Genomic DNA, 122,854 nt, shown 5'->3' with positions numbered 1-122,854 from the left:
CATCCTGCAATTGCATACTCTCCAACAGTTCAATTATCTTTTGCTTCTGATTAAGTAGAAATGAGCCATCCTGTTCTCTTTCCACTTGAATCCCGAGGTAGTACTCAACTGGTCCTAATTCCTTCACTTGCACTTCCTTGTTGAGGTGCTGGACTACATTTTTATAATCCCTGTCATTTGACGTTGCGATTAAAAGGTCGTCAACGAAGGCAAGAATATAAGAAAATTGTCCATTACTCTGCTTAGTGTACAAACACTTGTCAGCTTCACCTTGCTTGTACCCAAGTTTCACCAGCATTCCATGCAATTTTAAGTTCCAGGCTCTGGCTGCTTGTTTTAAACCATACAGTCCCTTTTGAAGCTTGCAAACCAAATGTGCCTCATTTGGCTTTATAAAACCTTTAGGCTGCTTCATGTAAATTTCTTCAGAAATTTCCCCATGCAAAAACGCAGTAGCTATATCGATGTGTTTCACCTCCATCCCTTTAGATGCTGCGATGCTTAAAAGTAATCTTACGCTACTGTATCTTACTGTCGGTGCAAAGACTTGGTCATAGTCGTGGCCATATTGCTGTGAAAAACCTTGTGCCACTAGTCTTGCTTTGTAACGTTGCACCTCCCCTTCTGAACCCCTTTTAACCTTGAACACCCATTTGCTCCCAATTGCTTTCTTACCAGCAGGTAATTCTGTGAGTGTCCAGGTCTTGTTCTTGTGCAGTGCGTCAATCTCCTCCTGCGCGGCTTTCCTCCAGAGACTGGCTTCTGTGGCTGGCATCTGCTCTACCTCTTCCCAAGTGGAAGGTTCTGGTGGAGACGCCGACCCTGCAAAGTAGGACAGTCGTAGTGGCGGAACGCCCTTGTTGGTTCTGGATGAGCATCTGACCTCTGGTTGTGCAACCGCATCAGCATCCTCATCCTCCTCCAACGCTGGCATGTCCACGTACAGCTCCTCCTCTTCGTCTCTGGTGCCGCCAGGGGTCTGGACCTCTGCGTCTTCTGGGGTGTCGCCTGTAGGGGGTGTTGTGACACTAGAAGGTATATTAGTTCCTTGTGCTAAAGGAAAACTTATAAACTCTTCATCTGGTGACTCTCTAGAACAGTCAATAACAGTGTTCTTTGTATCAAACTTTCCTAGTTCATCAAAATGAACCACATGGTATGGGTCTACTCTGCCACTCTTTGGATCTAGAACTCTATATCCCTTTCCTCCAGGAGCATATCCAACCAGGATACCTGCTTTTGCTCTGGAGTCAAGCTTGTGTCTGCGCTCTTTGGGCACGTGGTAATAACAGACACTTCCAAACACACGTATGTGCTGCAGACTTGGGACTCTCCCGTGCCAAAGTTCAAATGGTGTGCGTTCTGCACCCTTTGTAGGCAATCTGTTTTGCAAATAAATCGCCGTATTCGCCGCTTCACCCCATAGCTTCTGTGACAAGTTGGCCTCTTTTAACATGCACCTTGTCATCTCCATAATAGACCTAAACTTTCTCTCAGCAATGGAGTTCTGTTGAGGCGTGTAAGCATCTTGTGCCATGATGGCCTTCATCTGCCGTGAGCAAAACTCTCCACCATTATCCGAAATTAAGGTGGAAGGAGCTCTCTGGAATTTGTTCTTCACCATGTTTAAGTACAGTTTGAACAATTCCGGTGTCTGACTCTTTTCCTCTAGAAAATATCCAACACAATATCTTGAGAAGTCATCTATAAATATCAGAATGTACTTATTGTTTCCTAGGGAAGGTACATTCAGCGGACCACATAGGTCAGTATGAACAGTGTCCATGACTTTTGTGCTTCTCTTCTCTGTGCAACGTGGGAAGGAAGGCTTGACTGCCTTTTCAGTTATGCAAGTTGTACAGTTTGGCATTGGTGTACTGCAATTCTTTACCTGTAGACCTTTTACCAGATTTTCCTTCTGCATTTTCAGGATAACGTTGGTGTCCCTGTGTCCAAGCCTTTTGTGCCAGAGTTCCAGATCTGGTTGATCCTTTCTGCTGGGTTGTGCAACCCTTGCAGACTCATTCTCTGAAATATCAATCTCATACACATCATTGATTAGTTTGGCTTGAATAAACACTTCACCATCTTTTATCACATTGCATTGTCCATTTTTAAATATAATTTCAAAACCTTTCTTGTCCAAACTAGACACACTTATTAGATTACAGTTCAGCTTTGGTGCATACTTAACATTACTCACTGTAGTATCAAAAGGCTCATTGTTCACTTTGAAATTCAAGTTCAAAGATCCTGCACCTATTGACTTTATAACATTTCCATCAGCAATTTCAATCTCAGACTGTTTATTATTGTCTATTTCATTGAAATATTCCCTTTTATAACAGAAATGGCTGCTTGCTGCACTGTCCAGAAGCCACTTATTGCGCTTTCCTTCACAGCTCTGGAAAGCTACATTTCTTTCTTGCAATATCATTGCACGCCCACGCCCCCCTTCTTTTCGCCTTTTGGTGGAAAGGGGCGGGATTCATTCTTTGTAGATGCTCCATACTTGCGCTCAATATCCTTTAAGATTTGCGCTGCATCATCTCTGCTATTAATTGACGTTAGATGCTTATTGCGAAGTCCACTCAAAATTATGTGTCTGGCCTCGCTGTTCATGCGTTTCCAAGTTGCTATCTTTGCTAAATCCTCTTCTGTTTCGCCAGTAGGCATAGGATTTTCAATGGCATCCAAAACATTCCTTGCATCTAAAAATGCTATCAGGCGTTGTTTCCAAAATACGTAATTGTGGTCATCTAAAGCCATTAATCCTAGGTTAACTCCACTATCAAAATCTGCAAAAGCCATCTTGGAATCTCAAACTTCTAAAAATTTCTCAAAATTCAAAAATTTGCCAAAAATTCCAAAATCAAAATCTCTAAAAATATCTCAAAATACAAAATAATCTTCACTGCCTCTGAGTTCTCAGTGCTGTAAACTCTGAGGGAGGGGAGGGGTAGCTAATCCCCTAGGCACACTGGAGAACAATAGACCATGTGCTTACCAGGAAGTTCTAACTGAAAAAATCCTACTCAGTTCAAAATCACAATCCAAAGCAATCCTTCAAAAATACACAAAAATACGCAGTCCTGGGCCGTAATAACCCTTTATGGGAATGTTAGGGATGTGGATTAGGATCTATTATTAGATAGATCCTATCCAAGCTTGTGTTAGCAAGCTTCCAATATCAGCAGAGTGACATTCCCCTTTTGTGCGCAGCAAAGCATGTGCGTTAGATTCGCTAGAATCTCTATAACAATATTACACTTTATAGTTCAATATTACACTTCCTGGCAAAGGTCCCCTTTGTCCCTCTTAAAAGAAATACACAACACAGTGTTTATAAAATAAGATAGAGTTTACTTACAGTTTCATCCTGAGTTACAGCATAATCTCAGAAAGGCAGGCTTGCTTAGAAAAGTTACAAGTACATATATATCTAGAGACTACTTAGTAAAGTAAGACTCCATTTGGTCTCACTCTTGGCTGCAGGCCTAGAGTGAGAACCATGCTAACTAGAGATTCTCTTGAGATGTGTTCCCATCGAAGGAGGAAGTAGCTAAGAGAGAGCGAGTGATTGCAGGCTAGGGCTTTTGTCTAATCCAACTCATTTGCATGTCTGAGGGAACAGGAACTGACCTGTAGTCAGGTGTCCCTCCAGGTGAGTTCCTGTTAGTGGACACTCTAGGAACTGTTGTGACTTGTCTGCCCCAGTGTTCCATCCCACAAGGGAAAGGTTTGCAGTCCAGGCATTAACTAGATAAGAGGTGATTTTAGTGTGCAAATATGTGCATGCCTACTAGGGAGGAAGTTCCATTGAACACGCTTCTAAGGATTGCCCTGTTAGGGATTTTTTTTTTAAAAAAAAAAAACAGCAACAGAAATGGCAGGTGATCAAGTAGAGGCCAGCCCTACCTTTAATAATAATAATAATAATAATAATAATAATAATAATAATAATAATAATAATTTTTTATTTGTACCCCGCCCATCTGGCTGAGTCTCCCCAGCCACTCTGGGCGGCTTCCAATCGAATATCAAAACAATACAGCAATAGCACGATTACAAAAGTCACAAACAATACATAAACCACATCAAAAAATACACAACCGAATGGAAAACAATTTCGACATAAATCAAAATCTAAAACTAAGAATACATCCTTAATGCAGTTTAAAATAACATAGGTAAAAAATAACAGGAATTTAAACAAAAAACAAAACAAAATGGAGCCCTCTCTGTCCAGCAGCAGCAGCAGCAGCGGCAACAGTCCTTTATAAAGCCCATCAGGCCCCGCCCTGGGCCAGGTGGTGAGTGGCAGGACTGGGGCCTTCAGGCACTGAGCAGGGGAGTCCTCCTGGCTGGTACCTTTAGACCAAGCACCCCCAAACTGCGGCCCTCCAGATGTTTTGGCCTACAACTCCCATGATCCCTAGCTAACAGGACCAGTGGTTGGGGAAGACAGGAATTGTAGTCCAAAAACATCTGGAGGGCCGAAGTTTGGGGATGCCTGCTTTAGACAGAGTGAGGCAGCTGACTCAGGTAGCAGATGCCTTGGGGGGGGGCAGCAGCAGTCCTCACACTATTATCCTCTAAGCCATCTTTCCATTACCCATCTTAGGAAAATGTCTTGGTCCAGTCCCAGACAAAGTCATGGGGCAGAGTTTGGATGAGTCACATTTTGGGTTAGGGGCACAAAGGCTCTTTTCTCCTCCTTATCAGGCTGCTTCTCTGGACCCTTATTATATTTGGTACAATGTAGGGCTTGTCCAAGTACTCATTTTGTTCCAATAGACAACAAGCAGAATTGCATTCTTTGGGTGCTATTTCTCCATAGGGATTAGAAATGAAACAACACATAGTTCCACCAGGGAGGCCCCCCTCCCTGCCCTGTAATTCTATTTTTACTCAGTCAGCAGTCTTGACTGCAAAGCCAGCAATTACTGCTGAGAAGGCTTTGTATGTAACAGTGCTTGTTGGGTACATTAGCTGAAAAGTGCCTGGTGAAGGCTATTTCATAGTTTCTAGCTCCTTACATGTCTGCCACTATGACAAAGAAATGGAATGGCATTGAGAAAGATGAGCATGCCATGCCATTGCCCCATTAGTACAGGCTGAGCAACGCTGTTTTTAGATAATGGAGGAAAGCATCAAATCGCTGTGTCTCTTAGAACCGAGATGTGTTTGTAAGGAGAGTGACTCACACCTTTCTGAAAGGAACTTCCTCTTCAAGAGAGTTTAAGGAACATATAAGAGCTACGTTCTGAACTGAGCCAAGTGACAGGAAATGCACATCAAAATGACTTTGCAATAGCCAAAGTGCCCAGTGTTCCATCTCCCCACCCAATACTCAGCTGTTTCTCTCGTTAAACTGAGAACAAGGCTGCCCAGAACAGAAAATAATATTTGTATATATTCAGAATTGGGGGGGAGATGTTTTGCTTGTTTGGGAGCAAACACTGAAAGAATTGTTTCTTCTACTGCATGCCATAACTAGGCCTGTTGGTCACAACGCTAACCCCTGGCTAGAATTTCCACACAGTGAATGTGCGGCAGGCATCTGTCTCTTCCACTGCTCATTTTGCAGGACATGCAAGTCAAGACATCCATGCCAATGGACAGGTACGGTATGCAGGGCTACCATTGAGATTTGGGTGTCAATGGGGCAGCTGTGGCTCTGTTGTGTGTGGCAGAGGGGAAAGATGACTGCCTCCTCCTCCATCATGTCCAGACTGATGGAACTGCCAGTAACCTATCAATTGGGTCTGATTCAAAATCACTTGTATAAGTGCAATTAATTGTGTGTTTGGTTGTAGACCTCAACTGCATGCAAACAGAAACACAAAGGAACTCGATGATAAGGGCGGGGGGAAAGCTTTGAAATTCATTTGGAAGTATATTACATTATAAGCCTATCATATTTTTGCAGTACAGAGAAATGTCACCTGAACATACAACTCTGCTCCACCAAATGTCTGTCGTAAGGCTTTGCAGCAAGAAAATGGAATAGCATATAAAACATTTCCCTTTCATGCTCCACGAGGTTCGGATTTGAATGTTCTCAAGATCAATGTGAACTGAATTAATCAGGAGTTCAAAGCTTGGCAGCCTTCTGTTAATGCAAAAATTAGTTCTCTGTGTTTCTCAGACCACTGTGCTATTTTCTGAACTCCAATAGTCACACAGTTTCTTTCAGCATATTTATTCCCTTTATAAAAGTCTCCAAAGATTTTGATGAGTAGACATATAAAACTCTCAGAGCAAGGTCACAGGGAATTCAAACCAGAGAGTATGTTTTTCCTCTCACCACTACAGTTCCTTCAACAAGAGAGAACTATAGAATCCATGGGTCCCACAGCAGGAGACCAGGGCCGTGCTGAAGCTAAGCAGGTTTGTTCCAGTTTGTATCTGGATAGGGGATCTCTTGGGAATCCAATGTTATACAACTTGGGTCCCATGATGGAAGAAAGGTGGGAGTGGGTAGAGACAGACAGACAGACGGATGGATGGATGGACAGACACACAGACACACAGAGAGAGAGACAATGGGCAAATGAAGGCATAGATACAGATTTGATTATAGTTTCTCCTACTGGACAGTGTAGATGTTTTAGCTAGCCCATCTCCTGCATCACAACAGAATCAGCTATCTTAAATTTTATCTGAAGACAGTATGATTGTTATTCAAATGTTGTGCATCACTGCAATGATGCCATAAGGACATTTCTTCTCCTCCTCCGCCTGGAATCTTTTAGCATGAGAAAGTTCATGCTCCAGGAGGAGAGCTTAGATATTTTTACAGTCTGTATTGGCAATAATGCATCTTTTGTAAAAAAAAACTGCATTTATTCATAAGAACAAAGAAACACATCAGGCGGCCGGGGGGGGGGGGGAATCCTTCGTATGTAAAATGGCTATTTCCTACTTAATCTATTGCACCAGCTGCATTCACAAATTCTTAAAAAGCTCTAAGGAACTTCTTACATGGATGCAACAAGAACTTCACTGGCCCAGAAATGACAACATGGTGATACAGAATCACAGCACTGTAGAGCTGAAAGGAAAACCCTCAAGGGTTATCTAGTCCAACCCCATGTATGCAATGCAGGGATCACAACTGAATCACATGGTACACTTGTTTCTTTTGGAAGTAGTAGCAGCAGGAACAGTGGTGGTAGCTGATGAGCAAACAGGTATCAAGGCCAGTTAGCTGAGACAATGTAAAGCAGGAGGAAGGCCTATAACCTTTGTATTTGGCTTTGGATGTCCGCAGTTCAAACAGAAAAGACTGAAAGACAAATACCAATCCAAATGTCTACCTGATGAGAGGCCCTGGAGGAAAATGTAATGCCATGGCATACAATGTCTCTCCTTCCCCCTTGCTTCCCCCTTAGAAGCAAGTTTTTGAAAAGGTGTTCACTTCTGTGATGACAACTGCCATTGGATCCTGTAGCTTTCCATAGGATTTGCTCTCATATATGCATCACTACATTATGTCACCTCCTTAAAGGTAAAGGTAAAGGGACCCCGACCATTAGGTCCAATCGTGACCAACTCTGGGGTTGTGGCTCTCATCTCACTTTACTGGCCAAGGGAGCTGACATACAGCTTCCAGGTCATGTGGCCAGCATGACTAAGCCACTTCTGGCGAACCAGAGCAGCGCACGGAAATGCCGTTTACCTTCCCGCTGGAGCGGTATCTATTTATCTACTTGCACTTTGACGTGCTTTCGAACTGCTAGGTGGGCAGGAGCCGGGACCGAACAACGGGAGCTCACCCCATCGCGGGGATTCGAACCGCTGACCTTCTGATTGGCAAGCCCTAGGCTCTGTGGTTTAGACCGCAGCACCACCCGTGTCTCCCTAATAAATGTACTTCTTCTCAATTTAGACAAACAGTGCAGTGTTTCTCATGGCGTGTTTGGTTATGGCGCTGTTCATTTCATTGAATGTACCTAAGCAATCACTACTTCTAGGTACACAGTATTTCAGCAAATACAGTATAAAGAGTTTTCCAGCACCTTAACTGGTAGGTATTTATACACCAGTTGTGGGGAAATTGTACCCAGTGAAGTTAGCAGTAAAATAAATGCAAAGGGGGCACATAGTCACAATTCAGTTATAACTAGGATGATATATAAGCATACTGTGCTGTTTGCATTTCGTTTCCCTCTGCCTTTACTGCTTTCAATCCCCAACCCCAATATCTCCATTTACCTGCAACTGAGAATTACACTCCATGTGTCTGATGAAGTGGATTGTAGTCTGCAAAAGCGTAAGGACTGAAGCACTCTTGCGAGTCTCAGGGGGCGGAGGCAGCTCCACCTACACCTATGTGAATTTGCCCAAGCCCTAAGATTGGTTTTAAAAGCCCCCCTCATTGGCCTGTCATTATAAACCATCAGGTACAAGGAACAGGGCCTTTTTAGTGATGACCCTGTCGTTGCAGAACTCATTTCCTTATTATGTGCAACCTCTTTAGTTGTGAAAGGCCTTAAATACCTGGCTATCCCAAACTACTTGTAATTGAATAAGATTTCTGGTCTGTGTTTTCAACTCTTGCTACTTCTACTAATGATAAATTTCTTGGTTGCTGACTGATATTAGAATGTTGTACGCTGGTATTTTTGTGAATTATCTGTATTTGTTATTGTACTCTAATTGCAACAGCTGCCTCCATTCTCTCAAACAATCCCTCCTCCCCACCCATAATGATAATTTAAATGATAATAATGATATCCCACCCATCTGACTGGCTAGCCCCCGCCACTCTGGGCAGTTTCTGGTATATTCAAAGCACAGTATAGAACAATATAGAAAAATGGGTGGGTAGTATATGTGGTGCTTCCATTAGGAACTGTGGATGCCTTCCACATGAGCCAGGATGCAACACTGTATTGCTCACCAGTGCAATACACTTCCTTCCAGCATTTGGAATGGGGAATCATTTCTTAATACCAGCTCAACTTTACCCTACATACAGGAGCATACAATCTAGATGTAAATTGCTAAAACTGAAGCTTCATCCCTATACTGTACTAGACCACTAAGTCTGTTTCGCCACCTAGTGACTGAGATTGTGAATTACATTCACATCATACATTACAAATTATGCATAAAGAGAAAGGCGGTAACTTATTCACATCACTTGGGAAGACAGACAAACTAATGCCAGTGGGCTAGAAGGAGCAAAGATTACCAGCGTCAAAGCAATGATTCTTCAGCATCAACTTCACTGGACTGGTCATGTTGGGATGCCTGATCATCGTCTTCCAAAGCAACCACTGACTCTATTCCCAACTAAAGAATGGAAAGCGAAATACTGGTAGACAACAGAAGAGGTTTAAAGATGGTGTCAACCATAGCCTGCGAGCGCTCCAACTGGAGAACAGCATCTACCAAAGGTGTGATGGACTTTGAAGAAGCATGAACTCAGGGGGAAAAGGAGAAATGAGCCAAGAGGAAGGCACATTTGGCAAACCCTCACCATGAACCACTCCTGCCTAGAAACCTATGTCCCCACTGTGGATCCAGAATTGGCCTCCACAGTCACTTATAGACTCACTGTTCATGGAAAACAATCTTACTCGGCTACAAGTGATGGCCAAAATTCAGTTCTCCAGCATATTGCAGCACAGAGCAGAGTAAAGTGCAAAATAATAAGCTCTTTTTCTTTTAAAATATGAACCCTTCCTGCTGTTTTAACAAGCAGCATTTAAAAAAACAAAACAAAAAACCCTGACAGCTCTAATGGCCTCTCATTAGATAAGGAGCAAGCATGGATCAAGGTCATATTTTAGGATTCCACATTAAAATGTTTTCTAAATTATCAACAGCTATTCAGGGGCTGCTGTCCTAAGAGGCATTCTAGGGCAATTACAAGCACAATATTTTATACAGCACCACCCGTGTCCCAATATTTTATATAGTATTGCCAATTAATGCCAATTAATCATTTAACAAAAACCCACACAATTTTAGTCCACATAACCCTAAAGCAAATAATTTCAAGATTTCTTCCCTGGTATTTACAACTGTATAATCTCACGCATTCAAACAACAAAGCAATCAGGCAGAAAGAGAACAGTTTTTGTTATCATGCATTTGTGTTAACTCTTGTTTAGGCCCACCTGAAAACAAAGACTCAGTTAAATATTTATCTGCACTAATCAGGTCCTTTTATAATTTGCAAAGATCCCACTATCATCAAACAATGCTGTTGTTCAGTTCACTCCCATTTTTGGACAAACAGAATGCAACAAGGATTGTGAGATGTTGTGAAATTTTTCAAAGACGTTTGGTGACATAGAAGGCTTTGCACTGATTTTTCTTTTAATTAATTTTTAGGGAAGGGATATTACCTGCCCATATAATTCCAACTCTTCCAAGCTGCTACTGTAATAATAGTTATGGCCCTGCTATATGCTTTTGAATTATGGTGCTGGAGGAGACTCTTGAGAGTCCCATGGACTGCAAGAAGATCAAACCTATCCATTCTGAAGGAAATCAGCTGTGAAGGACCGATCCTGAAGCAGAGGCTCCAATACTTTGGCCACCTCATGAGAAGAGAAGACTCCCTGGAAAAGACCCTGATGTTGGGAAAGATGGAGGGCACAAGGAGAAGGGGACGACAGAGGACGAGATGGTTGGACAGTGTTCTCGAAGCTACAAACATGAGTTTGACCAAACTGCGGGAGACAGTGGAAGACAGGAGTGCCTGGCGTGCTATGGTCCATGGGGTCACGAAGAGTCGGACACGACTAAACGACTAAACAACAACAAACAACTCATGATTTGTGTTCTTAATGTTACTTTTGCACAAAGGGGTGGTGTGTAAGGAGCTCTGATGACATGGCTAGGATTGCCTTTACTGTAACCATTCACTCTCTTTCCTTACTATGCCATCCTCTGCTTTCGCAATACAATTATTACACTTGTATCCAATCTTTCTTCCATGATGAAACTGAAGGTGGCATGCACAGGGCTCCCCAGTGGTTTCCTATCCAAACAGACTTGCTTAAGCTTTGGGAAGTTGTTGCATCATATTCCTTCAGGACATGCCCAACACATGAATGTCCTCATATGGCAAAACCACACTGTCCTAAGCTGCTAGGCTAATGCTGCAACTTCATGATAGTGTGCTGGTTGCAAGACATCTCATCCTTTTTGCACTGCATAGGAAATAATGTGTGTTGGCTGTTATGCAATGCTGGCAGACTGGAGCAGCCAACTCACTGTCTGGCTGGGAGGCTCTGTCCACTAGCTGGCCCCTAATTGGCCAGTTTGAATATAAGAATTTGACGGAGGCAGTCCTGCCTTGCAGCATAGCTAGCCGGGGAAATTCCCAACAGCCGGCTGAGATCATGGGATCAACAAGGGGCCGCAACAGCCGCCCACCCAGGCAAGGGGGCAAGTGGCCATTTCCGCATGTTACAAAAGAAACAGCAGGTCTTTCTACAGATACCCCGTTTCTCCAAAAAATAAGATGTAGCCATAAAATAAGCTGTAGCAGGATTTTAAGCATTCAAGGAATATAAGCCATACCCCGAAAATAAGACATATGATAGGCGCAGCAGCAATGCCAGCCGCGGCAGGAGGAGGAGGAGGAAAAAATAAGACATCCCCTGAAAATAAGACATAGTGGGGGGTTTTTAAAGGAAAAATAATCAATAGGAGTATAGCATCTAGATCAAGGGAAGTAATAGTACCACTGTATTCTGCTCTGGTCAGACCTCACCTGGAGTACTGTGTCCAGTTCTGGGCACCACAGTTCAAGAAGGATACAGACAAGCTGGAACGTGTCCAGAAGAGGGCAACCAAAATGGTCAAAGGCCTGGAAACAATGCCTTATGAGGAACAGCTTAGGGAGCTGGGTATGTTTAGCCTGGAGAAAAGAAGGTTAAGGGGTGATATGATAGCCATGTTCAAATATATAAAAGGATGTCATATAGAGGAGGGAGAAAGGTTGTTTTCTGCTGCTCCAGAGAAGCGGACACGGAGCAATGGATTCAAACTACAAGAAAGAAGATTCCACCTAAACATTAGGAAGAACTTCCTGACAGTAAGAGCTGTTCGGCAATGGAATTTGCTAGCAAGGAGTGTGGTGGAGTCTCCTTCTTTGGAGGTCTTTAAGCAGAGGCTTGACAGCCATCTGTCAGGAATGCTTTGATGGTGTTTCCTGCTTGGCAGGGGGTTGGACTGGATGGCCCTTGTGGTCTCTTCCAACTCTATGAATAAGTATAAGATAGTGTCTTATTTTCAGAGAAACACGGTAGTAAATGGAGACAGAAGGGAGTTGAATAGGAAAATGCAGATTGCATCTAAACCCCATTGAAAACTTGGAATGAAACCCTTATCACAACTAAGGCTAAGTTGTATTGATTTCAATAGGAATGAGGCATGAATAGACTTCTGATGGCAGAAACTAGACAGAATATGCAGCTAACTAGACAGAATATGCAGTTTAAAGAATAGGTTTGATTTGGGATGCAAGGTTCAGATGCCGGCTCCACCAAAGAAGCCTTGGGCAAGCCAAGATTTGCCAGCATCTCTTTTGCTACTGTTCTCGTGCGTGAGTAGAACAAGATAAAAAGTAAAAATAAAACGCTGTTTTCAAGCAACAGGCTGATGAATTATACTTAAGCCAAACACTCATCTCATTATGCAAGCATAGTTTTCAACGGATGCTTCAACTGCTTACGTAGACACATGAGAGCTATCAGAATTCAATTATGCAAGAGCAATCTGAGGACTTTAGAAAGGCCCATAAAATACGGTGACTGGAGCTGATAAGGGGACCTGATATTCAACACACTGCTCTGGTTTGTTTGTTTGTTGGACAACATCCCTCCACATCCCCAGAAATGCAGCCACCTTGTGTGTGAGAGGTGAGAAATCACACACAACAGGGTGGGAGTTCTCTCCATACCTTGCACTGCTCACATCTGCCAGCCACACCCCTTGTATTCTCAGTATTTGCAGTTTGGGCACAAAGTTCACTTGGAATAAATATCTGAAGTTGCAATTTTGCATTCAGCTTGAATTATGTTTGAATTGTGTTTTTAATATTTTGTGGGGAGCTGCCGAGAGTGGCTGAGGCAACCCAGTCAGATGGGCGGCATATAAATAATAAATTATTATCATTATCATTATGAAAATGCAATACACTATTTAGTTTGGACGAGCTTGAAGTTCATTTCCTTCTATGTCTTGAGCATAGCATCAATTGTGTGAATGTCATGTTGCATGAGTTATTTCAAAGGACAAACAAGATGATATACATTTGTTTTAATGAAGGTGAAAAGAAAGCTGAGAAAATAAAAATATTGTACAAATAAAAGGCCAAAAGCTACTAAATTTCTGGATGGAGTTAAAAATTAAGCCTGAGTTCAAGACTACAAATAACAGGAGCTTCCATCTCAAATAAAGTCGGCATCTCTTTGTTTACATGCGCAGCAGCCTAATTTAACTCTTGGGAAATCCCCTGAACCCGATAGCTAAATGCTTCAGATAGTAGCTTGATGACACAAGTGCTTATTCAAATGCAGATAAACTCTTGTTCATTTTTGGTAAAATCGTTGTCGTCTGATTCCTACTCCTTACCCATGTCTTTTTGCATAATGAGCCCTTTTCTCCTGAATGCGACCACACAAAATAAGGTGTACAACTTCCTGGATAGATGTTGCTTTAGCGGAGATACAGTAAAATCTCACTGCAAGAATTATACCTTATTTATCCCACCCATTCTCCTTGGACCCACTTTTATTTAGCAAGATTTATACACTGCTTAATTGGCATTTCATTCACAACCAGCTAATTTTACCCTGGTGCCAGGAGTACAGTCTGAAAACATGAGGCCCCCACCACATTGATGATGCTAAGCAGGTCTGGGTCTGGGCAGTGCCGGGGGTGTGGGGTGTGTGACTGCCTGGGAACCTCCTGCATATGCATTGGGTTCCATGACGGAAGATGGCATATAAATGTAAGAAATGTGTGTCGGTATATATAAGGGACCAATTTCCTTTGCAGCCACACTTGTAAAGTCAAGGGAGGGGTAGGAGCAAATTAACAAAAGTAGCAGTGGTAATTTTGAGGGCTGAGGAAATCGGTCTGCTAGCGAGAGAGATCACCGATGAAAGTGAGGGAAGATATATTGCACTCACGGGCAGGCTAAATTCAGATGCAAGCCTTTCTGAACAGAAGAGGGCCATTTATGCAGGTAGTTGTTACACATGTTTGTGTGTCTGTTTCCCAGAATCATTCCACAGGCTGGAAATACTATAGGGCTATTGTATCAATACTGTACCAGAGCTAGTACTTGTAAGCAGTGTTTTTTTTCTGGGGGTATTCAAGGGTATACTGTGACAACTTCATGGTAAGTACTGACACCTTTTTTTCTAGAATAAAAACACTGCTTGTAAAGATCCTGAGAACCAGCTGGTGGCACAAGAGACTATGTAAATACATGGAGGGGAGGGTCTTGTTTTTCTTAGCCAATAAAGAGAGAGAGCAGGCAATCCTGAGGACAGTACACATTTGACCGTTATTGGCCCTGGCTCTTACCTCCTGAAGGAGGCTCCGAGATCTGGATCACATTTGTTTATGCCTGTAAATGGAACATAATGGAATTTAAAGTGAAATCCCAGCTGAAAAAAATGAGATGCTATGCATTTAGCAGTTGGGAATAAAAACTGTCATTCCGTTCCAAACCAAACTTGTGATTTTAATTATACTTATATTAACTGCAGCTACACTTACTATAATGGGACGCGGGTGGCACTGTGGGTTAAACCACAGAGCCTAGGGCTTGCTGATCAGAAGGTTGGCGGTTCGAATCCCCGCGATGGGGTGAGCTCCCGTTGCTCGATCCCATCTCCTGCCAACCTAGCAGTTCAAAAGCACGTCAAAGTGCAGGTAGATAAATAGGTATTAAACGGCGTTTCCGTGTGCTGCTCTGGTTCGCCAGAAGCGGCTTTGTCATTGGAAGCTGTACGCCGGCTCCCTCGGCCAATAACATGAGATGAGCGCCGTAACCCCAGAGTCGGCCACCTTACACTTACTATAAACACTGTAGGAAAACAGACCTGATGTTAGTCTGGCAGCAGCAACTCTGCAACTTAGCTTTGATGAAAAAGTTTACCTGAATGGGAAAAATTAAATGAGCATGTGTTTTGCCCTCCAGTAATGCATGGGACTCTTTGGCATGACACTTATGGCTATGAATGTATAGGCATGTATGTATATGGCTATCACACTTATGTATAGGTGATGTAATTGTCTTCTGCAACAATATATACACTTCTCAAATGAGTTGTTTACTTATTGTACCATAAAATAAAATAAAAAATGATAAAATAGGAAGTTGTGCAATGTCAGATCTGTTAAGCTTTTGGCTTCCCAGTTGTGCAGCGCTTGAAAGAACGTGAGATAACTTTTTAAAAAATCAGTTTATATATACAGTGGCTTGGATAGGGTGGCTCAAGTCTCAGTAACCTGATGGATAGACTGCTGTGGTGGGCTCATGTGGTGCTACCCTTGTGGCTGTTTCAGAAGTGCAGCACAATTCTACTGCCTGGATGCTATCACCTGAGCACTGGCTACTGATCACGGATAACAGCTGTGTTGAGGGAGCTGCACCAGTGGCCAGGATGCTACCAAGCTATTTTCAAGGACTTACTGTCCGTATATAAAGTCCTAAAGAACCTGGGACCAATGTATTTAAAAGGCCAGCTTATTCCCGAGAGGGAGGAAGCACCCAAGATGCTCATCAATTGCCAGGCACTAGCAGTAACTACCCAGAAACAATTCCACTTTTCCATAATATATTGTACGTGTAACGTGTTGTGGGTTTAGAATTGTAACCTACTATGGGAGCCAACCTTATCTCGGAAAGCTATTCTCTCTCCATTTCACAGGACTGTTGTGGTAAAATCACGCCCCCCTGGGCTATTTTATGGACGGCTGGGATGTGACATCTACCGGTATATCCTTCCTTTCTTTCATGGAACTGAAGGTAGAATACAGCCTTCCATCCAGGCACTTGATGAGATCTAGACCTGCTTAGTTTTAGCAAGGTTGCTGTATCATGTGCCCTTTGCCAGGCCCTAGGTAAAAAGCAATTCCCCACTTTCCTATTTCCAGGAACACAGCTACAAAGTTCAGTTTCCTTTAAGTTTTTTTCTTGGAAGAGTGCTCTTGCACTCATGTCCCGCTGGTGGGCTTCCCGCAGACATATAATTAGCCACTGTGGGAATAGAAAGCTGGACAACATGGGCCTTTGGCCTGAGCCAGCATGACTTTCCTTGTGATCTTATGGGAAAGCAGAGAAGATTTGCATTGTCTTTGTAATATTTGTTTTATCTATTAACATATACACAGGAAAGCATGAGGGGGGGAGCACCCAGGAACTTCTACAACAGGCAGCAGATCCACTGATTCCTACATTGAATTCCCAGAGAACTTAGGCAGCCTACCCAAGGCTGCCCACCATCCATTTTCTGCTAGAAACTCTGCCTTTTTCAGTCCCTCTCCTTTCAACTGCTAAATTGCTTTTTCACACTGACCATAGACACCACCCCTGCAAATGAATTGCCAGTTCAAGGAAACATCCACAGCCATTAGAATAATATCCTTGGGTCTTTCAGAATGAAAGTAGTTGCTTAAAACACACTTTTCGGGGGCAAAAACTATGCAGTAGATCTAGATATATTGATACTGTATGTAGGAAAAACAATTACTCAGTCTTCATTGATTCTAGAATGAGATGCTGAGCGGACATAACCCATTTCATTTTACCCCTTACATGTAAACTTGGCTTGTTTTGCTCCAAACAAACCATGAGCTGCAACTAAGGGCCGATCTTGCCCAACTGCTCATGCTATATTTGAGAAGGCAGGGCCATGAGCTTGTGTCCACATGCAACAGTGAAGCCATGGCTTAGCTTTAGGTAGCACAGCAGCAGCAAGACCAGGAGAGGAGCGAAATAGCCATAATAAAACAGCTGCTCCTCTTGGGGTATCCCAGCCTATGCCAACCTGGTGCCCTGAGGCCGGATGGGAGTCCAAAACATTTGGCAAAGGTTGGCTTATTCTGCTCCTGCTTTCCCAGACACAGCCACTACTTTGAATCACTATAAATGTAAAGGTAAAGGACCCCTGGATGGTTAAGTCCAGTCAAAGGTGACTATGGGGTTGTGATGCACAATTTGCTTTCAGGCCGAGGGAGCTGGTTTTTGTCCACAGACAGCTTTCTGGGTCACGTGGCCAGCATGACTAAACCGCTTCTGCCACAATGAGACAACCGTGACAGAAACCAGACACGCCGTTTACATTCCTGCAGCAGTGGTACCTATTTATCTACTTGCACTGGCATGCTTTCGAACTGCTAGGTTGGCAGGAGCTGGGACAGAGCAACTTACACTGCCAGCACCTTTTCAAGGACTAAGTGCAGGCTGGAGTGCTTTACACATTTCCATCGCAGAATTGTAGAGCTGGAAGGGGCCCTAAGGATGATCTACAGCCCAAACCCCTGCAATGCAGGAATGTGCAGCTGTCCCATACGGGGATCGAACCTGCAACCACGCTGTTATCAGCACTAAGCTCTAACCAACCGAGCTATCCAGGCTCTTCTACCACCTACAACAAACTGATAGTAATATGAAAACTGCTGCTTAGTCCTTTGCGCATTTAGGTACAAGTCCCACTTCATTCGAACCTCCAATAAAGCAGAGCAGAGTTGTAGCTTTAGCTGACACAATGCTTTCTTGAGGGAGTCCTACCTTGACCTGCTCTCAGTAACTTGGAGCAAAACCATTCATGGCGCAAAGAGCTTTCCCGCTTTGCCTGCGTCACATTTCCAAAGGAAGCAACGTCACTGCTAAGGGCGCGATCCTACACAGAGTGAGATGGGAGTTTACCCCTCTCGACGCAGTGGAAGGGGACTTCCTCCAGACGAAACATGCACAGCAGCCACGGTAGCGGGCGGCACGAGAGGAGGAAGCAAGCGATGCAGCTGTAACCCCTTCACCACATGAAAGCAAGCTGAAGGAGAAGATCTCGCACCGTTGCAAAGCGCAGCAATTAAGAACGAGCTGCTGGACTTGCAGCCCGATCCTCTTTTATGTTTACTAAGATGTAACTCCCCTTTGGGTTCAATAGCACTTCCCTCCCGCCAGGTTGCAGCGTGGATCAATGCGAAGCGGTTCATTGGATTTATTTTGCAAAAGACTTGAGCTTTGTGTCACACAGCAAACTATTCCCAAGAAGATCTAAACCAAAGAGCGCCCGGCAGCAGCACAGGCCACAGCGCGTAAAACAAGCCATGCGCTGCGCGCGGGGCAGAGACCCCTTTCCACCCTGTAGGTTAGAAACGGAGCCTTCTTCTGGCCGCGAGGCACCCTGCTGCCGCCTTCCCTAACCCTGCGGAGGCCAGCCTGACCCCACCCCTCACCGCTTATGGAGGGGAGGGAGGGCAAGGAGCGAGGCTGATGTCACAAGCAGGTCTTTATAAGGGGGGCTCTTTTTAAGAACGGTACATTTTGACGGCAGCTGTCCCGGTGCAGGAGTCGCTGGTTAAAAAGGAAAAGGAGAAGAAAAGGCAGCCTGCGTTTGAAAGGGAAAATGCAGCCTTTACATAGCTGCCAGCATGTCAGACCGTTTAAACAAAGAAAGAGTTTTGGTAAGTTGTTGCAGAAGGAGCCTTTTACTAACCAACCAGACTCCAAACTGGCTGCACATTTATTTGGAAATAAGAATAATTTCTGGAATAATGTTGGGGGGTGGCACTGTGGGCTCTAGGAGCAGGGTGAAGTCTAGGTGTATCAAGCCTGTGGGATTCCAGCTACTGATCTGGACTAGGCTACAGATTTCGCTCAAAAGCCCATTGATTGCAATGACCTATGCTTCCGAGTGTGTTCAAGGTTGGGCATGCAGAAATGCAGGCAATTGATCCTTGCTTTTCTTCTGCATAGCAACCCGGGTTGAAGAAGTTGCAGGCATACGAGGGAAATTCCCAACAAAAGTCCCGGTAAGTAGCTATTCCGTTCCCTTTTTCTTTGCTGATTACTGATCATTGCACATTTTCAAATTATCGAGGATTCTGTGCTTATTTAGTCACTAGCAAATCATACTGGTGGCATCATTGGATCTTCCTGCCCAAGGAAGTGTGCTTAGAATTGCCACCCTGGTTCTTGAGTGCTGTTGTGCAGCATGCTCTGTTGCTACTTCGCTTTAAAACCTGTTTCCTTCTTTCTTAAAAACAGGTTATTGTTGAAAGGTACCAGAAAGAAAAGTACCTTCCCCTGCTAGACAAAACCAAGTTTCTTGTGCCTCAGGAGCTGACCATGACTCAGTTTATAACTATCATCAGGTATGTAGCAAGGTCTTGATAGGCTTCTAATTTTGTTGACTCTCCATGCTCCTCTGCCTATTTCTCTTGCTTGTAATCTATTTTTGCAGCGAGACTTCTGAAAGAACTTGGAAACTATGTGATAATATGTACTATATTACTCAGCACATTTCTGTGATTTTTCCCTTCCATGCTTTGATGGGACTCAGATCCTTTGAGTTCTCTTGCAAATGATTCCTTCTTGTTTGCACAAGACTGTGGTAAGAAATCTGTTAGATTAATGTAGTCTTTGCTACTGCCCACTCCCCCTGCGCGTACACACACACACAATATTTTGAGATACATTCTTTTTGTGTTTGTATCAATGGTGATTTTTTTAAAAAAATAACAAAACAAGAAGCTTGTAGTTCCCAGATTTTAAGAATAAGAAAATCTTTTAGCAAGGTTTTGGATTCTTTATTTTAATCTCAGAGCTGCTGATGAAACCTCCCTCTTAGAGACCAGGTTCCAAAGTGTTCTGCTAGTGTTGGGGGGGGGGGAACTGATTACTTGTGACATATTGCGAGCTGCTTTTTAATCCTCCCCAGTTTCGAGAACAGTTTGTTATAAGGGGGGGGGGGGACAGACTGGAGTTCAAGAACCATAACTCCAAAAGTTCTTAGGGCACACAGAACTATTCGTGTAGTGAGTGTCTGTGTGTTTCATTTGAGCCATAGTATTCCAAGCCTTCTCTATCTGTAACCCTTCTGTCTTGGGGTTATAAGGAGCCTGCTATAGGAGACAACTCCTAGGGGCTGTGGGGGTTTCGGCCCCCACGATAAAATATTTCAGGGGTGGCCAACTCCCAAGAGACTGCGATCAACTCACAGAGTTAAAAACTGGCAGTGATCTACCCCCTTTTGGGGGGTTCAGGTCAAAGTTGTTGAGCTTTTTTTCGGAAGGAGAAAGGCCCATTTTTGGGGGGGGGGTTCGGGTTGGTCAAAGTTGTTGAGTTTTTTTCAGGGTGGAGGTAAAATGTTGAGCTTTTTTTAGGGGAGCCACAGTTGTTCAACTTCTTTGGGGGGAGCCAATCATCTATCAGTGATCTACCGCAGACATCCAGTGATCTACCGGTAGATCACGATCTACCTGTTGGACATGCCTGAAATATTTGAAGCGGGTTGGGGGGGGGCAAGTTGATGGCCATTTTCATTCAAATGGTGAGTATGTGTGTGTGTGTGTGCGCGCGCGCTGTATCATGTGATCAATTATGCAGGGCAGTATTTTATTCAAGTTGGCACCCCTGGAGCCTGCATTATGAAGTCAAGCTAATTGAGGTTAGCAGCAGTTGTCCAAGGGCACGGATTGCCCTCCCCAACCCTCGCTGCACAAAATCATTTTCCCCTGAGATGCTTTGGCTCAAACCCAGACTGCGTCACATTCAGCCCTTTTTACTCTGTTGTTTTGGAGCTTTTAGAGGTCCTTGGAGAGCTTGAGACAGGAGGCAGCAGTCTGTAAATTTTGTGAGAGAGACCCAGCGCAGATGTGACTCATGCTTTCTAACTACTTGCGCATTTCAAAGATTGTGGGCATTCTATAGCTGCACCTTTCCAGCATGTTTCAGAATCCAAGTGGAGAAAAGTAATGTCAGAAGTAGCCCTGAGCTACAGCCTCTCTAAAGTCAGCTTAGGAAATGTGCTACGTTTCAGCAATCTGCCCTTGGTCCTAAACAAGCGGTCTGACCTCTCTGACTGATACAGTTGTTTGCCTTCTCAGTTCACAACCTTTCCAAGGTGGAGTGAAATACAGAGGAGAGTTCTAGGATTTTTTATAGGATTTATCTTGTAGGATAGCTTTCCTATCCAACAATTCCTATCCTACAATATGTCAGTAGTAGCTTGTTTCCATATAATTTGTTACTGTACGTTCTCAATAGTAGCTGATGTTCTGGTCCCCAATAAATATTCCACTCACTGGCTCCTTTGTGTGAAAATTAGTACCTTATTAGAAACATATTAAACTTTTCTGCAATGCTTTTTGGTGGAGGAGGGTGGGGAGGAAGCAGAGCAGCGCTTGCTGGTTTCCCTAAAAACTAAAAAATTTTTATAAAAAAAAAGACTAAATGTGTGTGTTTGTAACAATAGATATGTTTGTTTCAGTTAGACCAGGCATCCCCAAACTTCGGCCCTCCAGATGTTTTGGACTACAATTCCCATCTTCCCCGACCACTGGTCCTGTTAGCTAGGGATCATGGGAGTTGTAGGCCAAAACATCTGGAGGGCCGCAGTTTGGGGATGCCTGAGTTAGACAGTGGGGAAGGAGTAACTTTGCTCTACTCTGCTATATCACCTAGAAATGTGTTCCTCTTGGAAGGCTAGGAATGGTCATAACTGTTTAGGTATTTCCTTTACCACCTAAACCTTTCTGCTGCTGTAGGATATAGATAATCTGTGTAAGTATTTGGGTCTGACACTTCTATAAACCTCTGGAAACTAGCTATCTGTCCTACCACCAATAAGCCTAGGTTCAAATACTTGCTTAAACTATGAATCTTGGAACAATTTCACAAATCAGCCCAGTTCAGATGCTACTATCTCAGTCTAATAAATAATCATTGCACCTGCCTGCTATCCCCTTCTCTTTCCCTCATGCAGCATAATTAAAAAGCTTTTAGGGGGTTTTAAACCAAAGTTTCCTGTTGCATCCAAACTGAGAAACTGTGGCTTTAATCTTATAAACCAGAATTAGTTCTGGTTCCAAACTACGGTTTATAATCTGACATAGCTTGGATGTAACTAGAAACTGTGCTTTAACAAGCACTGGAATCTGTCTAACAGCAGTGCAAGAGAGAATGGATATATAAAGGGGAGGAAGAAGTGCCTGCACATTCCAGTAAACCATGGTTTATTAGACAGATATAATTCTTTGCTTCCTGGGGGAAGGATGGGACACAAATTTATTAAACTTCATCTTTGACTCTGCACCAATGTTATGTGCACTGCACAGTCAAGCTAAACTGTTGACAAAATGTAAATATCAGGAGTTATAGTAAGCAACAACTTTCCCAAAAGTGATGAGGTTAAATTAGGGAGAGGATTTTCTTTAATGGATTTTGTTTGTTCAATCGTGTAGCACAGGCACCCCCAAACTTCGGCCCTCCAGATATTTTGGACTACAAGTCCCATCTTCCCCAACCACTGGTTCTGTTAGCTAGGGATCATGGGAGTTGTAGGCCAAAACATCTGGAGGGCCACAGTTTGGGGATGCCTGGTGTAGCATTTGTGGCTATGTCTTAAAGGACATCTAGCTACCATTTTCTGTAGCTGAGGTCAGTACTGCAAATGACTTTCCCACTCAATCCATAACTTGATGGACCCTAGGGAAACGGTCATGTAAACAATGGTAAAGGGTGCTGTCAGCAGTGGTTGGAAAAGAACAAAGGGGAGGTAGGGGAGGTGGCAGGGCGAGAACTTGGATGATGGGGAGGAGACATTGGAGAATGGGAGTGGGGTGAAAACTATGGTTATTAAGGTGCGAATTGGGAGAATTAAGGTATCTGCAGTTAAGAGGGGGATGGAAGAAAATTGTGTACAAATATAAATGGAATGGAATTTAATAATAAAATTGGAGTTATGAAGAAATTTGGAAGGGGTGTATAGGCTAAAAGGAGGAAAATATTTTAAGATGGTGAAAATGATAAAGGAAAATAAGTGTAAATAAAATTGATTAATTATGATTTTTAAGGATAATGGAGTGTCCCTTTGCCTCTACTCTCTTCCCTCACCCTGGACCTTCTGGGTGGCAGGGGGAGGTACTGGGGTGGGGGGCTTCAATGACAAAAAGGACTGCGTCTCCTCTCCTACTGCACTTGGGGATTCTCTGGTGGCAAGGGGGTCTCATGGATTGTAGTGGGGGAGGGGTAGGATATAAAATGAAAGAATATAACGAAAAGGATTTAAAAATTATGATAAAGGGAATTGCAAAAGAGGATTAAAAATTGAAAATCAGAAAGGGCGGGGGGAGGGGAAGTCCATAAGACAGTGATCAGAAAAATGGATGTTTAAAAGTTAGATTTGTTTGGTTTGGTTTCTTTCTTTGTTAGTTTATGTTATATTGTAATGTTTTTATGTTTATTTTGTTAAGATGGGAAATTGAATGGAAATTATTTTAAAAAACTATCATGTAAACATGTCTCTTGGAATAATTTGAACTATATATGCTTCATAACAACGTAGGCCTCTATAATCAACCTGTTTACTATTTTACTTGGCCTTTCTGAACATTTAATGTCCCAAAACTTGTCTGAATGGTCACTGATGTGCACAACTGGGCGCATGGTGGTTGATTCCCCCTTCCCAGTTCCTAATGGATTGTCTTAAATATCTATTTAAGGAGAATTTGTTTAAAGTTTGCTTACCACCAGTGGAGTAAAAGTAGTACCCCAGTTTTCAGTGGCAAAACTTACACAAGCTGTAAAAAATTCTCCAAAAAATCCAGATTCTGGGTTCCCTCATCCTTGGTGGGCCATCTTGATGGACTGGAGGAATTTACCCACCTGTCAATCACCCAGTGTCACTATGATGTCATGCAGCCCACTTTTCTTCTGTAGGTGTGAAAACAGTGTAAAATGCCCTTGAGTCAAGCCTGCCAATAATAAATGAGCCCCGTTATAAAGTATTATCAAGGGTACAAAAGCACTGAGTACATTGTCCTGGATTAGGATTGTATTGGCATAGCATGAAATAACTTGCACATTTTAAATACTTGCTCTCTCTTTTCTTTGTTTACCCAGAAGCAGAATGGCGCTGAGTTCTACACAAGCTTTCTATATGCTGGTAAACAACAAGAGTTTAGCAAGCATGTCTCTAACACTGGCAGAAGTCTACAAGAATTACAAAGATGAAGATGGGTTTGTTTACATGACTTATGCATCCCAAGAAATGTTTGGAGGCCTCTTAGCCCCTGGCAAGGGGAAATGTAAGGAATGTCTCCAGAAAACATAAGTGTTCTCTCCGGTGACAGCTATGTGGCTAGAAAGCTCAGCTGTGAATCATGCGAGCTACCTGAAAATGAAAGGTGCTCTCTCTGAATGTGGGCTCCTCTCGAAGGATTCATGGTCCAGGAGTTGGCAGGACCCAACCAAAGAACCATGCGATGGAACAAGCCATCCTAAATGAGTGACACGGACAAGTATTTTGTATTTCGCTCCTTTCCTGCCAAAAATAAAGGTAGCAGGGGGTGCACTTCGGTGTTTAAAATAATAATAATAATAATAAATGATGTAACTGCTTTTAAAGGTGGTGGTAAAACCGCCACTGGAATACTTGCTTGCTTCCAACTGTGGTTGCATCTCTGGTCCAAAAACAGGTATTTCTGGATGGTCAGCAAACAGCTCCTCTAAATGAGTAACTGTGGTCATTTTTGAAATCAGTGCAAATCTATGGCTATGTCATCATCATCTTCGAAGGGGCACACACATGCACCAAAGGAAGAAGCATACAAGTACAGAGAATGCCCCCCCCCCCCCGGGTAAGACTGGTGAAAAATAAAGGGATTTTTAAAACCAGGTCACATGGCCTGGGTAGGAATGATCTGCTTAGCAGCTAAGAATAATGTATGCACTAAAGATTTTACAAACTGTTTCAGAGTTACTGTAGCACTCTTTTGATTCTAATCGGTAGTGTTGAGCACTGCAAAACACAGAGACATAGCTGGCTTTTCTATGCCCCTGCTCTTGTCTACATATACATCCAGGAGGAATACCCTTAAGGATGGATTTACATGATACTACACACACAATGGGGCGCGGGTGGCGCTGTGGTCTAAACCACAGAGCCTAGGGCTTGCCGATCAGAAGGTCGGCGGTTCGAATCCCCGCAACAGGGTGAGCTCCTGTTGTTCGGTCCCAGCTCCTGTCCACCTAGCAGTTCGAAAGCACGTCAAAGTGCAAGTAGATAAATAGGTACCACTCCAGCGGGAAGGTAAATTGCATTTCTGTGCGCTGCTCTGGTTCGCTAGAAGCCGCTTAGTCATGCTGGCCACATGACCCGGAAGCTTTCTGCAGACAAACGCTAGCTCCCTTGGCCTATAGAGCGAGATGAGCGCCGCAACCCCAGAGTTGTCCGCGACTGGACCTAACGGTCAGGGGTACCTTTACCTTTACACTCACACAAATCCATGTGGAAGTGAGTTTTATTGAAAGGGCTGAGGCAATGGCATGTAAGGGCCTCTTTCAGGCAACACTGCTGCACATGGATCCCACTGCACAGTGCTTGTAAAAAAAAATCAGAAGTTGGTAGGGTGGAATAGGGCTCTGGCTAAGTAGGGAGTTCAGGAGCACAGCTCTCCAAATGGAGATATGATCAGTATGTGAATATTTACTGTGCCATCTTGTGGCTGTTTAAATTGAGGGGTGGGGGACAGGAGTCTTAACTAACATTGGAGCTGAGGCAGCAATCCTTGAAGCTCCAACAGTAGTTTTATCATGAGGCTGTGTTCTTGCCTTTTGAACTCTGCGCTGAGCTTTCTATATTTGGGTTTAAGATAAGATTGCTGCATAAAAAGGGCACCCTGTTAAAAACATGACTCCTGTTCGTAGCTCACAAAGTGCAAGGCAATTAGAAGCTCCTTGGTCCTTAAACCCTGTTGCTAAACTTAATCGCCTGAGCCTCTTGTGTCATGTTTAAGATGGCCGCCTGTATCTCAGGGGACCTTCGCTGACTTGGGGACTCTCTTGAGTTGAAAGGTCCTAGTCTCGCCTAAGCCAGGTGTCTTTGAAAGGGGTGCATCACAGACTATCAGAGTAAGAGACCAGGGATGGGGAACCTGCAGCCCCTCCCATATGATGTTGGACTCATAATTTCTGATTTAATTGATGGGAGTCAAATCACAACAGTTGGTTCACAGATCCCCACCACACCCTCGGAAATCACCTTCATGGCTCAAACAGTATTTTAATTGGGCATTCACTGCAACGTGGACACAAATTCCTCTTATATATGTCATGCAACTTGGTTTAATGGACCACTAGTTCTAAGAACCAGGAAAGGGCATGGATTCTGTATACAGCGTCACTACGTTAAGCGGTACTGAATTATCACAAGTTATGTAAATAAAGAAATATATATATATATTGCAGTATATCTGTTGGCTTTTTTTGCAAAATAAATATGGATTTAGACTTGTTGAAGGGAAGTGGAATTGCAACCCCATCTTAAGATCAGTTTTCATTTACCAGTTACATATCTCTAAAGCCATTCTCTGTTGGCATCCTTGATGTATGAGTCGTCCTTTATTTGTTTGTTTTAAGAAGCTGCTATGCTAGCCTACCAGTGTTCCTGTTTGAAAAGAGAACCTTGGCAAATGTTAAGAGTATATGCCAGGCATCTCCAAACTCAGCCCTCCAGATGTTTTGGGACTACATCTCTCATCATCCCTGACCACTGATCCTGTTAGCTAGGAATGATGGTAGTTGTAGTCCCAAAACAGCTGGAGGGCCAAGTTTGGGGATGCCTGGTATATGCTGTCTAGTCTACGTTTTATGATTCTGCCTGCAGCTGGTGTGTGTACTTGTACTGTATACTTTGTTGAAAACATTTTTTTTTAAAGTGGAGGACTTAAAAACAAACAAACCAATGGAGTTTTTGCCATTGCAGAGCTTAAGACACCACCACCTGTTTATCAACAGCAGCATTTTTGTGTCTTTTCCGATGTCACTGCTGGCCAGGGATGGAGGAAGGGGGGTGCGGTCGGGGAGGTCCAACCTGGGTGTCACCACTGAGGGGGGTGATAAAATGCCAGGCGGCACTCACCACAGGGCCTGCAGCGCGCCCGAGCCACGCATCTTTCCTGATGTGGTAGCTTGAGCACCTGCAGGCCCCGTCCTGCCCCAAATGTAGGGTGGCTGAGTGGGAGGAGGCAGGCAGACTCATCGGAGGCCCCGCGGAGCGTCTCACTTTCCACCACCTGCTTCTCGTTTCCTGTATGAGAGACTTAAATGGGCATTCTAAGCATTTTAAACTTTGGGGTAGTTACCTTGCTTCTCTAAAGTAAAGGGTTGAAACAATGTTGATGTCACTATGGGAAAGATGGACTGAAGGATAATTAAAGCAACGTGCCTAAACGCCTCTCGTCTCTAATCGCATTTCTGGTTTCCTGTGAGTGAATGCAGTTTGAAGTACTGTAAGCTTCACAACGTACGCGGGGATAAAGAGTGCAGTGAGGAGGGGAGCCACCTGATATCAATAGGCAGAGAGTTCCAAAGTGCCACACTGAAATATTAATTTTGTACAAATGTGAAATTGGTATTCTGTGGCCCCTGTAATGGTGCCATCCCACTGATTGAAATGACCGTGAGTATATATTTTGTTTGTTTGTTTGTCTTCTGTACTTCCATCCATCTGAGTATCACAGGGCAGTTTAAAATATAAAAACACAAAAAGACATACCATAGTAGCAATGCCGCCTCCTCACCCAGTATATATGGAGTAAGGTGATCCTGTAGGTAAACTGGTCCCAGGTATTTAAGGGTTGTATATACCGATAGCAAACTCTTCATTGAGGTGAATTGCTAATGCTGAAAGGGAAAGGCATGGGTCACTTTCTGCTTAACAATTGAGAGCAGTCAAATAATATTTTAGTATGGATTGACCGCTGGATTTATTAATGACCAAGAGTGGTTCTCTAGCTTAAAATGATCACAAATTGCAGAAAGGGAATAAAGAGTTACTGTGCTTTCAAGAAATGTAAATAAAACCAATGTGGTAGACATTTGGGGAGGTTAAGCATCCTCTGCCTATTCTCCATAGGAATGAATGGCTGAACACTGGCTTGTTCTGGACCTCCAGATCCATCCCTCTCCTGTCTTCCCTGTAAATGTACATTCAGTGTGCTAATAAAAATGGTCCACAAAGACATACATCCCATGTAATAGATATTACAGATTAATATGTCCAGTTCTGGGCACCGCAATGCGATGTTGTCAAGCTGGAATGTACATGCAGTGGAGGACTAGCAAGATGATCAAGGGTCTAGAAACCAAGCCTTATGAGGAATGGTTGAGGGAGCTGGGTAGGTTTAGTCTGGAAAAGAGGAGACTGAGAGGAGATATGAGAGCCATCTTCAGATATCTAAAGGGCTTTCACATGGAAGATGCAGCAACCTTGTTTTCTCCTGCTCTGGAAGGTAGGACCCAAAGCAATGGCTTCACGTTACAAGAAAGAACATTCTGATTAAACATAGGAAGAATTTTCCTGACAGGAAGAGCTGTTCGACAGTGGAACTCCCCTTATACCTCCAGGAATAGGGCAGTATATAAATTCAATAAATAATAATAATAGTAATTGTGGACTCTCCATCCTTGGAGGTTTTTAAAGCAGAGGTTGGATGGCCATCTGTCATGGATGCTTTAGCTGAGATTCCTGCATTGCAGGGGGTTGGCCTAGATGACCCTTGGGGTCCCTTCCAACTCTTAAGATGCTATGATTCTACAAATTGATTGAGAGCAAGTTTGCGAGGCAACCTGAAAGCACCCCCCCCCCAATGAATATGACTCAAGAAAAAAAATTCTGTCTTGCAGCTGATCTTTCTAAGCAGAGGCCTGCTATTTGATGCCTTGCCTCTGAGGCATCCTGAAATAGGTGTAAAATGCTCCAATGATTACAGCCAGCATTTTACACTTAATTTGGCACAGCTGTTGATGTTTTTTCAACAGCAGAAAAAGAGATCAGGTTGTTTGGCCTTCCCTAGGCAGGGAGGGAGGTGTTCAGCTGCAATAAGTGAGTAGTCCTCCCTGCCTTGGGCCTCTCCAATAAGCGGGTAATAGAAAAATTTTGCAGCACTTCTTGCCAAATCAGCTGGGCTGAATAATGATGATGATGATGATGATGACGACGGCGACGTGTGTGGGCATCATAGCTGCCAAGTTTTCCCTTTTCTCGCGAGGAAGCCTATTCAGCATAAGGAAAAATCCCTTAAAATAAGGGATAACTTGGCAGCTATGGTGGGCATAGAATATTTTGTATTTGTTGGTCTTTAAAAACTGAGGCAGAGCATTGCTAAGTGAATGTGCCTTGCCTGTCTGTCCAACACAATTTGCAGGAAATTCCATCACAACAACTGCGAAATGGTAAGAGGATGTAGTAGGCATGTGTGTCTGTGGGTAATGCTGGAGTCCTGCTTCTACTTTAAGTAGGGTTGCCAGACTCAATAGTGGACAGGACTTCTGTGCCTTAACTTGCCCTGCTCACTTTTGAGTCTGGAAACCTTAAAGAGAAACCAGCAGACCCTTTGTTAAATTTCCAAGCAAAGGGTCTGCTGGTTTCTCTTCAAGGTTTCCAGACTCAAAAGAGAGCAGGGCAATTAAAGGCACAGAAGTCCTGTCCTCGATTGAGTCTGGCAACCCGAACTTTAAGCAACTATGGCCAATTGCACATTCACTGCACAAATAAATAGAAAGTGTGAGCCAGAATCTGTAATGCTGATGTTATGTACTGAGCTAAATCCTAGAACAATAGGATTCAGAATCAGCGGGAGCTACCCAATCCAACTCCAGGTGGAAGTGAATCCGCAACCTGATTGGCCTGCTGGAGCAGCCAATCAGGCGGCTGGCAGAAGTGAATCTGCTACCTGATTGGCCTGTAGGAGCAGCCAATCAGGCTGCAGGCAGAAGTCAATCCACAATATAATTGGCCAACAGGTGTAGCCCTGAAGTAGCCAATCACGCAAGGCCCATTGTGTAAATAATGTATATAAGCAGATGGTTTTGGGAAAAGAGCCATTCTTCTTCTCCTCTTCTCCTTGATGACTATGAGCTGAATAAAGAGCATGAAATTCACTCTCGACTCCGAGTACATTTCAGCTGATAATGCAAACCTGAAAATGACTGTGGTTCAGAATAACCAGACATGACTGTGTGCCGCGTATTTTAAAGTTTCCCTGCAAAAAATAAAGCCACGTCAGTCGAGAAGTGCGTAAGTCAACAATGATAGGAAGACACACAGAATAATTCACGAATCTCAACTCTTAATGGTTCTTCAGCAGAAGCCTTGGTCCCACTGATAACCTTATGCAGGCACTCCAAGCCCCCACCCACCTCCAGCCGTCATTTCCTTGCGGTTTCCCATCTGTCCAGTACTGTGCTTATCAGCTAATAACTGAAGAGCGGACTTACATTTTCCTTGCTTCTCGAAGCAGCATTTTCCTCCTCCTGATTCGCAAGTGGTGAGCTTTTCAATCAACCCTCCTGCAGACAGTGCATCAATTGAGGACATTCAAGATATCCTAGGCTGCGAACCTAGGCTGCCTTGTGCCCTTGGCAAGGAGGTATATGAGAGACCATGGACCAGAAACTCAAAAAGTTTGCTTTCTGTCACCTTTTGCACTTCACCAGTGACTTCCTGCTCCCCTCGATGAGCCACTCTGAGGCAGAGTAGAAGCACAATTTTGGCACCCCTATTTTCAAATACTGTATACTTTTTAGGTTGCTTTACTTTAAATATATTTGATATCTTTTTTAAGGACAGTTTTTTCCCCTGCCTAAATGAAACACATACGTTCTTCTGAACACATTTGCTCAGAAGCAGCCTCATGGATTTTATAGCAAGACTTACTCCTAAGCAAATGTTTCTGTCACTGCAGAAATTTGCCCTTAGGCACATAGATTCCATGTTGACTTGTATGAAAGGCTTTGCTCCCTAATGAGAATGGAAGGTGTTTTAGAGGCAAAGCAAAAATATGTTTAAGAGTGCAACGTTCTTCACAGAGTACACCTCGTTGCCCCTTAACGATGCTGTAAACCCAGGAGAATTGGTCAAGGAATGTTTTTTTAAAAAAATCTAAAGCAAGGAATAAGATTATATTTGCTGAGGTATATGAAGCTGTTAATATTTTACATGGTAACTGCTTATATAGCAGGTTTGTGAGCAACACACGCAGATAGATATCTAATCTCTCTCCAGTTCTCAAAAACTTGTCTAGTACTATTCCATTGTTTACAGCTGATGGGTTTGTTATTTGTGATACCACCTGAACAACCTGGCAACTTAAGCACGATTGCAAGGCTATTAATTCTTGTGTCATGCTCTTCAAATGCTTGTTTACATCGTAATAATGCTTCTTAACAATGGCAACACATGCATTAGTTACGTACAAATTGGCTTATTGCAAGAAGGTCTATATGGGGCTTCTGTTTAAGAGATTTCAGAAGCATCAGTTGGTCCAGACCACAGCAGCAACAATATTAGTAACACCCTGTTGCGTGGGAGTTTTTCAATTTTGCTTCATTTTTAATTTGCATACCATATTGATATACACATACCATACATTGATATACACATACCATATATTCTACATTGCTATACACAAGGTGGTTTACAACCTCAAAAAACAACAAAATATACAAGATTGCGCACCTGATAATCCAAACCAATACAAATCATAATAAAAATTATGGCTAAATAAATAAAGGTAAAGGTAAAGGGACCCCTGACCATTAGGTCCAGTTGTGACCGACTCTGGGGTTGCGCACTCATCTCGCATTATTGGCCAAGGGAGCCGGCGTATAGCTTCCAGGTCATGTGGCCAGCATGACAAAGCCACTTCTGGCGAACCAGAGCAGCACACGGAAACGCCGTTTACCTTCCCGCTGTAGCGGTTCCTATTTACCTACTTGCATTTTGACGTGCTTTCGAACTGCTAGGTTGGCAGGAGCTGGGACCGAGCAACGGGAGCTCATCCCGTCACAGGGATTCGAACCGCTGACCTTCTGATCAGCAAGCCCTAGGCTCAGTGGTTTAACCCACAGTGCCACAAATCATAATTAAAATTATGGCTAAATAAATACTTTATATCAAATAAATTAATATTCAATAATCCTTTATACAATAAATTCAACTCTCAGGTTATCAACAAAAAATAAACAGTCATTACTAAATAATTACTAAATTGTAAGTAAAAATAACAGCAAAATTACACTACATTAAAACCATGTAAAAATATCAAACTGAGGAATAACGTCACAAACCTATAAAATTATTAAAAGTTTCCCCACCCCCTAAACTCTTCTCTCTTCCCAGTTGCTCTGCTCATCTTAAAGCCCTGGCCTGGGAGACACTGGGAGACAAAACTGGAATTAACTGCGGGTGGGGAAGGCAAGGCTCTTTTGCCTTTCTACGCACCTTGAGGGAGCTGACAAGTTGTGAGACAGAGTAGCACAGTGTTATGGCTAGTCACATCTCTGTGATGATATTACACCTATCGTGTGATATCTGCACTGCTTGCCAGTTTCTTTCCAGGCAGAATTCCGCACCTTGGTGATGAAAGCAAGCTTGCAACTTATGTGGTGTGTGTGTGTGTGTGTGTTTGTGTGTGTGTGTGTGTTGTGTTGTGTTGCATTCTGGGGATTTCGCCTAAAGCCAAAATCGTGTATAGTCAAAACCCATTGGGTTCAATGGCGGCGGGTGGGATTGCTAAGTACAAAGGCCTCCCTGCTTCAGGCAGATACTTTCCACAAGTTGGAAGCTAATGAGAATGTGTTTCTGCTAAGCCTCCAAACCCATCCCACATTTACTTCTCTGTATTTATAACATGTAAATATGGCTTGTGTCCCGTCTATGGTTGGAACATCTTGCCTCATGAAGTTTCTTGGACCTCTTTCTTGGTGTCTTACCCCATTTGATTTTTGTCTTCTGGCAGTCCCTGCCGTGGGAGGCAGTAAAGGTTTTTTATGAGTGGGATTTTGTTTTGCTTGCCGAAACTGACTTTTCCCCATATCATGTGTTTTGAACTTTTGCCACAATATTTAATTGCTGTGGTTAAACCACTGAGCCTAGGGCTTGCTGACCACAAGGTCGGCGGTTCGAATCCCTGTGACGGGGTGAGCTCCCGTTGCTTGGTCCCAGCTCCTGCCAACCTAGCAGTTCGAAAGCACGTCAAAATGCAAGTAGATAAATAGGAACCGCTACAGCGGGAAGGTAAACGGCGTTTCCATGTGCTGCTCTGGTTTGCCAGAAGCAGCTTTGTCATGCTGGCCACATGACCTGGAAGCTATACGCCGGCTCCCTCGGCCAATAATGCGAGATGAGCGCGCAACCCCAGAGTCGGTCACGACTGGACCTAATGGTCAGGGGTCCCTTTACCTTTACCCTCCCATGTAATGTGTTTGCAGTGGAACATAATTATGTATCGAATGAATATTTATCAAAAGATAAATAAAAATAGCCAGGAAGAAGACATGGTTGATTCTGTATTAAACAGGTATTTAGGCCAGTTTTTATTTTCTGTGTATACCCCTTTCCCCACTCCACAGACATTAATGTGGCTCTGTGTCATTCTGATCTTGGGAGACGCATAATATTGGTAGACCGTATGTCAGACACAGGAAACCAAAAGCAATTCAGCAACAAACCACAGCACCCCCTAAAATTAAATCATGTTTATTGCCGAGTGAAAAGATGGATGTGTTCATTGCAGCTGACCTCTGTGAACTTGCTTTCCAATCCAACACAAATATTAATTTGTGTTTTGAAGTCTTGAACACCCCACATGATATTAGACACAACACACTCCAGCTGAGCTGTGATTAAGTTTGGGAGCCATTAGGCAATCTGCAGGTTGCTTAGCAACTGCAACAATCTTTGGAAAGTGGCCTTTCTTCAGAAGTGCCAGGCCTGCAGTAACATTACCTCAACCTTGGACTAAAAAAATTCTAAGCCACATACCCACAATGAGGGAACTGGATGTTTGCCTTGGTGCAAAGCTGACGATTTGAAGAACTTAATAATTCTTCAGTAGAAGCATACTGTACTGTGTTAAACCAATTAAATTCTTTTTAAAGACAACATGGAATACAATTATTAGCAGTATTAGTACTATGGGGAGCTGGCTTGAAGCACCAGGCCCGGTGGCAAACAAAAAATGTTTTACAAATATGTCTGCAAACGTGACACGAAGGCTGGCAATATCAACTGCTCCGTGTGGGAATCCCTTGCAGAAAACCATAGTGCCTGGAAACAGAATCTGGTTGTGCATCCATAGCAGTGACCAGAGGAGGAATGACCACTGGGAGAAGTGCAGAGAGAAGCATCTGCCCCCACTGCAATAAAACATGTCTCTCCTGTATCGGTTTCTACAGCCACAGCAGGCACTGCAACCTTCCAACAGTTTGACTGAATCCACAAAGGCACACTCCTCCATTGTCTCTCGAGACAGACAGATGCCAACTTTAGTCTACTCTTCCTCCAAGGAACTCAAGCCAGATTACTTGGTTCTCTCCCCGCACCCCACCACCTAAAAACCACTGAAATATTTGAAATGATAAGTCATAAGAACATGGGAATAGGCTGCCGAAATCAGGCCGATGACCCATCATTCCAGGCCAACAATCTGTTTTCTGTACTGTGGATCCTGCACTGATCACAAGTGGGTGAACTGCATGATCTCTTAAGATCTTCTCCATCAGATTCTGTGAATAAAGCAAACTTATTCTGGTAATTTAGAAAACCAATGCATGCGTACAAATGAGGGATGGAAGGACTGCAAGGAAAGAATGATAGCAATGCAAATTAAGAGGTTTGCTCAATTGAATGTCTTCCAAGGCAGCTGCCCTTTTCAGATCTAGCAGTATACCAGAGCACACATTAAATACTTCTGCCAACATCTTGCTCCCTGGACAAAAGATCAATAATACTCCAAGTAAAGTTACATATTCTTTATTGGCCAAACTAGACTATGTGAGAAATGTGTGATTATTATTAAGAAAAAGTGGGGGGGGGGGTGTTGGAGCTTCCATCAGTAATGGCTATTTTAGTTCATCTAAATATATGATAAAGGGAATAGGAAATTCATATTCACACTTCATTTTTGCTTATGGCCATCAATATTTCTTGTAAATAACATTTGGCAAGTAGTTGGTAAAAAAGAGAGAGAGAGGCTTGCATAGGATTTACTGTCTCCAGCTGTGTAAATATGGGAAATGTACATGCTACACACAAAAAGCAGGAAACTGTAGTTCCACCATTTGCATCTGCCATCATGCAGTCCAGACAGGGAGGATGAGAACAGGTTTCTGGCGCCTGAGTGGTTTGGACCAAAGCAGTTTGGGCTTCAGTTCAAATGGTTAACCATTACAGGACTTCTGACAACTTTTGTGCGCAGGCAGAACAGAACCACCAAACACTTCTGAATACAAGCAGAAACTCTCACAAATGAAAAACAGGAAACAAAATTATTTCTATGCAATGGAGTGTCCTGGAGGCAGGCATGGCTGGCTGTCTGGCTCCATGAACAAGTGCACTCCTTTTAGAAAGTGGTGATACAACAAAATGTGGCATGCAGTGTAGGTCCTACTTGTGGTAGTAAGAAGAGCCTTAAATGGGGGAACTGGCCAGGGGTGAAAAGGCAGCGACTTTCCTGACAGTAAGAGCTGTTCGGCAGTGGAATTTGCTACCAAGGAGTGTGGTGGAGTCTCCTTCTTTGGAGGTCTTTAAGCAGAGGCTTGACAGGCATATGTCAAGAATGCTTTGATGGTGTTTCCTGCTTGGCAGGGGGTTGGACTGGATAGCCCTTGTGGTCTCTTCCAACTCTATGATTCCTTTGCACCAACAGCCAGGGCTCGTCCAAGACTGTTCTTACTCACATGGATAAACCTGGAGTGAACTTCCCTGCCTGCTCTTTTTTATTCTAGAGGAAAAGAACCTTCTCCAGTCTCCAGAAGCCAAAAGCAGCAGTGAGTTTTAGTCCATCCATTCTCTCATTAAAAAAAAGACAAGTGTACCAGCTCTAATATGGCCTATTCATGGATTCTGCAAATGGTTCTTAAGGTGCCAATTCAGAGTGTCCAGCATCCCAGGGGCTACATTATTATTATTGATTAAGCTTGTATAGCACCCTTCACCCCCAAGATCTCAGAGGATAGAGGGGAGGCGAGAGGCAAAAAGGTAGTGTAGCGACAAATGTGACTCTCATTTCCATTCCATAGGTCTCTATACCATCCAGCCTTCTTTCCACCCAGTTAAGCAAGAAGTACAATCAGGGTTCAAGGAAACAGCCTAACCAGGCAAATGCAGTTGAGAAGGCTGTTGGGCATGGCTGGCGAGTTGCTTTGCCCGGGGAGGGTCCTGAGTGCCAAAAAGAATGGCCTGGACGGCTGTTTTTTGCCCACAGGCTAGAGGACCCCCACCCCCTTCATAAAATATATTATAAAAAACAAGTGTTTCCAACATTAGTTGTACTGAAGCATACCCATGGATACCAAAGGAGGCTGAGAAGGTTAGCAGACGGGCAATGCCACCCCCCTGAAAGGCGGATGAAGGAACCAGTTAAGGGCAGAAGACTAAGGTTGATGGACCAGCCTCCAACCACGGGTTGCATCTCTCCATACGGCTCAAGAAGCTGCTTCTGCAAGCAAGCATGTTTTATAGCAGAGGATTCTTTAGCAACCTGGGGGTGTGCTTCTGAACAAAAGAGACAGGGGGGGGGGTCAACGTTCAAAAGCCCTACTGCTGTATGTGGCCCTCTGGATCAAGATGGGCTTTCAGATAAATTATTGTGATCTACAATTTCTGTTAACCTTAGGACACAACAAATCTTTTACACTTTTTCTTAAGCTTTCCCCCTCTTTCCTGGGCCATCTAGAAGTGGTATATTTACCAAATAACCAATAACCACAACTTTTGTAGCCCCCCCCAGCTCACTTTCTTTTTGAGCTTGTTCTCTAATAGCATTTGGCTTTTATATTTATACTGGATAGATAAATCTTGTCCAGCAATAGATTTGCAGCCAAATTTATTTCATTAAAGCAAATATAAACACTGTAGTTCATTTTACTTCTTTCAAAACAGAAGCAGACAAGATCTCTGATAAGACTAAAATATACAGCTCACATCCAAATATATACAAATGTTAATTTTGATTTGTGTGTCCAGAAGCAAATTTGCCTGGACATTACATTGGTCAATGGCTATAGTTTTGCTCAGATCTGCAAGATCAGTTCATTTAAAGATTTTCCGCTGTACATGACTGAATTCAAGTTTATTTAAAGTGTCATCGTCTGTCTCTGGAGTGAGCTGGATGTTATCTTTGTTATCTTTGATTGGAGACAGTGGCTCTGGTTTTCTACAGGACGGTAGCCTTTCAGAATCCCTGCAAAATGAAAGCAAACTGTTAGTGCCCAGAAGAACTAACTAACATTGCTTAGAGACAGTACCTATTTATTTAGTTCAAAGTGTATTTATTGCACTGTGAGCCTCTGATAGGACATTCTGACAGGAGCTGCAAGTGATTTAAAATCTTCCAAATGTCCATTAATTTTTTTTATACTTGGCTTAAAAATTATTTATGAGACATATTCTACAACCAGAGAAGATCAAAGTCTGCTTCCTAGGAAATGTTTATTTCTACCCAACTAGAATAATATGCTAAGTAGGAGGAAAACCTCAAAGATCTACTCCTTGACTTAGGCAAAGAGGAATGAGAATGAGGCCTATTTGATATTTGATAACATTCTTGTTAAATCTTCCTCCTTCAGCTAATACTAACACTAATTTTATTACTTATACACTACCCAGCCACTCTGGGCAGCCTGAACTAGCCTAGGTAGTCTTTATGAATCTCAGCGGTCTGGTGATGCCAACATGCCTACTTCAAGAGCTGCAACGGCTAATATTTTGCCCGAAAGACACTTTTAAATTATTTATTACACAACTTTCATATAATACTTGATTGAGATCTTATTACAAAGCAGTTTACAAAAGCTAACCAAGTGCTTAGTGGCCGTATATCATCTTCATCGGTATGCAATATTTAAATAAAGTTTATGAAGATTTAGTAGAAGGAAACTGTCGTATTGAGATATAGGAAAAACATTCACCTTTTAAACTGGAAGGTCCTCCACAGTTCATTAATTGTCACCTGCAACCCTGCCTTATTTTCAGCATTGTGATGTTTTTTCTTCTTTGCACTGGCTGTTTTCTTGCTCAGACCACTAACTCTGGCAGGCAGCAATCTCTTGGGTTCTGTCACAGCGTGGGATTTTGCAGAACTGGCTTTAAGTAATCCAGGAACCTGGAGACAGAGAGAAATATCAGCTGCTGTTCCATTAAAGTCCTTATGATTTGTCAGTAAAATGATCACATTGCACCACCAACAAGTGCAATTCATTCAAAAACTCAATCTAGAGCTTCATTATATTCTGATCCCTTCCTCCCAAATGATCTCTTTACCAACAAAAACTTGGTAAATAGCTCTCTCTGTGTGCAGTTAAATATGTGTCTCTATATTTATGTGTATATAAATTTACACATGACCGATTGGCTTGCGACTCTGCATGCGGGAATCACACAGAACCTGTAAATGACTTTTGAAATGCCAAAACAACTGTCATAAAGTTTGCTAAGCAGCAGAGAAGAGAGGGGACCTGGTGGATTGCCATAGGGAAGACATTCCAGTTTTGGTACCCCCATCAAAGGGCTCAGCTTCCTGTACCACATCTTCCATAACAAGGGGACAGAGAACATGGCTTTTGGCATTGATCTTAAGGCATGGGCAAGAGTCGATTCATCCTGGAGGAAGATACTCAGGTAAACAGGCTTAGGAAATCTATGGACTGCAAACACAGTTGTCCCTTAAAGCTTCTACTATTTCTAATCTGCTAGAGCAGCATTTGTACTAAAATCTCAGGGATATCAGGGCTGCTTACAAGCAGTGGTACGCAACATAAAAAAAACTAATTAAAAGAGACAGTACCCCACGATTCTAAGAAAGCATTTTGTGCAAGTATGTCTGTGCACGCACTTTTAGGAAAAGGAATCCGTCCCCACAGTGAAGTCACTAACCACAAGAGGTCACCATAATTCTGAAGAATACAGAATGCTATTTAGAGTCTTAGTAACATGTTTTAGTTGAAGTTGTTTAAATAAAACAAAAACAAAACCTGCTAGTCATTGAGGATGCTCCTTACACCTGTACAGAAGCCCCTCCTTTAAGCAATCAATTACACAAAAAATCCAGAGATGTTTAGATCAACCAGCACAATCTTTTCCCATGCCTTCTTTATTATGAAGGGTGTTTCTCAGAGATTTTTGGCATCATTGCCAGTGATGAAATTCCATCTGCACCACAAAGAACCACTGCAGAATTTGTTCTCCGCTCAAGCCTATCATTAACCAGGGAATCCACAGCCTGTATTGTCTTCCCAAAAGAAAGAGAAATGTACTAGAGAAACTGGAGAATCCTACAGCTCAGCCAGGGTTTAGATTACAGGAAATGAGCTGTGGCAAGGCTCAGACTAGTGTTCCCCACCCCTTCCTCCTCCATGCACAAGAGAATAATATTAATTAACACATTAAGTGTTCAAATGACTTCACATGCATTATTTAGTTGCAATCCTTACAGCAACCTTGTAAGGTAAGTTGATATTATTATCCCCCTCCCCCGCAATAATGCAGATTTGACAGCGGGGAGGGATGATGTCGGTGACTTACCTTACAAGGCTGAGTCAGAGTGGCTTGTCTAAGGCCCCCCCCAGTGAAATCATGACAGAGGCTAGATTTGAATCAGGGACTTCCCAATTCCCAGCTCAGTCTCCTAACTACTATACTGCACCAACTCTCAGGTTAGTGAATAACCCAGGATCTGAAAATCAGTTTCATTCTTGTTCATCTTAATTTTGGTGACAGCAAACCATAGTGGCTTATTCAAATGTGTGGGCAAAAATTACACATCAATGCATCATTACAACAAATAGTCTAATAACTATTCGTTTCAAGGCATAATCTGACAATCCAAACAGCATCAGCATCCTTGAGTAAACTCTTAGCCTGATTTACATCACAGGGTGTAAAAAGAAATAAGAGCAGGGATAGTCTCTGATCTGTAACAGCCGCAATAGGAAATATGTGCAAATAAAATAAATGTCAGAAGATGTCCTAAAAATTTACAATACAGGTCTTACCCATAAGACTCATTATTTCTACAGTATTTGAATGCCACTTTCCCCGCAGAAATATGCCCAAAGTGGTTCACAACACAACAGCAAAATACATATCAGTGCATCATTACAACACATAGCCTAATAACTATTCATTTCAAGACGTAACCTGGCAATCCAAACAATTAGTATAATAAAACCTAACAATTAGAAAGTTATTATGAAAAAGGGCAACAGCAATAATTTACACACCTACAAATTTGATACTGTTTATTTTAAAATATATAAACCAGATAGGATAAAACATTCCAAGGCATTAATAAATAATATAGCCAGCAGATAGTTCCTCAAAAGTGCCAAGCACCAGATATGACAATCAGATTTCTTAGAGCTTGGATGAGATGATCTCCAACATCTTAAAGCAGCCAGCAGAGATTTGGGGGTGGGGGGCAGGGGGTGGTGCTCAATCTCTTCCGCTGTGCTCCTGCTGCATTTCAATGTACAGGTATGTATTTACATACCAAAAAAGAAAAGAACAGAAAAATCGAACATAAGAAAACTAAAGAGGGAAAAAAGACATACCTTGCTATTGAACTCCATATCCTTATTTTCAGTACACAATGAGTCACAGAACTGAAATATTCGGGAATTCATATTACATTCTGGTTCTGGACTGCAGTCAGGTTCCTATGGTACAAAATAAGAGAAAAAGGCAAGTGTTAATTTATATATAATTTAACGCTGGTTTATATATAATCTAAACAGAGAATTTCATGCCTGTTTTTAAGAGTGAAGTGACTGAAGATATGTCCCAATGGCAAAGAGAAAATAATAAATCTAAGTTGCTCTTGTCTTCCTTAGTAAAGTGACATCAGTATTTTGGTTTACAGCAGAGCTAAACTTTGGCCCACCAAATGCTGCTGGGCTACAATCCCCATTATCCTTATTAGTGGCCCCATTGGCTGTGGTTGATGAAAGTAGAAATCCAACCACATGGGGGTGGGGTGCATAGGGTTAGGCACGCTGGGTGATAACAACAGCCAGACAGACTGGCAGGGGGACCAAGAGTTTCGCCATAAGTCATTTTACAGTGGAGAGCTAGATGTATTGTAATAAGTAAGAGCTGTTATCTATTCCCTTGAGATGCAAGTGGCAATTTAATTAACTGCTTAACTGAAGCACAGGGAAATGATCTTACTCTGCCAGAAGGAGCATTTTTCTTGGTCACCCGTGAATATTCTGAAGTGCCCAGGCTATTTTGCGACACTCTGTCAAGCTCCTGTTCTGATGAACACTGCAGTTCTTTTACAGGGGGAGACTCTTCATCCGACTCTTTACTTCCTGTGGTGTTTAGTGTTTGTGATCCAGACACCTCACAACTCTGGGGTGTGACTTTGCTGGGTGTGCGTCTGCGAAACTGCTGTAACAATGCTATACTTTGCAATGGACTGGGTGTCCCAGGTCTATCTGCAAAGCTTCTAGTCCAGTTGAAACAGCTTGTCTGCGTTGTCCTGGGTGACAGCAAGGCAGTTGTTCTAGTTTCCCCACTCTCTGAAGAGGAAGGACCAAGATCCTCTGTTACTGTATTTCCTGCTTCCGCAATCTGAGAATTCACTTCACTGCCCTGGGGTGATTCATGGATTTCCCCCTTTGATATATTGTCAGGCTGATCCATCACTTTGCAGAAGAACCTAACATACATTGGAAGAATAGAGGTAATAAATGGGAAGGAGGGATAAAGCGAAAGGGCTGCAAGCATGAAGGAATCTATGCAATTTAAAACAGCACAAATTCACCAAAAAGAAGAGACTAGGTTGAGGTGTCAATGATATTATTCGTTTGTTATTATGGACACTTGATAAGTAAAACAAGGAAGAACTTGGACATTAATAAATTATACCAAACAGATAGGCCTACGCTTCTCACAGCTCTTGAGAGGCTAGGTACTCAACTGATTGTGTTGCAAAATGTAGCAGCAGTAATTATTATTATTTACTCATTTATATACCACTCATATGCCAAAATGGCTCCTATAAAGTCAACACATGATTCAAGCACACAAAACATTAAAGCATCCTTAATTAAAAATAAAATAAATGTGATAATTAAAACAGTAAAAACAATAAAATCACATGTTCGGGTGGGGGGGGGAGAATGCTTGCCTAAACAGGTGTTTCTTCAGCTGGCAGAAGACCAACACTGATGGACGATTAAGACTCTCCACCTAATAGTGCCAGCATAACTAAAACCTCCTTTGTACGAGCATAAGAGAATGGGCTTGTAGTGGAGGTATTAGAGGCATCACTGAACACAGTATAGGAGACCACAGGTGTCATAGTCAGAAAGCCAGAGATTGCTTTCTAGCCTCGTTGCACAATCCACCGGTATAATCCCAGAGCAGTGACTAATACCCTGCTCCAGAAACTGAACATGGCAGTATATTATACACCACAAAGCACTGGCGTGACATTTTTTTTTTCCTGCAGATGAGTGTGCTGGGAGGCTCATCATCCATTCAGTAGCAACTTGAAAACAAGCAGGCATTTTGTGATGCCAAGTTCATTTCCTCTCATTATTCTTACTTTTTGTTCATATAATTAAATACACAACTGTCGGACTATGTTCTAAGGATACACTATTCTATGTACATGTAACCAATGGCCACTGTTACTTTAGGAAGTGCAAAAGGAGGAAATGCAAATGGGAAGTTTGTTTTTAAGGTTTTATTGCTGTAAATCACACTAATGATGTAATGTAATGTAATATATAAAAAGGTAAAGGGACCCCTGACCATTAGGTCCAGTCGTGACCGACTCTGGGGTTGCGGCGCTCACCTCGCATTATTGGCTGAGGGAGCCGGCGTACAGCTTCCAGGTCATATGGCCAACATGACTAAGCCGCTTCTGGCGAACCAGAGCAGCGCAGGGAAATGCCATTTACCTTCCCGCTGTAGCGGTACCTATTTATCTACTTGCACTTTGACGTGCTTTCAAACTGCTAGGTTGGCAGGAGCTGGGACCAAGCAACAGGAGCTCACCCCGTCGCAGGGATTCGAACCACCAACCTTCTGATTGGCAAGCTCTAGGCTCTGCGGTTTAACTCACAGCGCCACCTGCGTCCCAATGTAATATATAATGGCATACCAGTATTTTAATGACTAACCAAACCAAGGACCTGATGCACACACCTTGCACTACGGAAGCCCTGGGTAATTTTGTAGTTGCTGCTGGCATTGTTGGAAGAGGAAAAACACATTTTCATAATCAAGTGGCAGACTTCAGGGAATGTTTGTTGTTTCTGGGTTAGGTGAAATCTTCAGAGTCTTCCAGAAATGTGCTCTAGTTCTTGAAATGGTAGGAGAGGGTAAAATATGGAGAACTATTTGAGGAGAGCAGTAACACTCTGCTGTGGGAAAAGGCAAGCTGAGTAATCTCCAATCACTCTCTCAACCTTAAAAGAAAAGTTGTTTTTTGCTGAAAACACCAGGAGGTTCCCATGTCTTCTCCAGATGATTTACACTTATCTAGAATGTGCTGATTTATTTATTTTTGTATGTAGGCATGCATACCAAGGAATCATTTTCCACGTACTGTACAGTACTTCCCAAGAGCAAACTTTCATGTTCAATAAATGACCACTTTGCTTTGTATGGGGAGAGTGGGACGTACAGAATGAGAATATAAAATCACTGGGGACTTTGGTGATGCAAAGATGTAGAAATCCACCCTTCACCTGACCTGCAAACCTCTTACTGACACACCCTCCTCCCCAGTAGATATTACAGAGTGTTTTGACTAATTTGAGTTGGGAAGGGTCTCAAGAGGCCATCAAATGAAAGCTTCTGCACACTGTTAATTTTGACTTTCACTTTCAGGTGCCAGTTTAATATTGCTCCTCAGGCAATTTACGTCACATTTGTGTGTTGTTAACTCCTAAGTGAATTTTTAAAAAGAGGATTTTATATGTAAAGCTGGTCTGGAGTCTGCTCCGACCAGATTATGATTCATCCTGCCCTTGTTGAGCTTCCCTTCGGGGGAAAATATATGAAGAGGCAAATCAATCCAAATTCTAGTACATGTTCTAATTTATGAGCATGTAAAGGTAACTGCTTATTTACACATGGAGAGCTTTTCAAAGGAACAAAATTAGATTTATTGTGTCACTTTCTCTGACGTGTCCCCTAGGGTCTTTTGGAAGGTAGCCTAGTGTGCTGAATATATTATACGATATATTACATTTTGCTTTTGAGTATGCCACTTCTACTTTTTGTAACGAAGGGAAACTGCAGAGTCAAATTCCCCAAGAGTGTAACTTTTTGCATACTGAACTTGAAGAAAGCATACCTGCTTCTAGTCCCTGGAACAACAACAACTGCATCACTCTCTTCATTCTTCTTCCGCAAGATGAAGGCAAATTTATTTCTAAGCCTAGGATGGGAGTTTGAACTTTCTTTGTCTCTGCAGGAGTCCTCTGAAGCAGCAATCACAGATACACACCCAGGGTGCTCACCATCTTCACTGCTTTCCATCTTAGGTTTTTTGGTGTTTGAAAAATACTGGCTTAGCAGGTCACCTTCCGACAGCTCTTCTAAATATATATATATATGAAAAATACACATTGTAATTGGGTCACAACGGAAAAAGACTGTAAGGAATATTTTTTTAAAAAAAGTTTTCAAAACTGAAAAAACCCATTAAGAAATGTAGATATATTGATCTTAATTTGATTCCCTTTCAGTGTAGAAGAAACAAATGCCAAGTCACCAAATATTACATTAATACATTAATTTGCAGCAGCAGCAGCAGCAGCAGCAGAAAATTGGATTGCTGTGCAAAAATGGGATATTATAAATATATACCAACTATTGTTAAACTGATTGGATTCTCTATGCTACAGAATCCCATTCCTTCAAAGTGTTTATAGAAAGGGATAAACAAAATAAATATGTTATGAGGGGAAAGCTTTCAAGTCTTAAGCCTTCGAGAACATTTTAGAGTAAGAGGAACATTTTCTTTCTCACAAACAATCTCTTTAGAGATTTAGCTATCATACCATGCCTTGGTCTTTTTGCCAATAGTGCTTTGCTGGGAAGCTTCATCCCTTTCATGTTAACTAGCCGCTCCAGGCCTCTGGTTGTGGGTTTCTCCAACATTGATGCTGAATTTGCTGTAATCTTGGCAGTGGAACCAGGTGTGTAGTCTCTGCTCCAAATGCTCTTTAAATTGGGTGGCTGCTCTTTGGCATATTTGTCGTCCCAGCCACGACTTCTGGGCTGTACAGACTAGAGGAAAAGGAAACAAGAAGATGATGTACAATAGAGGAAAGAACGACTGCCGCCTGTTTCTCTTGAGACTATAAAAATGATGCAAATAATCTGATCGTTCTTCAATTCAGTTCCACCATTCTACTGCTGGCCATTGGCCAGTGTGGGAGGAACAATCCAAGGACATAATCAAGCCAACAAGTGGTTAGAAAGCAACACTGCTGCTCCTGTTACCTTGTACACATCTTATTATTCCCATGGGAAGAGGAGGAAGTGTTGATGTATTAGGTCTGCTTTGGGTCATCCAGGCAGCAGTCCTTTGAGCGTGCAACCATAGGCCAACATGCAACTTCACATTCCGCACAGTCTCTACAGGTGATTTGGCCCCTGCATTTAGAAGTAAAACATTACCTGTGGAGCATCAGGGTCGTAGTCATCTATTTGCTCCATTGTATTGATGTCCTTATTTCCAAGTGCAATTTGAAAAGCAGCACTATCACCGATGTGCCTAAGTTAGCCAAATTAAGGGGCAAATGCAGTTCTTCTATTGATGATTTTTCTCTTGAAAGTGGCATTTTATAAAGAGATTTAGCCTCTATATAATCAAAAGTAAATTCTACATCTTCGTCTTTGAATGGATGAATGCCTCCTAACCACTTTGCACAACAGCTTAGCCAAGATATTAAAGCTTTACATCAGGATCAGCCCTTCTTAACTTTATCCCTGGAAGACTCTGCGCTAAGAGTGGGAGCTGTCATTCTAGTAGGCAATAGTTTTGTTGTCGCCTGAGGTATTTGAAGCAGCATTACCGTTTATACAAGTTTAGCATTCTCCCAAAAAGAGGATGTGCTAAACTGAATCTATGAAATGAACTGGTTTAGAAACAACAGTTATGTTCTGTTTTATAGTGAAAGAGTCCATGATAATTGAAGATTTTAAGACAGCCACCATTTTTATAATGGGTGGTGGAGGTGCTAAACAGCTTAGAAAGCCTTCTTAAAAATATGGTAGTTTAGGACCTTTTAACCGAAATTTTAACAACTATTGGATGGATGAATAACCACTAGTATGAATTTCTAAATTTAAGCAAGAGATCAGATGGCCCACTTGATAGTTCACTTATACCCAACTTTATTCAATGTTAGAAAGCCATTAAACAGCTAGTTTTCCTTGCAAAATTGACTTGAACAATGAGAAGGAAGGTCTACATTACATTCCTGAATATTTTAAACATACTTAAAGGCACCCATTTTTTTCCCAAATGGAGCAAGAACAAGCACCAGTAAGTCAAATTTAAGGAGTTTATAAGTTCCACAGATTTCTATGCATGATCTTAACTCTGATATTGTTGGTACTTATACCCATATTCTAGGCATGTTTAACCCTGCAGCGAAAGGCCTCAAGCTTTGTAGGGCTTACTTCCAAGTAAGTATGCACAGGACCACAGCCTCAGAAGTGCTTAACTTTGCCTGGCATCCCAGAGACCCCATGAAAAGGAAGAGACTATAAAGACTTTTTTAAAAAATTATTTGATAAAGGATACTTTCCTGCATAAAGCAGTGTTTCTGGATCAACACCATCTTCGTAAGCATTCAGAGGAACAAGCTGTCTCCTGACTGGGTCAAAAACCAACTGATAGAGGAAAGTATTATTAGCACGAGTAAATCCTTCTATGTATTCTTCTGGTACCAAAATATTCATCTTCAAATACTGCCCCATTTTCCCAATGACCTGGAAGAGAAAAGGGCATGTTATGCGATGCACAGCATACTTGTGAGACAACAGGCACAATGGAGGACAATGTCCACCAACACATCCTTCCCTATGCCAACCCTCACACCATTTCCAAGGTTCCCCCAAACTCCGAGAGCAGATTTTCATCGGTTGCAACAGGAAAAGGAAGATCAAAACCCCTGTTCCATTCATGGAATTAGGAGATATGCTCATTGTTTTGTCATTCTAAAAGCATTGCCTAGTACAGGCATCCCCAAACTGCGGCCCTCCAGATGTTTTGGCCTACAACTCCCATGATCCCTAGCTAACAGGACCAGTGGTTGGGGAAGATGGGAATTGTAGTCCAAAACATCTGGAGGGCCGAAGTTTGGGGATGCCCGGGCTAGTATGTACTCCAAAGCTGAAATGATTCTTGAAAAGAGGCATGGGGCAAACAGGCAATGTTTTAAGACCTTTGTCAAACTTCCTTTTTTAAAAAACAGATCTGATATTTCCCCAAAGTCCCAAGTATCTTTTCAGAGTAAGTGACGTACACTGGAAATTTGGACCAAATGTTATTTTCTGTCTTTATTCTCCCTCTCTTCAAATACTACAGCAAACAAACAAAAAATCATCCTGGAAAGCTGAGGAGTAGGCATGATTTCTGAAACAAGAGTTTGGACTGTGGCCCTTTACATTTGCCAGTATGAAAATGTTGATAAATCATTTAATAATGATAAAGCTTGTATATAGTTACAGTCTAGGGCTGCTTCGAATCTTGGCTCATTTACAATTATTAAAACAAAAAAATGTATTTGTATCTCAGCCAAATGGACTCATTTGGAAATATCCTATATGTAAATGTAACAAGGAAGAGTTAAGCTTTAGTCAACACGCAACATACAAGAGTCCACAATACATATTGTTGCTTAACTGTTTTTCCCAATTTACGTGAACAGCAGAACAAATTTCTTTTGACAAGTATCTACATAATAACTCAATCAAGTACTTTCCCCCCGAATTCCTCATCTCCAGAGTTGGCGTCACTATCAGTGGAGCTTTTGGAAAACATAAAATTAACTCAAGAGCCAATAAACATTACCTTTATAATATCAGGGTTATTGGCCATTTTTATAAGCCTGCAAGCCTTGCCTAATCCAATACCATGAAGAGACGGAAGGTAGTCACAACCAGACAGAATACACATGTAACGAAATTTCTCTTCTGTGAACACATCACCAAGTTGTTTGCACATTCCAAGCCGAGTCTGGTCAATTTCTAAGCCATTTCCACACTTGTCAATTTTCAGAAAGACCTTAAAACAAAATAACAGACGAGTCATTGTATTTTTGTTCCATTTCTACAAATGGTAGCCAAACACAGAATTCTTTCCCAATCATCAGCATATAAACTTGTACAGTATATTTTACACCACAATTTTTCATCAATAAGCAATACAGCTTTAATTTTCTATTACACATACATATGTTGCGTCTCTATGACATTTGCAAACCCAGCAATCCCATTCCCCCATACAGACATTATCAAATTCTGCCCAGCAGTCAACAGTCTGCCTAACATCAGTAATATTTAGCATTTATATGCCATTTTTGGAATGTACAAAGATCTTGACTTACATTATTCTCAGCAATCAGGGCCTCTCAGGAGACCAATATTATTCTCTGTATATTCCAGATGGAGTAAGGTGAGGCCAACACTGAGAGATACTGACCTAAGGTCCCCATGCAAATTCATGGCTGAGGAGGGTTTTTAAGCAGGAGCTTCATGCCTCACTGCACACTCACAGAAAAACGCCTGCCCTGGGCCATATAGGATTAGAGGGCTGGGTTTCCTTGTGTAGCTGAGCCCTGGTGCTGTCCTTTTTAGAAATGAATTACTAGACCTTTCCTACCTTTTTACATCCAAAAGCAAGAAGATCAGAATCCTCTGTAATTATAGCTTCGACTAAGCCAGTCTTGTTAAGGTAGGCGAGCTGAGCATCCGCTTCGTATGGAGCAACAATGCAATCTATTCCCCGGGCTCGGGCAGCCTGCAAGAGCAAAAAAAAAAAAAAAAAAAAACAATTCAAGCCCCCATTCTAGTGCTTCAGAAGTGACACTCCCTCCCCAATTGGTCTAGTCCAGGGGTCAGCAACCTTTTTCAGCTGTGGGCCAGTCCACCGTCCCTCAGCCCATGTGGTGGGCCGGACCATATTTTGAAGGGGGGAAAATGAACGAATTCCTATGCCCCACAAATAACCCGGAGATACATTTTAAATAAAGGGACACTTTCTACTCATGTAAAAACACGCTGATCCCCGGACTGCCTGCGGGCCGGATTGAGAAGGCAATTGGGCCGCATCCTGCCCCCGGGCCTTAGGTTGCCTACCCCTGGTCAAGTCCCTAGTTCTTCCCTGCATGGTCCTAGTTGCATCTCCTGACCATCTGAAGTTCTAGTTGCAGAAATTAGGATTTTTGCATGGTATAAGTTTCCATAGAAAGAACTGCATTTAGGCTCATTAATCACTGAGTTGGTAAACAGTTTCTGGACACTTTAGATTGCAGCTGTGGGGTTATATAACATGAATGCTTCTCAATACAAATATAATTCCTGCCCCCAAAGAAAAAGAGATGTATCACAATGAAGGACTCCAGGCTACTTTAACTGATACAACTTTTTGGGGTGGGGGTGGGGGGTAAGAGTACGGGGAACAATTCAGTTATTATGAGCCCTCATCTGCAGTCAAACGGTGCAGCCCTGACACAGGTTTGCTCCTTCAATGAGAAACAGGAGAAGTATCTCTTTCTCCTATTTTGTATATAAAATATATATAAATACATATCTCCTATTACTCAGATACTAACTACAGCAAATTGTTGAATAAACAAACACTGCAAACTTTGAGTTACTAAACCTTCTGCAAAGCCTGTATTATGCAAACATCAGGGTTATAAGAAATGCAGTTATTCTGCTAAAAAATATAAAATGGGAAAGCAGCAACAACCTACCAGCTAAAAGGCTACTTACTTTAATCACTTCACAGGCCATAGCGTGCGTAACATTAATGCTACGTGCAAAGCATTCTCTGGCTTCTGATAATTTCCCTTCACGAAGCAGCTGCTTCCCTTTCAGGAGGTTTGCTTGCCGTTTTCTTCAAGAGAACAAAAAGAAACCCGTCGTCTCAGTGTCACACAACCATAACGGAACAGGTGGACAGCTCTGGCATTGCAAGACACATGGGAGACGTGCTTAAACTCTATTTGAGCATTTCAAAGAAAGCATGAGGGCAGTGCCTTGAAGGGGGACACACACAACCTAGACACTCGATGCCGCTGTGATTAGATGATCAGGAACCCTGTGTTTTTAGGGTTCCTGATCTAAGGCTGGCTTAAAAGCCTCCCCCACCCCCAGGCATGGGAAGATCAGAACTGTGGGAGCATTTCCCTTTACACTTTATGCCCTCAGGGTTCTGTGAATGCCTGAACTGCGGTGTTTGAATCTACTATATCAGAGCTTGAAAGCCAGATGTAAAAAGAAGTATATATATAAAAAATACATTGTGTAAACCTTAGATGTGCTTGGTCCCCATTGGAGGAAATGGAACATAAGCATTTCACTGCACTTTCATCTACTGAAACTATTACTAGAAAACCATCCCACTGTTTTAACTAGGGTGCAAGATTTCTATGACTGTGCCCAAATACAGTGGAACCTCGGAAGCCGAACACCTTTGAACTCGAACGTTTGGGCTCCTGAATTATTGAAAACCAGAAGTGATTGTTCCAGTTTTCAAATCATTTTCCAATTGGAATCCACACCTTGGTTTTCGAACTGTTCCGGGAGTCGATTAAATTTGAAAACCAAGGTATGGCTGTACTTTGTTAAGTTCAATTTCCACTTCCAAAAGCAGCGCCTCGTGCTATACCTGTTCCAGCAGGTTCAGGAACTTTCTGGAGCAGCTTTTCAGGGAGAAGGAAAGGAGTAGAAGGTCTATTTGTTGACTTTTGTCAACGCTGAATGTGTTCGCTATTGAGATGGTTGTAGGTCGTGTTCAGTACTGAGAAGTTCTGCAAATTTAGCTAACGTTATTGTCGACAGGATCATATGCCACATTGCAGCATTACAGAAGTCTGCTTAGATTTCAACACTGCATCGCTTTATAAATTCTGCTCTCATTACGATAACATTTGAATTGTTTTTACGTGAAAGTTACTGTCTTTAAAGCACACATATCCTGCAAATCACCAATTTGAATTTCTAATTGGGGGGGGGGAGGCATAAGACTTACTCTCGTCGTGACTTTTCAACTTGCTTTTTGGAAGGCAGGGTACAGCCATCAAATACTAGAACGGGTTTGACCCCAAATGACAGAAGCATATCAGCAAGCTTCATGCAATAAGCTACATATCTGTAGAAACAAACACAGTTGCCATATATCGGTTAGGAAATGTTCACCTTACTTAATCCTAAAAAGTAAACTGCAAGGGGAAATTTTATTATAAAGAGCCAATGCACACTTAGCTTTGCAATACCAAAATGTCCACAAGATTAAGATGCCTTGGTACCACAGCATCCAAGGAGAGTTAATGTGGCATAATGGCTAGAGCACTGGACTAGGAACTGCGAGACATGTTTCATATCCCCAGTCAGCCATGAAGCTCATTGAGCGACACAGAGCTTCTTTCCGCATTGTTGTGAGGGTACGATGGGGTGAGGAAGAACCATGTTCACTGCCTTGAGCTTTTTAGAGGAAAGCTGGGATAAAAATGTAACAATTCCATGCCTAGTCCCGTACTTAGCCAACAGAAATTAATGATGTGAACTTAGTTGAAAAAACAGTAATGGTAATTATATTAAACATATATTACAGACTGTAGAAGAGGAACAGTCATCATTTCATCTTACGCATGAACTTACGGGTATCAGTGGCCAAAGATGATCGTGGAGATTTCCACATTTTTCAGACTGCTTTCATTTTAGCTGCAATCCTGAGTGCTAGCTGTTTACATTCTATTGATTAAATGGGGTTTAAGTAGCCTGCAGCAGTCATAAGCAACTTAAAACGCAACCACAAATTAATATTATTCCTTTTAATTTAATTTATGCATTGGATAGCACGTTATGTACCTTTCCTATTTTTCTTGTCAACTGTTGCTAATTGATTACGAGATCTGTTAGTGGCAGTATTTTCCACATATATTTTTCCACTGAGCATTACACATCAAATAAAAGACTGCAAGTCAAAACTGTCTTCTAAAAACTGTATTATTCAGACACAACTCTCCAATTAGAGATTCTTTGCCAAACAGCTTTAACTGATCTGTTTGACATTTAAAGTTGTAAATTGACCATTTTATATGAAAGTGTGGTCAATAATTTTTTTTTTAAAAAAACCCAAAGCCAATTAATCTCTTGTGTGAATTAAAATACAGTATGTCTTACAGAAAAGTGGACGGGGGGGGGGGGGGCTGACCAGTTCCCCTGGCCTGGGGGCCTGACCAGTTCCCCATGCAATGTTTTCTGCTCGCTACAAGAAAACCCTAGTTTCCCTTTCCCTTTTCTGTAGTGTCCTGTAGATTGGTCTGTCTTATCACTGATATTTATGAGCTACACTGTGGGAGCCTTTTTGTGCTGAACAGTGGGATAACAATTGCTTTAAATAAATAACAAGTCATTCTGCCTAGCCCAGCAACCCGAATGGGGGTGCCAATTGCTCCCTACCGTCATAGTGATCTCATCATATCAAGCGGGGGAAGGAGCAATAACATTTGCATGGTTCAGCTGGAGTGGGGTGCTATGTGTCTCATACATTCCTGGGTGTGGGGGCCTCACCCACATGTAACCACAAAAGTATCGGTCAAGAGTGAATACAGTTCTCAACCCAAACAAAGTTTGGCAACACTGCTTTACGGGAAATACTTCCCCTATTTTATTATATTATTATTTATTTATTGAATTACCGTATTGGCCCGAATATAAGCTGCTCCCTTAAAATTTTGCAGGCACTCACACCCCTTCCATTTTACCATATGTCTGTTTCAGCAGCGATATCGTAAAAAAGCCATTTTTGTAAGGTCGCGAATTTAAGCCATACTTTAACTTTTCATGGTCGGAATTTGGGGGGAAAGCGAGGTATATACCACCCTATACCTGGAGGTCTCAGGGCAGTTCACAGAAAAGATAAACATAAAAGCCACACTATATATAGTAATAATAAAAAAAACCCATAAACACCCATTCTGTCCGTCAAATTGCTTCAAACTTACTGATCTGTGGGTTCTCCTTTGGCTAGCTTTTCAGCACACGCATAGGCTCCTTTGTGGAGCCAGCAGTAAGTATCCACAGCAACTACTTGTCCTTTGTACTTCTTTACATGAGCAGATTCGGCAGCCTCTTTGATAAATTGGAGCAAACCTTGGATCCCCATTGTTCTTAAGTCAAATCCAAGAAACTAGTAAGGAAACAAAGTCAATACAACCTCCATCCTTGAGAAACAAAAACAAAACAACACTCTACAACTAAACCAAACATCCGTATGAAACCACCAAGAGATGAAATGGTTGAGCATGGCTAAGATACTCCATGGTGACCCCGATCAAGATCGTGCATTTGCTTTTCTCAGAAAAGGAAAGTATATTGGATCCTGCCACCCACCCACTCACTCCACGACCCATTGGCAGGGTATCCCTCTGAAAACGATACCAATTAGGCTCGCCCACCCGACCCTCGTGGGGAGTTTAGAAACGTACAGCCGACCCACTCTCCGGCCGCCGCTGCTAAGAACCTGCCTATTCCGGCCCCGGTACCTTCAGCACGGAGGAGAAAGCGCCCGTTGACAGCGACAGTGGACCGGGCCGGCTCCGTCCATTAAGCAAGAAGAGCTCCGGCTGCGCAGCGCGGGAAACCGTAAAGGCGATTTTCAAGCCGCGCGCGCCTTCCTAGCCTCCAGGTCCCGCCTCCTCCTCCTCCTCCTCGCATGCGCATTCCTGCTCTCTCTTCCCTCCCTCCCTCCCTCCCTCCCTCCCTCCCTCCGAGGAAGCGAAGGCGCCTCCTCTCGACTACATCGCCCGGCATGCAACGCGGCCACCAGGAGCGTGGCCCAGTTTTCCCGAAGATAACCTCGCGCATGCTGGGCAATGTATGTAGTCAGTGCACGCTGCTCGCTGAGGAGGGTAAATCTGTGGTGGACGGGGCTGTTTCGTTCTATTCTCACTTCGTTATTTATTTTTTATTTATTTGTCAAGCGTTTTATTTGCAAGCCGCCTTTCATACCCTCCAACATTTTTCCAATGAAAATAGGGACGCCGTATTTAATAATAATACGGTAATACCCCATCTATCTGACTGGGTTGCCCCCCGCTATTCTGGGTAGATTAAAACCTATTTTAAAACATTTTACATTAAAAAAACAACTTCCCTATACAGGATTGCCTTCAGATGGCTCAGGGGCTGGATGACTCCGTACCCTCCAGTATTTCTCTTATGAAAATAGGGGTGTTCTACGGAAAAGCGGGACATTCCGGGATCAAATCAGGAACCAGGATGGCTTCTATAAATCCGGATCTGCCCCTGGAAAATAGGGACATTGGGAGGGTCTGGCCTTTCCAAAGTTCAAGTAGTCATAAAGAATCAGCAAACCATCAAAAAGTACAAAACCAAATTTAACTGTTGCCACATAATAAGATCTAAAATAAAGATACAAAAAATAATAATATCAACTCTGAACCACATTGTACTCATTCTTTTAAGTGTGGGCTCTTACATGTTACAGCAGGGGTAGGCAACCTAAGGCCCGTGGGCCGGATGCGGCCCAATCGCCTTCTCAATGTAGCCCGCGGACGGGGTCCGGGAATCACCATGTTTTTACATGAGTAGAATGTCCTTTTATTTAAAATGCATCTCTGGGTTATTTGTGGGGCATAGGAATTCGTTCATTTTCCCCCCTTCAAAATAGTATACCGGTAGTCCGCCCCCCCCACATGATCTGAGGGATGGTGGACTGGCTCACTGCTGAAAAAGGTTGCTGACCCCTGCGTTACAGCATCATCAGTATAATAAATAGCATGCATGTACAGTGGTACCTCAGTTTACAAACACAATTGGTTAACAGGTTAAGTCTGTTAACCTGAAGCGTACTTAACCTGAAGCAAACTTTTCCATTGAAAGTAATGGAAAGTGGATTAATCCATTCAAGACGGGTCCGCGGAGTACTTAAACTGAAAATACTCAAACCAAGGCGTACTTAAACCGAGGTATGACTGTGTTCATTCCAAAGCTAATTTGCTTCTTGGTTCAAATATGGCCTGATACAATGAATGTTTACTTGCAAGCAAGCTCCGCTGAGCATAGGCCTGCAAGCCATTGAATACGTATGCAGCTTTGCAATAACTTGTCATGGATTGGTCAGACCTCATCATCCTAACTTGGCTAGTCTGGTCATTATTTTTGTTAAACTTTACATATGGGGTTGGTCACTTAACAAATCATTCCTCGGCCACTTTAATGTTTTGGGTGCTTAACTTGTAGTGAGATTTTATACAACTCACAGATTTGTGAGAAAACAGAGAACTCGCTGTTTTTTCCACTCTTCATCTGTGGGCTTCTTCATATTAGTGTCACTCATATGCAAAACGTTTTCTTTTTGTAGTAGGTGTAAATTAACATACCCACTCGAAGGACAAAAATATATTCACATTTGTCACTTCTTTACCAGTGATGTAGTGTGTGCAAGATGTCCCACAGCAAATATGCAAATATGGTGGCTCAAATATAGATACTGTTTTTCGCACCTCACCTGCAGCTTTTGCGGTGTTAGAGCATCAATTGAAATCTTCAGCTCTTAGTCAAATGCTGCCTACGGAGTTTAAAATCAACTTGTTGCTGTAATGCTTGAAAGATTGTGAAACAGGGATGTGTCAGGGGAAAAGTACGCAAATTGACAAAACGTATGGGCTTTAATTGGTTGCAAAGAAGCTTAGAGGTTGCTGACACTGGCCTGCAAAGATCATTATAACTACCATACCATAATATGCAGTTGAGGACTCTGACCTTTCCTGAGTGCTTGACAACCACCAGCAGCAAAATCCACTCCTGGTGATTTCTCCCAGCTGAAGAGGGAGCGCAGTGTGGCTTGTGTAGTGTGTGGTATGTGAGAGTATGGTGTGGGCACACACACTTTTTCTGCCACACCTCGGGGTGAATGCCAAGAGTAAATGTGGTCCGCAGCTGAAAAAGCTTCCCTGCCTGACATAAGTACAGCTTAAGCCCTCTTTTCTCATTCTGCTTTTAAACCCAAGCACTGCTGAAGCCCTACCTCATACTTGGCATTTTCATCAATTGGCCACAATTTGCCGTACGATTTCCCCGCTGAGAACAGGGGCAAAAGGGAGAGTTGCAGAAACCATTACTGACATAGGGAGAAGAACTTGGAAAGCTTCTATTGGCTGTGCCAAATAATAAATTTCAGAAAGGCAAAGCAAGCCGAGTCAGTGGGGGTGACCGAGTTTCTTTTACTGGAATGCAATTTCTCTTTGTGTGCTGAGGGTGGCGTGGAGTCATCTGGCCTCGTTAAAATGCAGTGTTCCAAAATCAACAACCTCTGTATGTGGCTTTGGGTGACCTTGCTGCCTTTGACAGGATTAATAGAAAGCAGCAGCAGCTGAAATTATGGAACACAAAGAATGAGAGGCAGTTACTTAATTAGGAAGTTTTATGCAGCTATGACAGCAGGGATAAAAGTCTGAACCTAGGAGGTCAGCTGTTTTGCAGGACTGTACCTATTACCAAAGAAAACAGGGTTGTGTAGATTTGTTTTTATGTTTATTAGTCTTTCCAGCAGGTGAATAATTTCTTGTTCCAACGGGCTTTTGGGAAATGACTGCTTTGAATGAAAGGGCTGATGCTGTTTTTATTGCAATTATATGTCTTGTTTTACTAGCGGGTGTGTCTGTTTGTGTCTGTCTGTCTGTGTGGGTCATTCTTCTTCCTGATTCAAACCAAAGCTGGATTGGGGGGAAATGCATCAAAATGCAATATTTCATAAGAAATAGATACAGAATAGATACAGATTGTGGCTAATGTCCTGTGTACACTGCTTCCCAAACCAGGGGTGGGAGTGCACTGCATCCAAAGTATTCAGAAGTGTGTGCACACAGCCTAAGTCAACTTTATTTATTTATTTAAAAGCATTTCTATGAGACCTACGAGGTCGCCTTACCACACATGTGCTCCCTCGACCGCTTCAATCGACAGAATTGGCACTAACACAGGTGCCACACAATACCTGTTCCAGTAATACTCATTGTAAGAATCTGGTTGCTTAGTGTGGCAGCACTTACACTTTGGAACTCCCTGCCATTTGAGATCAAGCAGGCACCTTCACTGCACGCTTTTTGACACCTATTTGCTAAAAACGTTGTTTAGACAAGCGAACCCAGATGCTTCGAAAGTTCAGGTAATGATAATCTGTTTTCAGTATTCTAACTTTTGCATGTTTGAAAGTACTGGTGTGGATTTTTTTTTTGGTTTTTCTTTTTGAAAACCACTTTGAGGTTTTTTTTAAAACAATCAAGTACTGTACAAATTTCATGAAATAAATGAATTTCTAAACCTCTAAAATGTCTAAGATTTCTAAAATCTCTTAAGGCAGTGTACAAAAAAACACAAACATAAAAACAGTGGAACAGTATAATAAAAACAAGACATGAGGAAGGAACAAAAGTAGGCATTTTCAAGGTTACAAAACCCTGGAAAACACAGCCAAGATTCTGCTGTGTGTAGAAAAGTATTATGGGATTGATGCACGTAACAACACACACTCCATTAGAAGTTAACTTGTATAAAAATGACCTTAAGAAGCATGTAAGTCCCATTAGGTTCTGTTTTCTCTCTCCACAGGAAGATGACATCTAAAATGTAACCACGGAGTATCACACCTGTCGTGTCAAGCAAGGTCAGAACATACCTGGGAGACCTTTAATGGATGCTTAAGTGGTGCTGAGGACTTCGTGCATTCATCTGAGAGCCAGTTCACACACAGAATAAGGTTGTGCACTTGAAATGTGTGGGCTAACACATCTTAACCAGCACTCAACAAAATTCCGAATTGTTGCATAAAGCATTTTGATATGAGATTCCTACACACAGGTTTATCAGCTAGTACCAGAGGTGCAATCCTAAAAGCATTTAAACCAGTCTGGTCACACTTAAAACAGCAGCATTATATTGAAGTTTCCACAGCTACTGTTGGTGACTTGTAGATGGTTGGGTCACAGAATTTTTACCCCTGCTTACTATATAGCCACTCTGTGAAGACTTTTTTTTGCCTTGAAAAGGGAGGCATGGATACCTATGTACCGTGTTTCTCATATTATAAGACACGTCTTATATTTATTTTTTCCTCAAAAAAACACACTATGGCTTATTTTCAAGGGATGTCTTATTTTTTTCCTCCTCCTCCTGCCGCGGCCAGCATTGCTGCTGCTCCTATCACTATGTCTTATTTTCGGGGTATGGCTTATATTCCTTGAATGCTTAAAAATCCTGCTATGGCTTATTTTATGGGGATGCCTTAAAATATGAGAAACAGGGTAAATCAATCAATTTACAGGTATTTCTTAACAAATTACGCATCAGGATAATTTTAAGAAGAATCCCTTAAACATGGAACAGTAATATTAAAATATTCACGACTGATAAAACATTAGATTTGGCAAGGCATGTACAGTGATAAGTAGCAAGAAAACCATCATTAGACTGGGCAGGGCAACTTCTCCCAACCTCCATATAATTTGGACTACAATTCCCATCACCCCTGCCTATTGACCATAATGGCTGGGCCTGTTGGAAGTTGCAGTTCAAAACTCTGAAGCGCACCAAGTTGGGGGAAAGCAAAAGTAGAGGGTGACCCACCTATAGCAGGACTCACTTGGAGCAGGGTCTGGGATAGAAGACAAGAGCCCCAACCCATGTTCCAGCGTCATTAGTAAGTAGATGCCCATCTTGAAGGATTGCATCATGGGCAGATTGTCCCTCTGGGTTGCTCCCAGGGAGCGCGGTACAACACAGAGGCCCAGTAATGTGAGTGGACTTGACATCCCTCTTCTTATTTCAAGGAAGGAAACTGGTTTATCTATCTTGTCACAGCTAGTTTTCATGAGAAGTTGCAATATTTTCCCCGAGTCCCCATTTGGTTCATGTATTTAGAAGGGATATAACACAGGCTCGTTTTCTTGGAAATATTTCTATACGTTGGGTTCTCTCACAGTGCCAGGAAGACTGCCTTACTCAGCTATTCTATATGCCAGACAAGTCTTACTGCACTCATAATATAAAGTGTGTACTGTACTTGGATATAAGCTAGTTTGAGAATGGGACTTCCCTCCCCTCATTGGCAGGATTAGGTAAAGGTAAAGGACCCCTGGCAGTTAAGTCCAGTCACGAACGACCCTAGGGTTGCGGTGCTCATCTCACTTTATTGGCTGAGGGAGCCGACGTTTGTTCACAGACAGTTTTTCCAGGTCATGTGGCCAGCATGACTAAGCCGCTTCTGGCGAAACCAGAGCAGCACACGGAAATGCCATTTACCTTCCCGCCAGAGCGGTACCTATTTATCTACTTGCACTTTGATGTGCTTTCGAATTGCTAGGTTGGCAGGACCTGGGACCTAGCAATGGGAGCTCACCCTGTCTTCCAATCAGCAAGCACTAGGCTCAGTGATTTAGACCACAGCGCCACCTGCGTCCCAATCGGCACAGATACTTAATCTGTGCTTATGTTGGATATTTTCTGGTATTAATAACAGAAAAGCTAAATGTTTTTTAAAAAAGTTTTCAATATGATCCAGAGGGGGAATCTTAGCCTTTTGCAGCAAAACCAACAGAGAGCCTCATAGCAACTTAAAGACTTTAACTGACCTGAATAAAGTTCATCAGAGGCACATTATCCTCAGCTGGCAGGTGTGAGTGTACAGAGGACAGGAAAAACTGTTAACATTGGGGTAAAAATGGCAAAGACATGCAAAAAGCACAGTCTGTAACAATTCAGCTCAAATCTAAATTTACACCAACAGCAGTAACTAGTGAAAACACAATCATAGTGAAAGCACTGCTCAGTAAATCAACACCTGAGGTTGAACAGGAAGCTGCTGTCTCCATCCAAACCCAAATTAACAGAATTTAGTTTTTAGTTCTAGTTCAGATATAGTGTGTTGGAGTCTCACTTTAAAATCCCTCTGTTGGAGAATAGCAATGATTTTAACAACGGGAAAAGAAACTGCTGAAAATTATGTCCGTAGGCTTGTGCTAGTGTTTCAGATACAAAAATCCAGAGATCTTTCCTTTTGTGTTAGCATGATTTTATTTTCACCGATGTTCATTGCAACACATCTTCCTGTTTCATGGTTTTCATACTTGGATTGGCATTAGAGGTGGTTAAAAAGGAGGGGCCTGAAGGTTTTTTGCAGCTTTTGCAATTTTTGCAGCGGTGATACGCGATGGCTGTGAGAGAAAGAGCAGAGCAAATGCTTACTTATGCCCATTTGAATGCAAAGCAACCCAAACAGTATGCAAGCATTATACCGATCTTTGCACAAGATCCTGAATATCAACGGCAGTACCAGCACACAATCAGAAGACCCAATCTCTCTCCCCACCTTCCGTGATTCTTGTGCAGCCCTCTTGTTAAATAGCTTTGCTTGCTTTTCGTCCAGATTTTGCAAAAGACACTCAGTGGATTGAGTAGCTAAACACTATTCTAATTTTCTGAGATTGTGAATTTGGGGTTTTCTTTAGCTGTACGCCATAATCATCACAATTACAAAAAAAAAAAAGGTTTGACATACAGTATCTCGCTTTGCATGTAATGAGTCTATCTCCTATATTGGTTTCAGTTTTTAAGTTGCATTACTGAAATAAATGAACTTTTCGATGATATTCTAATTTTCACCTGTATATATCTGCATTTTTGTACATATTACTTGGCTGGAAAACTGCATTTCAAAATTCAGAGCAGGGCAAATTTCAAAGGAAGGCTGTGCTTTGTCCACATATTGTTTTGGAAAGGGGGAATTAGGGAGTTTTGCCTATAAATGCAAAGTGAATTGGATTTATCCCCCATCCTGGCTTGTAGACTTTGAAGGTTCACTGTGATGAAAAAAGAATGCTATAACCATTTAGTTTACTGTTTTGCTTTTTGCACTTTATTATTTCTCCCAAGCTTAATTTCATTTTTGCAAAACAAACTACCCACAGCCAATTGACCAAGAAGTAGCCAAACAGATGTGTCAGTTCAGAAGGTGAATTATTTGAATTTAAGCAGATTCAATTCTATTGCCTGAAATTTAAAATCTAGAAACTCCCTCCATGCGTCTCACATTCTTAGACATAACATGCATGCTGCACAAAGAAACAGTACACTTACTGAATAGGAATTAATTCTGCTTCTCCTGCCAATACTGTCTGTTGAGTCTTCCTGATCCTTTGTAGGAATAGGTTTAATCTTCGGAGGAGTTGTAACCTTTTACAAGTAATTTAGAAAAAAATCAAGAATTATGTGGACAGGTGCAACGTTTGTGAAATCTGCACTAAGGAAAAATCCCTTAGTCAGCTTCTTGCTGTTATTTATATAAAACACTTTTGATGTGCAAGTTTTTTTACATTTATCAGGTTCAGCCTCGCAGCAATCCCTTGCAGTAGCTCAATATTATAATTTCTTTTTCATAAGGTAAACTGAGGCTGAGATAGAAGTTATTTGCCAGGGAAACTTAACTAACACATACATAGCTGAGGTAGGTGTGATTTATGCCAACAATGCTCTTCTGCATTCTAAATAGGACACACATGACAAGTCTCTATGCAAAAGCATAAATGTCCATAAATCTGACGTCACAAATGGGATTGTCCATAAACCAGTGAGAAAATATCCCCAACTCCTAGGACATTCTGTAATTGACATGGTGGCCATTTTGGAATATTTTAAATGAAACAATACAACACAAAAATTCATCAAGCAGTTTCATCTTGCAGTGGGTGAAATGGAGGCAAATAATTTTATTATAGCACAACTAGATGGTCAATACCAGCATATCTGTGCTATCTATGACTGTTTGCTGTGAATGGTTCCCTGCCCACTGCAGTTGTTAATACTATAACCTCAGTAATTATCACCAACTTGGTACCGTGAAAGGTTAAAGGTGTGCCTATACAATTGAAGGTGCTTATTGAAGGTCTCATTGACTGTAATTTAGTCATCTCATTGCCATTCAACTTACAATTTTCGTCTTCATATGACTGACCACTTAGATTTATCTTCATGCTTCTGACGAAGTCTATGAAAGCTTATGCCGTAAAAAAATAGTTATTTAGGGTGCTTCAAGGCTCTTTGGCTGTTTTTGAGAATGGGAAATAAATGCTGTGGGTGCTAAGGTGAGTGGGTGCTAACGGGTTTTCTATCTGTTATTTTTCAAAGTTTCTGAGTAGTGCCAACAAGATAGGAATCATAAGAATGATAACATTGCTTGCCTATGTAGGCATGTTTGTGTTCGTTTATTCAAGGGGCCATGACCAACTATGTGATATAAGTCTACAGATGGTTCTAGATTACAAAGCCTTTTATACCAATATACCTGTCTTCTCATGCCAATTTTTGCCGTTTACGGTGTACAGATAGCCTAAAGTGAAACCACTCCACCACCGACAGTTTTACAAAAACATCCCTTTGGCAACCCAGCAAGTGGTGACCTAAAAATCTTACAAATATGGTGTCAGGTTATTATTTCCAAAAAAAGCAAACTTGTTCTTCTGGCTTTCGCTTTTGGAACAGTGTCATTCTTTTGGTCACATCTACATGGCTTGAAGAAGCCCACCTTCTTAAACTATTTCCCCCCAAGATAATATAGCTTGTGCCCGTCTGGCCTCTTCTTGAACAACCTCCAAGGAAGAAGATCCAACAGCCCCCTCAAGACAACTGCTTCCACTGTGGTAGTGTTTCTTCTTCAAAGCCCTTATCAATTTTACACACTAAAGAATTCACCCATGAACTGTAAGTTCCATTGGCACCATACAAAATGCATGTTTATTCCAGAACACGGATGCTGAAAGTGGTGCATGTTCTCTGTATTTGCCTCCCTTCAGTTTATAACCATTCATTCTTGTGCTGTCATTAGTGGGCAACAACATATACAGCTGTTTCCCCCCCCCCCCCGTCTCTCTACCTTGCTTTGTTGTTAGTATTCGCTGTCAGCAAAAACCACCCTCCTTATTTGAGATCCATCCTGCCCCTTTTTGCTCAGAAGTAATTAGGGATGGAGAGACCCATTGGTCTGTTCCACTTCTACAAAGGGACAGAACTACACCTGTCTTGTTTCCATTTGATTTTTAAAGGTCAGCATGAAATTAAAGCATCTACAAGGCAGTCTGAGGGATCCAGTGGTGCCTTTGTCCATTTTAAATCCACCGCCCCACACCTATAAAAAGTTCCAGAAATAATCCAGCTACTAGCATATGGTTTGCTTGTTTTGCTGCTGTGGGAGAACAGAGCAAGTCCCCCCTGAGAGTGACAGAACTTGGAGGCACTTTATTGCTCTCAGCCCCCAGGACTGCAGATTCTAAAATGGACTAACGTAGACTTGTGATCCAATCCAGATAATCAGGTTCTGGCTGGATCAAATCAGGTAAATCCTTCTCTGTCCCTATAAGTTATTCTAATATGCATTGTTGTGCCCATTTTGTGGAATGAGCTCCCCACGGCATTTCTTGACTGTCTGCTGTCGTTACTGAAATTATGTGATGCAACTACCTAGATGTTTTAATTGTTGTCACTTGTGATCTTAATTACTTTAATGCACATTGTGAACTGCTTTGAGATTTATAAAGGAAAAGCACTAATGAAGTTTAAAACAAAAACAAAAAACCCGGGCATTTAAGTTTTTAAGAGTGCTTTTTAAAGTGTGCTTTGAATTGCAATCTCTTTCCTATAAGCAAGATACACCTGTTGCCTTTAGTCTGCCCTCATAGAATCTGCTTTCTACCTGAAGAGTAGCTTGTGGTAGCAAAAACACTTAGCTGTGCTGAATGAAGGAGAATTTCTATTACTTCTGTAGAGGTGGAAAGTGATTTTGGCTTGTATTTTGACTCATTTTCAATTGCTTATATATTATTCTCTCTAAATCTTTCTCTAGATAGGTGGCTTGCTCATGCCAGTTATCTCCCATAGTATATGTGTGAACTTAATTTTCGGTCTAATTTTTCCTTGTTGACTTTCATTTTGTACCCCAGTGAAAAGCGAAAGAGTCACGTTCTGCAATTACTTTTGTTACTTGTCTTTAGCTCTCTATAACGTATTTTCAGATGTGTCTTTTCCAAAGTGCAATCCTACACTCAAGTTCAATTGCACTTTTTCTCAGTTAAGCAGGTATAGGACTGTGGCCTTAATGCACAAATCCCGATTGACTAAGAGTGGGAATGGAGAATGTGGGTTTTCTGTAGCTTGGTGCACATTTTGTTAGGGTGTTTTCCTATTAAACAACACAGACCTGATGCAATTGGAGCTTTCCAAGCAGCTGTCCCATGAGTGCAGCACCGTTTGTGGGTTAGCTATCAGCAACAGGAAAGTCTCAGACATGGGATAGTGTATGTATGGGAAGGAGTGGACAGGATGTAAAGGGTGTCAGGATCAGGTCCATACCTGATTTTGTGCCAGTCTTTTATTCAGCAGATTGTCGAGCTATTTAAATAGCCAAATTTTCAATCCTTAACAAAATGTCTTATTAAAATTATCGACTTCTGAATCTGCTTTGCAATATTTGAAGCCACTGTAATATTGGACAGGAGCAGATCAGAAAGGATGCTTAAAGTTGGTTAAACCTGTTAGCCAACTCAGCCAAGTCCATCCTTTCGTTAGGTAAACTACAGGCTGTCTATTGTCATGGGAACTCAATGTTTAGAAAATTGCTTTTTCATGCAGGATGATTTTGGGAATGTTTTGAATAGGAAACATGATCAGAGAAGAGAGCAGTTCTTCTGCCTTCCCAGATAAGAGGCAATTCAGGTGTTGGTGTGTGAAGAGAGTTTTGGGCTTCATAGGGTGCTGGCTGTTTCTATGGAGATCTGTTGTAGGAGTAGTGAACGTTGGCTGTATGTTGGGGTGCTTAAGCTGTGTGTCCCCATTTATGATCAACATGCGTATTTGTAAATAAACCCAAGTAAAACAAAACACAATTAAGTCTCCCCCAAAAAATATTCTAAAAAGAACCAACCCTGGATAAATGCTGTGCCCCTGGAGTTTCTTACCACTCAAATATATAAACATTGTTTTAAAGGCAAGAACATCATTTTATGGCTGCTTGGTCAACAAGACACAGCTTTTGCAATAATGTACTTCCCCCAAATAGAACAACTGAAATGTGTTATATTTCTATTTTTACTCGTCTTTAACTCCCTGTGACTTTGTAACAGAGATATTTCTGATTTATAACTGTAGAGTTGGAAAAAACGGAAGCAAATGTTTTTCAGGTTTTATTGCTTCTCTATCAGAAAGCATGCCACAAAATTCTTTTAAACTAAATAACGGGAAATGGAAGATTGACAGTTGTCCTAGACAGCCTAGAGAAGATTCATATGTTTTTTTGACTGCCTTGCAATCTGTATATTGGTACAGAAGACTCCAGTGTAACAGAAAAATGAATTTAAGACTCAGCTTATAATAAAGTGTCTACAGCATCTAGGAGCCAACTGGGACAAACCTCTGTCATGCTAGGCCCCAGCACACAATAGCCATGTTCATATTTGTTTCTTCCTGAAAATCTCTCTCGTTGCCTATTCACATCCAGTATATATCACAGGCATAGGGAAACTTGGCCCTCCAGATGTTTTGGGACTACAATTCCCATCATCCCTGACCATTGGTTCTGTTGGCTAGGGATCGTGGGAGTTGTAGTCCCAAAACATCTGGAGGGCTGAGTTTGCCTATGCCTGGTATATCATATCACACATCAGTCCTAAACATCTCTTAGGACAATGCCAGTTGACTGCCTTTTCTGTGATTCTATTAGAGTGGGAAGAGTGGCAGTATCACTAAGATGGGAAGGCAAAAAACTTGAGTGAAGGAAAGCCAAATATTGAGCAGTGGCAGAACTGGAATAGAGGTGAATGAATCTGACAACACTGATAATAACAATAGCACTTATATAGGACCTGTTAATGTTCAAAGTACTTCACATCAAATATCTCAGTCATTATTACAATAAAATTTAACAGGGTCGATTCCAGCATTCCACTCACAGTATGTTCCTGCTTACATAAGGAGGTAGAGGCAAATTTCTCTGATTTCCCCATCCACTGAAAACATGCTCTGTAAGATGAGGACCCTCTAGAACAGCATGGCAATGAGTGCAGGGAGTTGCAAGCAGAACCAGTGGAAATTGCCTGTCCTCTCCCTTCCATGAGTGGGAGCCTCTGCTGGACTGCAGCCCCTTCCATGAGCAGAAGGACACCTCTGGACCTTACCTAATGCCTGTACAGTGGTACCTCGGTTTATGAACACAATTGGTTCCGGAAGTCTGTTCATAAACTGAAGCGTTCATAAACTGAAGCGAACTTTCCCATTGAAAGTAATGGAAAGTGGATTAATCTGTTCCAGACAGTCCGCGGAGTACTTAAACTGAAGCGTTCATAAACTGAAGCAAACTTTCCCATTGAAAGTAATGGAAAGTGGATTAATCCGTTCCAGACGGGTCCGCGGAGTACTTAAACTGAAATGTTCATAAACTGAAGCATGGGTGTAATTTGTTCCAGAAGTCTGTTCATAAACTGAAGCGTTCATAAACTGAAGCGAACTTTCCCATTGAAAGTAATGGAAAATGAATTAAACCGTTCCAGATGGGTCCGCGGCGTTCATAAACCGAAAATTCATAAACCGAGGTGTTCATAAACCGAGGTTCCACTGTATTATGGTATGGGGGAGATGGTGGCTTCCCTAAGGCCACTTAGTTCAAGGAAGAGTTGGAGCCTGAACCCAGGACTTCCTCATTCACATAATAACAACAAGCAGAGCTTCGTTGTGTTTGCAGAATCAAGTCTTCTGAGGATAGCGGGAGGAAACAAGAATGTGAGGAAAGGTGGCAGCATGTATTAAGGTGGAACGCAAAAACTGGTTCTCCTTAGATAAAGAAAGCTCAAGGCAGCTTTCCCCAACCTGATGTCCTCAAGCTGTTTTAGACTACAGCAGAATCGGCCCTTGCCAGAATGGCTATGCTGGTTGATGAAAGTTGTAGTGCAAAACATCTGGAGGGCACCTGGATGGGGAAAACTGAGCTCAGGAGCAATGTGTACAGCCAGGTCAAAATATATGGTACAGTGAGGGGGAAACGTATTTGATCCCCTGCAAAATTTGCCCGTTTGCCCTCTGACGAAGAAATGACCAGTCCATAATTTTAATGGTAGGTTTATTGAAGCTGTGAGAGACAGAATAACAACAGGAAAAACCCCAGAAACCCAGAAGACAAAAGTCAGAGATTGATGTGCAATATAATGAGTGAAATAAGTATTTGATCCCTTTGCAAAAGATGACTTAGTACTTGGTGGCAAAACCCTTGTTGGCAATTACAGAGGTCAGACGTTTCTGGTAGGTGGCCACCAGGTTTGCACACATCTCAGGAGGTATTTTGTCCCACTCCTCTTTGCAGATCCTCTCCAAGTCAGTACGATTTTGAGGCTGATGATGTGTAGCTACTTGAACCTTCATCTCCCTCCACAGATTTTTCGATGGGATTAAGGTCTGGAGACCGGCTAGGCCACTCCAGGACCTTAATGTGCTTCTTCTTGAGCAACTCATTTGTTGCCTTGGCCATGTGTTTTTGTCATGCTGGAATACCCATCCTTGACCCATTTTCAATGCCCTGGCTGAGGGAAGGAGGTGCTCACCCAAGATTTGACGATACATGGTCCCGTCCATCGTCCCTTTGATGTGGTGAAGGTGTCCTGTCCTCTTAGCATAAAGACACCCCCAAAGCATAATATGTCCCCCTTCATGTTTGACAGTGGGGATGGTGTTCTTGGGATTGTAGGCAGCATTCCTTCTCCTCCAAACACGGCGAGTTGAGTTGATGCCAAAGAGCTCGATTTTGGTCTCATCTGACCACAACACTTTCACCCAGTTCTCCTCTGGGTCATTCAGATGTGCATTAGCAAACTGCAGACGGGCTTGTACATGTGCTGTCTTGAGCAAGGGGACCTTGCGGGCTCTGCAAGATCTCAGTCCTTCACGGCGTAGTGTGTTACCAACTGTTTTCATGGTGACTATGGTCCCAGCTGCCCTGAGATCATTGACAAGTTCCCCCCATGTAGTTCTGGGCTGCTTCATCACCGTTCTCATGAGCATTGCAACTCCATGAGATGAGATCTTGCATGGAGCCCCAGACTGAGGGAGGTTGACAGTTATTTTCTTCCATTTGCGAATTATTGCACCAACTGTTGTCACCTTCTCACCAAGCTGCTTGACAATAGTCTTGTAGCCCAGTCCTACCTTGTGCAGGTCTACATTCTTGTCCCTGACATCCTTGGACAGTTCTTTGCTCTTGGTCATGTTGGCTACGTTGGAATATGCTAGATTGATTGCTTCTGTTGACAGGTATCTTTTGTACAGGTACTGTAATGAGCTGGGATTACAGGTAAGACCTCTCCATTACAGCAGGTGCTTCTAATCTCAGTTCGTTACATACAGTGAAGATACCAGGTAGCCTGACATCTGGCTGGTTGATAGGGGATCAAATACTTATTTCAATCATTATAATGCACATCAATCTCAGACTTTTGTCTTCTGGGTGTTTTCCTGTTGTTATTCTGTCTCTCACAGCTACAATAAACCTACCATTAAAATTATGGACTGGTCATTTCTTCGTCAGAGGGCAAACGGGCAAATCTAGCAGGGGATCAAATACTTTCCCCTCCTCACTGTATACAGTACAATCCTGTGCGTCGGAAGTAAGCTCCATCTCAATTGAGTTTAATGGGACTAGCTCATACTGAGTTCAATGGAACTTACTTCCAGTTAATTGTGTACAGGATTGCAGTCAAATCAGTGATTACACACTCGTTTTCCTGGCAGCAATTCCCACTGAACTCAGCGGGACCTGCTTCTGTGTAAGAAGGCACAGGATTGATATAACTGTGGCTCAGTATGTCCTCTACAGACAGCCCTGGCATTATGACAACGTGCTGAATGCAGGTGTTTTATAGCCCATATGTGATGCTCAAGGCCTTAGTAAAAGTCAAATATTACTCGCTATAATAGGTGAGCCAAAATGTATCTTACAGGACAGTTGATATATTATAGGAAGGAAACAAAACTCAGAGCGGAAAAGGAATAATTCAAGCTCAGTAAAAAGAAGATACTTAACTGAGAAGCAAATGGTAGCAATTCACAATCTGAGAATGATTTTCAAAATTGCTTGATTTTAATGTTTCTTCCATTACGAAACATTTATTTAAGCAAATTACTTTGAACTCACCCTGTATATAGGTATAGACCCAAATACAACACCAGTGTCCTTGTTGCGAGATTTGAAACTTTCCAGGGGGTATTTGTTAATCTAGAAGACACAAACAATACCATCCTGTTTTCATTTCCAGCAAAAAAACACAAAAGCAAATACTAATACTGAAATAAATAAAAAGCCCCACCACATCTAATTGTATAGCATTTAGTACATTCAGTGATTTAACATTATGGCCAATACTGATCTTCCTAATGACCTGAACAGAAACATGCATCTATAAATTAAAAATAAAATAAAATCTGGTGCTACTGTCAAAATTGTCAAATCAGGGCTCAGAACGTGCTTTTTTGAAATTTCATTCTGACCTTCTTGCTAATAGGCAAGGGTCTGAAGAGGAGCCAGCATTGTCTGGTGACACTGGAAGAATTGGTGACAATGTACCCCTACTCCCATGCATGGATGCAATCTTCACATTTTCAGGCAAATGCCTTAAAACAGCTGGAACTGTGGCTTGTTAAGGGTACTGGAAACTACAGCTCCAGGGGGGTTGAACGATGGTTCCCATGATTATTTGTGGGGGGAGTCATGTGCTTTCAATGTATGGCTTGCACCATAAAGGAGCAACAAACTGGAAGCACCCATTGTATTTAGGATAGACATACCCCCCCCCCAAAAAAATTCAGTTAATCATGATTTACACATGCAATTCTGTCTAGCATGGTCCACTTCTATGAGTGGCTTCATGAATGAACATTGTCTGTACAGATGGAGGACCCTTCCTTTGAAGATCACAGAACAGGTCTTAGCATAAAAATACAAAATGAGAAAACGAAGTACATAATAAAAACAACAAGAAGAAACCAAAACCACCACCCAAACACATTTAAAGGGACATAGAATGTGAACCAGCCAAAGGCCTGGTTAAAGAGAAACGTTTTCACCTGGCAATGAAAGATATGGATGGCCATCTGTCATAGATGCTTTAGCTGAGATTCCTGCATTGCAGGGGGTTAGACTAGATGACCCTTGGGACCCTTACAATTCTATGATTCTATGTAATGGCAGTTTTAGGGAGTTCTGACATGACAATTGACTCTTAGTACCATAGGAGAAGCCAGGGCTTTGAAAAACTTGAAATCTTGATCAACTTCAAAAGGGCCAGGCTTTTTCAATGACAAGGAGCTTCTGGTCAGAGTCTTCCATCTAGGAAAAAAAGAGAGGAAAATATGTTGTACTTACAAAACAAAAGAAACTTAATGTCATAACCATGCAAGATAAAAAATAAAGTATAACTTGCAATAAAAAAACGATTGCAATAAAATTTAGAAAATTTAAAGCAGTACAGCTTTGCCCTTTTAATGCTGCAATTGGAAGCACAGTAAAACTCACTGACCACACAGAGGGACTTGCTTCTGTGTAAATATACATTGGAATGCTCTGCAGATGGGTGGCCCTATAACTAAGAAATACATCTTTTCTACAAAGGTAAATTCAAAAGAATGCAAATGATCCACATATATAATGTGAATGGTGGGGTCATTTTAGAAGTCCACTCATCCTATCCCCCCCCCCAGATGCACAATTTTCTCTTTGGAACTGAGAAGAGGGGAAGCAAGTCATGTTAGTTTGCAGAAACTGACAGCTGATTGGCAGGTGCCTGTGATATCATGAATTACCCCACCCCTACCCTGCAGGGCAGTTGTTCCATTTTAAAAAGTTACCTTAAAAAACAAAACAAAAAGGCACAGACCAACATTTAATGGCATAAACGTATAAGCAGTGCTTTAAACAATAAAAAAAATGTTTGACAGCTGCCTAATAGTTGTGGGTGGGTGTGCTTAGGAGGGACATCTGCATTTGAACTGGGTGTAAGTACATCTATCAAATGCAGTGCAAAAACAGGTGGGACACAGGGATTTCACCCTGTGGATGAAGGAACTGCCGACTCCTGGCTTAGGAGTATGGGCCCTAAATGCGCATAGTGAAAGTGCTAAACCTAAAACCATGTTGCTGAATTGTATTGTTGTCATTTATTATTTATAGACTACCATTCATTGCGATGTGTATTACAAAAGACAGCTTTCACAGGTTCTAACCCAAAAGGGAAGTTATTTTATACCTCTATGAAACCTTAAATGTGCACTCACGACTCATTTGAATTATTATTTTTATTTCACGGGCAAGCTGTTGAAATCTTTATGTGGGCATAAAGATAACTAGCAGATATGTGTGTGTATATATATACAGTCATATCTTGGTTTAAGTACGCCTTGGTTTGCGTATTTTCAGTTTAAGTACTCCGTGGACCCGTCTGGAACAGATTAATCCACTTTCCATTACTTTCAATAGGAAAGTTCGCTTCAGGTTAAGTACGCTTCAGCTTAAGTACAGACTTCCGGAACCAACTGTGTTTGTAAACCGAGGTACCACTGTATATATATGAGAGACAGCTGCTTAAAAAGTCACAACTTCATTTATTAATGTGAATAATTATCTTTGTCTCATATCAGAACAGGGTGGAGAGAAAATGGAGAAAGCCAACCCCTTGCTGATTTGCGGAGAGGGTTTGGGGACACTGTGCTTCAGATCAGCTGTGGCACCTGGTAAGTTTCACAGGCGTTGCTGAGCTTCGGGGGGGGGGGGTATTGTGGTGAGACTAACAAAAGTTTTGTGATAGTGAGATGGCAGGTGGGTGGAAAGGATACTTGGGTCCATGCTTGTGGCCACAACCCACATTGCTTAGCCTCAGTTCAGTTCATTCTGTAGTAATTCTATATAGCAGAGATGGGGAACCTGTTACTCTCCAGATGTTGTTTTCATCATTCCTGACCAATGGCCAAGATGGCTGGGGCTGATGGGAGTTGGAGTCCAACAGTTGCTGGAGGGCCACAAGTTTCCCATTCTTGCCTTATGCATAAGTTCCTATAGAAACTGCAGGTGTTTCTCCTCATGCAATCTAATACGTGACCAATCTTACTTCTCTCTATCAAGGACCAAGGGATATTCAAACTTCTGCTTTTTTTCCATATATTTGCTGTCATCTCTTATGGTCAAGGGAATTTCATTCACGTCACAGGGCAAAATGATATCTGTGGATTCCAAAAGTTCAAACAACCTGCGCTGACCAAAGTAACCAACGTAGCGTCCATCGGGTGCATGCCAGAGCCTGTGGGCAAAAGAAGGCCGATAAAGAAATGTTTAATTTCTAAACAGAAGACTACTAACCAAATACGAACCAAAAATGAAACAGATTTCCATTTGAAAAGAATTGGAATGCTCACAGCGCGCTATATGAAGAACCAGTGCTCAAAACCTCTTTGTCTGTAGTGGTTAGCCAGCGGCAGCCCACAAATAATTAGTTATTCAGCATGTCCACAAGGAGCAGAAGCTGCAGTCAGGCACAAGAACATCTTTGGCAGTTACTGGGTTCACTGTGTGCCAACAGGGCCCACGGTGGGTGCTTGCCCTGGGCCCTGGAGTTGCTGGGCCCTGGTGTTCCCCCCAAATGATTCTCACAGGCTTTCAGTAGTGGCCATATTTTGGGGAGCAAGTGACCATGATTTTTCTGTACAGTACCCTGGAAGTCAACTCAACTTTTGAGGAAAAACATGGCTGACATTGACATGGAATTCTACTCAATATTGATCCAGAGCAGAACTCCAACATATAGGTAAAGGTAAAGGGACCCCTGACCATTAGGTCCAGTCGCAGATGACTCTGGGGTTGCAGCGCTCATCTCACTTTACTGGCCGAGGGAGCCAGCGTACAGCTTCCGGGTCATGTGGCCAGCATGACTAAGCCGCTTCTGGTGAACCAGAGCAGCGCACGGAAACGCCGTTTACCTTCCCGCCGCAGCGGTACCTATTTATCTACATGCACTTTGATGTGCTTTTGAACTGCTAGGTTGGCAGGAGCAGGGACCGAGCAACGGGAGCTCACCCCGTTGCGGGGATTCGAACCGCCGACCTTCTGATAGGCAAGCCCTAGGCTCTGTGGTTTAACCCACAGCGCCACCCGCGTCCCTTAACATATAGCAGAGTAAAAGCTTAAACACGTTGCAGGATTCCCCCCAAAATAGAGCAGAGGGGATTATATTTCACCCAGCAGAGCTTTACTGCTACTGAAGGCAAATGAGCAAAATGGTCACAAATGCAATACATTCAGGATTGGCACTGTCCATAAGAAATCCAGATGCAGCAGATTTAACTTAAACTTACTATAACTTATAATAAGGCTAAACCTTAACACTATATACAGAATACCACACCAGAAGGAAAGGGATAGAAAGAGAAAGTGAAGCCCAGGCTCCTTCTGGCCTATTATTATAGTCAGCATGACCTTGACAGAAGAGATAACAGAACCAGTTTAAGGCAGCTGTACTCAACTTCTCTGAAGGAATAACCCAAACACCACGAACCTTCTGCTTGTTTCTTTCACACAGAGAAGCTTCCAGAACCCTCTTGAATTAATTGGAATGGGAAAGATCTCTACACATCAGATCAATACTTTCTGTACCAAGAAATCCAAACTGACAGCCATAGCCAAGAGAAACCTCCAGGAGCCCAGCAAAAGTTCTAGAGAGGCCCAGTAGGAGAAAGGCCAAACGGACGGCATTTGCTGAGTGACCACTCAATGCTGGAACTGGCCCTCTCTGCAGTTTTCCATACAGTATCCCAGGCCATGCTGTGATACAGTATTATTTGGCAGCATGCAAAACTCTGACAGAGGTGACATTCACACCATTCATTTAAAGCACATTTATACCACTGTGGAAACCATGGCTTCTCTCAGACAATCCTGGGAACTGTAATTTACCCCTCAGAGCTACGATTCCCAGCACCCTTAACAGATTACACTTCCTAGGATTCACTGGGGAAAGCTATGTGCTTTAAATGCCCCATCAAGCAGACAAAGCAACTCTGGCATAGGCCAAATTCAAATGCTTACCACTAATTGTAACTAACCTGACAGAACTATCACTAGCAGCAGTCACCACAAGGGATTTTTCTTCTTCATAGAACAAGCTGACTATTTTGGCAGAATGAGCTCTCCAGCAAATTTGTTGCTTTATATGCTGCAGAATAAAAGAACATTGTGTATGCCATCAAATGCCAACAGTGCCCTTCAGCTCTCTATATTGGACAAACAGGCCAAACCCTACGCCAAAGGATAAATGGACATAAATCTGACATCAGGAACCAGAAGACAGAAAAACCAGTAGGAGAACACTTCAATCTCCCAGGACATTCTATACAAGATCTCAAAGTAGCTGTCTTACTACAAAAGAATTTCAGAAATAGACTGGAAAGAGAAGTTGCTGAATTGCAACTTATCACCAAGCTCAAAACCATGGAGGGACCTGGTTTGAACAGAGATATCGGGTTCTTATCTCATTATACATGATAAGCGATCTTCAGCCATCTCAACCCTTGCTTTTTCATGCAAAACCATTTGCAGTCGTTTGCGGTCATCAACAGCTATCAGTCAGTCAATCACCCATTTCCACCACCCTTCTGAGTGATCCCCCCTCCCCATCCCCACCCCTCCCCACCCCTTCTCTACATAAGTGCCTGGAAACTTCCATTTCACTGTATCTGAAGAAGTGTGCATGCACACGAAAGCTCATACCAAAATAAAAACTTAGTTGGTCTTTAAGGTGCTACTGAAGGAATTTTTTTATTTTACTTCGATCCAGACCAACACGGCTACCTACCTGTAACCAGAATAAAAGAGGTTAGCAATATGTGAGGTAGCTTTGGTGGGCATTGAGAAGCTCTAACATTCACGCAACTGATGCGAACAGGTGCAGGTAAGTCAGCCCAACACAGCTAACCAACTCTTTATTTTACTTTTACATATTTAGAAACAGGTTCACAGCTGGAAGGATTCAAACTGTTGTACAAGATAAAATGAGAAAAAATACAAAACCCACCAGCTTTAAAAACAGTAAAACCACCTAGATCAGACATCCCCAGACTTCGGCCCTCCAGATGTTTTGGACTACAATTCCCATCATCCCTGACCACTGGTCCTCTTAGCTAGGAATCATGGGAGTTGAAGGCCAAAACATCTGGAGGGCCGCAGTTTGGGGATTCCTGACCTAGATGATCAGGGAACCTTGCTACCAGTGCAGACTGCATATGGTTCTGAACATTTTGAATTGAAGGGTTGAAAATGAATGCTTTAAATAATTATTGGTTCAGCCCTCCAGCGTGGAAGTACATCATGTCTGGCAGGAAACGTCTGTGTCTCCACCAAAGATGGACATCAGGCCTTGCCTCAGGCACAGCTACAGAAAAAAAGCTGGTCCATTATCAGACCAGGAGTGTGGCTAGGTATTTCAGTGGCTCCATGGGCCAGATCCTTATCAGGATCAGCCTTGCGGGCCAAATTGCTAGAAGGCAATGGTTTCTTTCCTCATTTTAGCAGCAGTCTTTAGGGATCCCCTCCTAATACTGTTATGTACTGAGCTGAATCCTAGAACAATAGGATCCAGAATGCAGCAGTCTGATTGGTCTGCAGGAGCCACCCAATCCAGCTCCAGGTGGAAGTGAATCCGCAACCTGATTGGGCTACAGGAGCAGCCCAGAATTAGCCAATCACGTGGGGCCCATTGTGTAAATAATGTACAGTGGTGCCTCGCAAGACGGATTTAATTCGTTCCACGAGTCAATTCATTTTGCGAAAAATTCGTCTTGTGAATCGCGGTTTCCCATAGAAATGCATTGAAATTTCTTTTTTTGTCCATAGGAAAACATTAATTAAATTTCAATGCATTCCTATGGGAAACCGCAATTCGCAAGATGATTTTTTTGCAAACGAATTCGTCTTGCGAGTCACCATCAGATCGCAAGACGCATTCGTCTTGCGAAAAAATTGTCTTGCAGGGCATTCGTCTTGCGAGGTAACACTGCACTGTATATATAGCAGACGTTTTTGGGAAAGATTCATTCACTGTTTTACAAGCTGCAATAATGAGCATGAAATCACTACAGGACTCCGAGTATATTTCAGATAAGATGGTAAGAAAACCTTCCTGTTTCTGCTGGAGATTCTGATGCACGCCCTTTCTTGCTTCAGAATTGCTCTTTCCTTGTTTTAGCAAGGGATTCCATGCAGGTTTGCATGGACATTGCCACGGTTGTCGGCTGGGAAACAGATATACACAACAAACACAAGATAGAACTTCACCCTTGTGCCCATCTGACCACGTCACGAAAATATGCTTGTGGGGCAAACTTGGGCCTATTGGCTGGAGGTTCCTCCTGGAGTACAGGACCCAGGGCACAGGCCCACAACACAAACTTGCATAAGATAATTTTTGTATAAAATGCCTCTGGGAATGGAGGGTGGCACTGGTCATAGCTGCCCTAAAGGCAAGCAAGTAATTTTTTTTACCCTGGGCTACCCCCAACAACATTATTCATAATTATTCATTCAGATTATTAGTGAGGTGTGGTAACTAATATGGTTAAAGTGATTATAGAATGGATATTTTGGAGGGTGAGGTGGGCTTGTCAAATCACAAACATGTGATTGTGCCAGAGTTTATAAATTTTCTAGAATACAGTAAGCCCTGGTACAACCATAAACCCCAAGTCAAACACAAAGCCCCATGTTTTTAGGATTATACTAGACCTTCACCGTTCTTTACATTTTATTTAGTCAATATTTTTAACGAAAGTTCTGATTTGCAGTGCAACAAGGAGAGAAAATGGGTAAAATGGCATTGGTAAGGGCATATATATTTTCCATGTACTGTAATAAGTAAATTAAAAGCAAGCACTTGTTTTCCAGTTGCCTCACCTTGTTGGTATCCTGTGGATCTTCTAAGAAGGAGCCAATATGCCACCGTATAACATGCCCCTCTGCAAGAGAAATGCCCCATCAAAAATAATATTTACACATATGGATCAGGAGCAATTCAGAGATAATTTCATGGTTTATGACATCTGTAAATAATGACCAAGATGGGTTCTGGATTAGTCTTTAAATTAACAATAGTATTTTATAGGTTCAGGTAGCCTTCTTGAAGCGCCTGGCACCTTACAATCAGATTGTTCAGACTCAGAAAGATCAATGATAGTTTTGTAACAGTTTGGTTCAATTTTATCTTATTTGCAGGTAAGGAGGACCACTGTCAATAACCCCTTTTGTTTATGAGAAGATTTGGTTAATACATTAAACATAATGTAAAATTAATGTTGTGGTCAATTCCCCTTTATATGGTAGAGTTTTAAGATTCTGGTTTTGATTTCAATTATGATTACTGAATCTGCATTATGTGCCCAATTTACAGCCCTAATTTTCCAAGCTGTGATTTGTTTTGTGTTGTTTGTTTAAAGAAATTGTTACATGTTTTACCAATTACAGTGGTACCTTGATTTACGAACTTAATCCATTCCGGAAGTCCATTCTTAAACCAAAGCTTTCTTAAACCAAGGCGTCCTTTCCCATAACAGCGGGGGACTCAAATTTACAAATGGAACACACTCAACAGGAAGCGAAACATGTTCTTATTCCAAGGGAAAGTTCACAAACCAAAACACCTACTTCCGGGTTTGCAGTGTTCTTAATCCATGTTGTTCATAAACTAAGCTGTTCTTAAACCAAGGTACCACTGTATTTTGTATCAGGATAAGAATAACTGTTCATTTGACAATATACAGTAGCTGAGAACTTTTTTTATATCTGAAACTAATAAAAATATTTTTTAAAAAGAAGATCTAGCACTTGGCTGCTTCCCTGTTGCTGAGCACTAATTCCTCATTGATTCCTCAAAGTAAAGTATTGTTTGCTTAGTGTTTATTTGCATGTTTAAACCAACATAACTAAGACTACATGGTCTAAACCACTGAGCCTAGGGCTTGCTGGCCGGAAGATCGGTGGTTCGAATCCCCGAGACGGGGTGAGCTCCCATTGTTCGGTCCCTGCTCCTGCCAACCTAGCCGTTCGAAAGCACGTCAAAGTGCATGTAGATAAATAGGTACCGCTCTGGCGGGAAGATAAACGGTGTTTCCGTGTGCTGCTCTGGTTCGCCAGAAGCGGCTTTGTCATGCTGGCCGCATGACCTGGAAGCTGTCTGCGAACCAATGCCAGCTCCCTCGGCCTATAGAGTGACAACCCCACAGTTGTCCGTGGCTGGACCTAACGGTCAGGGGTAATAATAATAATAATAATAATAATAATAATAATAATAATTTATTATTTATACCCCACCAATCTGGCTGGGTTTCCCCAGCCACTCTGGGCGGCTTCCAACTGAATATTAAAAACAGTACAGCATCAAACATTAAAAACTTCCCTAAACAGGGCCGCCTTCAGTTGTCTTCTAAAAGTAAATAGATACTTATTGCCTTGACATCTCCTGGGAGGGCGTTCCACAGGGCGGGTGCCACTACCGAGAAGGCCCTCTGTCTGATTCCCTGCAACTTGGCTTCTCACAACAAGGGAACCGCCAGAAGGCCCTTGGTGCTGGATCTCAGTGTCCGGGCTGAATGGTGGGGGTGGAGACGCTGCTTCAGGTATACAGGACCGAGGTAAAGGGACCCCTGACCATTAGGTCCAGTCGCGGACGACTCTGGGGTTGCGGCGCTCATCTCACTTTTACTAGCTGAGGGAGCTGGCGTACAGCTTCTGGGTCATGTGGCCAGCATGACTAAGCCGCTTCTGGAGAACCAGAGCAGCGCACGGAAACACTGTTTACCTTCCCGCTGGAGCGGTACCTATTTATCTACTTGCACTTTGACATGCTTTCAAACTGCTAGGTTGGCAGGAGCAGGGACCGAGCAACGGGAGCTCACAGGGATTTGAACCGCTGACCTTCTGATCGGCAAGCCCTAGGCTCTGTGGTTTAACCCACAGTGCCACCCGCATCAGGGGTACCTTTACCTTTAATTAAGACTACAGCCCTCTATTCCCTTTCCTTTCCTCCCTTTCTGAGGAGACATACACAGGATTTAATTTTCACTTTATATGACACCTGCATGTTCTTAGTATCGGAGTGTTTACAGATATTCTTTAGTTAATTGGAGTTATATCTTCAAAAGTTCAACATGGTTTTAGTGATTTCAGTGACGGCTAGGCTTTGGAAAGGGTTCAATTCTTGTCTGCACCCATCTTTTTCTTTTCTTTTTTAAAATCATTACAAATTGTTATGACAGCCTTAACTGAGAAATGGTTGCTTACCTTTATTAGCGGCAAAAAGTGTTTTAGAAGATACACCAGTGCATAGTGCTGTCAAAGGAATTGGAGGATGTTTTGTGAAAGGCAAAATTTCTCTCAGTAGATCTCCCTTCACAAACAAAAACACAATTGTACTTTCTTTTAACAAAGCAGCGTTTTCTGACATTGGGGGTTTGGAGTCACACCAGTCTACTAGCACCCTGACTAACACAGCAATCCTGACTCCTGGCTAGGGATCAGCAGGGCAGAGACAGATTTTACCACCGCAACCTAAATCCTTCTGCTCATGCTCACTGGGGGTGGGGGGTTGCTAGCACAGCTGAGAGGCCTGAGGCTTGATCCCTTTGAGGAATCTGTTGGGCAGATCCCAAGTGCCCCCCAAATGCCCCATTTTGTAGCTTCCCACAGGCTATTGTTGGAAAACAGCTGGACCAGGGTGAATTCTAAACGATGATTTTTTTTGTTCTACATATTTTTAATCCTTTCCTTTGTTGATGAAGCATAAATAGTAATATAATTTTATGTGTTTCCTACAAAAATGGAGAAAGAGGACAGAAGATGTAGAAGAATAATATTTTTGGATTGTACATCCTTTGGCTGATAGCACAATACAAGGATGCTGGAATCCACTGTTTGCTACCACAATCCAGTTATGCAAAAGGACCTACCGTTATAGTCCAGAGATAAATAAAACCATCTTCATGGCCAGAGGCAAGTATAGGTATTGACTGATGTTCTGTTTCCTGATTTGGAGGTTCTAATAAATAAGATCCTATTGTTTTGTTCTCCAAAGTGGGTGACAATGTAAACTTTGCATCTAAAAGAAAGCATAATTGATTATAGGGATCAATCTTTCTTTAGCGCCTCAGCCCTTGCTCCCCCCCCCCCCCCGCAGGACCAATTGCAGTCATCAGCAGTCGTTATCAGCCCATCACCCATCCCCCCCCTCTGTATATACATAAGGGTCTGACTTCTGTTTCAAGTGTATCTGAAGAAGTGTGCATGCACACGAAAGCTCATACCAAAATAAAAACTTAGTTGGTCTTTAAGGTGCTACTGAAGGAATGATTATAGGGAGAAGGCCTTTTCAGTTTTGGCTCTCCATTTGTGGAATTCTCTTCCCCATGACATCTGCCTGGCACCTTCACTGTCAACTTTTGAATGCCAGGTCAAAACTATTCTCCCCCTGTCCATGCTTTGGATGGACTATGGCATTCTTTTCTATGTTAGGGGGCTGCCAAAGCTCTCTACTGGGGTGTGTATGTTGTTTTACGTATGTTTTGTGAATTGCACATGTTTTGAATAGCTTGGAGATCTTTTCATGTAACAAGCATCTAACAAGAAGTTCAATAAATAGTTAAGAACTTTCAGTTCATCACAACATTGCTTATTTTTTCCTTTGAACATGGACATATGCTTTATCGCAAAATGTGTTTTATACTGATATTTGAATGTCAGTATCTTCCTTAATAGCCTGCAGGGCAGGGATTGCTAAGGGCGATATAGACTTGCATGGGATTCTACATCTTTGCTAAGTCATTAAGTATCCTGCTGAGGTGTAACTTAGTTCAGTCTCTGATTTCCTTGCACAGTCATAAGCTTAACTTGAACTGAAAGTAACACAAGTAGATAGTGACAAAAGAGCTTCCAGATAATTAAGGCTCAATCTATGTGTTTCATCTTTGTGTAAATAATCATGATCTATATTTGGGTTTCTAGTAGTGAGTGGAGTTCACAATTCAATGGAAATTCATGGTCTCCAGAAAGGGATCAGTTCTGGTAAGCAATTGCTCAGAGATAACATGCATGGGTTTCCTAGTCTTTGTATACAAGATTTAATCCTTCATTTTACTAGTGTTAAATGCTAATATTTTGGCAACTTCAGTTATCCACTAGCATAAGGAAACTCAAACATTAATAAGGGCTTCTTCAAAACCTTTCCGTGTCATTCACTGAATGAGCATGTTTTCAAAACCTTTTCTGTGGTATTTACCAGTACATATCTTTAACTATTCCTTTACTTAACCACTATTCCTTTACTTAATTTCTGATAGCTATTTTTTAAAAAAAGTTTTCTCAAACAAGGTCTTATATTAGAAGATTTTCTGCAATGTAACTCTGACATTCCAGTTCATACCTGAAGTTTCTGTTTTGGTATCAGTTTCTCTTTTAACATCTTCCTGAAATTAAACAACAGCATGCATATTGAAATAGAGGTTCGGAACTAAAAATAGCTTGCATAAAAACTAAACTCTAGTTGTTGACTAGTGGGAAGAAAAAATATATATACTTCCATTCCCAGAAATGCTGACAACATAATTGCTTCAGTTTCCAAAAATCCTTTATCTTGATTCAGAGTCCACAAATGATAGCCTATAAACCTATTCCTGTGACAGTAATAAATTTTAATTCTGATTTTTAATTGTAATCTGTGGGTGAAAGCCAGGTAATATGTTTAACAACAGCAACCATCACCACCATTTAATGTATTGCAATTCTAAAGTTTCACGGTGCATTCTCCCTGTAGAATCATACCTACCCTCATCTTGCTCACTGTGCACAAATCACTGTTCTTACTGGCCACTGTGGCACTTATTGCTAAACCATGGTTCCGCATGAGCTAGGAGAAGCCCAAGCAAAGTCTCAGGCTTGCACAGTACGCTGGTTTTTGCCAGCATCCAATTTCACTTCCCCCTAATCTCAGCTTCTTTTTCTATGAACCAGAGAACATGATTTAATGTGGCATTTGGCATCTATTGACATTTTTACCTAGTGCATCGCCTAACATTAATCTCCGGCTTTTCCTAGTACGGAGGCTATCGTACTTCTCGCATGTTCTGATACTGAGCAGACAGTACAGCATTCTTTGCAGCACACATCACAATAATTGTAGTGATTATTGAAAACCTGCTTGCATATTTTTGCATGGAGGAGGGAACTGGCCTAGCTTGCTCATTCCGTCTCCAGCAATGATCATTAATTGCTACAAATATTATATTCTTAAAATGTGACTTGGTGAAAGGGAAATTCTGCTCATGCACCGGCCCTTTGACCATTCCTCATTATATCTGGAAATGCTGCTGATGTGCATCTGAAATAACACGAGAGTACTGGGGGCTGCTGCCCTTGCCCGGTCTGCTCATCAGCCCCAATCACACACCAAACTCCTTCCTGCAATGCTCCCTCCTTTTACATCTTAGCCATGCCCCTATCTATCCCCACCACCACTTGCTGACACAAGCCCCTTCCTCTTCCAGCTTGCTCCAATCCCCACCAGGTTTTAAGGAGGAGGGGATGAGCTTCAGAGACCAAATTTTCTAAACTCCCTCCCTCCACTATTGAACCTTACAGCAGTTGTGTTGAATGGAGGAGGAAGGCACTTCACAGAGCTGTTTGCCAAACTGCTCTTTGAAGCAGCTCTGCCCTTCCCATTGAACAGTGCGCCTTGGCCACCTGCTACCCTGTTGCCACACTGGAGTCTGAGTTTTTAGCAAATCTAAATGTTAACATGCACAACATTCTTACAAGTGTTCTTGGCTGCTGTACAAACATCAAAGGGCATACCTTCTTTATGCTTGCAAAGCTGTCTTCCACCTCCTGTGTAGGGTTGACATCATTCAGTATGTCTGAACTTGCGGTGGAATCCACACTAAGTTTCCTTCGTGAAAGAGAGAGTATGGGTGTCAAAGAATGTTAATAGGCATTTGATAATGCCAAACAGAAATGCCAGAAGCTTACACCTAAAGAATATTGTATTGGCAATGATGTAATACTAATACTAATAATTTATTATTTGTACCCCAGCCACTCTGGGCGGCTTCCAACAAAGATTAAAAATACATTAAAATGAGGGCCTACTTGAAAACAAGACTGGCAAATTTCCCCAACAGCTTTAAATGGCAAATGTTTTGGAGATGGGACAGAATGGAAGCAGTTGCCTTTGCCATGCAGAATTTGAGCAACACCAATACCAACCTGAAGTGTAACCTAATGGGTTGTGAATACAAGGCCAAACATGCAAGGAGCTGATTGCCCTTCCCCACATTCCTACCTTAGCAGGGGCATATATAAAACTAAGTTAGACTTTGTTCATCTAGCCCTGTACTGAATACTCAGTGCTGCCATATCTACTTAAGAGAGCTGCTGTCTGTTGGAGAAGACAGCACTGGATGGACCAATAACGTAAAGACCTAAACTGTTTAGGACCAGGTTATTTGAAGGACTGCCTTTATTGGGGAACCAGCTTGTTGGTCTGCCATTAAAATTAGACTGGTGGGCAGAGCTTTTTCATGGGGGACCCCTAATGTGTGAAACTCCCTCCCAAGTGAAGTGTGGCTGGCTCCATCAGCCAGGAATCATATAAACAAGCAAATAAATAAATAAATAAAATATTTGCCCCAATTAACAGTAATAAAGAAATATAGGAAGGGGGAGAAGAAGCCCAGCTGCATTAGCAGGGGTCAGCAAACTTTTTCATCAGGGAGCCGGCCCACTGTCCCTCAGACCTTGTGCGGGGCTGAACTATATTTTGGAGAAAAATATGAACGAATTCCTATGCCCTACAAATAACCCAGAGATGCATTTTAAATAAAAGTTCACATTCTACTCATGTAAAAACACCAGGCAGGCCCCACAAATAACCCAGAGGTGCATTTTAAATAAAAGGACACATTCTACTCATGTAAAAACATGCTGATTCCTGGACCGTCCGCGGGCTGGATTTAGAAGGGAATTGGGCCTCATCCGGCCCCCGGGCCTTAGTTTGTTGGGACCCTGCATTGGTGGAAGTCCACTTGTGCAACACTGGCTGCCACCACTAGGTTGGAGAAACGCTCTTCAGTTTCACTCAAGTCCAAGAGCTACCGTAGCTCACTCACTGTTTCTTTAACCCAGTATAGGTCTAATGCAGCATTTGCCAACCTTGAGCCTTCTTAGCAACCCCAAACATCTGGAGGGCTCCAAGTTAGCAAAAGCTGGCCTAATGTGACTTGTACATGCCTGATATATAGTCCACCTACCTGTCTGAGACAGCACCTCGGTAGAGGAACAGTAACCCGTTGATTCCTAATAATTCTTCTCCATCTTCTTGGACAGTATTTCCAGCTTTAAATCTGTAAAGAAAGTATTAGGTGTGTACTGAAGGATGCATTGGTTGGGAGCTAATTTCAACCCTTTCCAGATGTTGAACTGAGCAAGGTCAAAGGGGTAGCACATAGCTTCTGCCCAGTGACTCATATGACCCAAGCCAAGATGGAGGCAAGGAGCTGGTCCCCTCTGGCAGTGTGAGCAGTATGAGACAGATTGTCCCAAGTTCCCTGCTTTATGTATCTCACCTGCTTGCTCCCAATTGTCTGTCTCTCTGCCTACTCAGGGTCGTGATCAGCCAAGGTGCATGAAGGGCAGCACTCTGGCAAGAGCCTCCGTTGAGGGTCAAGCTGGAGAAAAGTGGGGAAAGGGGCTGAAGAAGGCCCTTGCCTGGGTCTCAGACTGAAATAAAATGGACGGCATGTACAGTACTGGGCAGGGTGATGGCTTCAGGCTGGGGTTCCACCTTCAATTTGCCACACATTTCTACAGTCACTTAAGAGCAAGACTCCCATAAAAGAAATGCAGTTCCGCATTGCAATCTGTTTGGTCTGTGTTGGGTGACTCTCACAGCTTTCATTACTCACATGTGCCTGGCAGTGGCAGATTCAAAATCCCACATGATGATTGCGCCATTTGCACTTGCGGTAGCTAACAAATTGTAACCTTCCACTCTTAGCAGGTCAAAACATTTCACTTCCGTTTTCGGAGGTAGCTGAAAAACGGACAAAAGAAGATTGTTGAAATTGTATTTAAAAGCCGGTATGTACAGTCTCATCCTTTAAAGGAAAGAAAATACCTGCCTTTGCTTCTTAAAATTATTGTTCCAAACTGTGGAAACACAGGACTATGCAATCACTGTGCATTTAAGCATGGCTAGCAGCAAAGAAAAGTGTCATGGCATTTCCCCATCACTCAGTCCAAAGAAAATGACTATATGGCACAAGAGGCTGCCTACATGAAAAGTAGGCTCCCGGAGGCAGAGAAAATTGGAGGGAAAGAGTATGAGATCTTTTTGGCCCAGTGGGCCAGATCTTTGTCTGTCCCCACCCCTGCAGGCAAACATTGACAGATGGCTTTTCCATCCACCCAACCAAAGTCCCTTGCACTGCTCTCTATAATCCCATTGAGTTTTCTCTGTCCCTCTCCAAAGAGACCTCTCAACAGTAAAAACCAAGTTTACTTCATGTGGTTATTTCTCAGTGGTGAGTATATTGTGTACCCAGGCTCCAAGACACTTCCTTCTTAGCAGGTCTTGAAAATAATAATAATTTATTTATACCCCGCCCATCTGGCTGGGTCTCCCCAGCCACTCTGGGCAGCTTCCAACAAAATATTAAAATACAATAGTCTGTCAAACATTAAAAGCTTCCCTAAACAGGGCTGCCTTCAGATGTCTTCTAAAAGTTTGGTAGTTGTTTTTCTCTTTGACATCTGGTGGGAGGGCGTTCCACAGGGCGGGTGCCACTACCGAGAAGGCTGGAAATGCACCCACCTCTAGGAATGGAAGAGAAATTCAGTTCAATTTGCATTTTAATGTGAACCCATCTAATTCTCACTTACTGGAACAACAAGCAAACTGAAACAATAGAGCAAATAAACAAACAGCCACCCATCAAATTTTGCATTTCTTCAAATTTTGCAGTGTAGTTACAAGGCAAGTCATATATACAAAAATGCACATTCAAGGATAATCTATGCATTGAAATGCATGCATTAGTAAAAATAACATATACAAATGCATTTTATTGGGGGAAACTGCACACAAAAATGTGTATATTAGGATAAATTTAAATTAAAATGCTGAATTTTCATGAGGATTTTTTTTGTCAACTGGTATGGGTATGTGGTGGACTGAAATGAAGTTTGGAAAAAATGAGAAAATGAGAGAAACTGAAATGGACAGATTTGCAATCAAACTCACCTCAGTCTTTGATTTTTTCACAGGCACCTTATCAAGCAGCAGCTGAACATCTGGAAAGAATCCATTACTTTTCTTGGCATTGGGACTCAGTTTTAGGGACATGAGTGGATTGCCTTGTAGAGCAATTGATACTGCTTCAGGAAGCTCCCAAGTAATGCACAGATAAACTTCACCTTCATTACCCTAGGAGAACAAGGAGTTGGAAGAATAGTAGCACAGAAAAAATTGAGAATCAACTTGGCACAATTTATTTCTTCAAATATAAATATTTTGGGGTGGTGGGTTTTCTAACTGAGGCTAACTTAATTATTCATTTTGGGGAGGCACTTCAGATATACTGGGGAGACCAGAGCAGCACACAGAAACGCCGTTTACCTTCCCGCTGTAGCGGTACCTATTTATCTACTTGCACTTTGACGTGGGCAGGAGCTGGGACCGAGCAACGGGAGCTCACCCCGTCGCAGGGATTTGAACCGCCGACCTTCTGATCAGCAAGCTCTAGGTTCTGTGGTTTAACCCACAGCGCCACCTGCGCCCCATATATATATATATATATATATATATATATATATATATATATATATATATATATATATTACAGTGGTGCCTCGCGGCAAAAAACACACACAACACAACAAAACAAATAAACGCCAAAAAAATTCGTCTTGCAAAGCATGGCCATACAAAACTTCGTCTTGCAAGTGACCAAAAACATCACAAAACGCTTTCGTCTTGCGAGTTTTTCAATGTGCGAGGCATTCGTCTTGCGAGATACCACTGTATATATGAATGAGAGAGAGAAGGATTTTTATTAAAGATTTTCTTGGGTTACAAAAAAGTACATTCATTGTCTCTACAATTTCCAGATCAGTTACATTCCATGTGAGACATTAATGTTGTATGCAGTATAAGGTTGGGGGAGAAGAGAAGGAGAAGGGTGGTGGTGTCACGGGACAGCAAGGAGACTCCCTCGAGTGGGGGGGGGGGGGAAGGAGAGTCAGAACTGGAATGGTCAGAAGAAGGAAATCAGGAAGTGACGGAAGAGGCAGAGGGGGAAGAGACCAGCCAAGAGATGTCAAGGCTCTCTGATGCTAGAAGGGAGCCTCAAGCCACACAGGAAGTTCAGGGACAGAGGGAGAGAGGGACAGGAAAGGATAGAGTTAAAACGTAGGGATCAGAGGCCTCTCACGATATTTTCCCGCTTAATGTGCTGGTGGAGTAGTCGGAAAAAAAGCCACTCCCCAAATCTGAAACATCAGACTCGGACGCATGAGTTGTAACTGTGCTGTTTGTATGTATGTAAAATAAAGGACTGTAAATATCACACTGAGAGGGTGATTGTTGCAAAGAGTAGCCACCGCCTTGACAGGTGGCGAATTTACATTATTTTACTTAGTGTTTGTGTGAGGTTTTTGTGTCTGTGTCACTTGGGTACCGGGTAGGTTCTCTTTCATTTATTATTTTTCCTTGGCAGTGAGAGAGGTTGGAAGAGCAGGGCATGGTTGGTTGCCTTTAGTTGAGATATACTGGATATATTGAACCACGGGAGGAATTAAACCCCTTCCTGTTACAAATGCCCTGTTAGTGCAAGCACCGTTTTTAACATTGTGTTCTAATGCTGTAACTTGCTCTGGGACCTAAGGGTGAAGGATGTATAATTAATTGACAAACAAACCAAATAAAAACAAGCTATAACAAAACCTGAACAATTTTGATAGTCCCACTGTACTCCAAGACCAGGATGACATGTCTACTTCCACTAGCCTTCAGGTAAACCATTTGCATCAGCCAGTGTTCATTAACTGTGCTTTCCCTGATTAAAGGCAAAACTTTAAGTTGCTGTCCACTTCCAAAATCCCAAGTCTTCACAGTTCCTAAACGTGCAACAAAGCAGAAGGAATGTCACTCATCATGGAAGCACCTGAGATTTCTCCTTGTCATATATGGCCTTCATTATGAAGTCCTAGAGTACTGAAAATAGGTTCCAGTTAAGTATTCTTACAGCCCCCATCACAAAGCAATTATATAAAGATGTGGGGTTATTACAATCTGCAATTATAACACTGTTTTACCATCGCATGCTCCAGTGGCAAGGTGGAATCCATTTTTATCAATTGCTGCACATGTCAACTCAACATTAGGTCCATGGGCATCCTCTATCTGGTATATTTGTTGGCCTGTTTCCAGTTCCCAGACCTAAAGATAAAGTGAATTATATGGAATTCAACCTACACAGGTGTATATATATATATACACACACACACACACACACACACACATAATTGTCACTCTTTTCAAATATCTATAGTAAACATTAAGCTAAGGGAATAAGAGAAAGTAGAAAGGAAAAAGCTAAGAATTCCTATTCTTAACATTTTCTCCTGGGTTTAATGCAGGGATCGGGAACCTGTGGCCCTCTCAATTCATCTCCCATCAGCCTTGGTAAGGATGGCCAATGGTCTAGGATGAAGGAAGCTAAAGTCCAGCAACACCTGGTCCCTCATACCTGGCTTACCAATCTGTAGGAAGATACAGCCCCCCAGATAGCCCACTTGCTCTTAACTCCTTTGTGCAAAACATTTTGCTTTGCATTTGAAAAGTTTGCAGGATTCATACTCACCTTTACGATTGATTCAGAACAGATAGTTAGAATTTGGTGAAAGACTTTGTTGTAAATCAGCACATTGATGCTCCTCTCATGCGTCTGGGGAACCTGTTTTGTGTCTTGTATAACTCGCGTGAGAGGATAAATATCAATCACAGCTGATCCTGTGAATCATATAATAAGGGTTATTGCATCCGGTTGCATGCTATTGCCAGCCACTCTGGCAAACATGTCTGACAGGGGTGGGTAAACCTTTTCAGCCCAAGGGCTCCGCTGAGGGTCAGCTAGCGCTCCAAGGGCAGCATGCCAGTGAAGAGTACTCCCTAACCACACATAAAGATTGGGTTGGCCTTACTGGTGTGTCCACACAGCACCAACCGCCCTGCAACCTCAGGCCTCGCTGATAAGCTGCAGAGATGCTGGTGCTGGGAGGTCAAGAGCATGCCACCGCTATGCCTGACTGCGAGACCCATCATGAATGTTGCCTGACTCTGCAAGGACCACCATGAGCTCTTGATCATGCAGGGTGTGTATGAGAGGAAGAGAGTGGTTGAGTGGCATGGGCAATGAAAATGGGAGCCTGCCCTTTCTGAAAAAGCAGAGAGGATACAACATATAAAGATTGAGTCTCTTGCACATATTACAGCAGAACAAAGCACCTATGGAAAGATTAATAGTGAGTGCACTTCTTCACCAAAAGTGAAAGACAAATATATGTATGTTTTTTTCAAGATGGGGAAAACGAGGGGGAAAGTTGCTATAGGGAACTGTCACTGGCCTCAATGACCCATCAAGTATTCTTATCTGAAGGCAGCCCTGCACAGGGAAGCTTTATAAGTTTTAAGGGTTTATCATGTTTTATATACCCCTATTTAGGAAACAGGGGGAGATTGCCCAGTTGTTGAGCGTTGTTGTTTTTTTGAGGGGGGATTGCCGACGACCGCTCACCTGCCTGACCGCTACTGACAATCGCACACCTCGCCAAAGCCGCCAGTCGCTAGCTCAATTGCTGCAGCAGCAGCTAATCGCCAGCAGGCCTTGCCGCAGCCACCAATCACCGCTTACAATCTCATGCTCACGGCTAACACCAATTGCCCACTGCCCCTCTGCACTATCCGTGTATAAGACGAACCACAATTTCAAACATTTTTTGATATTAAAAAAAACACCATTGTCTTAGACACGGAAAAATGCAGCATGTTGGAAACTGCCCAGTCAGATAGGTGGGGTACAAATTAATTAATATTATTAATTAATTTTATTAAAACACTGTGGTGGTGAGGAGGAAGAAGAAGAGGTACAGTGGTGCCTCGCTTAACGAATGCCCTGCTTAACGAAATTTCCGCTTAACGAAAGGTTTTTTTCTAGCGGAGGTTGCCACACTAGACGAATTCATTTTACGAAAAATTTGTCTAGCGAATCACGGTTTCCCATAGGAATGCATTGAAATTCAATAAAATTTCAATGCATTCCTATGGGATTCGCTAGACGAATTTTTCGTTATAAGAAAAGACCCGTGGAACGAATTAAATTCGTCTAGCGAGGCACCACTGTATATCTACCTTACATATCTTACAGGAATTCCTGCCTCTGTGGCTATGAACCATGATAAATCTATTTTCAGACTTTACTTCACATGAAAATTATGTTCAAGATTTTAATAGATGCCAAATAAGTGCTTCTCAAGGACAAAAAGACACAAGATGCTTGTGGCTTTGAATCATCAGCATCATAGGATGGGATTGCTTTAATTATTTAAAGCCACCTGTTTGTTTTCCTCCCATTTCTGTAGCTACTCTTGGTCTAAACAACACAGCTGGGGGCCATACATTTACTTTCCACGATTATGTATCGGCACCTCAGATTTATATCTGAAGAGGTATTTTGCTCCCAATGATTAGACAAACACACCTGTAATAAGTGTGCCATGGTTATTGTCAAATACCATAGTAAAGATTTGTGTCTCTCTAGGCCCTGCTTGGGAATCGTGGAAGACCTGCATCAGTGAAAGTGTCTGGATATCCCACACTCTGAAAATCTGAAAGAAAACCAAGATGGGTTATCTTGTTGTACAAAAACTGCATTTATTTATATATGTCATTCATCTGCTGCCCCATAACACAAAGTTATCTGGGTGGTTTCCAAAGAATAGGTTGTGAAAAACAGAAACCAAACAATAACAATGCAACAAAACAGAGCTTCACACACAAACAAAATTAAAAACAGATTTATTTATTTTTTAAAAAGGCCCAGACTGCCTAAATTATGTATATGACTTGGAATCAATTCAAGGTCTCCTCACTGTATTGTTTTATATGCCTGTTTAAAAAGGCCTTCAGTGCAATATTTCCTCTTTCTGGGATTTTGCTGTTTTAATTCTGATGGTTGTTAGCATAAAAATCAGGTACACCGCATGTGGGAAATAAAAAGTTTATTTATAAAAAATTGGGTTTTTATGCTAATATTTTTGTTTATGATTTGTTTGAGTTGTGGATTATTTTATATTTTATAACCATTGCTTTTGATACTTATCTGCCTTAATTTTTTATCTGAAAAATAAGCTTTGAAAAGAACTGATTTGGTTACCAAAAACCAGCATTATTTCTCACTTTTTCTTAAAAGCCAGCGTGGATACTTTATTTAATTTTTTCTACCTGCATCATTTGGGCAAAACCTAATTCGCATTTCCTAGCAATGTTAATGCCTTCTATTCAGCAGGACTAACAGCATTTAGAAGACCACAATCTCATGTTTCAGTGCCACAAATTTCTCAATTAAAAGTCAATGCATTTTTTTTAAAAAAAATGTTAACAATTACTGCATCAGAACAATTATAGTAGCATCAATGACAAGATACTGTCAGAGATCTATGCCTATGCAGTGTGCCAAAACTATGCTGATCACAGCACACATGAGCATTATTAAATTCAGGGCTTGATGGACAGTTGTCTCCAGACACTTGAGCTCAGCAATGACAAACTAACATATAACATAAAACGTTCCCACAGATCTTCATGTGCTGTGGATTGAATGTTTTGGGATATTTATAGATGTACCAGTGTGTTTGCATCATCGCTGCAATATATGGTTTTAAAAACACCCTTCTGTTTGCAAGCCTGCCTGTTTTTTGAAGAGAAGTTCCAAAACAAGGAGCAATCATTTTATATTCAATTTGTGAAATTACTAACGTTCTGGGGGGCTCTTGGCCGAACAGAGTTAATCGGATTGAGGATCATGCTGAGAGCCAGATGGCTGCCTAATAGCTTTGTATGGCTTTGTTATCACATCTGTCATAAGCTACCTGTTTTTGGTTCTGTGCTCCCTGCTTCTTCCTAAGAGAGAGAGCTGAATGGATAAAAACTCTCATCAGTACAAAACTGCCGTTGCAGAGGATGAACTCCTCTCAACAAAAGCAGCAAGCCCATCTCTACTTCTCCCTCTCTCCTTTTAAAAAGTCTAGTGAAACAACATGTCATAATAAACACAACAACCAAGGAAATGACAGAGGAACTAGGAGTGCAGTGGTTTGGTATCATAGCAGATCCATTGAAATTAATAAACTACCCTACATTATTAAATATTATATGGAGAGAAGTGATGGCACCGGTGCATCCCTCTGCAATGTCCACTTCAAGCATCGGATACATAGTGTAAACTGCCATGTGCAAAATGTTGTTCTTTGCCTCTCGCTAAGCAACCTTATTTCTGGCCAGAAATCCTGAAGGTGTTTTCTTTTGTCTAAGCTACACTGAAATCTATGGGATGTTTGGAATTCCATTCCTCCTGTGCTGCAGGTGTGTGGGATTGTTACATGTCACATGTCTGTGTTTACATTCCAGCACTGATTGTTGGAGTCTTGTGAGCCGAAAGTGAGGTATACGCTGTTCCGCTCTGTATAGCTATTGCTTTTGCAGTTCTCTCTCCGAGGAAGGAAGACAGAGAGAGAAGCCATGTTTTCTTTGTTATGTTACGTTTGATTTTGTGCGCAATAAATTAGGCTTAGAGGTTACACCTCAAGGCTGAGCTTCTGTTTGGACTCTGCTAGTTGTGTGCTCATGTCCTTGGATATGGGTTACATCAGCGTGACGGGAGACCGGAGTGATGAATCCTGGGCAACGCTGAGTGGGGGGGGGGGGAGGCACTGGCCTCGGTGTTATTACCCAACATGGAACAGTTGAATTATGGACAAGGGTACCACGTCCATTATCTATACATGCATACTGTACATTTGCTTTAGACTGGACATTTTCAGCCTAAGCCAGGCATCCCCAAACTGTGGCCCTCCAGATGTTTTGGCCTACAACTCCCATGATCCCTAGCTAACAGGACCAGTGGTCGGGGAAGATGGGAATTGTAGTCTAAAACATCTGGAGGGCCAAAGTTTGGGGATGCCTGGCCTAAGCTGTGTATGCATGCGCCAAGAGTCTCAAAATTCCTAGAGTAATCCATGGTCTGCAGGCCACATCTGACTTTCAATACTTTTTTGTAGCCTGAAAATACCCCCTTTTTATTATTTTCTGATCCTTTGGTATCCCACTATGATGATGTCAGGATGCCAACAGATATTTTTGTGTCCACAATGCCTTTCCCCAGTGTTCCCCACTTTTAAATGTTTGTTTTATGTGTTTGTGTGTCTGTGTGTCAATGTTAACAAAAATGTATTTATTAGTGTTTTACAAACAAATGCAAAGTCCCCCAAAAGATTAGCCACCCCTGTACTAAATGGATCTTCACTCTTAAACTGACCGTACTTAACAATTAGAATCTTAGAATTGTAGAGTTGGAAGGGACCAGAAGGGTCATCTAGTCCAACCTCCTGCAATGCAGGTATCTTTTGCCAAACATGGGGCCTGAACCCACAACCCTGAGATTAAAAGTTTCATGCTCTCCCAACTGAACTACCAAGGCAGATAAATTGTTTATTTCTCCATCAGCTAAAGAGTTTATTGTGTCACCATGCTGTCTTGTTCCACAAGAAAAGGAACCACCATATGTTCTATATAGAAGTCCAAATTATAGTTTGGATTTCATTTTTCCATTCAAGCATCCCATCCCTCAGGATGCACTTGACCTAGAGTTTCCCACAATTTGTCAGGGAAGGACACATTAAATTTTGATTAAAGTCAGTGGATTCCAAAAGTAATTGCATTTTAAATCACTTTCTCTAGCACCAAGATGAAAACTAGTAGCAAAAACATAAATATAACATCAATCAATTTTATGGGGGCACAACTTGAATGAAATGTTATTATGGTTTCACTCAGACTGAAGACAGATTTTGCCTCTAATGCTCAAATCAACTTTAAATAAGAACCGCTTGGAATGCATTCAGTGGAAATGACTTTTTTACCGTCTGATGAAATCAATGGTTTTAAATGAGCTTAACTATGACTGGATTCTTCCCCTTTAAGATCCAATTTAAATATATACAGTTGTATAAACAAATAGTACTTTAAAAGGGTTTCGTTTGCATTTTAAAAACAGTAATTCAAATGTAGATGCACCTTATATTTTAAAATGCCTCTCTTGTTTTATATTATTGAATGTATAGTAATATGTGGCATATTCTAGACAAAACACTGTTCCCAGGATCACTTGTGAAAATGATGTAGCACAGTGTAGCCAACAAGCTGCTCTCTAGACGAGGCATAGGCAAACTCAGCCCTCCAGATGTTTTGGGACTAAGGTAAGTGTGTATAGCATGGGGTTGTCAACCTGGTCTCTAGTGCCCACTAATGGGCATTTCAGGTGGGCAGTAGGGGGGACCCAGGTGGCGCGGGGGACCCAGGTGGTGCTGTGGGTTAAACCACAGAGTCTAGGGCTTGCTGATCAGAAGGTCAGCGGTTCGAATCCCTGCAATGGGGTGAGCTCCTGTTGCTTAGTCCCAGCAGTTCGAAAGCACATCAAACTGCAAGTAGATAAATAGGGACCGCTCCGGCGGGAAGGTAAACGGCGTTTCCGTGCGCTGCTCTGGTTCGCCAGAAGCAGCTTTGTCATGCTGGCCACATGACCCGGAAGCTGTCTGCTGACAAACACCGGCTGCCTCGGCCTATAGAGCGAGATGAGCACCGCAACCCCAGAGTCGGACACGACTGGACCTGATGGTCAGGGGCCCCTTTACCGGGGGGTTCTACGGCACAAGCTGAATCCTCCTTCCATCGAGCACTGGTGGGCGGTAAGGAAATTTTACCATCAAGAAATATGCATTAGTGGGCGGTAGGTATAAAAAGGTTGACTACCCCTGGTGTATAGGGTTGCAGCCTTACTCCTTAGCAAGTGCCATATGATCTGTGATTTAGAGTTTTGATTTAGCTTTTTTAGAAAGTCGGTATTTTGTGCAGGATTTACAATCAGTGTTACAGATTTGGAATGTGAAGAGTAGAAATCAAGAAATGGTAGTGTTTAGATAATATTTGGGACATTGAAAGGAAAATACAGGCTGCAGCAGTTCTCCTGGGTGTAGCCCATGCTCACTAGCCAGACTAGGCTGGCTGAATGTAGCTCATTATGGAACAATAAGCAGTGGTCACCTCAAGAGGAATCCCCCAGCTCTGTCTAAAGCAGAGGTTACCAAGGTGGCAGGGAGGGGTGTGAGGTGACAGGAAGGAGCTTCGGGTTTTGGCAGGGTTTTCTAGGAAGAAAAAAGGAAGTCAGGCAGCACTCCAAGTGGGGCCTGGAAGGCCAGAACCATCTTGGCTGCTGGCTGGGAAGGCGGCAGCCCAGAAACTTGGGAGCATGGCTGGCTGCTCTGGACTCCAGCTGGCAGAAGCCATGAGAGAAGCAGAGAGAGAGAGAGAGAGACTCTTGAGATGACAATGTTGTAAGATCTGCAACTCCCTCCACGTACATGCAGGTTGTATATACAGTGGAACCTCGGTTTGTGAACACCTCGGTTTACGAATTTTTGGTTTACGAACGCCGCAGACCCGTCTGGAACGGATTAATCCACTTTCCATTACTTTCCATGGGAAAGTTTGCTTCAGTTTATGAACGCTTCAGTTTATGAACAGACTTCCGGAACCAATTGTGTTCACAAACCGAGGTTCCACTGTATATGAATAAGCCATATTATATCTCAAAGTCACTACAGTCTCTGCCGTGTCTTGATTCTCAATGGAAACACGACCCAGGGTGAGTGCCTGGAATCGCGTGGAAGCTTGTGCACTGCTCAAAAGAGATTGGGGGTTGGCGTAACAATAGGAAGTCTAAAGCTCTAATCTTGGCCCTACTAATCTGCAATGCAAAACATTTCTGGGTCTCGCACCCGATGGCCATGTATACACAATTTTCTAATCTTCAGGATTGTATGCACAGAATTCCATTATGAGTTTAGAGAATTTGGTCTTACACAATGCTTTTCCATGGAAGGCATGATAGCTTTCCATAAATTATTTGGCAATGGATAAATAATATAGCACTTTGAGCTCATTACGTGATGTTTGACGGGCACAGTATTCCTTTGCCATTCAGAAGAGAAAGTTGCCATTTCATAGGTAAGTCCCAAAGCTCTAAAGAGAGAGACAGGAACAAACACTTTCACCTTGATCTTTTTCCTGGTCCTGTGGGCATGAGCTGCAGCAATTATGCAAGCGCCAAATTTAAACATGAGTAACTTTGACACAGTTTGCTGCAAGCGGGGCTGGGGAGTCAGCGCCACCACTGTGCATGTAACAATGCACACACACGCATGGCTGCGTGAGGTCAGGCACAATGAGCAGCCGGGAAATTCCAGCACATTTGCTCAGGACATTTGGAGGTGACCAGCGACAAACCGCTTTGGGGGAAGGCTTTTATTTATAGCGAACAGCACTACTCTAAGTTCTGACAAATTAGAGAACTTGCCTGGACAAAGTAACAAATGACCCTGTCATGCATCTTCATGTAGATTGCCATGTGAGTGCTGGTTTTTGAAACTGAAAACTATGAATCCATGCATAGTTTGGTACTGTTGACTCCGTATCAAAGTAAGTGCACCTCGTGTGAGATTCCACATACTTTTGAATGTGATCTGCCAGTGAATTTTCTTGTGATTGTACTTACAGTTCATACCCTATTTATTGCAACTGAGTCTCCATTATAAAATGTACGTCAGTCTTCCATCCAGAGAGCAACGGGGTGGGGGGTGGGGGGTGGAGAAGAATGGCTATATTCAGTAAGCCTTTCTCTATCAAAGATTTGTATTCACAGATAGGCCCCACAGCTTTCTATTTAAACCCACAGCACTCTGCTGCTTGCTCTCTACAAAGAACCTCTCCGTGAGTAGAAGCAGCCTGCTGAGCCCAGTGCACTATGGGAAAGATCTGTCTAATTTGCAATGTCATTTCAATGGATAGTGTTGGACAATGTGAACAAAGCCCACTTGGCTGGAATCCGGCTAAACTAGAAGAAACCGAGTGAAGCTGAGTATTTTAAAATAAATTGTGGATATGGCTTACAAAAGTCAGACTTTTGCAACATTACAACTATACCGTCTAGAATAGTAACATTTATAACAATACATCCTGAAAGCATTTATGATGTTTATGAATGGAAGTGATTATGTTTTTATATTTGTTGGAAGCCGCCCAGAGTGGCTGGGGCACCCCAGTCAGATGGGTGGGGTACAAATATAATAATAATAATAATAATAATAATAATAATAATAATAATAATAATCACCATCACCATCATCATAATCATAATCATCTCTTTTTCTGATTAGGTTACTAACCAAGTGGGTATGGGAATGTTCTGGACACCGTTTTATCTTGATTTAAGAAAAGGATCTGACAAAGTTCTCACTGTATCTTGATGAAATAGAAAGCTGAGCTGGATCCCCCCCCCCAAAAAAAATGCCATTCAACAAAGACAAATGCAAAGTTTTGCATTTCGGACAATAAAAAAAAATGCACAGGTAGCAGACTTCAAAATAAGGAAAGTAATGAGAAAATGCACTGCATAGAATGAGAACTTGCTCTAATGCAACATCAACAAACCTTCCTGCAAACAACTCGGAATACTCATTAAATAGCCAACATCTCCCTGCAAAATACAGATCCTCTGGGAGCACCCTTGGAAACTTAATGTGGAATTGTTGCACTTTGCTCACTGATATGGGGCAGCCACATGATGTCATCATCAAATGGTTGTCTTATTGGATTTTCCCTGAGTTGCTTCCATCTGTTTTTAGACCACAGATAATCTGGGCCAGTCTCATTTTGAGCTGGGAAGACACATAAGTTTGGCTTCATCTCTGCATCAAGTTCAAAAGTATGGTTTTGCTCCAACCTCTCCAAAACCTAATAAGGGAGCATGATCTGATGGAGTTTTAATGCTGTGAGCCCTACCATCTTATACTCAGCTTGTGTAAATGTGTAAATAAAATCATACATCACAACGATACCACCATCTCAGGTCATCTTCAAAACCTCTCACCACTCAGGAGAGAGGGATGCAGATAACAGAATGTAGTGTTATTTCAGGGGCTGAGACCAATTACCATGCTTCTTCATTTCTTGATGTGAGCTCTTTGAATTGTGGCCAACCTCACATTTCCTCTGGTTTGTTCAATTACACACTTTTAATTGATTTAAATATTTCCCCCACCCCCGTTTTATCAGCTTTATCAGGCCAAATTAATTCGCAGCCATAATCTGACAAGGAATGCTACTGTTCTCCAAGCTCAGGAGAGCAGAGTCACAGCAGGTAGTGAATGGAACATAAGTAGGGAAGCAGATACTGGAACTCAGTTTCCCACTCTGGTGTTGCGCTTGCATCATCAACACTAAGTCTTCTTAATTCCCTCTAATATTTTCCAGAAGGCTTTTGTTTTGCCTTGCTACAAACAAAATACAGTGGACTCTGGCTGGGCTTGCCAAGAGCTCATTCATGCAATGGTAGGCTGATGAGAAAACATAAAATACACTTTTGATACTATAGGGATATAGTAAGGTGTATCTCCTTGCTACACCTGGCAGGTATATTGCTATATTTTTTATTAATAATTTATTATGATTTATATTATATTAACTATATTATTATTATATTAATAAACATTGCTCTGACTCTCTCACTTCCCAGCTACCAGCTTTCCTCCTACCCAGTGAATTTTTTTTAAAGAAAAAAGACTTCATAGTACTCACCATGAAGTAGTTACAGTAAGTGCTACACTTTTAACATTTGGAAAAAAGGGTGCCAGTACTGCATACCCTTGAGCAGCTCAGAAAAAAAGCATTGCTCCTACTTCACATCACTCCATTTCTCGGCTCTCAGATTTTGTCTTTCTAACTACCCTCCAGCTGGGGGAGGGGCCTCCAGCTTTTTGTCGTCTGGCACAGATCCACTTCCTTTGTTCCCCTTAATGGCCCATCACTCAGGCTATCACCTGACCAGAAGCTATTCCAAGAATTAGAAGTAGGGCTCAGACATTAGAAGGGTCTCGGCATACAGCTTACTCTCCCCAAACTCACAACACTATAAACTTATATTCCAATACTATTTTTAAGTGTTATATTCCAGTACAAGTATCAAGAGTGAAAAATATATGTGCAAAACTCGGAAAGAATCAAGATTGCACTCAGGGGCGTTGCTAGCCGCTTTGGCACCTGGGGCGTCAAAGCGGAGGCACCCCACAGGGGCGGGGCACCGCTCCGCAGCGTAGTGATGGCACGCCCCTTGCACTCTCCCTGGACAGAGTCACAAGCGTCGCCTCGCTAGCCCACCCCTCAACTCCACCCAGGGAGAGTGCGTGGCAGCAGGAAGGGAGAGTGTGCGTCGGCCGACAACCTCGCTAGGCGCTGCAGGGGCTTGCTCAGCCAACGCGCGCTCTCCCTGCTGCAGCACGTGCTCTCTCTGGACGGAGGCAAGGGGCGGGCCAGCAAGGGGCGTCACACCACCCACAAGCGTGACGCCACCTCGTGTGCATTTTGGGGCGGGGCGCGTGTTTTGGGGGCGGGGTGGGCAGCTGTGATGGTGCCCCTGGGATCGCACCGCTCAGGGCGGCCCGCCCCCACCGCCCCTATCTTCCTACGCCCCTGATTGCACTGATTGTGCTTTGTTTGTTTACTTTTTCTCTGAAGTCTCCAGAGAAATTCCAACTCATGGCTAAGTCATACCAGGCTCTAGACTGCACGAAGTCCCTTTTGGACTAAAGAAAGAGGAAAGAAAGTAATTGAGTTACCTTTGATGTTAATGCAGATTCTTTTTAGAAATGCCGGTTAAATAAACAATTTCACTATTTGCAAATGGATATATGTTACCAAGATTTTCTATAGTATCCCTTTCTTCATGCAGTCATTTCCCATATATTTATATACTGCTTCCCTGGGCTTTCCCAATATATTCAACATTTTGATTGGGGGAAAGAGATTTAAATAAAGACTTCTGGGAAACATTAAAATGAGTAGTTTTGGACTAATGCACTGTACAGCTGACTACCTCCTACACCCAGAGTTTTTATTCTGGGGGTACACAGGGGTACGCATACCCCTAAGCATTTTGTGAATCTAAGTTTGGCCTCATTGAGGGGCAATATTTCAATATTAGTAAGAAAAATGAGAGTGCCCCTAAGCTTTTTTTAAAAAAAGAAAAAAAAGCACTTCCTATATCTATATGAACTGGAAGGCAGAAGATACCCAAAGGAAAATTGTGGGTTGTCTCATCTCTCTCTCTCTCTCTCTCTCTCTCTCTCTCTCTCTATATATATATATATATAACTGACTGAAGAGAAAGCAGCAGCAGTAAAACATAGTGAAAAAGTAGTTTACCTTTGCAGTCGAAAGGCTAATAATGTGCTGGTCCTTTTCATTGGTGACAATCTCTGTGATGGTAAATAAATGTCCCATCAGCTTCCCCACTGGCTTAGTATTGATGTTAGGATGCCACAAACGAAGAATTTTATCATCTCCTGGAGAAAGGAATGGACCAGTGAGCCTGTTACCAGGGCTGCAGAACAACTCAATACTGGTAGAGTTATTAATATACTAGGATATCATCATCATCATCATCATCATCACCACCACAGACTGGTACATGATATGAGATTATTATCATTACCATATCATTTAGCAGTCTGTTGGGGGGGGGGGGAAGTGCTTACACTTGTATGGTTATTGTTTTTTCTATGCCTCTCAAACCAACATGATGCCATTTTAAGATGTAATCTCCATTTTGGAGGGTGGGAAAGCTCTTTGTCTGAGTTAGTTTGCGCTATTAGCCTGTCAGAAGCAAATTTGTGGGATTTGTATTACTTTCTTCTGTAGTTGCATGTAATACTGTGTTGATATTGCAAGTACCACATGGGACTTCTTAGCTAACTGGTCTAATGGAGAATTCTGTTTCCTCTCTATGTCCTTATTCCTGCTTAGATAACTGTATATTAAGCACCTTTGTAGTAGGTGTTACGTGTCTGACCAGTCACAGATTGTGCAGTGCTACTCTGGGTGGTTTTCTTCTAAATATTATGCAGAGTTAGTTGTTGGCCTCCATCGCTCTTGAGGGACAATGGAAGAGTGCACCACTGAGGGTTAAGTAAAACTGTTGGAGAGTTACAGTGCCAGCTGGCACTGTAACTGCCAAGACTGATACAGGAGAGACATATCTTATTGCAGCTGGGGCAAATGAAGGCACCCAGTTTCACTGTTACGGATGCACCATAGAATTTCTTCTCTCTGGGCTGCTCCCAGAAGTCATTCCTCCTGTGGCCATTGATGTGGATACACAACCTGACTGTCTCCAGGCACTGTGGTCATCTGCAAGGAATTCCCACGGCATGGTTAATATTTCACGGTTCATTTCACGTTTGCAGACATCTTTATAGCACAGAGTTGGTCTGCCAACAGGCATGGTGCCTCAAGCCAACTCCCCATGAAGCACATTCTTGGGGATCCTGCCATCTGCCACTCTGTGTACATGTCCAAGCTAGCATAGACATCTCTGAGACATAAGTGCAAACATACTGGGGATGTGAGCCTGGAAGAGCACCTCTTTGAGACTCTGTCCTGCCATGTGCTGCCCAAAATCTTCATGATGCAGCACATATGGATGGCATTGAGGCATTGCTCCTGGCGGGTAGTGAGTCGTTGCCTACAGCGTGCTCAGCACAAAAGCCTGGTAGATCTTCATCTTGCATCACATTCCTCCATACCCTTTTGGAAAGATGAGCCATTGCCTTTGCTACCTTGCCAATATGCTTGCCAGCTCAGTGTCAATGGAAGTTGCTGGTTATGCTACACCCCAGGTAGACAAAATCATCTACCACCTCAAGCGTGTGGTCACCCATGCTGATGTGTGGAGTGCTGGCAATATCCTGATCCAAGATGTTGGTTCTTCATCAGGCTGATGGTGAGGCCAAACTCCATGCAGGCTTGGGCAAAGCAGTTGATGAGTCTCTGTAGAGCTTCCTCAGAGTGTGCTGTCAAGGCTGCGTCATCTGCAAACAACATCTCTTGGATAAGAGCCCACTGCATGTTTGTCTTGGCGTGGAGACATCAGGTGGAACAGACCCCTCTAGCTCCTTGAACGGAAGCACACACCATCTTCAGTCGAACTGAAGGCATATGAGAGCAATAGGGAGAAGACTATCCCAAAGAGACCCACTGAAATTAGGGTTAGGGTCCATTAATTTCAGTGGGCCTTCTCTGAGTAAAACTTAGTTGACTACCACCCTGTGACACTGGAGTCTCTATTCTTCATGTTTCATGTAGATCTGGTGATCCTACTCCCATGCATATGATTCCTTTGAACTTAACAAGAGTCCTCCCATCTCTTTTAGTGGGAGCAATTCTCTTCTTTCTGTATTCTGCTACCCTGGTAGTAACTGCAGAGGTTTTAAGAAACCATGCTCTGTTCCTGTGTTCCTGACACCTTATCACAGTTGTCAGCCTGTGGACTGATTGAGCCTCTGTTGAAAAAAGTAGACACATCTAGAAAGCAGGTAACCAAAGAATGTATAAATTGCTCAAACTAATACTTTGTGACTAGCTATTTTAGACAGGGGTTTACAGAAATGTTTCAGTAATGCAATTTTAAAATGATTTATTTAGCACCTGGATAGGCTCTGGTTTCAGCATGTTTGCCTGTGTTAGCCTTTATGGCAAGGGGCTGTGCTTCATTTCCCAGCCTTGTGTTTGGGGAGCCAATTACAATACATGTACTTGAAAAAGAAATACTGCTGTCAGTCTTTACAGATGCATAAAATCAAGAGGGTCTAGCATAATGCTAGTTTCCCCCCAACAATTCATTTCCATTACTGTCCCTAGGGTAAGGAAGCTGCCACCATGTTTTGAAGAATAAACTGAGAAATGCTTATATCAGCCTTTCTCAACCTGGTGCCCTCCAGAGGTTTTTTTGGACTCCAACTCCCATCAGCCCCAGCTAGCATGGTCAATAGTCAGAGATGATGGTGGCTGTAGGTCAAAGCATGGGGAAGGCACAAAGTTTAAAATGTTGCTTTGTATCACTATTATGTCTCCGTGACTAGGCATAAGACTGCACTCAAATTCCATTGAAACTTCTTTGAGTTTCAAGAATAAAGCTCTGTTATTTCTTGTGCATCTTTCATCTAAAATGTCAGCCCAGCAGGGATGTTTTTTGGGTGGTGTTGATGATGACACATGGAAGCAGCTGTCCCTCAAACAGAGAACAGTGTGATGATCAGGTGTGGGTAGGTGCGAATGGAAAAAATCATAAGCAATTACATAGTTCCCTGTATTTGTCAAAAAGCAGCATGTGCTATAGAATTGGCTCAGAGAAAGTGTTAGGCAGACTTTGGGCTGTGTAACAATGTATAAAAAGGATTTGAAGGGAGGCAGACCTCTGCAGCATTCATTAAATTTATGACTTCTAAGAATTATGTTGACATGAATGATGAGCAATAAAAGAATACACTCTCCAACCTTCTCCCAATACTTCTGAACAAAATGATGAAAAGACAGTTTCATCAGCAAAGATTTACTGAGTTATAACTCACCGTTTATCAAATGATTTAAAGCGATATTATTCCACTGACAGGCAAGACTTGACAACACTTTATTAGAACGGTACGGTTACAGCCATGGACATCCTAGCAATTAATGCTAAGAATAAATTGCTTTTAGTCCCAAGTATTAGTATTTAGGAGCAGCTGACTCATTTCTTAAATAAGTTCTTGTTTTAGTTGCATGATCAATGCATTCAGCAAATGTTTGTGTAATTCAGTAAAAACTATTGCTAGGATGTCAATTTTTATTTTACAGGGAATAAAATGTTGACTATTTCAGCCACATACTCTCTCTTAATCAATAAGAGGATATTGGTAACCTAACTGTCTATATTTAGCATCAGGCATTTTTATTTTTCTCTGTTGGTTGAGCTACATAGAGTAGTGTTATAGCTGGACCCAAATGTGCTCTGTTTTAGACATACCATATTGGCCTGAATATAAGCCTACCCCCCCCCCCCAATTCTGACCATGAAAAGTTAAAGTCCGGCTTATATTTGCAGTATGCAGCCAGGAACGCAGGGCAAACAGTGCCCACGCATAGTCCCCCATCCTTTCCCCCAAGGCCAGGAAGGGAGAGAGCGAGGAAAGGGAATGACCGCTGGCAATGCAGGAGGAGCGAGGAATGGACTGGCTTATATTCGGGTATTTTTTTTATTTGCCCCCCCCCTCCAAATTTAAAGGTGCGGCTTATATTTGGGTGCAGCTTATATTCAGGCCAATACGGTATTTATTGTCAATTATTCCGCATACTCACTGCTGTTCAACAAACACTGCTGATCTGAACAACTGGAGGCTCATTGTGATGCTGAATACTAACCTAGCAAAGCCTAGGTGATCCACCTGCAATTTGAGATGATTATTTCACTTTCTCTATAACAAACCTATGTCATCCCAGGCATGAAACATGGCAGACAACTAGGAGAAACACCAACAGTCTGAAATGATACTATATAGGAAGACTCTGTATGTCTACCGTCTGCTTCTCCTTCACATTAGATTTGGTGCTTAGCAAGAATATGGCAGGATTGCCTTGATGCTGCTACTTCATCCAGAGACTTTCAACTGACGTAAATTGCTGCTGCTACATCATTGTCAGGATGGAGCACAGGAAGACAGGAAGTAGCCTTATACCGAGTCAGGCATTAGTCAGGCAACGTGAGAACAGGACTTTTCTGTGGTGGCTCCGCACTTGTGGAATGTTCTCCCCAAGGAGGCTCATCAAGTGCCTTTGTTGCCTATCTTTAGGTGCCAGGCAAAAACATTCCTCTTCTCCCTGGCCTTTGGCTGCTTAAGCAATCTGTGGCCTTTTAACCTGTGGGAGGTATTGTTTTTGTTTGTTGTTATAGTATGCATTTTTGTTTTTGTTTTATATTGTGAACCCCCTGTGATCTTTGGATGAGGGCATTATAGAAATAACAACAACATTAAAAAATTCCTTCCAGTAGCACCTTAGAGACCAAGTAAGTTTGTTATTGGTATGAGCTTTCGTGTGCATGCATGGTATCTGAAGAAGTGTGCATGCACATGAAAGCTCATACCAATGACAAACTTAGTTGGTCTCTAAGGTGTTACTGGAAGGAATTTTTTTATTTTGTTTCGACTACGGCAGACCAACACGGCTACCTACCTGTAAATAATAATAACAATGATAATGATTTTTTGTAGGCAGCAGCAATAACATTGCAATTATTTAGCAACTGAGAAATTTCGGAAACGATCACCAAGACTTCTTTAGTAGATTGAAGGCATTTTTACCTACCCCCAGTAACAACAATATTGGCTTTTCCACAGTATGTGAAAGCGTTAACTCCCCTTGGTACTGAGAACTCCCTGACAGGCCTGCAATGACAAGAAAACATTTGATCAAATAAGGCTATAAAGTCTTATGCAATGATGGTAGCCTGTTCTCTCTTTCAAAATGGAAAGAGTACCATTAGCCAAAGCAGTACATAATTGTCCACTTTTTTGTTCCCAAAACATCACCAAGGAGCCCTCGGAGCCCAGGATCAGATCCTTACTCTAGGTTCTGCCTGGTGAGTCCTCAACTACTCAGGGAGGAAAGGACTCTCCCCCTGTAAATTCTGTCTGCTATCTCTGGGCTCGCCACCAAGGGCTGGAAGCTCAGGCATCCTTCCACACTTAACTCTTTCTCTTTCTCACAGTTCTTTATCTCTATAAAGGTAAAGGGACCCCTGACTGTTAAGTCCAGTCACGAATGACTCTGGGGTTGCGGCACTCACCTCGCTTTAATGGCCGAGGGAGCTGGCATACAGCTTCCGGGTCATGTGGCCAGCATGACTAAGCTGCTTCTGGCAAAGCAGAGCAGCGCATGGAAACACCATATAAATAAGTATTCTGCTCTGGTGGCTTTGCTGGGGCAGAGGTTCTGCCCTTCTTTGCCCCTTTATTTCTCTCTCGTGCAATATTAATAAGAAGCTGGAAGAGCCATAGCTCAGTGGTACAATCCCCAGCACCTCCAGGTAGGGCTGGGAGAGAACCCTGCCTGGAACCCTGGAGAGCCACGGCCAATTAGGGCAGACAGTACTGTACTGAGTTAGATCAACCAATGGCTTGTCTTGGTATCTGGCAACTTCCTATAGTCCTATGTAGTGGGAACAAACCCTTTTTTTGTATTTGACTCTACATTGTGTGTGTGTGTGTGTGTGTGTGTGTGTGTGTGTGTGTGTGTGTAAAACTTTATAATGTTATGGTATTCATTGTGTGTTTGAATATTTGGGGGGAATGTTAGTTAATGCTGATGTTTGCTTTTTTCTGAAAATTACCTATTTGTTAATACTTTATGTTGTTGTTGTTTAGTCATTTAGTCATGTTCGACTCTTCGTGACCCCTTATACCCAGAACAATGAAATTTCATGTCACCTCTATGGTGTAGAAGAAAGAAACCAACATTTCAGACTAATAGTGTGTCCTAATTTGCAAGATAGTCGTATGAAAGATCACTTTGGTAGGCTTTACATAACTAATTTTGATTTCATTAAAAAAAACAACCCACAGCTCATATAACTCACAATTCCTTTGAAGTTTTCAATTTGACTTAACCCATACTTGTGCCTATCTGTATGAAAATAATATATAGTACAATAGGGACTTACATGTTGTCTTCGAGTCTTCTCAGGTCATCCAAAACCAAAGAATGAACACTGTCCAAAGAACAGGATCCAAAACAATTCAAGGCTGGAATGTATTTGACTTTCACAACCCAGTCCTCATGTAGCTTGCGTCTGATGCTGGAGATGATAAAACAAAATACTAATTCAAAAATCTATATATATAAGAAATTGAGCTCAGATGGAATATAAATTATACTCTCTATACCAAGTGAATTTGAAATGGAATTTTTTCCCCTTCATGGTTTGCTCTAGCCATATCCCACTGATGTCAAGGACAACCCGGTCCATTGTTCTATACAATATTTATGTTTTGTTTTGTGTCAAGAAGTGTGAAAACTTCTCATCATGGGCTGTCTTTAAAAACAATAACTTTCAGTCTCAATAAAGAGAATTGTCAAAGTATCTGGACTTACCTTTTGAATTTCTTAGAATCAATAACCATAACCTGTGCTTTCTTTTTAGCTTTAGATTGCTTTAGTCCGAAGTCATCGCTGGTCATGGTATACATGTTTACGTATCCCCCGTCATCCCCCAGTAAGATGTCATCCTTCACTAGTAGTTCTGCTGGTCGCTGAACGGCACAAACACAAATAACACAGTGCTCCACGGGTTTGATGATAAAACAATTGTCCTATGAAATGAAGCAGATTGTCGATTAGATGTTTTGGGATTTATTCTATTAATCCACCAATAAGAATTCTTGGCTTAAAATCAAAGATGCTATTCAGAAAATTATGTGAGAAGATAGTTTGAAAGCCCTGGCTGCAACCTGTGAAATATATATACTAGCTTGTCAAATATGCCTAAGTAGTACACAAACCTTTTCAAACAGGTTCATTTTCTGCCATTCTGTCAAAAGCAATTGACATTCCTTAATTAACGCTTCATAATTATTTTTGTAGAGTTCCTGAAGGTCTTGTGTTAATTCTATAAGTAATGCACTGGTTTAGTAGACCAATGGAAATAAAAATGATCACTTTCTTCCCCCATCCCTCCTTTCCGGTATCTATTCTTATCATTTCTGTTTTTGCTTTATTTTCTTTATATGCAGCCACACTTCCACATTCGTTTCTCTGGTGCTGTTGAAGACTGCATAGATTTTCTCTGCATAGGTATCATCTGCATAGAGCTTTATTTTTTGCTGTTTTATTTATTTGGATCCCATTAATCTCTTGATTCTCCTTTATCTCAGCAGCTAGTGGCTCAATGGTGGAAACAAATAATAAAGGGGACAGAGGATGTGCTTGCCTTGTCTCTTGAAATAAATATACTTGATAATATGCCATTCACAAAAACGTCTGCTTTACGATCAGTGCAAGTAGTTTGTACCTCCTGCTAAAAACAACTGAGAACTGTAGTTCTATAAGGGGGACACTAGGAACCTGTCAGGAGAATTCTCAGCAACATCAACAAAGTGTGTGTGTGTGTGAGAGAGAGAGAGAGAGAGAAAGAGAGAGGAAGTGAAGTGCTGTAGCACAGTGGTAGAGCAGAGGCTTTGGGTACCTGTCTGTGACCAACAGAAGCTGTGACCAACAGAAGCTGGACCATTTAAAACAATGAAATGGTAAGGAAGAACTATCCTCACCCCCAGTGCTGTAGTCCCAATCTAGTCCCCTGTTGCTACTTTTAACAATAACACCCCCACAAAAGAGTTACCAGACTATCCAATAACAGATTTCCCATGTCAAGTCTATTTTTGTCCTAAGTGGACAGAGAAGCTACAGCTCTCGTGCCCAGGCTTATATCCCTTCATGATCTAATACAGGAGTCAGCAACCTTTTTCAGCCGTGGGCCGGTCCACCATCCCTCAGACCATGTGGTGGGCCAGACTATATATTGCGGGGGAGGGGGGAAATAAATGAATTCCTATGCCCCACAAACAACCCAGAGATGCATTTTAAATAAAAGCACACATTCTACTCATGTTAAAACATGCTGATTCCTGGACCGTCCGCAGGCTGCATTGAGAAGGCGATTGGGCCGCATCCGACCCATGGGCCTTAGGTTGCCTACCCCTGATCTAATAGGATATTTGCTGCATGTAGGAACTGAGTCCAGTCTCCATTCTCCATACAGCTGCTTACTAGCTACAATGCTTCAGTATGAGATATGCTAACAAGAATGCAGAATAGTTGAATTAAACTGCAGCACAACACACACACAAAAAAAACATTCTTTAGATTTTTGTTTTGTCCCCCTACCCCAAAAACACATATGCACATACACACACACTTGCATGACTCAGTATCTTACTATGGCAGTGCCCGGTGTTTTATAATCCCAGATGATAATTGTTCTTTCTGTCACAGCAACAACACGCTTGAGCTGACTCAGGTAATCACATCCAGTGATCCAGGAGGTGTCCTGATTAAAGAGAAATGTTGGCAGAATCAATAATTCAAGGGATATTTGCAGTCCAAGTATCAACTACAGCTGTAAAAGTTGAGTTTGCCAGAATTTGGTGATAAAGTCGTGTTTATGGAATTACAAATATTATGCCAGTGGAATAAAGATGTGGAAGTATTTTAATAATTTGTAATATAACTTTTATAATCGATTACATGTGCATCCTAGCATTTCAATATCCCTGAAATTGAAATGTTGAATGTTTCAGACATTTTGTAGTCGCTTGCATCTGATTATGATGGAAACCCTTTAACATTTCTGCTCTTCAACACAGCTATAAATTAATTTCATACCTTATTTCATATCACAAAGATATATTGCCCTGTGCTCTTCTATTTGTATAGAGCAATTTGATACACTAATGGATTTTAAATTAAATTTAAGAGGCTATAGCTGTCAAAATTATTGCAGAGCCTCAAGTTCTGTTTACAGCCTGTGATGATTATGAACCAGATCTAACCACGTTAAAAGAGAATCAGTTGCAATGGCAGCATTATATAATTTGTGTCCAAATGAGTACAGCAAGGAACCGGCAGGCCTGCTATGGGGAAAATGTTTGTATTAAGAACATAGTTCAAGTAATATGATCACCTGGGGAATGCAGTCAGAAGAGAAAATTATGCTGCCTTATAATCAAGAGCAGGGAAGAGAAGTTATCCTAATGGATCAATTTATTACTCACTGTTGTGCCAGCAGCAGCTGTTGGACATTAAATACAATGATCTCTAACTAGCAAGCTCAACTCTCTTCAACCAACCTGGCAGCAGTTAGTCCCCAGATCAATGATGCACTTAATCTGAAGGAACCTCTCTGTGTCTTCAGATGCCTATTAACTCCAAACAGGATTAGCGGTACAGCATCAAAAGTTTGTGATAGTTTAGATGGGTTTTGTGAACCAAAATGGCAAAAAGGTGTTCCAAAAGGGAATGTGCAGTGCAATCTTCATTGTAGCGATGGGGAAAATCTATACGGTGAATGAATGGATGATGTGAAGGTGGACTCCCTTTGTAGTAGTGGGAATAGCCCTGACACAATATGGCAACTACATTATAGTAATGTGTACATTTCAGTTAAGTTTGGTTTCTCAGCATCTTGGTAACAAAAAAGAAACACAGCTGCATAGCTCATACTACTGTATTTAAAATGAGATATCTGGTAACTTTGTATGTGTGTGAATGCACAGATCTGTATTATTTTCCTCTATATAAAAAAGCAGAGTCTTTACTTGGTAGTCTTTGAACAAGTCACTTGCATGTTTACTCAGAATTGTTCAGCGGACTTACTCCCAAGGAAGTATATATAACATTGCAGCCACACTTTCCTAAACTGCCAGAAGTTGTTGTCAGAATACAATCAAGCTTTCTTAGCTTTGAAGAAATGTGGCCAGTGCTCTGTCCCAGCTTTTTTTGTAAATTAAAGATGGATGAGTAACTACCAAAGTAATCTTATTGCTACTATTGCCAACTCAAAAATTAGGTTTGATTTCAGTGGAGGTGAATTACACCAGCTTTTTAATGCATCTTTTGATCTAAATATGTAAGATAAGCATACAATAGTATTTTCATACTCAAATGGGAAATAATGAAGCTGTCAAACCCAGCGTGCTTCACAATGCAAAATTATCTGGGAGCTTCAAATACAAACATCTACTTGTTTCACTTCACTGATGTCTAATTCTTAATTGATTTTTTGAGAAAAAGAGTAAACTCACAGGAATGCTTGTGCTTGTCAGGATCCTCATCTGGAAAATCAAGGGAAAAAATCATGGAAGTAAGTGAGATGCAGTTGCAAGAAAAATAATACTATTTAAACTCAGGTTGGTGGCAACCAGGTAAACATTTCAAGAACCAGGTAAGGAAGTGTGAGATGCTGTCACAGTTCTACCTGCTCTGCTTTCAGAATACATGTGTGGCTAGAGCCTGTTTGTGACAAAATCAAAACCACACAGAGCACACAAAGACATTGTTTTGCGTGTTCAGACCCAGAAATGCCCCCCCCCAATAGATTCACACTTGACTCAAATTTTGGTTTGGTTTTTGGCAGAATTTAGGCCACAACTTTATTGATTGCAGAAAGTGAGTGGTTGCATAGGCTCAGGTTCTACTAGCTCCCTGCACCCTTGCAGGTAGCGCTGACCCAGGGCACCAGCATAGGTCAGCCAAGGGTGAACCCCTGGATAGGCGGAAAGCCGGGAACAGGCTATGTCCGCTACCCAGATGTCCCCCTACCAAGTAAAGAATAATGATGATAATGTTAACAGTGCCTCTTGTTTCAATTGGGTTTAAACTGCAAAGAGAAACCTCCCATTTGTCAGAATGCTCATTCACAGTCATAGAATCAGAGTTGGAAGGGACCCTGGGTATCTTCTAGTCCAACCTGAATATGCAGCTGCCTCACACGGAGATCAAACTTGCAACCTTGGCATTATCAGCATCACGCTCCAACCAACTGAGCTATTAGTCAAGTGGATTATTCTGATGTGGGACACTCATACCCTATTCATTTTCACAACAGCAGGGACTGTTATATCAATGTGACGCAAAATTTCCATGCAGAGCTTTCAGAAAGTAAGGTAATATTTTTTTGAGCTTTGGAAATGAAATGGAAGTACTGATGTCAATGTGACATCAGTGGAAAATCTTAGGTAGCAGCTGCGAGCTCTCTGGGGGGGGGGGTGGGTTATTTTTTTAGAGCAGTTCTTCGTAAAACTGTGAAAGAGATATAATGTACAGGAATACTGGATAGGTTTTCTCCCACATTCCTTCAGTAGTTCCCAAACGTCTCAGCCTTGCTTTAGTATTTAATCACCTGCAAGGATCTTTTATTATCTTGTACATGCCTATGATGCTTCGTATTGTGTCCTAATTAAATTGAAACCCTGCGTGTGTTCTGCTGCTTGGAAACATTACCACATAGTCACGACATTTCATAGGCTACTTGCACGAGAGCTACAGAAGTAGAGAGGTAACAAACAGCACATATCCTCATCTTTGTGCCTTCTGCCAGGGTGGTTTACTGCTGCATTTAAACAAGGGATGTTGCATCCTTGGGAGATTTATTAGCATGGCTATTCTTCCCTCTCTCTAGAGATGTTATCAACATCTTGCTTAAACAGGTTACAAAAAAAGGAGAAGGATGAAACACAAGTGGTAACTGCCAACATTTTACAGAATTATTTTGAGACATGGGTTTTCACCAGTTTACCGATATGTACATAATCTCATGACCTCCACACACAATTCATGCACGGTCGTACTGATTCCCATGTTTGTACATTCGTGTACTCTAATATTCTGTTTTAGGAAAATGGGAAGCTTCCACTGGTGGTCCCCATTGGGAAGGCAGGGAGGCCACCAGTGGGTGGTGCCTAAGCCCATGATGGGCAGATGTGGAGCCAACCAATCCTGCTTTTGCCCACATTCTCCTCCCTTCTGAGTTCTGCAAGGGCAAAACTGAGACCCAAAAGGAAGAAGGCGGCAGGCATTGCCACACATGGACAGGTTATAAACAAAAAGGCAGGCAGGTGGGGGCTGTCTGCGGGCAGAATGAGGATGGTGGGGCAGTGCCCTATTTGCCCCAATGGACCAGCCTCCCACAGAAGCTGCCTTCTTCCAAGTCAGATCATTGGTCTACCTAGCTCACTACTGCCAGCAAAGAATTGCCCCTGCATTTCTGACACAGATTTTTCTTCTACGTCTTCCTGGGAGCAGGGTAAGGAGCATGTATGTAGAACTGCCATGTTTTACATTCTTAGCAGTTTCCATTACATACTTTGGAAAAAATTCTGGTTACATTGTTGTTGTAAATTCCATTAGAGTTTCTTATGTCATCCCAGCAGGTCCCTCCACAAATATGTGAGGCTGGAGTTGGGTGTCCCTTGTCAAAGCCCTTTTCCAAAATGCCCAGCTGCAGGCTTTTACTGTTCTCAACAAGGAAGGAAATGAAGGACCCTGCTGTGGAAACGGCTCAACTTGTCAGACTGAATCCGCTCCTGGAGACCCCAGCCATTGAGCATCAAGCTTGCTCCTATCTGGATGACCCTGAATTTTTACCTGCATAACTCACATCTTTGTCACGGTAGAGTGTTGGGATGCTGAGAACTGGTTTCTAGCCATACAACTTTTTGAACAATATGTATTAAATGTCTGTGTAAGCTACTCATTTTTCTGAAAGCCTTTGTCTGAATAAGTGGGAAAGGATGGGTGCATTATGTTTTAGAAGGAAGAGAAAGCAAACAATATACCAAGAGCTTCTTTTCCTACTAATGCATCATCCGAACTAAGGTGGCCTGGGCAAGAACACATTTTCAGTTTGTGCAATGGCCATTTACTTCAATTAAGCTTCCACAGAACACCTTCTAGTGACCTATTCTTACTTTATTTGAATTTGGGCCTGAATAAAATATGAACATTGTATTAAATGCCTACGTATTTCAGGAACCTGAAGCCAGATATCTTTTGTATGGCATACGTTTGTTTGACTATCTCACTCATATGTAACTAAAGGGCAGGTGCATTTATAATTGTAATTAGCTGTTCCTATTAGAAAGTGCTCTGTACAATAGAGAAAACAAATCTAGTTTACTTCAAAAATTACCTGGCTGGAGAAAACGGACAGCATCCCTTTCTGTGATGCTGTTACTAAAAAATCCAGCTGTGGTACTTTCACTATGCACTTTATTACATCACGTCTCTTGACTCCTGCCAAAGACAAAATACATTCTAAAATTTGCACAACAAAACTTCTAGGAATTAGGTAATGTACACAATTAGTAACAAGGCGAGATACACATCCATATGGAATTTTGCTAACAGACATGTCTTTGCAGAGGGATTTCCCCTAATATAATTCATTTTAGAAATTTGTAGTTTTCACTAAATATATGCATTTTCGTACATGTTAATTGGCTGGAAAACTATACTGCAAAATTGTATGTAATTGTTTTGGAAAGTGCAAATTAGGGAGATTCACCTTTAAACGTGAACAAATAGAATTCCCCCCCCCAATCCCTACTTGTAAAGAAATGGTACAGTCCAGAGGCAAGTATACCAACTCAGTGAGAACTAAACTGATTTTTTCAAAAAATAAAAATAAAATGTTTTTATAAACTTTTATGTCAACTTGTTTTTAATGCTTTATTTTATGTAGATGCTTTCTATTGTTCTTCATGACCTGCTTAGGGGCTTTCTGTTGAGTAAGTAGTATATAAATGTTGTAAAAAAGAGAGAAAAAAGTAATGGCTAAACACCAGTGAGGGCCTTTACAATAGAATTACAAGCAATAGAATTGTCAAGAGCAGTTCACAGGTGAATACAAATGAACAGATGGTTGCAGTAGAGCCATAGAATGCATTAAAAATGTATAACATGGCATCTTTGGAGACTTATATTTTGAACTTCTACTAATAATAAGATCATATAGGGAGTTTCTTGGGTGCTACTTTGGAGATGCCAATGGAGGGGTTTGCTAGTTGTCTTTTGGCTGGAGAAAAATGCAACTCAGAGTTACAACAGAAATGCTGTGATTTAAAAAAAGAAAATCAACAAACTGTTTGGGAAATCTATTTTAATGACATAAGAGTCTAACAGGAACCCTATAATAGCAGGCACAGTTCAATCCTGGGAAGGTCTATTCAGACATAAGCATTTCTGAGTGCAATGGAGCTTTCTCTCCAGCAAGTGTGTATAGATTTGCAACCAGAAGCTGCTCACCGAATGGGTGGAGCCACTAATCCGACTTCCCGGCAGGTGGGCTAATGTTGCTTACTGGGAGAGGAGGACGGGCAATATATTGTTCTGTCCACATCTGATGACACATTATGCAGAAGTTCAATAAGGGGAGAGAACATTAAAAGATCCTACCTGCTTTTGCAATCCGCTGCTTTTTGGACACTAGGAAAACCATATTTTCTTCATCAAGCTGGGCAGCAAGAGCATCACCTTCCAGTATGTAATATCCAAAGATCTAAAACAAGCCAAACAAAATGCAGTACCACATAAGAAGAACCTAAACTGCATGGAGAAATAATGACATATATTTAAAACTCTACCCAATATTAGGTAGTCAGTAGTATGTAGTCAGATGATGGCTAGAACACAGGTGGCGGAAGTCCCACTACAAAGATGTCTAGAGCACATAATTGTGGCTATTTCACTGCTTCCTCGAGAACATGGCCAGCAGAGATCATCAGGGCGGTCTATTGCTGTTGACATCCATATCAGTGGTTGGCACCTTAGAAACCATCCAAGAGTTGCTTGCTAGGCATTTTGAGGATGAAGTCGTCGATCTCTAGATGCCATGACTGATGCATTCTCAAACAAGAATCCCAATGCTCCATCAAGCCATGTTTTATGCTACCAGTTTCAAGTTTTGCAGCCTAATGACATTGACTGAGTGCCTGTGAGTATGTGCCCAATGACGTTACCTTTGGATCCTTGTCTTTCATGGCCTATTCATGCTAGTTGGGTGGGGAGGAGGGGGCCAGCTCTGTCACTGGAGGCACATGTGGCTAGGTGTGCCTTTTGCCACCTTTGGTTGGTAAGACAACTACAGCCAATCCAGGATCAAGATAGCTCAACCACATCTGTCTGACCTCACAGTTGGGATTACTGCACTCTGCTCTCAATATGCGGCTGCCCTTGGGGTTGGTCTGGAGGCTGCAGCTGATACAGAACGTCACAGCTAGGTTGCTTGTGGGGCAAACTATTAACAGCATGTAACACCTTGCTTGTGGGATTTGCAATGGCACTCAGTCTGCTACCGGGCCAAGTTCTATACCGTTCAGGACCAGGTTACTTGAGACAGAAGGGTATTTAAATATATATATATATATGCTGCTTTTGCTGCAGATTATATTTATCTCTATGTATGTGTGTGTCCTCACAACTACTGCAGTCCAATAGAGAATGTGATAGACTGAAAGATCAACTCTGGGTTTTTCCACAGCTAACACAACAGACATCTTTATTCTCTAATGCATCACTTCTAAATGTTGTTAATGCAAGATAGAAAAGTGTAAACATTGGAACCCAAGGGGTTATGCAGAAATAAGGCACACATACTTTCAAAATTAGAGGAATCTTGAATTTAAATTCTATTTTCCAAAACAAGGCTTGAGGGCATAGAAGGCAACTGTCCGGTCACCACTGCCACACAGAACATATTGTTCAGGATGAAGTCTCAGGAAGTTGACCATTTTCCAGGTGATGAATGGACCAATAATTGAGGCACAGGAGGGCAAGCGGCAAGGACTTATGAAAAGCTGGCCAAAGAAGAATATTACAAAAGAAAAAATCTTCATGCAATCAAGGTGCAATTTTAGCTAACTGAACAATTAGATAGAACCCAGGCCAGAAGGATATGCTGAGCTGGTTTCTCATGCAATGCTAAGTCGAATGATGGCTTAGTGTGAATGTGTGACAGTTCAAGTCTGGAGTTCAAGCGTCTTCAAAGTTCATGACAGCTTTGGTAAGGGCTGTTCTCCAACTGGTGCGTTCGCAAGCCAGTGATTCCCAATTGTCGGTATTTATGCTGCATTTTTTAATATTTGCCTTGAGAGGGTCTTTCAACCTCTTTTGTTGACCACCAGCATTACGTTTTCCATTTTTAAGTACGGAATAGAGTAGTTGCTTTGGAAGACGATCATCAGGCATCCAAAGAACATGACCAGTCCAACAAAGTTGATGCTGAAGAATCATTGCTTTGACATTGGTGATCTTTGCTTCTTCCAGTACACTGGCATTAGTTCACCTGTCTTCTCAAGTGAAATGTAATTTTTTCCGGAGACTGCTGTCTCCTCTTTGGGAACCTGCAAACTCATGCTAAGAAACAGTTTGGCTTAGTATTACATTTGAACCAGCCTAGCAATTACTTGATACCCCTCGGAGTAAGGAATTTTCTCTACACTGCTTCAGACTGTGTTCATGGTTGATAGAAACAACAAGCAAGATGACTGGGGTGGGGAGAAAAGCTATGTTCCTTATGTCCAGGAAAAAGCCTTCAGGAAGAATCCAAAATTAGGTTCCAGGCATGACTGAAATGAAAGTCAGACTCAGAACACAAAATATAGGATGGCCCCATACAGGAAGAAGTCATTTCAAAAGTTACAGGTAGGTAGCCGTGTTGGTCTGACGCAGTAAAAAATAAATAAAAATAAATCCTTCCAGTAGCACCTTAGAGACCAACTACGTTTGTCATAGGTATGAGCTTTCGTGTGCATGCACACGAAAACTCACACCTATGACAAACTTAGTTGGTCTCTAAGGTGCTACTGGAAGGATTTTTTTTTCATTTCAAAAGCTTTCTAGTCACTGTGTAGGTCTGCCTTTGATTTACAGACACAGGGAAAACAGAAACTTGATTTCAGTCCCTTGCGGAAAATGGCCTTTGTCTTAAAAAGCAAATTTAGCTGTGGTTTCAACAGATAAACTTTGAGCATTTCTCAGCTATGTAACTAAATCCTAAGGGCCTTTTAGCGTTGCAGCCAAAGTGCCTTATCTTTTAATGATGTTTAACCTCCATGGCTGATGGTGTATTAGATGTCATTTGATTTTCTTGTAATTCTGTATCCAATTTTCTACCAGAATTTTGATCCAGTGTTGCATGAGTGGAAGAAGGCAAGTTCACACAAGATGTTTTTAGCAGGCTCTGAAAAGCGTACAGTGAGGTGCCTGCCTGATCTCAATAGGCAGGGAGTTCCAAAGGGTGGGTGCTGCCACACTAAAATATCAAGTTCTTACAAATGAGGAGCAGGTACGATGTGTCACCTGTAACAGAACCAATTCCTCAGACTGAAGCAGTCAAGTAAACTGGCAACTGGTTCAGGTCCCTGAGCAGAGGTGATAAAGGCTAACAGGGTTTGATTCCTTCCAGCAATCTTGCCGCAGCATTCACTTATCAAAGTTCCACTAGCAGTTCACTGCAGTAACCAATGCACAAACTGTGTGAATATGTGAAACAACCCATAGTTCCACATTGTTAAGAACTTATTGCCAAGGATTGTTGTGATGACAGATATAGAATTTGTCTGCATAGTACATCTAATCCATGATATAGCAATAGCAATAAGGTACAGAATGACCGCAACACTTCCCTCTTAGCATCCATTCTTGGGCAAACCCCTCATATCCACACCCCAAGGAGAAAGAGATCAGATCTCGCCTCCCCCTTTCTTGCAGGCTCCAGCCTCTCATTCCCTCCCCCTCTTTTTTCTCTTACTGCTAGCAAAGGTTTACATGAAGAACTAAGCATAGCGCTCTTTTAAATTCCTCTCCAACCCTAGAGAAGACAAGAAGGATTTATAGGGAAAAGAATGATTTAAATGCAGCTTTCAAAAGGTTAATGGTGTAATACATGGACCACTTAGCTACGGTCTACTGATCTAGTTGGTGAAAAAGGCACTGTAATCAGAAGCACATTCACCTGAAAAGAACTTTATGGACCCCAAATTGCCTCTGGAGCCAATCATATTCCACCCGATGGAGAGCAGCCTATCAAGTGCTTCTGTACCTGCTTGTGAGCTTCATTGCCCTAGCCGCATAATACTTTAAACATGAAAAGCAGAGGGAGCCGATGAGAGAACTCCAGGGTACAAGTTCTACTTTTTGCCAGAAGAAGCCATGGTTTAGGAGTACCACTTGTAGAGTTCATTTTTATTTAAGGTTTATGAATATTCATAAGCAGCGCTTTGCTTTAAAAATGAGCCAGTGCTCATACCTTGACAACAGAATTGTGGATGCCAGCACAAAATGGCTGACATGGACCAAAATGGAAAAAGGTGATTGTACTCTATACAGGCAAGTACCATCACAAAATATTGCCCAGATCAAGGGAAGTCATAGTACCACTCTATTCTGCCTTGGTCAGACTACATCTGTAATACTGTGTTCAATTCTGGGCACCACAACTTAAGAAGGATATTGACAGGCTGGAACGTGTGCAGAGGAGGGCAACCAAGATGATCAAGGGTCTGGAAACTAAGCCTTATGAGGAACGGTTGAAGGAGCTGAGTATGTTTAGCATGGAAAAGAGGAGACTGAGAGGAGACATGATAGACATCTTCAAATGTCTTAAGGGCTTTCACATGGAAGAGGGAGCATGCTTGTTTTCTCCAGCTCTGGAAGGTAGGACTCGAACCAATGGCTTCAAGTTACGTACAAGAAAGGAGATTCCAACTAATCATTCGGAAAAACTTTCTGACAGTAAGACCCATTCTGCAGTGGAACAGACTCCCATGAGAGGTGGTGGACTCTCCTTCATTGGAGGTTTTTAAGCAGAGGTTGGATGGCCATCTGTCATGAATGTTTTAGCTGAGATTCCTGCATTGCAGGGGGTTGGACTAGATGACCCTTGGGTCCCTTCCAACTCTAAGATTCTATGATTCTACAAGAGCAAAGTCAGAGCAGTGCTGAAGATACACTGCTGGGAGTTGTGGTTTGACACACATGTATCTCAAAACCCTGGAGTCTGTGTGCTACGTATACAGCATGACTGAACTGGTAATATTCTCACTTGTTGTTCGTAACATCATCCCCCTTCCCACTCAGAAAAAGCCTCACCAAAAACCACAGGCTACTTTCCAATGATTACTATTCTGTGAGCTGAAGCAGCATAAAGTTAGTCAGCAGCCAGAAAATGAATGGTGTGAATTATAAGAATTGCGTTTATCAGCTAAATTCATGCGCTTCCCTGGAACAGCCGTTAAGCAGAAATTGTCAAGAGTTCACTTTCCAGATGAAGTGCTTTTCATGGTCACAAAGCCCACTTCAGTCTCCTCATAAAAGGCAACTCCTCCGATTATTTAGGAGCTAACTATGCATTATTTCAGTCACAGAGGAGATGATCTACTGCGGTTGCAATGTTGAACAGATTGCAAGCCCTTCAATCATTCGCTTGAGATGCTATCCTCCTTGTTCCATAAGTAGGAATGCAGGAGAAATGCGATCAAAACATTTGCAAGGGCAAAAAAATAAAATAAAAATGGTTCGTTCTCTGTGCTGGGACAGCCTCCTGCCCAAGAAGATAGCTCCCTCTCATCCTCACTGCCTCACTTAGTAAAGTCTTTCCTGATCCCCATGGTCTCACCCTACTGACTCCTTCATTATAATGGCCTGGCTCGCAAGTCACAGTAAACCAAAGAGCGACTTGCCATGACTGTGCTGGCTCCTGAGTAGGCACTTACATGCCCTTTGCTCCTCCCTTGGCCTTTAAGGTCAGTGTGGGACAGCAGTTAAGCTACAGTTTAACTTAGTGTGGTATCTTGTGTGAGTAGTAATAGTAAAAGTGTATCAGCATTATCTTTCTTGTAAATGGTTTCATATGTGAGAATGCAGATTGGATTTGTTTGAACTACGCTTGAGTTCATTACACATTTATGCACCCCAAACAGCAACACCAGTACGTTTCTGAGCACAATTCAAAGTGCTGGTGCTCAGGGCAGTCTCGAGCATGTCGGGCACCCTGGCGCTGAGGGGCGGAGATCGCTCCGGCGCCCCCGCCCTCGCAGCGCGCAGCATGGCTTCCTCGCGGCTTCGCCGTGCAGCACCCCGCCTACCGGCCTGGCACCCTAAAACCCCGCGCCACCGGGACTCTACCTAGAGCCGGCCCTGCTGGTGCTGACCTTTAAAGCCCTAAACGGCCTTGAACCTGTATACTTGAAGGAGCGTCTCCACCCCCATCGTTCAGCCCGATGAGGTCCAGCTCTGAGGGCCTTCTGGTGGCTCCCTCACTGCAAGAAGCAGAGGGCCTTCTGGGTAGTGGCACCTGCCCTGTGGAACGCTCTCCCATCAGATGTCAAGGAAATAAGCAGCTATCTTACTTTTAAAAGACATCTGAAGACAGCCCTGTCTAGGGAAGCTTTTTATGTTTAATGCTGTATTGTGTTTTTAATATTCAGTTGGGAGCTGCCCAGAGTGGCTGGGGAAACCCAGCCAGATGGGTGGGGTATAAATTATTATTTTATTATTATTATTATTATTATTAATAATAATATTCTTATTAATCTACCTCGCACCATTCCGTCCGCCCATCAGGATTGTTGCTAATCTTCCTATAGAAGGTTTTAACATCTTGTGATTTCACATCTGTACCAAACAGCTTCTGGACTTCAGCAAAGAATTTATCGTAATCCATTTCGTCTGCAATGAAAGAAAAGAATACAAAAGCTAACACATCAGCATAGCTATTTTTGATACTTTTCCAACCATCACCTCTTGCTGCTCATGCTGAAATCCATCATCATCAGTGTTTGGAGATTTTAGTTTTGTCTTCATTTTCACTTGGAATCCCTTTTCTGTCTCGCTAATTATGAAATAGTACAGCAGGGATCTTTGGCTTCCTGGATCCCAGTATTAGAGAAAGTTTTGAGCAAGAAAGGGAGAAATTGTAGACTCCTTTCTAGGATGACTTAATTCATTTTGAAGGGTAAACCCATTTATCACCCCAAATTCCACCCCTCTGCGTGTACAATCGGATTCCTTACCAGCATCTTTTATATACAAGCCTAATCTTTCATCCCTTTTCTGAGCAACTGTCTGGTCCACTAATTTCTGAAACAGTTTCAATAAATTTTTAAAATCGGCTCCATCAGGAATGTGGATGGAAATATCATCATCTTGAATTTTTTTCCTAGACATTCTGTTTCATGAGATGGTTGGGATGCAACAAAATCTCCTTTCTGCACGCTCTAATGCTCCTTGTCTTGTTTTCTTCTCGGTTGTATTCTCTGATGTTAATGCTTTGAGAAAATGCCAGCTGCGTGAGCTGAAGTGTTGCTTAGGTGAATGAGAAGTGGTGACTGGCCTTGACATGCAGCATCTCAGGCAGGCAAGTGTGTGCCACTAACT

General features: G+C 42.2%; 3 protein-coding genes across 3 annotated transcripts; 1 reads left to right on the top strand and 2 right to left on the bottom strand.

The window, feature by feature from the left end:
- The first annotated feature begins 18,091 nt into the window (after nucleotides 1-18,091).
- Nucleotides 18,092-24,622, top strand: MAP1LC3C (microtubule associated protein 1 light chain 3 gamma). The gene is made up of 4 exons (XM_035110559.3): nucleotides 18,092-18,678; nucleotides 18,971-19,026; nucleotides 19,262-19,368; nucleotides 24,119-24,622. The coding sequence occupies exons 1-4, from the start codon at nucleotides 18,621-18,623 to the stop codon at nucleotides 24,327-24,329; spliced, it is 432 nt and encodes a 143-aa protein (XP_034966450.1). The 5' UTR covers nucleotides 18,092-18,620; the 3' UTR covers nucleotides 24,330-24,622.
- A 12,468-nt stretch (nucleotides 24,623-37,090) lies between these two features.
- Nucleotides 37,091-54,197, bottom strand: EXO1 (exonuclease 1). The gene is made up of 14 exons (XM_035110557.3): nucleotides 54,032-54,197; nucleotides 53,492-53,676; nucleotides 51,514-51,633; nucleotides 50,253-50,376; nucleotides 49,138-49,275; nucleotides 48,328-48,540; nucleotides 47,056-47,243; nucleotides 45,924-46,020; nucleotides 45,302-45,530; nucleotides 44,593-44,836; nucleotides 41,448-41,940; nucleotides 40,832-40,936; nucleotides 38,192-38,385; nucleotides 37,091-37,464 (listed from the first exon to the last, which is right to left on the bottom strand). Exons 2-14 carry the CDS (start codon nucleotides 53,650-53,652, stop codon nucleotides 37,314-37,316), a joined length of 2,457 nt encoding a protein of 818 aa, XP_034966448.2. The 5' UTR covers nucleotides 53,653-53,676; nucleotides 54,032-54,197; the 3' UTR covers nucleotides 37,091-37,313.
- A 6,130-nt stretch (nucleotides 54,198-60,327) lies between these two features.
- Nucleotides 60,328-122,644, bottom strand: WDR64 (WD repeat domain 64). The gene is made up of 28 exons (XM_035110526.3): nucleotides 122,491-122,644; nucleotides 122,016-122,146; nucleotides 115,874-115,976; nucleotides 114,609-114,712; nucleotides 111,724-111,753; nucleotides 109,860-109,970; nucleotides 108,020-108,237; nucleotides 107,589-107,723; nucleotides 106,235-106,314; nucleotides 101,261-101,400; nucleotides 91,428-91,554; nucleotides 89,532-89,680; nucleotides 88,984-89,107; nucleotides 88,613-88,785; nucleotides 86,912-87,094; nucleotides 85,575-85,702; nucleotides 84,921-85,013; nucleotides 83,467-83,560; nucleotides 82,040-82,082; nucleotides 80,571-80,719; nucleotides 79,906-80,011; nucleotides 77,524-77,585; nucleotides 74,682-74,791; nucleotides 72,695-72,883; nucleotides 70,821-70,920; nucleotides 69,730-69,810; nucleotides 61,644-61,739; nucleotides 60,328-60,721 (listed from the first exon to the last, which is right to left on the bottom strand). The coding sequence occupies exons 1-28, from the start codon at nucleotides 122,642-122,644 to the stop codon at nucleotides 60,656-60,658; spliced, it is 3,279 nt and encodes a 1,092-aa protein (XP_034966417.1). The 3' UTR covers nucleotides 60,328-60,655.
- Between the last annotated feature and the right edge of the window lie 210 nt (nucleotides 122,645-122,854).

The sequence above is a fragment of the Zootoca vivipara genome, chromosome 3 (assembly GCF_965207765.1).
Source record: "Zootoca vivipara chromosome 3, rZooViv2.hap1.1, whole genome shotgun sequence".
Taxonomy (NCBI): domain Eukaryota; kingdom Metazoa; phylum Chordata; class Lepidosauria; order Squamata; family Lacertidae; genus Zootoca; species Zootoca vivipara.
This window is presented reverse-complemented; position numbering and strand designations above follow the sequence as displayed.

Excerpts from the sequence above, each read along its gene's own strand:
- MAP1LC3C (XM_035110559.3), top strand. The coding sequence starts at position 18,621 with ATGCAGCCTTTACATAGCTGCCAGCATGTCAGACCGTTTAAACAAAGA. Across the intron at positions 18,679-18,970 it reads TAAACAAAGAAAGAGTTTTG|CAACCCGGGTTGAAGAAGTT; the intron begins GTAAGTTGTTGC and ends TCTTCTGCATAG. Across the intron at positions 19,027-19,261 it reads AATTCCCAACAAAAGTCCCG|GTTATTGTTGAAAGGTACCA; the intron begins GTAAGTAGCTAT and ends TCTTAAAAACAG.
- EXO1 (XM_035110557.3), bottom strand. The coding sequence starts at position 53,652 with ATGGGGATCCAAGGTTTGCTCCAATTTATCAAAGAGGCTGCCGAATCT. Across the intron at positions 40,937-41,447 it reads AAAATGCTCCTTCTGGCAGA|GAACCTGACTGCAGTCCAGA; the intron begins GTAAGATCATTT and ends TTTGTACCATAG. Across the intron at positions 38,386-40,831 it reads ATATGGAGTTCAATAGCAAG|GTTCCTGGATTACTTAAAGC; the intron begins GTATGTCTTTTT and ends CTCTGTCTCCAG.
- WDR64 (XM_035110526.3), bottom strand. The coding sequence starts at position 122,644 with ATGTCTAGGAAAAAAATTCAAGATGATGATATTTCCATCCACATTCCT. Across the intron at positions 88,786-88,983 it reads TGCCACTGGAGCATGCGATG|GAACTGTGAAGACTTGGGAT; the intron begins GTAAAACAGTGT and ends TTGCACGTTTAG. Across the intron at positions 77,586-79,905 it reads ACTTTTTGCCGCTAATAAAG|AGGGGCATGTTATACGGTGG; the intron begins GTAAGCAACCAT and ends TTTCTCTTGCAG.